General features: G+C 34.7%; 2 protein-coding genes and 1 long non-coding RNA gene across 6 annotated transcripts; 1 reads left to right on the top strand and 2 right to left on the bottom strand.

The window, feature by feature from the left end:
- Positions 1-45354: 45354 nt before the first annotated feature.
- Positions 45355-68445, top strand: LOC131031250 (uncharacterized). The gene is made up of 3 exons (XR_009103014.2): positions 45355-45444; positions 45785-45904; positions 68018-68445. It is a non-coding gene; the product is annotated as an uncharacterized LOC131031250 (long non-coding RNA).
- Positions 67983-120393, bottom strand: LOC131031249 (uncharacterized). Of its 4 annotated transcripts, none has more exons than XR_009103013.2 (2): positions 120261-120393; positions 67983-68109 (listed from the first exon to the last, which is right to left on the bottom strand). XR_009103013.2 is itself a non-coding variant. In XM_057962304.2 (2 exons), the coding sequence occupies exons 1-2, from the start codon at positions 120328-120330 to the stop codon at positions 69661-69663; spliced, it is 351 nt and encodes a 116-aa protein (XP_057818287.1). In that variant the 5' UTR covers positions 120331-120393; the 3' UTR covers positions 69393-69660. The 4 variants fall into 4 exon arrangements, 1 of the variants encoding a protein (XP_057818287.1); XM_057962304.2 differs by lacking the exon at positions 67983-68109 and adding an exon at positions 69393-69941; XR_009103012.2 differs by lacking the exon at positions 67983-68109 and adding an exon at positions 100448-100906.
- On the bottom strand, positions 86674-87735 carry LOC131031247 (uncharacterized). The gene is made up of 2 exons (XM_057962303.2): positions 87210-87735; positions 86674-87129 (listed from the first exon to the last, which is right to left on the bottom strand). The coding sequence occupies exons 1-2, from the start codon at positions 87718-87720 to the stop codon at positions 86729-86731; spliced, it is 912 nt and encodes a 303-aa protein (XP_057818286.2). The 5' UTR covers positions 87721-87735; the 3' UTR covers positions 86674-86728.
- Positions 120394-144179: the final 23786 nt, after the last annotated feature.

Below are 144179 nucleotides of genomic sequence, written 5' to 3'. Positions count from 1 at the left end.
TTGGAGTTGAATCATCAGATTCATCAAAGAAAGGAACTACTCATTCCCCTGCATCTCCATTTCAATTTGTTAGAGCTTCAAATCCACCTTGTGCCACTACCACTGGTGGGGATGGCATGGGTACTAATACTAGTTGTCCTAAATAATTGCAACAACAAGATATATCTCACAAGAGGCTAATAATAGTAGATACTATACAAAATCCCAGTGGTCAAGGCATCATGAAGAAGTGAAATTTTATGACAACAACGACGAGTACAACTCCAACTATATCAATTGCCGCTACAAATCTATTGTTTGAAACTTTAGAACAAACCCCTCAAAAGGGTCCAAAAAATCCACTTGAAAGTTTTAGTGGGGCAGGATTAGGAATGGTTGTTGCTACTCCTCAAAATGCATTAGTTAGAACCACAGACATAGGTGGAGGTGCGCACATCACTACAAGTGATATTTCACCTTTCAAATATTCAATTGCTTCAGCAAACCTAGAATTTTGTTACAATGATTTCTTTACTAAATTTGCACAAACAACAAATATGAATAAAGAATAAGAAGACACTAAAGAGGGGTTCCCTTACTACAAATTTAGAGGAACAACCTGCATCGAACAGGGTATTTCCCGCATATGACCCAAACAAAGATATGATGGAGTTCATGGTTGTTGTGCCCCCAAATAAAGATAAAAATCCACCACAAACTCAGATAGATCCCTTTGAATTTCACGTTAGAACCCTCCAAATGGATTTTTCCAAATTAAAAAATGTGGACAAAATTAGTGTGTCAGAAAAGACCAATGAAGTGATCTACACTTCACTGCTCAAGGTGGAGAGAGAGAAAAATAATCTAGAGAAACAAATAGAAAAGTTATAGGCATACCTACAAAATGAAAAAGCAAAGAGGAAAGGAGTAGATAACAAGTGTAATGAATTACAAAGAAGGATAAAAAATTTGGCCTCTACATCAATAATTACAAAGCAAGAATAGATGGAGGCAAAACTGAAGGAACTGAGGAAAAAATTGGATGAAATCATTAAAAAAATTGATGATGAAAGAGCCTCTTCAGAAAAAATATGCAAAAGCATGGAGTCTACTGCTACCACAAACACAAATTTATAGAACCAATTGGAGTAGGAGATGGAAAAAGAAAAACATTTGGAAGAGAAAGCAGAGGAAGAAAGAAAAAAATGTGCACAAATGAAACAAGAGCTACAAAATGCAAATAATAAAATTAAAACTTTGGAAGACAATATGAAAAATATAGTGAAGTATATAAATTTAAAAAATTGGGGGAAAATAATGCAGAGGAGTGAAAAGTTGTCAAAATGGTTTGAATTGAATGAAAGTCAGAGAGTAATTTTTTGGATGCTCAAAAATCACATTGAGAAGAACAAAAATGTTTATTCAAAAGGGAATATTGCAAAACAAATTTTGCAAGAAGTCTCTAGTTCTAGTGACATATATTTGGCATCTAAGGGAATTAAGAGCCGTATTGATTCCTCAGTAAAGGAATCATCTATCATTAAAAAATGCCATAAACTAAGGGAAGCACAGGAAATTACAGATAAAGGTGGGAAAAAGATAATGAAGCTACAAGAAAAGACAACCAAATTGTTAAATCTTGGTTTGCCAAAGAGTGTTGACACATCAAATAAATTCATTGAAAAGGAAGCTTTCAAAAAAAGGATGGATGACAAAATGAAGTTTGAATTAGACTTGCTTCCTAAGGACACAACTCCTCATAGCTTTCTGAATTTCATCAAACCATTGACAACTTTGTATGCGGTATTGGGTAAAACAGTGGACTCAAGTCACTCTTCCAAATGTGGATTGCTGACGAAGTTGCAATTTAATTACTATACTTTAAAAGAAATTGGACTTTCATTAGATAGAGAGTGGAGCACCCTATAAAAACTAGCACAAAGATCTCATGAATCATAGTATGTATTGCATTTTTTTTTTCTTTTACTCTTAATTTCAAGGTTTTCTTCTTTTTTCTATTTATTGGAATTTGGAATCGCTTGAAATAACTCTATTTTATGAATTGGAAAAATGCAACACTCACTATTACTAATCCATCATATGATGCACACCTCCAGCCTTGTAAATTTGTATTCTCAAATTCTCTCAGATTTTAACTTTTTTGCCTTCCTCTATTTTTAATTTCTAGGTTTTGTACACTGCTATTCTCTATATTTAATTTGTCATGGCTTGAATTAAGTTTTAAGTTTGAACTCTATTTTTTGAACAGGAGACATGTAGCAGTTGCTAAATTACTAATCTAGCCTATGATGATCATAGATACCTTCAACCTTGTAAAATTGTATTGAGTTTTTGATATTGATGGGACAATAGATTCAATGCTTTGGTAATTGATTTTGATGTTGAGTTTTTACATGTTACAAATAGACCTGAAGCTTTTGTTGTTAGCATTTGGCATTATAACAGACAATGGGAGATTGCTGGCATTTCAATAAGGATATTGAGAAGGTTGTTGATGATTATGGATATAACTGATTAAGGATGTTTACTGTCTTGATATTATTATTTTGTCATTGATGTCAAGAAATTGATTTTCTAATTCAGTATGATGTTGCCATATCTTGAGAAGTATGATTTAAAGAGTATAAAGATGTCGGTAAAAGACATAGAAAAATTATGATGAATAAGGGGATGAATAAGGTATTCAATGGGCAACTATTACCGAGTCAGACAATGATGAAATCATGATATTTAGATTGTTTTGACATCATACATATGTTGTAAATTGTAAGGTTAATACTATACTATGTTACCAAGCAAAGAACCTAGTCGATAAACCCTAAGGAACATAGTCGGTAAACCCTAAGGTTATCGCTATTAGTTAATGAAGGCAGAATGTCTACCAAGTGAAGTTTAGTATTTACCGAGTTGTTACCGAGTTGTAACCAAGCTATAACAGAATGCATTAAATGTTTACATGCATTATTTAATGAAGGAAGATGATGAGCTAGAACTGATTAAATGATTGGTATGTTGTGCATGAAGTTTGTTAATGAATCTATGGCAAAGGAAAGTCGGCATGAAGATCTACAACACAGATTGAACCGCAATACCCTAGCACAAGTTCCAAGAAATGTATGCAAGTTCCAAGGTGGGGTAAAACATTTTTCAAATTGAAAGATGCATTGAACCTAGACAAGATTGAAGATCTGATGGCTATGATTGATCATGGGAAATGTGATCAAGGAGATTAAGTGGTTAGCTAATTGTTTATAAATAGGAAACTGTTGATAAACAATGTATGCAGGCAAGTGTATGCACAGGGATGCTACATAGTGATTACCGAGCATAGAAGCTTGAAGACCTATTTGAATAACAGAGTATAGAAGCCTAGCAGATGGACAAGATTAGTTCTATGTCTTGATTGTATTGAACAAATAAGAATCTGCTTTAGCATTTTAGATGTGAAGTTGCAGATAGATTTTTATTACTATTATTTTTTGAAAGTGACAGAAAATCTCTTAACTGAGTGGACTTAACAGTCTTATTTGTAAAACCCTCTAGCAAGGTGACATTCTGATTGAGTGTTTGAAATCCTTTAACAAGTTCACTTCTAAAGGTGAAGATCCCAACAGATTTGAGGGAAATCCCTTAACTGGGTCATATCTAGCAATGTGTTTGTAATCTTTAACAGGATTTGCTTTTAACCAAGCATACTCGAGAAGAGTATATTTCTTAGTGGGTCTGAAATTCCACAGTGGTTTTTCCCTATTTGGGTTTCCATGTTAAATCTGGTGTTATGAGGTTTATGATGTTTATATGCTTTTGAGTTTACATGTTTAGCAGTTTTGGTTATATTACTGAAATATATGTTACCAAAGTTGAAACTGATGTTTTTATGGAAGATTAGGTTTGTATGATTCACTCCCCCCCCTCTCATCTTGTTGGCTATTGGATCTGTACTTATATTAAGTATCAAAAATATCAATTGGTAGCAGAGCTATGGACTCCAGAAGAAAAGTTTAAAGGCACTTGAGTTAAAGATCCAAAGATATATAAGAGGGATGCATCGAAGCTGAACAAGTCAAGTTTCTCTACATGGCAGAAAAGAATGAAGCTGCATCTATCAGGAGTTGGAGAATATGTTGTATACTATCTGGAGAATGATTTTGTTACACCGAGCACCTATCCATTGACTATGGAAGAGATAAAGGAAAAGCAAGAACATATCCAAGCAATGATTGAAATAACATCAGCATTGACCGATTCAGAGTTTAATGATCTAGAAGGCTACAATGATGCAAACGCAATGTGGGATAAGCTCATATGAGTGTATGGAGGAGATGAACATGTTCAAAGAGCAAAAGTAGATAGTCTAAGGGACACCTTGAATCTATGAGGATGAGTGAAGGTGAGAACATAACTCAGTACAATACAAGACTAAAGGAGATTGTTAATCAAATCAAAGGAGCAGGTGGAACTATTGAAGAAAAGGATATAACAAGTAAGTTGTTAAGAACCCTTCTACCAGCTTATGCAATCCGAGTCTCTGCAATCAATGAATTAAGGTCTGTACCTAATATGCCAATTTCTTTAGATGCTACTGTAGACGTATAAAAATGACCATATTCCTAAATGAATATTTTATGTTCATTTCTCTATTTAATTAAATCCAGTTTAATTAAATTACCCACATTCCTCTATTTAATTAAGTAAATTACTCAATTAAATTCACTATACCATTTAATAGGATAAATTCATTTTATTCAATTAAAGCCCCTATCCACTTTTTAATTAAATTCAAATTTAATTAAAATGGTTATCCTAAATTAAAAGAATCTAATTTATTTTATTGCAACCAAATTGAAAATAAAGCAATTTATTTTAAATTAATTCTATTTTTCCTCACCCACTTGCAAAAATCCTACACCTCCCTCTTGCATCCTAACCCTCTTTCTAACCTCTTCTAGATTCTTCTAATCCTGATTAATTAACCCAAACCCATCCATTATCCCCTTTCCCTAAATTTGAGGAGGTCACTTCTCAAATTTGGAGTAAAGTCTTCAAAAGGCATTAAAGCCTTTATCCATTCAACAAGCTAACTTGTTGAATACCCCCAAATTTGGAAGGACTCTTACAAATTTATCCCCAAAGTCTTCATAACCATTAATGGTTAACTCAACCCTCTTACATGGTTAAAGAATTTATATAAACTCAACCTCCATGTAACCCAGGGGTCTCATCAAGCATTTATTGCTTTGACCATGGTTATCCTTAAACCTTTGCACAAGAGTTTATCCTTTGGGTAAAATCTTTATCCATTGGATAACCCTAACTTAACCTTAACCCTTAACCCCTAGGGTAACCATGAGGTCTTCTCAAGCATTTAATTCTTCTTACATCTCCTCTCAACCCAGTCTTATGTTGACAATTGTCACCATTTCATTGGTGCCAATTGCAAACATGGATTCCCAACTTTCAAACTTAGCCCTTGACTGCCTCTTTCAATCCTAGCCATCCATTGCCCTATTTTTGCTATAAATAGAGCTCTCATCCCTCCATTTTCATATCATCCAAGTCTTTAGCATCACACTTATACTAAAATCCATCCAAGCTTAATATATCATTGTGCTCACCATTTAGCCTCTCTTTTCAATAGAAATTAATCTAAATATGCATGTTTAGAGTATTTTCTTTATCATTTAGCTTAATCATGGACTAATATAGCATGCTAAGATAGTCTTGTTTGCTAATCTTGTCATCTTATAACTAGTTTATTGCATTTATAGAATCATGCATAGCTTAGGATGCATCTCATCTTAAAATCAACAAAAGCATCCCTCGTTCTTTCATTTGTCATCCCTAAACCATTTTGCTCGGTGATCAAAGAGCAAAAACACTAGTTTGAGGGACCATGTAAGATAGAGAACCATGGAACCATCCTTGGGAAGCTGAGCCATACTCCATGACTCCATATCTTGCACCAAGAAGTCTTGTGGGTGTGTGAGCAAGGCTCCCTAGAGCTCTATTTTTTGCATCTTGAGTTCTATCGACCCGCTTTTCTTGCATACATTTTTGACACCCACCATGGGGCATCACCCCATATATCAAATCGGTTTTTAAATTTAACCACTTTTGCAGGTCTGCGGGAAACAAGAATCAGCACGTGGGAAACATTCCCTAGCGCATCTAGTCAACAGCCTAATGCATCTGGCTTATTATTCAGTGCGTTGGGTCGATTATCTAGCACTTGAAGTCTTTTCCTTAGCGCATCATAATACTAACTTTTTCTTGTAGGTCTTGGCATGAGAGAAAAATAGAGCAGCACCTCCGAAACATAGAGTAGCGCATCCCGAAAATAGTATAGCGCATCTCTGATTTCTTTTAGCGCATCATTGTTATTCTGTAGCATGTATAGTTTGTTCTGTAGCGCATCATAGACAGATAGAAATTAGAAAATTAAAATCTGTAACCGAGGGTAAAAATTAGACTTGTTGAAGTCCACCAGTTATCTAACATCTTTCACTTGTTATCTTGCAGGGTTCTAACAGTTTTGTTGCAGATAGGAGCTTAGTTTTAAGGTTATAACGATAGTTAGAGTTTTTACTAACTTAGTTAAGTTAGTTTAAAAATTTGAACTCATTTTCTTTCTTAAAATTGAACTCACTCTTTTTGGACTATAAAAAGAACCACAAAATCTGAAAATTTCTTGCTTTCATAGGAGAAAAACTTTATTTTTGAGGCTTTAAAAAGAACAATACAACTTTCCTTTCTTGCAAAAGTAGCTATAAAAAGAACCTCACCATCCTTTGGTGTATAAAATGATTCATTTCAAATTTTTGCAAAGGAAAGAATCTCACCTAAAAGTTTTTGTTGCAATCAAAGAGAGAAGTTATTCCCCTTTTTACCGATTTTCTTTTGTTGACCAGCTCGAAGTTTTCCTTTGTTGACTCAATTATTTTCCTAGATTAAATAATCACTGATTTGGGGAAATAAAAAGAACACCATGCTTTTTGGAGCAACATCTCCAAATAGAAGTTAGCAAATCATTGTCTTGAAGGCTAAAAAGAACCTTGTTTGCCTTGTCTTGAAAGTGGAAGGAATATGCTCTCCCCTTAACTGGGTGATAAAAAATCCAGACCACTCTTAAGCTTTCTGTACTTCAAGCATTATACAACCTTTAGCAAGCCTGCCTTCCCGAGGAGTTGGAATCAACTCTTAAAACCATTTATGGTCGGTGTGAAGGGAATGACCTAAGTGGGGAACGGTTTTGACGCCAAGTATTCCAACCCGCTATAATCAAAAGTGGAAAGTGATGAAAGTCTTTTTCAACGGTTGGGCGTAGTGATTAGCCTTCCCCCAGTATCCTTGAGATACGTAAAGCCTTTTTTCTAAAGGTTGGGAAGCCTCCTGAGGGAGTTTATCATTGATGGCCGAACAGGAAGCCTGATTACGAACCATAGAAATAGAAACCTTGAGCTGAGTTAGTAACTAGACATTTATAACATCATAGTGCAAGGGTGGGGAAGAATCCACCCCCAATATCGCTCACCATATATCTCCCAAGATAACTACTCAATTGTGAAGCAATTCACTTTGAGTTAATTTCTAGCAAAAGGCAAAAAAACGGGTGCCCTCTAGGGGGTGACACGACTGTTTGAGCTAACGGAGTATCGAGACTAGTGGGCTATGATGTTATTTATGACCTTTGACTAAAGAGTCTTCTTGATGTGTATGATTTGTATCCAAACCTGTTAAAACATTGGGGATTTGAACACATCCTCACAAAACATACACTTTTTGTTAGATTAAGCAAAATGGTTGTACTTTTTGTGCTATGCTTGCATTTACTACTTCAGAAAATCATCCATCAAAACTGAAAAACTCATAACAAAGATCCAAAAATTGCAAAAACCAACCAAAGGAAAATATCAGGACAGTTTAGCGTGTAAGAGCAACTTCTTAGCGCGTGTGGTACATTTGTTAGCGCATCAGGGCATCCAGTTAGCACGTCCAGTTAAAACAGTAGCATTCTTTCAAAATTTCAAAATAGTGTTAAATAGTCAGTGCTTTCGAAAAACAACCTAGTGTGTTGGAGCATCAACCTAGCGTGTAGGAGTCAAACTTTAGCACGTAGGGTTTAACAGTTAGCGCGTAGCAGACCCATATTAGCGAATAACTTTTTCTAAGCAAAACAAAAAACAACTTTTAGCAATCAAACATTTTAGTGCGTGGCCGGGGGCAGCTTAGCGCGTGTGGTCTTTTATTTAGTGCGTGGAGTAATTTTGGTAGTGCATCTTGTCTCTGTTTTAGTGCGTGACCAAAACTAGAAAAACAATGGGCAAAACAGTGAGGAATTTTGAAAATTTAGAAAACATCTTTGGAAGCCTCTTTTCATCAACATCATTTTTCATCAAAATAGAGTAGCGAAAATAGAGCTTTAAAAACTATTTCTTGAGCAAAATTTGTGTCAAACAAAAGTTGTAAAAATCCAAAACTGATTGCATGATAAAACATATCTATCCTATCAAAATCCGGAAACATCATCACAAGTGGCAAAAGGGTCCTTTATCATCTCACGAATTTTATCTCAAAATCACTTGCTTAAAACCTCAGGTTGTCAAATCAAGTTTCCATATCGGGAGACTTTATCCATATCATTTGACACGCTTTGTCATGAAGGGGCATCTAAACCTTCACTTTGATAAAGTAAAAACTTGAGTTTTCAAAGCAAGATCAACTGAATCCAAAACAATTCAAAGGAAACCATTGATCACTTATGCATGACTAATCCCCATATTACGAGAAGAAAGAATCTTTATTGTAACACCACATTGAAGAAACAACAACCTAGTTTTTCCAAATTCATCAAAAGAAATAAATTTTTATACATCAATCGTCAACTCTTCAAATCTCATCGAATTTTCTTTCATCACGTCAAACTTTATACCCAAAACAAATCCAATGAATTTGACAAAGATCCTTTAAATACTAGGGCATATTGTCAAAAATCCGCATTTAATCAAATCATAAACCATGGAGGAAAGATCAATTCGGCATTCTTTCCCGACAGGTGTATCACTTACAACACACCCCGACCTAAACCACCAACCCCCGAGCAACATATCGAAGAGGATTTTGTCCCCTTCGTCACAGAAAGTTTCTACTAAAATGCCTATTACTCGCTCTCAACAAAACAAACAAGGAGAGGCACAAGCGGAATCCAGTATGAATCGAAGGTTATCGAATCCTTTTGAAGGTCCACACCTCGAGGATACTAAAATTTCTAAAGAACTTCTTTAGGAATGCCAAGAAAGTGCTTCATTTCAAAAACTTGTAGAAAGGCTCATGGAAAATGAAAAAGAAAAATACTTGCTCATGCTCACAAGCAAAGGAGTCAAACTCCCTGAAGACTTTGACATGGATGTGTTTAGAATGAGACCTCAATATTATGAATATCAAGAACAACAACGAGAAGGGGAAGCACGCGACCCTGAGCAAGATATCCCCAAGAAAAACATACCAGAGCAACATACACCAAGACAGAACATCCCCGAGCAAAACATACCATTCCATACACCGTTTCAACCTAGGATTAATGCAAGGGAAGAAATCTTCCCTCGGCAAAACAATGCGCCTTTGGTTTCCCTTACTCAACAAATGCAAATGTTACAAAGACAAATGCAAGACATGCAACAAGGGACAACAGTACGATACTCTTTAAACGAAATTTGTCCTTATCCCTTTGACAGAAGATTGCACATGATCCCTTTTCCTCCAAACTCAAACATGCCTAATTTTGACAAGTACGATGGGAAAAGTGATCCCCGAGATCATGTCAGAGAATTTTGTACCATGAGTCTTGAATTTGCTCATGATGACACCTATCTAATGAGGTTGTTCCCAAGAAGCTTGGGAGGACAAACAATGGAATGGTTATCCAAAATTACAGCTCCTATCAGATCATTTGATGAATTGGTTAACAAGTTCATAACACAATACTCCTATAACATTCAACATGCTATAACCATGGTAAACGTCTGCAACACCAAACAAAAAAACAATGAAACATTCATGATATTCCTTCAACGCTGGTGACATATGGTTTCATGATATCCTCGAGACATTCCTGAAAAGGAGAAAATGGAAATCTTCATCGACAACTTGAATGGTGAGATGAGTTACAGGCTCAAACTCCAATGCATACCATCTTTCGCTAAATTTATTGAAAATGACATTCAAGTAGAAGAAGCATGTGTCAAAAAGGGAACGCTCAAATTCTTCAAAGAAGGAACAAATTCATCAAACTACAATAACCAAAACAACAACAACTTAGACAAGTCTCGATTCTGGACTCGAAACAAAAACAAAGGCAACAATGAATCGCATGATCCAAAATCCAAGCAACCAGTGCTCGCATTATCGGGAAATCCTCAAGCTACAAAGAATCCTAAAGGTGCTAACCTAGACGCTAACACATATGCACCGAATACCAATCAAGGTCAACCCAACACAAACAACACCAACAATACTCAAAACAAAACCACGAATCAAGGACCTAATAACAATTCATGCGATAGCACTAACAATTTCCAAAAAAGTGTCTTCACACCACTGGGACAATCACTAGAGTCAGCATTTAGAGAGCTCCTGGAAAACAAGATTCTCTCTTTGCCTGCAATCAACAACTATGAACCCTAAATCAAACCACCTTGGTGGAATGACTCACACTATTGTGATTTTCATCGTAACAAAGGTCATCGAACGAATGATTGCATGAGACTGAAAAAACATTGTTCAGGACATGATTGATCGAGGTGATTTAACGGTAGATGGTCTCAAAACAAATGGTGACCACGGAGCCTTTAAAAATCCTCTTCCAAACTACAACAAAGATGGAGCTTCAACCTCAAATGATACATGTGGAGCTCGTATCAACCACATCTACAATAACACCATCAATAACATATCAGTTGAAGACCATCATGTAAATGTCATCACAATCCGAGACCAACATAATCATGAATCTATCAATGTAACAACCAGAGCTCAGAAATATGTCTTGAAGGGACATACCGTGCCGACAACCACTACACCAAAAAACCAATATGATTTAGTCAGCCAACTACACAAAACTCTGGCTCAGATATCTATACTAGAATTACTAAAATTATCGCCAAAACACAAAGACATATTAGAACAAGCGCTATTGGAAACCAATGTACCTCAAGATCTAGATGCGGACAGATTTCAAGCCATGGTCGCTCATATGACAGGGCCTCATAATCTCACCTTCTCAGAGCATGATAATACTTCCTTAAGTCATCCGCATAACACACCTCTCCATATTGAAGTCATCATTTATAAACACCGAGTAAAAAGAGTATTGATAGAAGGAGGAGCTGGACTAAATATATGTACCTTAAAACTCATCTATGCATTAGGCTTCTTAGAAGATTCTATTGATCCATGTAAAAAGATTACCATAGAGGCATATGATGATGAGGAAAGGTCATCTAAAGGAATCGTGATGTTACCCATTCAAGTTGGACCAGTACAAAAGGATACTATGTGTCAGGTCTTAGACATAGACCTCACCTACAATATTTTATTAGGTCGACCCTAGATGCATGAAATGCAAGCAGTGCCTTCTACATATCACCAGTGTGTCAAATTTCCCTATAATGGATAAGAGGTCTCTATATCTACTGATCACAATCCATTTCAACATTGTAATGCAATGGGGGCAGCCCAGGATAGTTTGGCTCCCCATAATAGGAAAAAATAGAGATCCTCAACATCAAACCTACAGAAGGCAAAGCCCGAATCATTACCGGGAGATTTCAAGAAGAAAATGCAAATCAAAGAACAAGGTATGGGAGAATACTCTTTGGAACCCATGTGTTTGGCCAAATTGCCAACATCACCCAGATCTCATGGATTACCCACTACATCAACACATCAGGTAACTCAGCCCATCACCAAATTTGATGGTACCTTCATCCAACTAGGCACTCTAGCACATGAATCAGAAGAGAAGGACATTCTTAGCTGGTTAGACAAAGATGAGGAAGAAGATAACAAAGTAGCTTCTCTGGATATAGTTCTACCAACACACCTATATGGAAAGGGCTACTTAATCATGCAACACATGGGATATGACGGTAAAGGACCTATTGGAATACGCAAAGAAGGAGTCACTGAACCCATAGATCTTCCTTCACAGCCCAGTAGAGACAAAACAGGATTGGGTTGTAAACTCACTTTCCTATTAAGAAAGACACCACACATAACTCCAAAACCTCAATGGAAAGAAAAGAAGAAGTACAAAGAAGAATCCTAGCAGGAAGCATTATTTGAGTCAGTAGAAACAATCTGCAAGGCACGTGAACATCAAGAACAAAAGCAACATCAGGTAAAGCTTCTCAGTCACAAGAAGGCCATATCTACAGTAGTAGCTCATATTCAAACACCAATATCTCAAAAACCAATAGAATCATCTCCTGATACCATTATTCCTCCCCAAGGAGGCACATTCTATGAACAAATACAAAAGGTAGAAGTAGGATCTGACACCGAATCAACACAAACTATCAAACTGGTATCCATCATCAAAGATCTATTTTCACCATACAACATACCTGTTTACAACACTGATAGAATCTGGGATGATGCCTCAAAGACTGATTCCAATGAATATGAATGGGGTAGCTTCTCAAACACTACTGAAGATATCACTGACAATACTGGTTCCATATCCCTTTCTTAGGAAGAGCATAATGCAGAAGATAGACCTCTTGAATTTGGACCGCAGAATATCTATGACGCCAAGGAAAGTGAACATAAACATTATGAACAAGTCTATACGGAAGATGATACCATTGAAGACCTCGACGAAATCCTTGACTTCTTTAAAACCAAGACCAATCATGATGAAACCTTTGTCTTGACACTTACAGTAGTAGAACTTGATCCACCAAATGATTCCTTACCGCTTGTCTTTCCCGGCCTTATTGACTGGGACGAACCCGAAATACATGATATACCAATTTTCCCAGACAATGAATCTATTATCCACTACCTATGTACCATTAACCCAGAAATAGGCTTTACTAGTGAACAACAATGTCTACAAACCAGGGAGTGCCAAGTCTCTCAGTCGCAAAAAATGAACCGAATAAAAGATCTGATGCTGAAAACCAATCAATGGTAGCTTTAGATCACAAAAAAGTAAAAATAAAGGATGCATCTGAGGGTGAAAACCTTTTTAAGGCACCTAAGAATGGGAGACTTGACACTCTTCCTAAACACTTTCATGAGTGATCACCCATATTGATTGAGCCCACTCAATCAATCAACATTGGTACTATAGAAGCAGCCAAAAACATACACCTAGTAGAATCTCTGACAGAGGAGGAAAGATTGACATTTCTCATCTTTTTTAAAGAGAAGAAAATTAACTTTGCTTGGTCATATGTAGATATGCCCAGAATTGATCCGCACTTAATCATGCATCACTTGTCCATCTCTCCAGGAGTTAAGCCAGTCAAGCAAAAACTACAAAAGATGAATCCACAGGTGGCACTCATGGTCAAGGCTGAACTTAAGAAACTATTAGATGTCGGATTCATCCGACCCATCGACTATGCAGAATAGATTTCCAATATAGTACCAATATCAAAACCAAATGACAGTATCAGAATCTGCACTGATTTCAGAGATGTCAACAAAGCTTGTCCAAAAGACAACTTTCCTCTGCCCAGTATCGACATAATTGTAGACCTTATAGCGGGCCATGCAGTGCTCTCACTAATGGATGGTTTTTTAGGCTATAATCAAATAAAAATAGCCTCAGAGGATCAATATAAAACAACATTTACCTATCCTTGGGGAACGTACTGTTGGAATGTTATGCCTTTTGGCTTAAAGAATGTAGGAGCTAGTTATCAATGGGCAATGACAACAATCTTCCATGATATGATGCATACCTTCATGGAAGACTATGTGGATGATTTACTAGCTAAATCCTTCACCAGAGCATAACACCTCGGCATCCTAACAAAGATTTTTGATCGATTGGAGAAATTCCAAGTCAGGCTCAACCCTAAGAAGTGTGTCTTCAGGGTTACATGAGGAAATTTTTTGGGCTACATCATCTCAGCTAAAGGTATTGAAGTGGATCCAGCAAAGGTACAAGCCATTATGGAGATGCCGCCACCAAAGAATATCAGTCAGCTGAGATCCCTACAAGGGTGCCTCCAATCAATCAGGCGATTCATTACTCAACTAGCTGATAAAAGTCTACCATTCAATCATTTGCTCCATAAGAATGTACCTTTCAGATGGGAGGCCAAGTGTGCAGAATATTTTTATCAAATCAAATAGTATCTGATGAACCCACCAGTTCTAGTACCACTAGTAGTAGGAAAGCCCCTTATTCTATATATCTCAACAACAGATATATCACTGGGGGCACTGTTGGCACAAGAAGATCAACAAGGGAAGGAACGACCCATATACTACATCAGCAGGACATTGAATGGCTATGAACTCAATTATACATTCATTGAGAAGGCTTGTCTAACAGTAGTCTTCACATCTCAAAAGTTCCGACATTATATGCTAGCACACACAATTAAGCTAGTGGCCAAAATTGATCCTCTCAAATATCTACTCAGCAAAGCAGCTCTTACCAGCCAGTTGGCTAAATGGGTCATGATTCTCAGTGAATTTAACATCCACTACATAGAATGAAGAGCTATCAAAGGACAAGCAATTGTAGATCAACTAGTTGAAGCACCGCTACTAGGAAAACAAACTATGGAGATTGAATTTCAGGACAGGGACATTCTTGCTATTTCTACCACGCAATGGACCCTATACTTTGATGGATCCTACACCCAACATGGTTCAGGTGTTGGAATTCTATTCATCACTCCTGAAGGGCATACTATACCAAGATCATATCGGCTTATGTTCCCATGCATGAATAATGTGGCTGAATATGAGGCATTGGTTATAGGCATCAAAATGGTCGTAGAATGGAAAATCATAGAGTTAATGGTCTATGGAGATTCACAACTAGCCATCAATCAAATCAACAATGACTATCAGACAAAGGATGACAAGCTACTACCCTAAAAATGAATGGTAGATGAATTCAAACAATATTTTGTACACATCACCTTCGAGCAAATACCAAGGTTGAACAATAAAGAAGCCAATGCCATGGCTTCTATCACTTCATTACTACAAATTCCAGAGTAACAGAGTCATTACGAGTTCTTGGTAGAGCAATTGTTCTCCCCAGCCTATGACAACTTTGAATTCCATGCTGTCTATGCTTTAACTGGTTCGGATTCTCCTTTGTATGGACCGATATATGATTATCTAAAAAACAACATCCTACCCATTGACCAATCACGTAACCAAAAACGTAATTTTATCCAACAAGCCACCTATTATACCCTTACTGCTGATACTTTGTACCGTCGAGGTCTAGATGGTACTCTTCTTTGTTGCCTTGATCAAAATGAATCTGATTCCGCTTTACATGAGTTTCACGAAGGTATTTGTGGCACACATTCAAGTGGGACTACTCTTGCTAAAAAGCTTCTAAGGATGGGATACTATTGGCCTGCAATGGAAAAAGATTCTTACCACTTCGCCAAGAAGTGTCCTAAATGTCAAATCCATGGCAATCTGATACATGCACCAGCATAGGAACTGCAACCATTTACAACATCCTGGCCCTTTTGTTAGTGGGGACTAGATTTGGTCAGTAAAATTCATCCTTCATCTTCAAATGGACACAAGTTCATTATAACTACAACTAAATACTTTACAAAGTGGATAGAAGCAGTCCACATGACCATAGTAACTGGAAAACATATTGCGTCTTTTATCCTGAACTATTTGATCTGCATATATGGTATTCCAAGTTCCATTATCACCGATAATGGGCGACCATTCAAAAACTGAGATGTCTGAGAACTATGTGAACAATTCAAAATACAACATCGGTTCTCTACACCATACTACCCCCAGGGGAATGGTCAAGCAGAAGCATCCAACAAAACAATACTGAAAATCCTCAAGAAAATAGTAAATGATGCAAGCAAAAATTGGCATGTACAACTCAATCTAGCACTTTGGGCATACATAACTAGCATCCATACACCTATAGGAGCAACACCTTTCTCATTGGTCTATGGATCAAAATCTATTTTACTGCTGGAGGTAGAAATTTCATCTCTTAGAGTCTCTCTAAAAGACTTAATTCCAGATGAAGAGTATCGAGTCAACCGACTGCAAGAACTGGAACTATTAGATGAAAGGTGTCAGCATGCTTACACTCATCTCAAAGCATATCAGTAACGCATGTGCAGAAGCTACAATCACAAGGTCATCCCTTGTAACTTCAAAGTTGGTGACCTAGTCCTCAAAGAAAATCCAAGAAATCAACAAGATTGAGAAAAGAAAGGGAAATTTGAACCTAACTAGTTGGGTCCCTATGTTGTCATATCAGTCTATGGATCAGTTGCTTATCAGCTTACAACTTCAGAAGGAGATGTGCTCGATTAACCAACTAACAACATTCATTTGAAGAAGTACTACACTTGAGTAGTCTAATGCATGGAAAAAGTCAAAACAAACAAATAAATCAAAAAATCAAGAAAAAGAAAAGGTACAATAAAAGCAACTGGTGAAAACCTGGTAACAAGCACTATTGTGAAAGGATAACTCCTTTATCTATATCCACATTCTTATCTCCATAGTACAACACTATCAGCCATTGCTCGACACTTAGCAAATATCCATTCAGGACATACTTAGCGTAGTCACTATCCTGGTTTATCCATATATCCTTTTACCACATTTCACCATGGCTTGGTAATCACTGTACGTATCCACATCGAGAGGCACACTTAGCTAGGGGAAATAATCATCAAAACTTGCAACATGTTCAAAACATCAAGACTATTTGCAACACTCAGAACACCGCATCCAACAAATAAAACACTTCATCGTAGAACAAAACATTGGAACGCTAAAACAAGAATCACAAAAATACTAAGATGGATGATTTTCTGCAGTACTAAATGTTGCATTATTGCATTAAGTCTTGACTATTTTTGCATTTGAACTTATTAAATTGTTGGATTCTGTGCATTTTCTCACTAATGCTTCAAAGCTAGAGATCATGGGAAAACTCCAATATTTTCTTAGTCTTTTGTCTGTGAGGCAACCACTTGTACTATGTAAATACTTGTCTCAAGATGTGATACATCGAATATCACTGAAGACATGATTCCACTTTACGCATACAAATGGTTTAATCTTGTCTGTTTATATGCAATCCGCACTCAGGGCATCCTGGTTCAATTATACCTTGACACTTGTGCTATCATGCAAAATCAAACATCATGTAAATTTTTCTCAGGTCATTATGGTTCAATTATACCATTATGCTTGTATAAATTTTCAACATATCCCAAACAAATCAATGCTCAATGATGATACTTATATCGAAAGCAAATAACATATGGTTATATCAGGATGACAAATGCAGAATGAGGATGTTCCAAAAACAAATAGTTGCATATCATTTTACAAGTAGTTGCATATCATTTTACAAATAATTGCATATCATTTTAAATCTTTCATGTAGTTGCACATCATTTTTATTATCATACATCTCATTTTCAAGATACATCTCACATCATTATCATAATCATACATTTCATTTTCACAATACATATCAAATCATACATTTACATCATGCATTATATCATCTATCTAAGCATTGCATCATCATAAAGTAAAGAAAGAACGTATAAAACATGCATCCATAACACATCACATGATCAAAGAAAATGGTGTCATCTATATATATATATATATATATATATCAAAAAGTGATCAGAATGTACAAAATCTGTCATGTCTATGCCCAGTACAAACAAAACAATGATCCAAAATACAATAGAGATGTCGTCTCTCAAGTATGACTATCTCCTGAGGGGATGGTCTTGCAGCTGATGTCCCAGCTCCTGGATCTCCAGGAGGATCCTGTCTCGGTGGCCCCATCACACCTGTGCTCTCTGACTATGACCCAGTCTCTCGAGATGGACTCAATCTTGCCTGCGTAAAGCTCTGCACTCTATGTTCCCTAGGCACGGAATCCTCATAATGGCATTGATAATACTCCACCTCCCTCACTCTCGAGGACATATCTCTCATGATGTCCCTCATCGGACACCCTGCTACTGCTCTTTGGATGCTCCCTACCATCTCCTTTGCTCGACCGCGCCGCTCTATCTCCGTATCACACTCTAAGGTCAGCTGAGTAATCTAACGCTGCTGCGTCAATAGCTATGCCTGCAACTGCTGAACTATCAACTGCAATGTCCTGATCTGAGCATCCTCCACATGTGTAGGGACTCGAACCTGTAGGGGCATCTGTGAAGGGGTACCCCCTATCCCTCTGCCTGTCCTAGGTGCTGGTGGAGGTAACTCATCAGTCCTCCTCCTCTGTGCCGACTGCCTCCACTCATCCGTCCCTCCCACTACTGCTATCACCCCTCCCACTCTCCCCTCCTCCCCTACTTCGATCGCCAACCCTCCTCTCCCTCTGTCCATCACAGCTCACTAAACTACTCTCTCCACCTGACCTCCCCCATCCCTACCCCTGTCTCCTCTCCTCCCCCGATATCCTCTCCCCCATCGTCTTCCTCCACCTCCATCATCTCCATCATCACCATCTCCCCTAACCTCCTCCTCATCATCAAAGGCAGGCCACATCTCCTCAGGAGCTGATATCCTGGCCACTGCACGAGCTGCGAACAAACCAACAAACTCATGGGTCATCCCTGCATCTAGTATCTCGGGAGCATAGTCCCATATTTGACCTGCTAAGCTGGAGAACTCCTCTATAGCTGCTCCGCTATCAATAGTAGGGCCCCAATCCAGTATGTCTTTTCTTTGGCGCGCATACAAGCAGGTCCCCTGTGATATACCCTGTTGCCGACCATACTGCCGCAAAACCCAGCCAACCTAGAATCTCTCAATCACAAAGGGTGTCTACCCTATCAAAAATTGACTCATGAACACAAAAGGAATCTCCAACCCATCCTCGGCCTAGAACTCACAATCTATATACGCTCGCCAGACAACCGTATCTATGTCATCCAAAACCCTCCTCCAATGCTCAACTTTGCCCAGCTTACATTGGACAACTAGACCCTTGTAACCATATGCATATGCCCACCCAACAGGCCTATCTCTATCCACCAGTGGCCTCACTGCTGGAATGTGCTCCCAGCACCATACTTGTAAAAGTGTCACGCTAGCTAACAAACTGTCGTAACCCAGATATACAACCTCATGTAGGTCCCTGTACAAGTGAGCTAACATGGCTGATCCCTAAGCAAACCTATGGCCCTAGGTCACCATCTCCTCAACAACCAATCCCCACCCCACAGAAAATCTCTTCGACCTACGGTCGGGACAAAGGAATCCACTGATGAAACCTGCTGGTACTGACGGCAGAGGTGCATAATCTAGATCCAGAAACTCATGCCATGGGATCTCATACCCACACACTGTCTCATCATGAAAAATGTGTTGTAGCACCTGAGTCCCACCCTCCTCAGTCTGCTCATATGGCAATAAAGCACCTGCTACGGAAATCTGCAAAATCCTATAACAGTCCTCTAGAGTGACTGTCATCTCACTAGTAGCAAAGTGAAAGGTGTTTGTATCACTATGCCACCTCTCGATAAGCGTTGTAAGTAGACCCCAATTCATAGTGAACCGAGGCATATCTAACAAAGATGATAAGACACATCTCTCAATCACATCTAGGTCAGCCTATGCCAACCGTGGTATCAATGCCCAAGGTTTGGGGAACCACTCCCACAACTGAACCACTCCCAATCGCTCCTGTCAAAATGCAAAACAAGTCCAATATCAGTTTCCACATCAAAACAAAGATATCAAAATCAAAATCACATCAAAAACATGAAACAATTTGCAAAATCTAATCAAGTTCCACATCATATCATTCCATATCAACTTGTAACACAACTCAAGTTTTCAAAAACCATATCAAAACTTGTAAAACAACTCAAGTCTCCACATCACATAAACTTGTAAAACAAATCAAGTTTCCCACCCATATCATCTTGTAAAACAACTCAAGTTTCCAACCCATATCAACTTGTAAAACAACTCAAGTTTCCAACCCATATCAGCTTGTAACACAAATAAGGCTCCATACATATGAACTTGAAATAGTGCAAATCAAATCATGGATCGATCAAAACAACACATTAATATCTACATCAATAACTTGAACAATCACAAATTAAACCAAGTTATATCAATACTCATATTGGACAAATTATCAAAAACATGACAAAAGACAGAACAAATGACAAAAATCCACCTCCCCAAGCAAAACTGACCTTTTTCTATGTACTTTTCAACATTCAAAAATCACAAAATCTTGCAAAACCCGATCCATGCGCTAATTAAATTTGGCTATACGCTAATTAAATTTGGCTATACGCTAAAACTATATCCATGCGCTACCCTATTTTCTCCATGTGCTATTCTATCTACCCTATGCGCTAGACTAACTCTACGCGCTACCCTGTTTTCTCCACGCGCTATTCTATCTACCCTATGCGCTAAACTAACTCTACGTGCTACCCTATTTTCTCCATGCGCTATCCTATCTACCCTAAGCACTAAAACCGACCCATGCACTAACCTATCCCATGCTTGCACTACCTATTTAACCCTATGTGCTAGGTCTAACCTACACGCTACATCCCCCTACCCATGTGACCCCCTGTGGACCCTATGCACTAGGTTTAACCTATGCGCTACCTTTTTGACCCGAAGCGCTACCCTATGTCCATCATGCACTAACCTACAACCATGCGCTAACCTATACATTTTTGGACGCTACCCTACAAAGCTACCCTATGCGCTAACGAATATATCATATGCGCTAAACTAAGACTTTTATGCACTAAAACATTTAAACCGAATTTCAAAAATTAAAAACTGACCAAAAACTATCAAATTCAAAATCAAAAAGGGGTCAAAAGGGTTGACTTACCAGTGGTCCATACGCGGCAAGCCTCCGATGCCTCCGAACGCACTCAAAACGATGCATAGAATAGGGAATAAGCATTTTGTCTTCTCTCTAAAAGTCTCTTTCTCCAAAGTCAACAAGCACAAATGAGACAAAACAATGCACTTTTTCCCTTTTAAAGGGTAAAATGAAATTAGGGTTAGGGAAATGAGCATGGAATTTTCTCGTGGTCTCCCTCATACCCTCACACATGTCAATTATCGGGAGATGAATCAATTTAAACATTTCACCTAGCCAAAATTTTACACCGCAAATGCAATCATCAAATCAAATCAAAATTTTCAAAATTTTGATTCATCTCCCGAGGGGGCATTATCACCATCGTTCATCAAATCTGGGGCATCACACATGAAATCTGGGGCACGACATGAAAATCATTTAAAAAAAAACAAAAAACAACACTGATCATAAAATCGCAATGACACATCATTTTCTTTGAAATAACATGTGCACACACGTCACTTCAAAGAGGGGCAAAATGTAGACGTATAAAAATGACCATATTCCTAAATGAATATTTAATATTCATTTCTCTATTTAATTAAATCCAATTTAATTAAATTACCCGCATTCCTCTATTTAATTAAGTAAATTACTCAATTAAATTCACTATACCATTTAATAGGATAAATTCATTTTATTCAATTAAAACCCCTGTCCACTTTTTAATTAAATTCAAATTTAATTAAAATGGTTATCCTAAATTAAATAAATCTAATCTATTTAATTGCAACCAAATTGAAAATAAAGCAATTTATTTTAAATTAATTCTATTTTTCCTCACCCACTTGCAAAAATCCTACACCTCCCACTTGCACCCTAACCCTCTTTCTAACCTCTTCTAGATTCTTCTAATCCTGATTAATTAACCCAAACCCATCCATTATCCCCTTTCCCTAAATTTGAGGAGGTCACTTCTCAAATTTGGAGTAAAGTCTTCAAAAGGCATTAAAGCCTTTATCCATTCAACAAGCTAACTTGTTGAATACCCCCAAATTTGGAAGGACTCTTACAAATTTATCCCCAAAGTCTTCATAACCATTAATGGTTAACTCAACCCTCTTACATGGTTAAAGAATTTCCATAAACTCAACCTCCATGTAACCCATGGGTCTCATCAAGCATTTATTGCTTTGACCATGGTTATCCTTAAATCTTTGCACAAGAGTTTATCCTTTGGGTAAAAGCTTTATCCATTGGATAACCCTAACTTAACCTTAACCCTTAACCCCTAGGGTAACCATGAGGTCTTCTCAAGCATTTAATGCTTCTTACATCTCCTCTCAACCCAGTCTTATGTTGACAATTGTCACCATTTCACTGGTGCCAATTGCAAACATGGATTACCAACTTTCAAACTTAGCCCTTGATTGCCTCTTTCAATCTTGGCCATCCATTGCCCTATTTTTGCTATAAATAGAGCTCTCATCCCTCCATTTTCATATCATCCAAGTCTTTAGCATCACACTTATACTAAAATCCATCCAAGCTTAATATATCATTGTGCTCATCATTTAGCCTCTCTTTTCAATAGAAATTAATCTAAATATGCATGTTTAGAGTATTTTCTTTATCATTTAGTTTAATCATAGACTAATATAGCATGCTAAGATAGTCTTGTTTGCTAATCTTGTCATCTTATAACTAGTTTATTGCATTTATAGAATCATGCATAGCTTAGGATGCATCTCATCTTAAAATCAACAAAAGCATCCCTCGTTCTTGCATTTGTCATCCCTAAACCATTTTGCTCGGTGATCTGAGAGCAAAAACACTAGTTTGAGGGACTGTGTAAGATAGAGAACCATGGAACCATCCTTGGGAAGCTGAGCCATACTCCATGACTCCATAGCTTGCACCAAGAAGTCTTGTGGGTGTGTGAGAAAGGCTCCCTAGAGCTCCATTTTTTGCATCTTGAGTTCTATTGACCCACTTTTCCCACATATAGCTACTAAGCTACATGCATTTGAGTTAAGTAACTTTGATAACAGTGGATCTTCGGTAAATAAAGTTCAATCTGCATTTAGTTTTTCTCATCTTGATGAATCTAATGATTACAATGAAAGAAAGTATAAGTACTATGAAGGAGATCACAGTGGAGCAAATGAAAGATTTCGTAAGAACATGGAAGAAGTACACAAATTGTATGAGGAAATCAGAAAGCAAGAAGAGTTTGAAGCACTATTAGCCAGAAGGTTACCGAGAGGCAAAGGTAAGTATAAAGGAAAACTACCTTTGAAATGTTTCAATTGTGATAAAATAGGACATATAGCTTCTAACTGTCCTGACAAAGATTCTACTGAAAAGAGAGATTACCGAGATGACAGACAGAAAGATAATAATTACAGAGGACACCGAGATTTTAGAAGAAGAGATAGAAAGACATGCTTAATAGCTGATGAGGATTCCAATGATGATAAATCAGATGAAACTGATACAGAGGAAGTAGTTTATGTGGCTATCAAAGATGGGTCAGATGAAGAAAGGTATGAAGAAAAAACCCTAATATCTCACATAAACACTAATGATTCTTGGATCATAGATAGTGGATGCTCACATCATATGATAGGTGATAAACACAAGTTTGTTGTGTTAGAAGATTATGATGGAGGCTATGTAAGATTTGGTAATGATGCACCATGTCTAGTAAGAGGTAAAGGATCTATAACATTTCTTGACAATGCAAGATGCAATGATGTTTATTGGGTTGAAGGTTTGAAATACAATTTGTTGAGTGTAGCACAGCTAAACAACACAGGTTACCGAATAGAATTTCAGAAAGGAATTGTCAAAGTTTATGACAAGAATGGAAAGTTAGCTGCTATCGGGACACAAACAAAAGTTAATACATTTCATCTTGACTCAACTCGGAATAAGTGTTTGTATGCAAAGATAGATGATACCTGGTTATGACATAAAAGGTTTTGTCATGTAAATTTTGATAATCTGATCAAAATAAGTAAGAAGCACCGAGTAAGAGGTCTACCGAGTCTTGAAAAACCTGAGAATGCTATGTGCCGAGGATGCTAGATGGGTAGGATGACAAGATCAAGCTTTACAAGTAAGTCTTACACTTCTAAGGGAATTTTAGATCTTGTGCACACTGATCTTTGTAGTCCTATGAAAGTTCAAAGTTATTATGGTGATAAATATTTCATATTATTTGTGGATGACTATTCAAGGATGATGTCAATAATGTTTTTAAAATAAAAATCAGAAGCTTTTCAAATGTTTAAATGGTACAAGGCAAGAGTTGAAAATGAAACAGGAAGACAACTGAAATGTCTTAGATCAGATAGAGGAGGAGAGTTCACATCTGATGAATTCAACTTATTTTGCAATGATCATGGTATTAAAAGACAAGTCTCTGCACTGAGAACTCCACAACAGAATGGAATAGTTGAGAGAAGAAATAGATCTATTATGGATTATGCTAGAACACTGATGATTGAAAAGAAAGTGCCACAAACATTTTGGAGAGAAGCAATAAGCACAACAGTTTACACCCTGAACCAAGTACAATTGAAGAAAGGTACTTTGAAGACACCATATGAAATTTGGTATGATAAGAAACCTAATGTAAGTTATTTCAAAATCTTTGGAAGTAGATGCTATGTTCACAAAGATGATAGAAATGACAAGTTTGATCAGAAAAGTGAAGAAGGAACATTTCTAGGTTATTCTTCTAGAAGCAAAGCATTTAAATGTCTGATCAAATCATCTAACAAAATAGTAGAAAGTGAAAATGTGAAAATTGATGAATTTGCAAAAAGAAATGATGAAGGAAATTCCAAGGAACCAGAAGACTATGATGAATTTTTCTACGTTCAACCGACAAGTCTTATCGAGAAAACTGTTGAAGAAAATGAAGAGAATATCCAGTTACCGAGTGATGAAGAAGATCATATAGAGCCTACCGAGCCTGTATTAGCCAAGTATGTCAGAAGACATCATGCACCAAGTCAGATTATAGGAGATAAGGATGATCCAGTGATGACAAGGAACAAACTGAGAAAGAACACATGTTTGATATCTAAATTTGAACCGAGAATAGTGAAAGAGGCATTTAACAGTGAAGATTGGATAAATGATATGACAAAAGAGATTGATCAAATCAAGAAAAATGACACATTGACACTAATCCCAAGACCGAAGGACAAAAATGTAATTGGTACAAAGTGGATTTTTAAAAACAAGCTAAATGAAAAAGGAGAGGTCATTTGAAACAAAGCAAGACTGGTTTGCAAAGGTTATGCTCAAGAAGAAGGAATTGATTATGGTGAAACTTTTGCACCTGTTGCTAGACTTGAAGGAGTAAGAACATTGTTGGCATATGCTGCTTTCAAAAAATTCAAGGTATATCAAATGGATGTCAAATCTGCTTTTCTGAATGGAATATTAGAAGAAGAAATTTTTATTGAACAACCTGAAGGATTTGTTGAAGACAAGAATAAAGATCACGTATGTAAATTGAACAAAGCATTATATGGTTTGAAACAAGCACCTGGAGCATGGTATGAAAGATTGCACTCTTATTTGATTAAGATTGGTTTTATAAGGACAAGTGAGAACAACATTATGTACATGAAGAATGATGAAAATGGAATACTGATCTCAGCCATATTTGTTGATGATATTATATTTTGTGGAAATGACTCTCTATGTAAGAACTTTGGAAATGAAATGAGCAAAGAATTTGAGATGTCATTAATTGGTGAGATAAAGTATTTTATAGGTTTATAGATATTGCAAATGAAAAATGAGATTTTCATTACTCAATCCAAGTACATAAAGGAAATCTTGAAGAAATTTGGAATGGAGGATTCAAAACCAGTAAGTACTCCTATGACTACCAACTTTAAATTATCAAAAAATGATGAATCTACATCTGTTGATGAGACACTTTACCGATCCATGATTGGAAAGCTACAATATGTTGTTCACAGCAGACCAAACATAGCACATGCAGTAGGTATAGTTGCACATTCTCTGCAGATCCTAAGGAAACACACATGACTGCAATCAAAAGAATTTTTAGATACTTGAAAGGGACAGAGGATTATGGCTTAGTATATCAGAAAGGAAATGATTTTGATTTAAAAGTTTATACTGATGTTGATTGGGCAGGCAACATTGATGACAGAAAAAGCACAAGTGGAGGAGCTTTCTTTTTAGGAGAAAGACTAGTGAGTTGGCTTAGCAAGAAACAAGGATGTGTTTCACAGTCAATAGAAAAAGTTGAATATGTTGCTGCAACATTGAATTGTACCAACATTGCATGGATCAAACAACTATTGGAAGGTATAAATGAGAAAGTTACCGAGTTAGTAACTATATTCTGTGACAATACTAGTGCCATTAACATTTCAAAGAATCCTGTTATGCACTCTAAGATAAAGCACATCTCTATCAAATATCATTATCTTAGAGAAGAAGCTCAAGAGAAGAAAGTGGTGTTGGAGTATGTTAGCACAAAGGAACAAATAGTAGATATCTTCACCAAGCCACTACCAAGGGACACTTTTGAATATCTTAGAAGTAAGTTAGGGGTCCTACCCCTATCTTCTACTCACTGACCGAGTTCGGTGAAAGCATCAATCTGATGACTCTATCAAATATCTTTCAGGAGTTGATGCTGATTTACACACTTTAGGATGTTTTCTAAAGGTGTACAGGAAATATTACAGGGAACAGGAATTGAAGACAAATGCTCTGACCAAGACTAAGTTGACACATTACAGCAGGAATTCACTACATGCAGGAAGAAATTATGTTTTAGTTCTTTACATTTTGGCATTGTTGTCAAAGGGGGAGAAGACTAATATAAGGGAGAGAAGACTGAAGATTGGAAAGAAAACTGAAGAAATCAGGAGAAGTCTAATGTATGGGGGAGAAAGTCTATTGACAACAAGAGAGCATTTCAGCATTTTAGAATCACAGCAATCCGGATCTTTTAAGGTCAAATCAATTGGTTTTGCCATCAATGCCAAAGGGGGAGATTGTTAGCATTTAGCATTATAACAAACAATGGAAGATTGTTGGCATTTCAATAAGGATATTGAGAAGGTTGTTGATGATTATGGATATAACCGATTAAGGATGTTTACTGTCTTGATATTACTATTTTGTCATTAATGCCAAGAAATTGATTTTCTAATTCAGTATGATGTTGCCATATCTTGAGAAGTATGATTTAAAGAGTATAAAGATGTCGATAAAAGACACAGAAAGATTATGATGAATAAGGGGATGAATAAGGTATTCAATGGGCAACTATTACCAAGTCGGACAATGATGAAATCATGATGTTTAGATTGTTTTGACATCATACATATGTTGTAAATTGTAAGGTTAATACTATACTATGTTACCAAGCAAAGAACCTAGTCGGTAAACCCTAAGGAACCTAGTCGGTAAACCCTAAGGTTATCACTATTAGTTAATGAAGGCGGAATGTCTACCGAGTGAAGTTTAGTATCTATCGATTTGTTACCGAGTTGTAACCGAGCTATAACAGAATGCATTAAATGTTTACATGCATTATTTAATGAAGGAAGTTGATGAGCTGGAACTGATTAAATGATTGGTATGTCATGCATGAAGTTTGTTAATGAATCTATGGCAAAGGAAAGTCGACATGAAGATCTACAACATAGATTAAACCGCAATACCCTAGCACAAGTTCCAAGAAATGTATGCAAGTTCCAAGGTAGGGTAAAACATTTTTCAGATTGAAAGATGCATTGAACCTGGACAAGATTGAAGATCTGATGGCTATGATTGATCATGGGAAATGTGATCAAGGAGATTAAGCAGTTAGCTAATTGTTTATAAATAGGAAATTGTTGATAAACAATGTATGCAGACAAGTGTATGCACAAGGATGCTACATAGTGATTACCAAGCACAGAAGCTTCAAGACCTACTTGAATAATAGAGTATAGAAGCCCAGCAAATGGACAAGATTAGTTCTATGTCTAGATTGTATTGAACAAATAAGAATCTGCTTTATCATTTTAGATGTGAAGTTGCAGATAGATTTTTATTACTGTTATTTTGTGAAAGTGACAGAAAATCTCTTAACCGAGTGGACTTAACAATCTTATTTGTAAAACCCTCTAGCAAGGTGACATTCTGATTGAGTGTTTGAAATCCTTTAGCAAGGTCACTTCTAACAAAGTGAAGATCCTAACAGATCTGAGGGAAATCCCTTAACTGGGTCACATCTAGCAATGTGTTTGTAATCTTTAACAGGATTTTCTTTTAACCGAGCATACTCTAGAAGAGTATATTTCTTGGTGGGTCTGAAATCCCACAATGGTTTTTCCCTATTTGGGTTTTGTAATGCCCTGCCAGGAAACCCCGAAGGGATAAGCCAAAACACAAGAATAGAGTGCAATAATTTTTTTTTTTTTTTAAAGATACACCACATGAGATACAACAAGATATCAAAGATTCAGAATTACATAACGGAAGACATCAACTAACACCTAAAGAGTTTCCCAACGAGATTACTTAAATTTCACAATTCACTTAACTCACACAATTAATCCAATAAGCTAATTATCTTAATAATGAGATAATTCTTAATCAGGATAATTTCTTTCACAAGATGGACATATTAATCACAAGCAAAGATTCAACCATTAAGATCTATTCAAAATCTTTATTCAAGCTTTTCATAAGAAATACAAGCTATACATCTAATATTCTAACACACTAGAATTTCATCATAAACATATGAGATCTTTCAAGCATACTAAATTTCCTTAACAACAACTGAATATATATTCCATTACTCTAAGTTACATTCTTTCACATTCCAATTCATTGCATTTTAAAAGACGATTGCATACTAGCATCTACGATAAATCTCATCTAAACCACTTATGCATTCGATCAAAATGGCATTCAAGAAAGGACTGCATAAAATCATTTAAAGTTAATTCCATCTTATCCACTCATACGTTCTAACATAATCTATTCATACATGATATAGTTGAATAAGGAAACATAAGAGAATAACATCACTTAACACCATAATGATCTCGGAGTTCACCCCTAAAGGGCTACATCTCCGGGTCTGCTCAACTGCAAGACCCCTCTGATAAAATAATAAAGTTAAGAATACATGAGGTTACACCATTACAATCCGGCCATCAAGGCAAAACATAAACAATATACAAGCGACCGCATCGGTCAATAATACATAACCGATCCCTGAAAAGAAAAGGATCCAGCTGAACTTAATCAAAGCTAAAACAAAGGTCCATTGGAGCATCCACAAAACTGAGTCATCACCACCCAAGGTCTAACATGGAAACGATACTCACAAGGGCAAAGACAAAAGGACGACCCACAAAGGTACTCCTAACAGGACAAAACGACAACACACTAGCGAACGTAGGGACAAGTGTCATCACACAACCTAGTATGGTTACCATGGCAAGTCTTCATAGGTCTCGGCCCCATACATTGGGTTACCCTGGCAACCTAATCCAAGCTTCCGGCCCATCCAAGCCTCATGTGGACCCACACATCCTCTCATGAAGACAAGGATGATGGTTTGCCATTTCAGGCCTTCTCACAGCATGTCGGGTCTGTGTTAGCACTCGTCCCATGTGTGAGGCACAATTATCTTACTTAGAGATTACATTCTAATCTACTGATAGGTTATCACTTATTAGACTCACTTTCGATGGGTTACCCAACAGCCTTTTTGGGCGCGGCTCCCAATCGAAAGCCACTTTCCCATACGACGCAAGACTATACTCAAACGAACTCAAAACTAGGGAATACACATGGTCAGATGAACGGAGTTCAAGAAAGAGGGAACAACCCACTGGTCAAACACGAATCATCATTCGACACCCACACAAAGGATAAGACCAAATACAACACTACCACAAATCAACAATCAACTCGGAACCGAGGATGAAAACAGGTACCCCAAGTCAATCCATACGATAGGGACCTATCAAACAAAGCACGACTTGCCATTTCATAATCAAAAGCGAATACAGAAATTAAACTCGCATAGGCAATAATCGGAGAAGACAATATTTTCTCAAATTGATTTAAGCATACAGTTGATCCAATTCTTTGATTGATCTAAGTTTTCAAAATGCATTGACGGGAAATCACCGTTACCAGGTGAGTACAATACCACAATTAGCAATAGTACCATTGTCTATTTCTCAAACAAAGGGAAAAATATAAATTAACCATTCATTTTACTAAATGAGAATATCAGTAATTAAACAATTTTCCCAAATGATACTTAACTAAATTTCCAAAAGCACATCATTTAAATTCAATTATCCAACGATAAAATATTTCACTTACTTCACAATTACTCAAATGATATGTTCTTGGATAATATTTAACATCATCACTTGGTAATAATATCATATTTCAATAATTTTCCATTAACATAATATTCTATCTTATTTTTAAACAATACTACCTCAATTAGCCGAATACTCTAATCAGCTAGAAGGTAAGATATAAATTTATTAATCCAAGATGAGTCAAAAATATAACCAATTAATAATTAATTGTGAGATTAGCAGTTCTAGAATTTAATTAGACAATGCATTAATCACAAAATGAAACTTGGATATTAATTAACGTACATATTCCGATATACAATTAACTAATATCAAATTAATCATGAACTAAAATTTTATGCTACATTAATCATAATTTAAAACTTAATAAAAAACTTAACATTAAATAATATTAAAATATTATATATATATATTTTTTTTATATAAAAAAAATACATAAAAAAAACATTTCTTTAAAAAAACAAGTTCATGGCGCGAGGGGAACCGGGCCCGTGCCCTAGCCATAGCGGCGCCGGACTTGCAGCTCCTGCGCAGGGGCGCGCCGCTCCCTGCGGCCATCGCGGGGGACACGCCGCTCCCTGCGGCCACCGCGACGGAGATGCAGTGCCTGCGGCCACCGCGGGGGTCGCAGCGAGCTGCGGCCTCCGCCGGTTGCGGGTAGCGCGGGGAGAAAGGAAAAAAGGGGGGAGGAGGAGGCGGGTTGAGCTCCGCTCCCCGCCCTCCAAACCCCAATCCAAAAAAATTTATTTATATTATTTTTTTTTTTAAATATAGTTTTTCACAGTTCGAAACTCAAGAAAAATGCCACACTCAATTTGAAATAAATTTCGATTTAATAAGTTCGGTTTACAAGAACTAGGTTTTGGTATCATAATATATTTGATGGGTTTTCATTCTATCCAACCACAAATGGGATATCAAACCACCCAAGCAAGAAATGAGGAATAACAAAACCTCAAATAAAATTTCCAGCCAAACTCATAATGGGCCAAAGAGGGAACTATTTTTACCACAATGATGCAACCAAATAGTTTTCTTGAAGATCATAAGCAAATAAGCATAGATCTAAACCCATAAATCCAAAACTAAAACTAAAATTCAATTTTAACAGATTAGATCTTTAACAACCAGCATTTTATTTCTACCAACAGAATATATTTCCATGGCAACAATGAAGAACAGCTAAGGTAATTCCTACCTTCATACGCATTCTGGGAAGAGCTAAAGGAGAGCCCACCTGTCAGATCCAGAATAACTCCTTCCTCCCAAAACCCCCAAATTTCAATCCAAAAATATTTTCCAACCAACATTTTTCCAAAAAAATCCATCCTCCAAAATTTTCCAAAAATTTAGGTTATAAAGAAGAGTTGACCAAAATTCCATTTTTGGAATTAAAATTTTTATTTAAAAATAATTCTCAAAAATAATTCTTTTCTAACTATTTCAATAAATTAAATTGCTTTCCAATTCAGAATTGATTTTCTCATTTGATTCAATTTAACCTTTCTAATTACAAAAGCCAACAGAATACAATTAAATCTATTGCAATTAAATATAAAATTTTCTTTTTCGACAGCATATACAAAATGCATTTAATAATCAAAATCAGCTATTTAATTGAACTTACTCCCAATTTAAAATGAGCAATCCAATATCAACGAAAATCGCATAACGAAATCCCGATTAATCTAGTCCATTAATCTTCAATGCACAAACACATATATAATCAAAATAATTACTAAGGACTAATTAATCAATTTAACCATACACACCAAGCACGCAAACCGAGAAGGTCAACCAAACAGACGACTCGCAAACCCGAACAAATAGGGATTACCGACGATGACTGACGATGCTCACATGAGCACGACTAGGGTCAACTAGGGTCTTACGACCACCTAACCCAACTTTAAGGATTAAAGAGGTACATTCAAACCTGCAATTCCAGGTGAAGACGAACCTCGCACTCATGCGGCATTGTACCTGAAATCTCCTGCAACCAAGAGTCATACATGCATACATATATAAAATTTAATGAAAGCGTTAGCCCGATATTAATACCACGAAATAGGAACACTAAACAACTTGCATACAACTAGTGTGGAAACCCACATCAACAGCTATGCATTAAATCAAACATTTGACTATAATCATTATATTAAGATACACTAACCAAGAATAAACCAAGACTAGAAATTGATTAGGGTAGGGGTACTATAGGTTTCCACGTTAAATCTGGTGTTATGAGGTTTATGATGTTTATATGCTTTTGAGTTTACATGTTTAGTAGTTTTGGTTATATTACTGAAGTATATGTTACCGAGGTTGAATCTAATGTTTTTATGGAAGATTAAGTTTGTATGATTCACCCCCCCCTCTCATCTTGTTGGCTATTGGATCTGTACTTATATTAAGTATCAGAACTATCATTTGTTTCTCCCTTGTTTCTATAAAAGGGAATTCAAGGTCATTTGCAAAGGGTTCTAAAATTTCATATTGACTTTTGCATAGAGAATCACATAGAGTTGTGTATTGAATGAATTGTATCATATGGATATATTTTGAAAGAATTAATGAAAATCTCAACATGTCTAAATAAACATCACTCTATCAATAAACACATCACACTCTTTTATTCTGCTATTTTCTATCTGAAATTAGAAAGTTGAAAAATGCAATTGCAAATCAATATTAAATTTTAATTGCAAAAAGTTGACAGACACATAAAATATCATCAAGTTATCAACCACAATAATATTTTTTTGTAATATGAATGATGAGATATAGTAATAAGATTAATAAATACCTAGGAACTACTAGTGCTAAATCTCTTAAAGTTGTCATTCCTCTTCAACAAATCCAGAGCTTCCTTGATTCTTGTATGTGTTTCCTTCACTCTGAGTCTGCATACCTCCATTGAACTACATCTCAATGCCACAAGTAGGTCCAGTACATGAGTCAATTGTCTCACAGTCACTTTGGTTTGAAGTGTTGCTAAAACCTCTTCTTTCACATTTGGACCTCCATATTTTCAGTGTCCTATCGTAAGGAAAAGTGTGGACATCATACCTAGATGTATAAAGCCTCAGGCAATTTTTCAAACTCTTGTCTAGTTTGTTTCTTAGCTTTGATTTTAGGAACCCCAAAGCATTGAAAAAAATCTCATCCTCCATCAAACCCAATATCATGGTAAGACATAAATCAACAAGCTTGAAATATTATGATATTGAATCATGCATCGCTTCGCTCTTACCTAGATTTGTCCAAAGCCTTGTTACTGATCCCTCTTCATGGGGGTTCTCCATTATGTCATATTGTTCCCTCATAGTGTATGCAAAATGGGTTGATTTATCTCTAACAAGATTTTCATTTAAAATTCCATTTATAGTTACTCCATTGAATTCTTTGGATTTGCAAAATTGCTTTATCAAAGTCAGTAGCTTACTTCAAAAATCAGTTGAACTGTTGAGGTTCCAATATTGAGGAAACACAATAGACATGGATTCAAGTAGTTTCTTAGAAGGGAATCTGCCTCTAATATGTGAGGAAAGATCATAGGCAATTTTCTTCATAGAAGTAGCTACAGACTCAACAATCTTGCTAAACTCTTCCCTTGTAACTCTTGCTAGTCGCTTTCCTGGTTCCTCGGGCTTGACCGTGGAAAAGAAGTGCATTGGTATGTGAACTTCGTGTAGACTGGCACATAACTCCATGTTTGCACTGATCTATAAAAATTCATTAGGATTGTTCAAATCTATGAATGTCCGCCACTTAGCAAATTTTTCATCAGATAATGTTGGTTGAGATCCATAGAGATTATCGAGGGTGAGGCATGTCATCATATGCAGCTTAGCATATTCTACAATATACTTAGCTCTTTGCTAGGATTTTTTCATAATATTCCTCATTTCCTCTAGCATGGGGAGAAGAGCTGCTAAAGTTAAGAGTGTCTCTATATTACTTAACCTCCGAAGCAAGTCAGGATATTTTGGTTGCTCTGATTCGTCGCGATTTGTGTGAAATAGTCTAATCAAGGATGGATATTTTGAAAATACTCAATGCACTGGTCCATCTAAAGAGATCCATCTGGTATCATTATCCTTAAGAAGCTTGTTCCCATCGGTTATTCCATCAGCAAAGTGTTGAAATTCCATAAATCGTTTGGGACTTCGACATAAGTGTGAGTAGAGCTCTCTAATTAAATGTTTAATTTTTTTTACTAGATCATGCTTGCTCACAATTCCAAAAGATAGATTCATTATGTGGGCCATGCAGTGAATGCCAGTAATGTAGGGTTCACAAGAAGTTTCCATCTTTGCGCAAAGACCGTTCCTATGACCTTGCATTACTGAAGCTCCATTCGCTCCAACACACCAACTTTTTGGCAGTCGTCATGTCATTCATACCTCCATATTCAATTAAACAACTCTTTACTAGTTGAAATAAATTTTCTGCTTTTGCACTATCCTTCATTTTAGCAATAGATAGGGGTGAACTCAAAATGTTGGTTCCCACTTTTTGGTACATCCTGATTTTTGTTGAAATCATACATTTTTAAGAAAATATAATGATTTAAGCTTTAAGAGGTCCCATTTGAATTAATTAATTGAAGCAAGTTAGATCAAAGGCTCTTAGATGAAAATTTCTTGGTTAGAACCTCTCTACTTCTAAATCATACTTGCAATGGATTCTCCTTTGCATCTATTAAATTTTGATAAAAAACCAATTTTACATTAACTTTTGGGGGGTCAAATGAATTCATTTAGAAGTTGTTTTTTTCTGAGTATTTAGTCCTTATTATAAGCTTTCCAAATAGTATAATTTTTAATATATATAATTTCATTAACATATTTTTATTTTATTTCTTATGAATGTAGGTTTTTCACTGAATATGAACTTCTTTGTTCAATGCATTGGGAAAAATAGTAAACTAATTCAAAAAAATATCAAAAAAATCCATGCCCTAGGTATTGATGTCTTCTTTATAACAAAAAAGATTTTTTTTTTGATAGATATAGAACAAGTTATGAGTTCAAACGTACACCTGTATCTAAATTATAATTAGTCAGACTTCAAAACTTAATAAAATAAAAAATATTCAACATATCACTATCAAACCAATTGCATGCCCTGTTATTGATGTCACAAACCAAAATTCAAAAGAACTAATTTTTTAATCATTTATAGAAAAAAAATTATGGGTTCTGGGATGCACATCACTCTTAAAAAGAGTTGTTAGCTGTAAAAAAATACTTTTTGAGGGAGATGGAAAAATCAATTAAATTTTATTAAAAAAAACTGAAAAAATATATTTAGAATCTAAAAACAAGATGTTACAAATCACTAGTCTACATCATCTTCAAATTCTTAACGGTTTAAAAGTTATACGTGTCTGAAAGTGAAGGTTTTTTTCAAAATGTTCATCTAAGTGTCAAAGTTGGTCAAAAAGTGGGAACCAGTATTGTGAGCTCGCCCATAGTAGATGAGGTTGGTAGGCATGATTCTGTACAGTATAAACATACATGCATACCCACAAAGTATTATCTACTATCATAACTTCGTCTAAAGACAACACAATAAAGTTTGACTCTCTTTTTTTCCTTTACATCTTCTTTTTCAACCTCAGCAAGACAACATGCCCATTCCCATCCACTATTTACTGACTAGTGACTATTAGGATAGTTAGGAACTTTCAAAAAGTCTAATAAACCACTCATTAATGGCTAGTCTATCATAGCATGCCCTATGCTCAAAATAAAAAAAAAAAACTTAATTGAACAAATTTTCCTAGTTGTTCTATTTCCATTGCTTTTCCAAGAATAACTTCAATAGAACCTTTAACTTTAGCAGGATTCGTCTGTATTTTCTCCTAAAAATAAAATTCTTCAGCATTCCTCACATGCTTACATTCCTCCTTTATTTTCCATCTTATCACTAATTTTTCAACTCCATCTATCATTTGTTTTTCGTAAACTTTACCAATATGCTTTTCTATGGTGTCAGTTTTTAGCTACAACCTCTTTTCCATTTTATGTTTCCAAGTGCAAATATTACACCTACATTCTATTGGAGGCTTGATGAGGAGGCAACAGATCGGAAGCAGGTTAACCTTGAACCAGCCAACCTCTAAGGCTCACAGACTCAACCGGTAATCCATGTTTCCAAATATCCTTACATAATCACCAAGTCAAGCAATGGTTCAATGAGACCAATCAACACCTTGGAAAACCCCAAGGCTCCACTATGTCAACTTACAAACAACTGACACTTCTCAAGTTCTTGTGTGACTACACACACCCTTGCAAACATGAGTGGGATACTACTAGGCTTTAGGGTTTGAATGGCCCACTTGACCAATTCAATACAAAAATCCTTGGAGGGGTGTTCTCACAACACCTGAACACAAATGAAATATGATTTCATGGTTTATATCCACCGGAACATCAATTTTGACTCACTCGCCCACAAACATAATCGGTTGCTATTAGGCCTCCTTTTAAAGGAATCAGGTGATAACTTTTGACACCTTGAGATTCTAGGCAAAAAATTATATTTTTAGATACCCTTTTGGGAGTTCTAAATGATATCCCAGTTTCTAATACTAGATCAGCTTGCAGATATTCCAACCGATGCTGCACTAATAGACCTAATAGGGCTTTTAAACCTATTTGACTAAACGCCTTTCACAAATTGGTTTGGTTCTCCTAATGGGTGACCATAACTAACGATGAAATTTCATGTAAACCTCCACAATACTCTTCTACCACATTCAAACCCCTTTTCAGTGCTTCTCATGCAAGTGCTGCACTCATCAAACCGGTCTGTCACATAGAGATGCCAAACATAGGGTTGGTTCTCCATCCTCTTCACCTTGTTGTATCCTCTTAATGGATTTTGGTACTGACATATGATACAATGACCTATCATCTCCTGTAATGGCAGTGTGTTCAGTTAAGGATTGATAGACTAGAACCCATTATTAGAATCAAACCCTAGGGGTTTAAGGGTTTAGGCTACCCGGTAGAGATTTTCTTGTAGAATGGGGCAGCGATCACTTCAAGACTTCAAACTGAAAGAAAAACAAAGGTATAGTTATAGGATCTATGCCATGATAATTCTTACCAATCCACCTTCAGTATGCAATCAACATAAATTAGACATTTTTTTTGAGTTTCCAACAGTTCTCGATGCTTCAATTTCTTTCCAAATAAACCAACACAACCAACCTACATTATTTGGTGTTTGGGGCCTTTAGAGGTGTTTCTCAAATGACCACAACCTCCTCCAACTGTTTTTAAAACTGAACTGACCATTGGAGAGTCACAACTTACAAAAAGTGCAAAATTGTCAAGACAACAAATTGACAATATGACAACTTTTGCATAATTCGACCAACTTAGACTCTAGACTGTCATAGTCCCCCAAAATGATTACGTTTGATTCTAAAACATCAAGAATGAATCAAATAGACTTGTGGTCACTTTATCCCTCAATTTAGACCATTGTGACCCTTATTGACTCAATTTGCTCTACCATACCCTAGATGACAGTTTGACCCAAACATGGACAAACTTGTCACACTCCTAGGACATTGAATTACAAAAAGGACCCATAGGGTCTTATTACATTTCTTATAACTAATATAAAATCATCTTGTTCCTTGCTCATGTCTTCATAGGTAGGTGCTCCTGCACCATACTCCCTGGGTGAAATTTGTCTCAAGTCTTCTTAGAGACCAACTATTGTAAATCACCACCCTGCTTTTTGATATCTTACTCTAGCATCCAAGTAGTTTCTGATTTAGGAAGGCCCTTCCATTTAACTAAGTGTTCAAACTAAGTCTTGTGCATTTTTTTCTTGGCTTCCCTGCTATCCAAAATGCACTCCATTTTAGGCGGTGCCTTAGGTGGTAAGTGTTTTATCCATTCCTCACTTTCTTGAACAAATTAACCTACACATTCTCCTGTAGTAGGAATCCTATACAATGTTAGATTGGAAACATTAAAGATAGGTGAAATAGAAACATCATCAGGGAGTTCAAGTTTGTAAGCATTAGGACCATATTTATCCAAAATTTTACAAGGTCCAATTCTTCTCATCCTCAACTTCCTATGGATTCCCTTGGGCAACTTGTCCTTGCTAAGATGAACTATGACCATGTCACCCACTTGATACTACACATCTCTCCTTCTTTGATCCACTCTTGATTTAACCTTTTGACTATTTTGTTGTAAGGTATCTCTGACTTATTGATGCACCTCTTTCATAGCCTCTACAAATTTGTCAGCATGTCCACTCCTCTTGTCTAACCCCTGGACATCTCTCAATTCAAAGACTCCTCTTGGATGACTACCATACACTATCTCAAAAGGACTCAGACCTATACTTCTGTTTATTGAATCATTATAGGCATACTCTTCTTGAGGTATCACCACATCCCAACTACTGCCATGATCCTTTGTCAAACATATAAGAAGGTTTCCCAATGACCTATTCACAACTTTAGTTTGGCCATCAGTGTAAGGGTGATAGGCTGAGCTAAAAGACAAATTTGTACCCAACCTTTTCCACAAGGTTATCCAAAAATTCCCTACAAACTTGTTGTCCTGGTTAGATACAATACTCAAAGGCAACCCATGGATTCTAACAATTTCTTTGATAAACAATCCTGCAATATAGCTAGCATCATTTGTGGCTTTACAAGGAATAAAGTGAGCCATCTTAGTGAACCCATCTATCACAACAAATACATTGTCATGACCTGTCCTTGTCTTGGATAATCCCATCACACTCCATACTCAAACTTTCCCATGGTCTACTCCGTATAGGCTAAGGTTGGTACAACCCTACATTGGTCGAGACCCTCTTTGCTCTCTGACACATAGTACAACTCTCCACAAACTTTCTGATATCAGTCTGGATTTTCGGCCAAAAGTAAAATCTCCTAAGTAGGTCCAAAGTCTTATTTAGCCCAAAGTGACCTCCTAAACCACCACTGTGTTTCTCCTTTACTACATTATCCCTCATTGAACATCTAGGGATACATAACTGACACCCTTTGAACAAAAGACCATCCTGTAAAGTATAGTCAGAAAACTCTCCATGAAAAGAATTTGCAAACTCACAACATACCTTATATATTTCCTTGAAATCTGGGTCCTCTTCATACAATCCTTTGAGTGCTTCAACACCCATACTCTACAATTGCACTTCTTACACTATCAACACCCTCCTACTTAGAGCATCTGCAACCTTATTGGCTACCCCTTTCTTGTGCTTGATGATGAAGGTGTATGCTTGAAGACTTTCAACCCATTTCAAATGTCTATGACTGAGTTTCTTCTGTCCATTAAAAAAACTAAGAGCATGATTGTCAGTATACACAATAAACTCCTTGGAAAGCAAGTAATGCCTCCACTTTTTCAGAGCTTGTACCATAGAATACAACTCTAAATCATATGAGGAATACTTCCTCTTTGCTTCATTTAGTTTTTCATTGAAAAAGGCCACCAGTCTCCCCTCTTGGCTCAATACTGCTCCTATAGCCAAACCACTTGTATCACATTCAATGGTGAAGATCTTACTGAAATTAGGCAATACTAGGACTGGGTACTTGGCAACTTTTTGTTTCAAACACTCAAAACTCTTATCTGCTTTTTTGGTCCACACAAACTTCACCTTACCACCACCCTTGATGGTTTCTAACATAGGTGCACAAATATCACTGTAATTCCTAATGAAATTCTTATAAAATGTTGCCAAACCATGAAAACTTATTACCTCTCTGGTTGTCTTAGGTGTAGGCAAGTTCAGAATAGCCTCTACCTTGGAAGAATCCATCTTCAAATCACCCTTAGAGATGACAAAGCCTAAGTACACCAACTCCTGCTTCATGAAGTCACACTTTTCTAAATTTGTCATCAACTTCTGCTCCTGTAGCCGCTTCAAGACTATCTCCAAGTGTTTCAAGTCCTCCTCCTTTCTCTTTGAACACCAATATGTCATCAAGGTAGACTACCACGCAATTCCCTATAAACTCCTGCAACACTTCATTCATTAGTCTCATAAAGGTGCTAGGGGCATTTGAAAGACCAAAGGCATCACAAGCCACTCATACAACCCTTCATTAGTTTTAAATGCAGTCTTCCATTCATCCCCCTCTCTGATCTTTATTTGATGGTATCCACTCTTGAGGTCGATTTTGGAGAAATAGGTAGCTCCCCCTAAATAATCCATTAGGTCCTCTATTCTTGGAAAAGGAAACCTATATCTGATGGTTATCCTATTGATATCCCTAGAATTAGTACAAAGCCTCCATTTCCCATCTTTCTTTGGGGCTAAAATAGTAGGCACTGCACATGGGCTAAGGCACTTTCTTATCAACCCTTTATATAGGAGCTCTTGAATTTGCCTAGCTATCTCTTCATTATGTTGTGGGGTCATTTTATATGCTTCCTTGTTGGGAAGTACTGCTCCTGGTATGAGGTCAATCTGATGACTAATATCTCTAATAGGCGACAGGGAGTCAGGTATGTCTTCCACAACCACTCCTTTGTATCAGTCTAGTAGTTCCCTAACCTCCTTAGGTCCTACCTCACTCACATCCTTCTTCCTTTCTTCCTTGGGCTTCATAATAAAAGAAAAAACTACTCCACCTTCCTCCTTTAGTGTATTTAGGAACTCTTTTTCTCCCACCATCATCACACTAGATCCTACATGTTATGGATCCCCTTCTACCACTGACTATATCCTAAAAGTCACACCATGCTTTTGGAAAGAGTAAGCATTATTTTCTCCATCATGATGAGCCTTTCTGTCAAACTTCCATGGTCTTCCAAGAAAAAGATGGCAAGAATCCATTTGAAGGACGTCACACAAAATTTTGTCCTTATACCCCCCAATACTGACCTCTACCCATGCTTGTTCATTGATGAGTATGTGTTGCCCTTTGTATATGGACAAGTATGGGGTATCCTTTCCAAGTTCAACTTGTTTACTACTTCCAAATATACAATGTTATTAGTAGATCCCGAATCTATGACAACTTTACAAACCTTACCTTGAATCTTGCAGTTGACTCTAAACAAAGCCTTCGTTTGGGGTTGCCCAGTCTTCACTGGTTCCTTTAGCAATGTTCTCTTGTTCATCAATTTTTCTCCCATCTCTGATGTCAAATTCACTTTAGGAGATGTCACACTCCTTGCATCTTCTTGAGTCAAGGTGGTTCTCCTCTTACCACCATGAGAAGTTGAGGCCTTATATGGATACTTGTAGGTCGGGTACCCCATCTGATTGCAATTATAGCATCTCATACTAGAGAACTTGGATCCTCTCTCTGATCCATTTGTCCCACCTCTTCCATTAGGTCTTCTCACATGGTAGCCTCCTCTGCTACTTGAGTCCCCAACTTTCTCTCCTTGGCTAGACTCACTAGTAGACCTTTGGTTAGGACTTCTTCCTCCAAAACTGCCTCTGCCTCTAAAACTTATCCCTCCTTTACAACTATTACTATGCTCACTTCTTCTCTTTAGTTTCTTTTCTGCCCTTAGGGCCAATTGAAAACACTTGTTCACTATCTCTAGTGCCAAGATGTTGATCTCATCTTGGATGTTCATCCTTAGGCCATTCAAGTATCTGGCCACTTTCTCTGACTCTTCTTCTTTTCTCTTTGATCTGAGACTAAGTTAATGAAACTCCTTCGTATATGCATTCACATCAAGGTCTCTCTGTCTGAGGTTCTGCAATTTTCTATACATCTGCACTTCATAGTCAATAGGCATGAATTGTGCCTTGACTTTAGTTTTCATCCTTTCCCAGGAGGTTATCATACTTTTTCCCTCCTTAACTCTCTCTCTCCTTGTACATAGTTCCACCATGTAAGAGAAAACCCCTGCAACCTTTCTTTCACCAACTTAAGTCTCTTATCTTCAGGGATTTCTTTGTAATCAAAATGATTGGTCAATGCCTCAATCCAGTCTATCACCTTTTTTGCTTCCATACTTCCACTATATATAGGCAACCCATCAATGGTGTCCCTATTGACTGACCTCAAGAAATCTACAAATGCCCTCTGATCTACAGGTATATCCTCTACCCACTTAGAGGATTCCCCATCTTCTTTATCCCCTTCTCCATCAGTGTCACTTCCATCTTCATTATCCTTAGTCTTTTTCAATTCTTCAAGCTTGGACTTGAGCATCTCTTCAATCAATTTCTTCGCCGCATCTTGTGACATACTCTTACGAGGCATTTTGTTAGCCCCTATTTCAATCTCTTCCTCTGACATACACTAAGACTACACCACCCAAGTGATCTTCAAAATCCTTATCTGATACCAATATGACGAGGAGGCAACAGACCAGAAGGAGGTTAACCTTGAATGAACCAACCTCTAAGGCTCACAGACTCAACTAGTAATCCCTATTTCCAAAGATCCTTACACAATCACCACATCAAGCAATGGTTCAATGACACCAATAAACACCTTGGAAAACCCCAAGGCTCCACTATGTCCACTAACAGACAACTAACACTTCTCAAGTTCTTCTGTGACTACACACACCCTTGCAAACATGAGTGGGCTACTACTAGGCTTTAGGGTTTGAGTGGCCCACTTGACCAATTCAATGCAACGATCCTTGGAGGGGTGTTCTCACAACACCTAAAAACAAATGAAACATGATTTCATGATTTAGATCCACCGGAACATCAATTTTGACTCACTTGCCCACAAACAGAACCTGTTGTTATTAGGCCTCCTTTTGAAGGAATCAGGTGATAACTTTTGACACCCTGAGACTCTAGGAAAACAGATTATATTTCTAGATACCCTTTTGGGAGTTCTAAACAATATCGTAGTTTTCGGTACTGGATCAACTTGTAGATATTCCAACCGGTGCTGCACTAACAGACCTAATAGGGCTTTTAGACCTATTTGACTAAACGCCTTTCACAAACTGGTCTGGTTCTCCTAATGGGTGACCATCACTGACCATGAAATGTCATGTAAACCTCCATAGTACTCTTCTACCACATTCAAACCCTATTTCAGTGCTCTACCACTCAATTCTCACACACTGCACTCATCAAACCGGTTTGTCTTATAGAGATGCCAGACCTAGGGTTGGTTCTCTATCCTCTTCACCCTATTGTATCCTCTTAATGGATTTTGGTACTGACATATGATATAGTGACCTATCATCTTCTATAACGACAGAGTGTTTAGTTAAGGATTGATAGGCCAAAACCCATTATTGCAGTCAAACTCTAGGGGTTTAAGGGTTTAGGCTACCCGGTAGAGATTTTCTTGTAGAATGGGGCAGCGATCACTTCAAGACTTCATACTGAAAGAAAAAAAAAGGTAACACAATCTAGTTACAAGATCTATGCCGTTAGCATTCTTACCAATCCACCTTGAGTATGCAATCAACAAAAAATAGATGGTTTTTTCGAGTTTCCAACAGTTCTTGATGCTTCAGTTTCTTTCCAAATCAACCAACACAACCAACCTACATTCTTCAGTGTTTGGGGCCTTTAAATTTGTTTCCCAAATGACCACAACCTCCAAATGTTTATCAAACCGAATTGACCGTTGGATAATCACAACTTACAAAAAGTGCAAAATTGTCAAGGCAACAAATTGACAATATGACAACTTTTTCATAATTCGACCAACTTAGACTCTAGATTGTCATAGTCCCCCAAAATGATTACATTTGATTCTAAAACATAAAAAATAACTCAAATAGACTTGTGGTCACTTGATCCCTCAATTTAGACCATTGTGACCATTATTGACTCAATTTGCTATACCAGACCCTAGATGCCAATTTGAAAAAAAAATATGGACAAACTTGTCACACTCCTAGGACATTGAATTATAAAAAGGACCCATAGGGTCTTATTACATTTCTTCTAACGAATAGAAAATCATCTTGTTCCTCGCTCATGCCTTCATAGGTAGGTTCTCCTGCACCAAGGCTCGTCTTCAATTGTATTGTCCACTAGTTCAATGAATGGATATTTTGACGCCCAAGTAATTTGGAAATTCCTCACTGACATATCCCACTCACGATCGTTTTTTTATTTGGGTTGATCCTTTTTTGATTTGGCTTTTCTGTTCCCCTTATGTGCATTATCATCTGTGGCATTATCATCTATGGCATTATCACCCAAGTCGATTATATCATTCCGGCTAACCTGTGTATCTACCAAAAAATCTTCTTCAAATTCATCGTAATCCAAGATATCAGGTTCACCACCTTGTTCAATATACGGTGTAGGTTGTGAATTTTGTACTTGTACTTGTGACGATGTACCTCTCTTCACAAAGTCAAACACACATGTTCGTCTGTGGCAATATTCATATTCAGCAGCCTTATTGAAGCACCAGGATGAAGGCTTTTAATGGATTCTCCAGGGCTTTTATGGAATTTTTTTGTCTAAGAAATTCAAGTACAGCTACACCGCACTCCAAATTAATATAAAAAGCTGAAACCAAATAGAGAACATTTAAACTTAGCTTTCCAATTCCACATTTGTGTATGAAATGAGGTATTGGTAAAATAAAGAAGTGTAGTTGAGTTTGTTGTTAGTTAAGTTAAAGCATGGGCTTGACTTGTAGTTAGATCAAACTGCACGCATCTTCCAAACTCTCAGCTAAAAATTATGTGGGTAATATTCCTGATATTCTTCAATTGCTTAAAGAGACTATAGTAACACGTATCTACCCATTCACAAATATACTATTAATATAACGTTGACGTGATGATTGTAACGTGAGCAACATTATAGTCCATTAAACCTTCTGCCCTATTTTTCTTTAAATAAGATGATGGAGTCAGAACAAAATTAAAGCTTAACTAGAATAATTGCAAAGGAGCCTAATATAGAGGCGTAACCATTGCAAAGGAGACTCTGCATGGAAAAGATTACTGAGCTTAAAATAAGGTTTTTTTTAATGTTTGTTATGTCTTATAGATGATCAATAGAAGATTTTTTCTGCTTAATCTTCCTACCCACAGGATGTTTTATTGGTTTTCTAAGGTTTATTCTCTTTGTCATATTAATTTATTTAAGATCAGCTTACTGTGTTCCCTATATTTTATCTAGGCTTATATGGAAAGCTTATAATCTGATACTAAATACTTAAGTTAACGAGACACTGCAGCTCTCTCTCAATCACTCACAGCGTTTTAATCTCTTGAAAAAGTTCAATAAACTTAATACATCTTTCTTTCTAATTCGTTGTATGTTAGATATTTATTGAAACATTTTGGATGGATGCAAGGGAGCTGTTCAACCATTCTAGTTTGGAGTTCTAGGAGTAGAGGGATAGCCAGAACGGCCACCATCAGTTGATTTTTATGCAAAGCTGGGAAACTGTTTCTAAGAAAATCCAATCTAATTGGTAAGTTCAATGGTTCTTTTCATGAGTGGACTTTTGTGCACTGTTTACCACTTGTTCAGAAATGTATTTAATTTGTTCCATGTGTCCAAGGCTTTCACTCATATGTGTCTTTCTCAGGAAGATAAAAGGGAAATGCTAGAATCTAGTCTATAGTCCTAGGATGATATTATCATGGGCTTGAGACTATGGTTTCTTTCTTTTGACCCTTTGAATATCTATTTTAGTATTATTCTTATTTGATTTTCGTTTTTCTTATATAATAGGAATGGAATGGAATGCTAGGTTGACATTGATGATTCTCTTGGTAAACGTAAAATTGATATAAAGTTAACATTTCTTTTAAGTGTTAATAATGTTTTGAATATGTACGTCCTGCTTTCAAATATTCTGAAAGAAAAATTTATAATATAGATTGATCTTCAACACTCATTTTGTAGTGGTCTAAGAAAAAAATATATTCTACTCTATCCACTATAATTATAAAGTCAATACTGAAACTAATCTTTTTAACCATCTTTTTGTGAATAATAATATTTGTGACAAAAAATTCTTGTGTAGAAAATAATCATGAAATCAACATTTTTTTCCTAATCTCTTCTTGGCATGTCAACTGACCTCTTTTGCATTTAGATTAAACCACCACACGAAATCTTGTTTGATTCATGGACAACCTACCATTGAGCACACATACATAGACATAGGTAATTGGATGGTTGTCTAGAAGAAAAATGCTTCATCCAAAAGTAGATTATCTCAATGCAAAATGAAATTGAGTTTATATGATAAATAGTTAATTTTTTTTTTTTGTACAAAGATCAAGGCCCTAATGTCTTGGTGCTCTAGATTAGTTTTAATCTAGTACATGTAATAAATGTACTCTAAAAACATAAATCCAACCAGCTTCAATACATTAATTTTTACTTCCAAGAGATTAGATAATTCCACAAAAAGAGAGGTATGCTAATCCCATGCTTCATTCAATGAAAGGGCAAGGTCTCCCTTCCCCACAATCTAATAAAGACTAAATTTAAATATATTATTGACCAAATTCATATTTTTTCATATTGAAGAGCCTCTATCCAACATTAGTATCCTAGAGATGGAAGTATAATTCTTCATATTTATTTACTTGAGTTTACAATGTAAATTTATAGAAAGAGTTATACTATTATCTGGGGAAGATCTCATACCTAAGCCACCTCTCTCTTTAGGCTAACAGATACTATCCCAATTATTTAAATTCCACTTTTTTTTTTAATATTATTTTCAAAGAAACATTATCATTTTATGTTTTGAATAATGGAGAATGTCTTTAGGATCGGCAAGAACAATAATTTATACACCAATATATCTTGAAACTCAACTTTAATAAGGATTATATGTCCAACCAAATAGAGGCATGTGTGTCTAGTGAAACTATGTTGTTAAATAGAACCCAATATAACATTCCAATATTTTTTTCTCAAGTAAACTAGAGACAACAAAATATATAAATTTAGGGGAAGAAAACTAGAAATGAATAATATTAGCAATTTATTCCTAAAGATGGATTAGCATGAAAAAAGAAAATTGGAGACTTGTTTATTCAAGAGTTGACGAAATGTACTAATATAAATATCAAGATCTTTCCTAATAGTACTAGCTCCATCAAGAGTGGAATTTACCATCAAATAAGTTTCATCCAAAACAAGAAGATGGGAGAGTGGATATATACCTTTTAGAACATGAAAACCAAAAAAAGAGATAGAAAACTTAAGGTGTTTTAAAAATCCGCCTAGTTCTTTTTCCAAAATGATAAAGAGATATGGAGACAAAGGATCACCCTAAAAGAGATCTCTTTCATAGTAAAAATAGTAGGATGCAACTTATCATTTTCATGGAATTGAATAATCATCAAAACCAAATGAGTGTAACATATCTTCCTAAAATTAATAGAGAGCCTTATGAACCTTAAAAATATCAAATTCCCAAACATAGAACATTTTTTGTTAGCATGCATAAAGTGAATGGTTTTCTAAAAATAGTAATGTCATTGATGATTTTGCAGCCTTTAACAAACACCCTATTATAGAGAAATGATAAAAGGGACCAATTTAACCTCTCAAAAATAGTTTAAAAAAAACATTATACCTAGTATTCTAAACATATATGGGTCAAACATTAGAGAAACTTAAAACATTATGGTGTTTAGTAATTATATCCAAAAAAAAGTTATTAAGGGATTTAACACTTATTTTGATGTGTACAATTTATTAGAAACTACCAAAATGTCCTATTTGATATAATCCAAAAAATATTGTACAAACTTGATAGAAAAAGCATCAAACACACAGTTTTAGATTTTTTTCATCATAAAACCTTGTTTATTTTAACCATGGAAATAATTCCATTGAGGCAGGTATTATCTCAAGGGGAGACAAGTCTAGGGATATATTTTAATATAATAAATATATTATCAATATAAAAAATAGTAGGGGCTTTGAGCAACTCATAAACATGAGAAATAACTTATAATTGCATATATTGAATGGATTCAATACTAGACCAATCCTCTCAATGAGTATCCTTAAAAAGTATAAAAATATTTTTGTGTCACAATAGAGTGATGGAAGAAAGAAGAATTAATATCTCCTATCTATAACAATTTAGCATGAGATTTTTGTCACCACTTGATCTCCTCATAAAGATCATTTTTTTCTAATTCATTCTAGAGTTTATAATACAAATTTAAGACGTCCTTTGTTACATCCTATTCCTAAATATAATATTGGATATGTACCAAATTTGATAAATATTTATTATTTTTCATATAATACTTCAATGTGAGGAATAATTCCATTTTTTGAATTTTTATATTACAAAGCATAATTTGTAAAAAAAAATTTACAGTTGTACTAGGATTAAGTTTGTACCTTCCTATAACAAAATTCTAATCCTTTAATCTTTAGTTTACCTTTTTTTAGCCAAAAGAATATGGAATTTAAAAGGGGAATAGTAAATTAAATGATATTTCGTAGTGTAAAACATGAATCAATGATCTAAACCTAAACGGTTAAGAATGGAAGAAGAAAGTTGAAAGTGCTAGCAAGGCCCGAAATAACCATTAACTAAAAATATATGAAATTTTTTAAGAATAAAATCATCCCCAATGATTCAAATTTTCCAAGAATAAAGGTCATTACCAAGAGGGAAATCCATTAAATAAAGATGATTAATTTTCTAGACAAGAAAATGAAGAATAACTTGTCTAAGAATAGAAAGGCTAGTTATTTTTCTAGTAAGGGACAACACAAAATTAAATTAACCTCAAATAATCCAAGGATAATCTTGATGAGAAGCTTCTCTATGAATATGGAGCCTATCCTAGAGTTTATCCATACCTAGAAGATTATAGGGACCATAAGAATTGACCATCAATAAATTAAGATTTCTAAATAAATTAAGATTTCTAGATGTGGGAATCCCTTCTAAATAAGACCACCATTAGAGCTTATGAAATTCTATGAAGAAATTTTTTTGGAATCCCAAGCACACAAAGGATCACTAACTAGCTGATAAAAATTTCTACATGAAACTTTGAGAAGCTTCTAGTAATCTAAATTATAAACTTAAAAAACTTAATTTTTTAAGTTAATATTCTCATAACATTTTTTTTAGGTTTCTACTAAGCCCTCTTAAATTCTAAGAAATAATCATGACTGAAATGGTGAGGAAGGGATGAATCAACTATATTGAGAAGATTAAAAAAATGTTTAAATATATCTTGGTAATCTTACAACTTGCTTTGAGTGCCTCTTGTTTCCCTTGCTTTTTTCTAATTTTTGTAATTTTCAAAGACCAATTTGAAATATTTGTTTCTTATTTTATTAAAATACTCCATGCAAAAATTATCTTGTGTATAAAAAATAGAAATAATTTCTTGAATCAAACTCCATAGGGGTCTAGACAAATGTTGAATCTTATCAATGCCAAGAAGAGTCTCCTACTCTTTAACATTTTATTTTTTATTCTAGTAAAAGAGAGTTTAGAGAAGAAACAATAGACTTACCTTATAATAAAGGATAATGGTGGAAATTAATAATGACATCATGAACATCTAAAACAATCCTTGGAAGGTGGGGAACTCATGTTATACAATATTATTTTCCATTGAAAAAGTTAGCACTTTTTATTCTATCATAAAATTATAGATCCTAATTTAAATTCATTCCCTTGACTTTCTATCATCCTTTCCTAATTTGCATCTTGATCATCCTAAAATTTAATGGGTATTTCTCCCAAAATAGTAAACTTATTTTTATTTCAAGACTACCAACTTTTCCTTGTTAGGGATATAGAAGATTTTAATCTAAGTTACCTTTGTTGTATCCATGGTGAAGCTATTAGCATTAACATGATCACCAATAGACTCTTGATTATCTTATTGTAGTTGTCATTTATCATTCTTCTCATATAATGACATTTCTTTAGAACAATTCTATGATTTATGATGGGAATTGTCTCAAAAGAGATATCCACAAGAATGCAATTACCTACATCTAAAAGAAATGGCTTCATAATCCAAGTTTTGATGCAAAACAAAAAATCCCACATGGATATTATGAGCTTCTGACAAAAGATTATTTAAATCTAGTTCAACACAAGTTCACGCATAAATAGAATATTTTTTCCCCCAAGAAACATGAAAAGTTTCTAAATAGGAACGTAATGACTCAACCAAAACTTTTAGGAATTCATCTTTTCAAAAAATTAGTGGCAGAGAAAATATACAAATCCAAACATTAACCTTGGAAGGAAGTTATAAAATTGAGATAAATATAGATGTCAAGGTTTCTAGAAAGAAAAACATGCTTACAAAAATAAGGACCTCTTTTAAAAATGTGAAAACAGTCAAAATAATTAATAAATGAAACAAATTTTAGCCCATTGGCAAGTAGGTAATGTCCATGTCGCATCTAATTAGCCAATCTCTATGAGTCCAATTGTCTAACATCTTCATATAATCCAGTCCCCATGATATTATAGATGAGAATGTGTCTAAAAATAATCTAAATCCTTAGACATATATTGAAGATTAAAAATATGTCCCATTTGAAATCCCCTTACTTCAAGAAAGGAATCCATTGATTTGGAAATCATTAGCTTTTCTTTCTCTAAAAATAATAATAATTAAACTAGATCATGAAGAATATTTATTTTCATTAGCTTCAAGCATGGAATGATTAATATAAAAACTAAACTTATGACTTATTTGAAATAGATCTTAGAAGAAACTATAGGTTCATGTGGATCAACCATTAATTTCCAGCTTTAAAAAATGATTAAATAGAGAAAATCAAACTTGTAAAGTCTAAATATTAATATGTAAGGCCACTCTAGGTAACATGCATAATTGTCTTACAACATACACATTAAAAAATAGCTTCAATCTCCAATAACAAAAAACTAATAGAACAAAACTTAAAAATATATTTTTATAAATTGAAAATAACTCAACTTTAAAAAATTTAAATTTAAATGTTTCTAAAATGATGTGTGTGTGAGAGAGAAAGAGAAAATTGAAATTGATTTTCAAGTCTCTTCATTTCTTAAATATATAAACAATTTTTTTAAATTATAAAAAATCACTCATAAGCACAAACACAGAAGAAGCCATGACAACATTGGTGACTAGTGTGTGTTGAAGTCATTAATGCTATATGTACATGCATATGTATGTATGTATGCATATGTGTGCATGTACAAGTGAACACACATGAATGCATATGCAAGCATGCATGCATGCAAACATACATATATACATACATACATACATACTTACATTCATGTACATATTTATATAAACATATACATGTGTGTGTGTGAGAGAGAGAGAGAGAGGGAGGGGGGGAGAGAGGGAGGTATTATAGAATGTCATTAAAAAATTCATATGTTTAGGGGTATAATTTAAAAATGATTTTAATTTTAATTAATTTTTAAAAAAGTAATATATAAATTATTGTATATGGTGAAAATGGATAACAATAATAACAATATTGAAAGGCTAAATGAATTCAACCACAAAACCCTAGACTAACAATCAACAAAGATCCACCATAACATATGAAGATTACCTAAGACAATGCAAATCACATGAAATCACAAAGATTATACCATCACATGTCCAATAGGGTTTTGATCTCCATTCTTCCTATCTCCATTGATCTTGCTTGATATATTTGCTCTCAGATTTTATATGCACAAGAGCTCAACAAAGAACGGAATGTGGTTGCAAGTAGGATCGTAGTGTAGTCAATTGATCAAGTAGTTAGCTCCTTAGGATGCATCATTAGGGTTTGATAATGAAGGAAGCATCTCCTTATATAGAAGACACTATATGAAATGGAGGGATAAGATTGAGAGGTGTAAAAGGAGGTCGGCTATGATTAGAGGGTAGGTAAAAGAAATAATAAAATAATGAAAGGGGTAGGTAGTGTATGAATTAAGAGATGAATGACATGTGTCATAGGTAGAAAAGGCTAATGAATTAATTAAATAAATAAAGATTTATTTAATTAATAGAAGAAGTAGGATAATTAAATAAATAAGATATTTATTTAATTTAGGAAAAGGATAATTTAAATAAATAAATGTATTTATTTAAATGAGAAATAAGGCTAGAAGAGGATAAATGAATTAATTAAATAAATAAGGATTTATTTAATTAATAGAAGAATTAGGCTTAGATAATTAAATAAATAAAAGATTTATTTAATTAGATTGGACAATTTTAGGTGTCTACATTTTGCCCCTCTTTGAGACAATGCGACTTGTCGCGTTGTTTCAAAGAAGATAAGATGAACTGATACAGAGTTGCCCTAGAATGGGAATGATATGCCCCCTCGAGAGATTGGATGAAAATGCCTGAAAAGATTGCAGACAATCTCTCGATAAGAAAGAAAGGCTAGAATGGATTGACTAGATAAAGTGACAAAGTCACGGGATAATGAAGACTGACTCAGAAAATGAAGGCGAGGGCTAGGGTAGGCTATAAGATAGACCACGGGGGAAAATACATCCTCATTGTCATCTACACATCCATGAGAGTAGAGTGCAGAGCGAAAATAGAGCAACAGTAGTCAGCAGCGATGGCTTTGGTTCACAGATTCGACCACGTTCGCCGATTCAAGAGGCCAGCAGAGGTAGGAGAGCCAGTAAGTACCACAAAACCTCCTTGCACTTTGATGCATTTATTGTTGTCATTAATGCATGGTAGATAGGGCAATAAATGCGTGTTTATGTCAGGAAAGCGCGTTTGTGTCCAAAAATGTGAATTTTTGTCTTCTAGGTCAAATCGGCAGTTCTGTGATGAACATACGCTGTCGATTGGATAAGCTACTGAGAGGATACACTCAAGCAGGTCCTCTAGGGAAGACTAGGATAGATCAAGGTACTTTGTGATGAACAGTGAGTACCAAAATAGAGTACTTTGTGATGAACAGGGAGTACTAAAATATGAGCAGCACTTTGTGATGAACAGGGAGTGCAAATGTGAGCAGCACTTTGTGATGAATAGGGAGTGCAACACACGTAGTACTTTGTGATGAACAGGGAGTACCACTAGGATAATCAGCAACACTTTGTGATGAACAGTGAGTGTCACTAGGATAGATAGCAACACTTTGTGATGAACAGTGAGTGTCACTAGGATAGAATGCCATATGCACTTAGATAAAAAGTAGCATTTTGTGATGAACAGTGAATGCCACAATGACTGACATGATTGATTTGCTTGACTACAGGAGTATTTGCCTATGTTGGAGTCATGGGAGAGATTCCCATTGACTCAGAGGTTGCGGCCTGAGTTGACAGCCGAGGACCGAGCTGCGATTGAGGTTATGGGTCTATGACATATTCTGTATGTGCTTGAGTTTCGGGTGAACATGGGACTGCTGACTGCACTGGCGAAGAGATGGCACTCCGAGACTTGCACATTCCATTTGCTGATGGGGGAGATGACAATCACCCTGGAGGATGTATACAGGATTATGCGGATACCAATTGATGGGGAGCTGATTTTGTACGATCGAGACGGAGATAGGGATGCCCTTAGATGAGTGTTCTAGGATCCAGGACTGGAGATGAGGGTGGGACAAGTGGCATGGGATACCATGACATGGAAAGGATTAGCACTACCAACAGTGTTGGCAGGAGTTATCAGTGGGTTCCTTTGTATCAGTTTTGTACCATTGTGTATGATGATGTAGACACCTGCAGGTGATTGTAGCCATATGATTTTGACATCATTGTATCATGACATTTTTTATATATATATATATGAGATGATTCATCTTTGCGGCAGCAATATGCATGCGTACCTATGTGATAAGATGTTCTTATGTGATGCTTATTTTATGTTATGGATGCAAATATGTATATGATACAATGCAATATATATATTTTTTGTTCTTTTATGTTTTATATGTTATGCCAATGCAAATGTGAATGTATGAAATGCAAATGAATATGATAATGCAAATAATTATTTACATGATGAAAATGTAAAATGTGCTAATATGTGTTGTGTGCAGGATGTGATGCAGTTGTGATATCTATATGTATGTATGAAATGCTTATATGTGGTAATGTAGGTGCAGCTACATGAAATGCAAATGTTTTTGGTGTGTCATTATACTCAGTCATGTGATAGCAGGCTACGCGGACTCATGAAGGGCGATGGAAGACAATCAAGAAAGGGGGATGGAAGACAGAAGATATGAAAGTGAAAGAGCTTCTTGTGCGTTATCATCATTGAGCTTTATTATGGCAAAATAGGTTATGACAATTGAGGCATATGTTTGACCCAGAAAGTCATTGTACCTGTTTGCATGGAGATAAGACAGTCACAAACAAGGAATGCCCCAATTCATACTAGACTCACAGTGTCCTCATATCCTTGGACAAGTCATAGCATTACTAAGAGACAATCCATAGACAGAAAATACAAATAGGTGACGATACCCCATCCTCGCCTTTCTAGTCAAAGACATCCTAGAGATAGAATCTCTAGTCAAAGACATCCTAGAAAAGCTAAAAGACATGTCACCAAAAAAAAGATGAAATCAAAAGAAAACCAAGACTCGACACCAACATCCACTGTAGTCCTCAAGTTTGTGTCTCTTGTCACTTGTATAAGTCTTATTTGATTGTGGTCACAATATTTACTTTCACAAAATGGATAGATAGCACTGAACCATATGTTGTCTGAGTCTGTTGAAAGATTTGATTTGTTGAAGCCCATTGTTACTGCTGTGTCTCATCTAAAATTGACTGAATCCATGAAACTGATACTTTATTGTGGAGAAGATGAAACTTTATTGCGGATTTGTGATGCAAATGTTGCTTTATTGTGGATTGTGCGCGGATAGACTGAAGGAAGCTGGAAGAAACTGTACTCCTCGAAACATGTGATGTTCTTAGTTCCACACCCATCACTAGACGCAGGATTTGCCTTAGCCACAAATAGGATCTGATTTATTATGGATGGAAAGGGAGGTGAAAAGGGAGATTTATTATGAATGGCTAACCAATCTTGGGTAGATCAATAACAAGCCATGATGGGAATGGGTAAGCTTATTATGAATGAATAGGTTGTGAGTGTGTGCAAAGTGAAAGGATGAAAGTGAATCCTGAAGGAGGGAGGAGCAATGTCTCTACACATGGTGCTGGTGACCCAGTTTTCACCATGGTACTTGCCCAGGGCTCCACCGAAGTGGTTTTCACCGTTGGACGAAATTATTTCTCTTTACTTTTTTTGATTTTTCATTGTTTTTTTGTGTCACAAGGCGCCTGTTTGCCAGGTTTTCACCAAGTAACAATTTTTTTTGTATTTTTGAAATTTTTGAATTTTTTTGTATTTTTTGAATTAGGATACTCTGAAGAGCTATGTGTTAAACCTGCGAAGGTGCATGTTGTTGATAGGATCCTCCAAAGGTTCACCTTTTGTAGTTGAGAGCTGATATGCCCCAGATCCATATGCTATTGTGATGATGTAAGGACCAAGCCAGTTTGGTTCGAACTTGCCCTTCTTCTCTCTGTCTTGCTGATTTTTGGGATTTTCTCTGAGAACTAAGTCACCTACCTCAAATGTGCGAGGCTTGACTTTATGATTGTAGCTGCATTGTTCTTTGACTAAATGATGTGTAGCTCGAGTGACTGTCTTCCTTGATAAAGGAACTAAGATAGAATTACTAGTGTGTGGACTACACAAGCCCGTATGCGTGTCACCTGAAGAAGTTTGGGCATCCCTGATAACAAAGTCCTGTGAGGAAGCTCCATTAAACATCCATGATGTATCACTAGAAGGGAATGGATGTGTGAAACAAGTGGATGAGTGATGAAGGCTTATGACTGTGAAAAGAAGTGAAAGTAGGATAGCATGATGGAGACTTAGGATCAACAAGTATTCTTTTTGACTTGCAATTGTAGAATTTTTGCCCCCAGTTATTTTGATATTAGGGGAGATCAACTCTTTCTCTTTTTGCTTCATAGGAATTTTATCCTTGACTTTGATTTTTGCAGAGTCCAGTAGCTTTTGATTTTGATTTGGACTAAAGGACTTCTCTTTATTTTCAACTTTTAGATTTGTATTTTCAAAGCTTGATTTTTCATCCCCAATGAGTAAGGGCTTTTGTAATTCTTGTTGATCCAAGTCTGGATTTGGAGTGGAAATGGAATGAGTGGATGAAAAGGTAGAGCTATGTGAGTTCTCGAGAGGGCTGGTAATGTGCTCAATAGATTCTTCGCTGGAACCACTCTTAGGACTATTGATATCAAGAGATGCTTGCACCACTAGAGGAGATTTGCATTCAGACTTAGTAGCCACAACACTAGGTGGTTCACACCCAATTCCTTGGCATTGCAAATTGTTTGTAGGTTGTTCCTATCGACTGAATACCTTAGGAGATAGTGGGAGTTGGTCAACATGAAAGATATACTCACCACATCCCATGTCTTTAATCTTTAACTTTTCTTTTAGCTCTGTTTGCTTTGATGTAGAAGCTTTTAAGGATTCTGGATCCACATATGTGGAAGATGGAGTAGCTTCTCGATTAGCTGGAATTGTTATTTCTAATCTAGGTCGCAGATTGTTGCAATATATGAATGGATTTGGATCCACTTTGACGGTCACTTCAACTCCATTGTGTGGAAACTTGATACATCGATGATATGTAGACGGGACTGCCCTCATTTCGTGAATCCAAGGACGTCCTAGCAATATGTTGTATGTGAGATCAAGATCAAGTACTTGACAAACCACATCCTTTGTAACTGGCCCAACTCTGAGAGGTAAAGTGACTGTACCCTTGGATGAATGCTCTTCATCATCATATGCTTTGATAGTAATTTTGTTTGTAGAATTCACAGCTTTGTCGGAATATCCCAATTGTTTAATAGTGCTCAATGTACAAATGTTTAGACCTGCTCCTCCATCTATCAGGACTCGTTTTATTCGATGTTTGTGTATGAAGGCTTCAATGTGTAGTGGTGCATTATGTGGCTGACTTACGGAGGCATCATCGGCTTCTATGAATGTAAGGGAGTGTGGAATGGAAAGGTATCCCACCATGGCTTGAAATTGGTCCACGTTCAGATCAGTAGGAACAATAGTATCTCTCAGGATTTTGTCAAGAATAGCTTTATGAGCGGGGGATATGCGTAAGAGCTCAAGGATGGAGATGAGCACGGGTGTCTTCCCTAACTGTTCTACAAGGTCATACTCAGGTTTGGTTGATAAAGAAGCAGTGTTTTTAGTTGGAGCACCTTGTAAAGTGATTTTACCCCGATGGGTTGTAACATGACATTCAGAGGTAGGTTCGGAAGAAGATCCAACACCTTTTAGGACAATCTTGGGTCTCCGAGTAGAATTCTCAGATGCTTTGTCCTTGATGATAATGGTAGAGACATAATTGTCCATCGAGATGTGATTGATAGTTGAATCATAGTTGTAGGATGCTCTGGTATAATTGGTTTGGTCATCTGTGGCTTTAGCTTTTCCCTTGTCATGTTTTGGGAATGGTTCCTAAACATCTCATGTTCTTGATTGGAGGAATGTCCCTCAATCTCAATGTCACCTCTATCAATGAGATCTTGTATGATGTTCTTCAGTCGATGACAATTTCCTGTCTTATGACCCTTGCTCTTATGAAATTCACAATACTCATCATCATTCCACCAATTTGGTTTAACCTTTGGCTCATATGGAGGAAAATTTGGAATAGTGATTACCTTGTTTGCCACTAACTTCTTGAAAACTGACTCAAGTGGTTCTCCCAACGGGTTGTACTTCCTTTGTGATCTAGAAGTTGTTTGAGTATTCACTTGATTGTTTGTAGGACTTGAACCCGAAAAGATGAATTTGGGTTGCACTGTGTTGGCATCAACAACACCATCATTGACTGTGTTCTTATTTTTATTCCAAAATCTTGGCTTGTCTTTTCCTTTAAAGTCATCTTTGTTTTCCTTGAATATTTTAATGACTCCTTGTTCAATTAGGACCTTTTCTGTCGCTAAGCCTTTTTCAATGACATCCTTGAAGGTGGACAAACAAGCTTTCCTAAGTCATAACCAATCTCTTTGTTAACATTTTGGGTGAACATTTCTACCATTTGTTGTTGTGGAATTTCACAAGAGCATCTGCTGGCTAGATTTCTCCATCTTTGTAAAAATGATGCAAAAGATTCTCCCTCTTTTTGCTTAGTATTGCACAAAGTAGTGACTGATATGTCTGTCTCTATGTTGTAGGAGAAATGTTGAATAAATGCCTCTGCTAAGTCACCCCATGACTTAATTCCAGGTGGAAGTTGGGAGAACCATTCCATAGCTTGATCACCTAGGCTTTGTGGGAATAATCTCATCAAATATGTCTCTTCTACTGCTACCTCAATGCAAGTTGTGAAAAACTGTCTTATGTGTGCCTTAGGATCCCCTTTTCCTCTATACTTATCAAATTTAGGTGTCACAAAATGTGTAGGAAATGGAGGCATTGGAATGCTCTTGTCAAATGGATAAGGACATATGTCTCTCATTTTGTATGTTGGCTTTGGTGTATTTATGTCCTCCATTTTCTTTTGTAAGTCCCTAATTTGTTGCTCCAAATTGCTCTTAGGTGGAGATCGACTTCTTGGACCATACCCCATGCTTGAGGCACCAATTGGAGGAGGAGTATGTTGCATATATGGATGATATTGATCATACACATGTTCATATGGAGGAGGTCTGTAATGATGCTACGTATATGGACCACTTGGTATAGATTCATGTTGAGGAATGCCATATCTATTTTGTCCATGTATACCATACTCTACAGGCATGTCATGTTCTAATGTGTTGCCCCCAAATTTGACATGGGGTTTCCTTGTGTCCAAATTTTGAGCATGCCTTTGAATATCCAATTGTTTTGGTGGTTGATCATTAGCATTAGTATGTGATTGAGCATATTTGTCTGCATAAGACTTCCATAATGGTCTGCGAAGGTGAGTATCATATGCTTGACCATGTGTGTATGGGACCTTTGGTTTTTGAAACAAAGATGATGGTGATTTAGGTACCATATGTGGTCCTCTATTGCCTCCACTATTAGGTCTCCTTTGATCCATATTGGAGTGCGGTTGTTGCAAAGGTCGATTTTCCATTATTTGAGACATGTCAAAATCATGAGGTATCTTGGCTCCACTTTGTGCCATCATTTGTAAGAAGTATTGTCTATCCCTCCTCATTATTTCCTCAACCAATCGATTGAAATGGGGATTCATAATGGATTCTTCCACATCTGCTGAATGTACTGAAAAGTTGTCCACATTGTCATTTTGTGTAGCATTGTTGTTTATAGTGTCCATGTTCTCAACATTTGGAATGTTTCTATAGGCATCCATGTCAGGTAATGTAGTATGATCAGAATTGAAAAAGATATCATTGTCATACTCATAAGAACTCATGTTTGCGGACTCTTGAGCCTCTTTAGTTTCTCTCCTAGATTTTTGAAGACGGGTTTCAACCATGAACTAGGTATTGACCAAGATGTGTGAGACTAGATGAAAAAATGGAAAGAGTATGGAAGACTAAGAGTTAGATGGAATGTAAATGAATCTGAAGTGTACTTGCAATGTCCAAAGTGTAAGACCAAGTATGTATGTAGTAGAGTAGGTGTGACTTCCAAAGAGAGGATAGTTTCTCTTGATGAGGTAAGTTGACCTTGACTCTAAGTAAGACCAAATGAGACCCAAAGGTAAGAAACCTTGATGAGGGACCACTTAGCAAAGTGTTGTTGTATGTAGTGTGTTGACAAAGTATAGTGAGGACAAGCAAGTGACCTTTTGACTCAAGTTTAGACAAATGTAAATTTAATGCAAGATGTAAAGCAATGATGGACTTTGTGAGACCCAAAGACAAGTTGAATGCTCAAGAATTTCGAAACTGATTGCTCTTGTTTGCTGGACTGTAAAATTTTTCCAATTTGTGAAGTTGTTGGTTGTGACCAAATCTGAATGTTTGACTGTTTTTCGTGACAAGAGGACACAATGTTGTTGAGGACTCAATGTTTGCAAGTGTTTAGACTCAAAATGACTCTAAAAAAAGTGTGTTGTTTGATGTAAAAATGTTTTGCATACACTTGAAGACACAAAAGACACAATGTTTTGCTGTTTGGTCTTGAATGTTTTGAATGTTTAAAATAAATCAAGCACAATTCTTATGGCTGGCCAAGACAATAGTTGATGATCCCACATGAGGTTTTACCCCCGAGGCTACGCTATTCAGAGCGGATACTTCGATGCTTGACCTCACTGGCTCCACCCTCGGCACTCACTTCTCGGGTCAGCCAAGCATCAGTCCCCATGAAAACTCCCCGTGGTGAACTTTGTATCTCTACTAAGAACCGTATGTGTGTGGGCCACTACCAGAGGTCTGACCTCCTGCCCCAACAACTAGAAGGATTTGGGCTTCTAAAACAAAAAGGTGCTAGTAAGGGCATCTGCTCGTGTGGCCATACATGCAGCACTTTCAGCTCTGTAAATACAGAAGGCTCCCAGCCGGTAGGGGTTACACCCTACAAATGATCAAATAAATTTGATCAAATGGGTTTATGGGGAGACATAGTGTTGGTATGAACTAATCAACACACGTTATCCATAGTTTTCACCATGAATACAGTTGTTTATAGTGGTTCGGAAGAGGTGGGTTTTTCTCGCTACCACTTGGGTCGTTCTCTTCTCACTAGTAGTCCTAATGACCACACGGGAAGACAGACCCTCTAAAGATTAAACAAAAAGAGCCTATTGCTCAAGACATGAAAGACAATGATTCAATTTTAGTGCACCAATTGAAGTGTTTGCTAGTCTATGAAAACAAGGCACATAATAAAAATTGAAAAACCCTTGCCAAGGACTTACAACAAAGATTTATTAGTAGTTTGGATTGTTTGAAATAATCACCCCTTCCTGCAAGCACACAAGTTAGGTAAATTTTAGATCCAAAAGACTTTGTGCAAAAGACTTTGTGAAATAGGGGCCTTCAACAATGTGTTTTGTTGACCAAGTCAAAGATATGATTCATCATAAAAAAAGACCACTTGTAAAATTTCAAGAGATTTCCAGAAATGTAAGAAAATCCAAAAAAATTGCTAATTTGCTCCAAAAATTAATTTTTTATGAAAAATCATAAAAAATTCATATAAAATGAAAAATCGATCCAAAAAACCTGAAATTTTTACTGGAGAGTCTTGATGGTCTTCCAAACCGGCAAACAAAAACTTCTGCAACAAATCTAAGCATTTTGTGAGATATGAGTAAAATAATGCAAAACCCTAATTTTCAAAGATCTAATTTTTGAAGAATAATTTTGCATCAAATTTAAAATAAAAAACAATAGATCCTATTTATAATTTTTAGAGATTTCCAAAAATGTAAGAAAATCCAAAAAATTCGCTAATTTTCTCTCAAAATTAATTTTTTATGAAAAATCATAAAAAATTAATATAAAATGCAAAATAGATCCAAAAAATATGAAATTTTTATTGAATCTTTTTGATATTTTTCCTGACCCGTTAAAAAAAATTTGATGTCAAAATTCAAATTTTTTTGTGAGTTCTGATCAAAATAAGCAAAAACCCTAATTTTTAAAGATCCGATTTTTAGGGAAATATTTTGTATCAAAATTAAATTCACAAAGAACAGATCCTATGTATAATTATGAGAAATTTCCAAAAATATAAGAAAATCCAAAAAATTCTCTCATTTGCTCTCAAAATTAATTTTTTATGAAAAATCATAAAAAATTAATAGAAAATGAAAATGTACTTCAAAAATTTGAAATTTTGGATTGAGAGCTCCTGATACTTTCTTCAACCTGCAAAAAAACTTTGGTGCAAAATTTTCAAGCCGTTTATGAGATATGATCGAATCTCTCCAAGATCTTGATTTTGTGTCCAAAACCCTAGCTGCACAAGGTTATTCTCCAAATTGTTTTACAAAATAGCAATATAGGGTTAGAAAAATCTGCAAAAAAAATAGATCTAAGAAAAATCCATGTCCCATGGGGCATGCCAAAATGTATATGGTGAAAATGGATAACAATAATAACAATATTGAAAGGCTAAATGAATTCAACCACAAAACCCTAGCCTAACAATCAACAAAGATCCACCATAACATATGAAGATTACCTAAGACAATGCAAATCACATGAAATCACAAAGATTATACCATCACATGTCCAATAGGGTTTTGATCTCCATTCTTCCTATCTCCATTGATCTTGCTTGATATATTTGCTCTCAGATTTTATATGCACAAGAGCTCAACAAAGAACGGAATGTGGTTGCAAGTAGGATCATAGTGTAGTCAATTGATCAAGTAGTTAGCTCCTTAGGATGCATCATTAGGGTTTGATAATGAAGGAAGCATCTCCTTATATAGAAGACACTATATGAAATGGAGGGATAAGATTGAGAGGTGTAAAAAGAGGTCGGCTATGATTAGAGGGTAGGTAAAAGAAATAATAAAATAATGAAAGGGGTAGGTAGTGTATGAATTAAGAGATGAATGACATGTGTCATAGGTAGAAAAGGCTAATGAATTAATTAAATAAATAAAGATTTATTTAATTAATAGAAGAAGTAGGATAATTAAATAAATAAGATATTTATTTAATTTAGGAAAAGGATAATTTAAATAAATAAATGTATTTATTTAAATGAGAAATAAGGCTAGAAGAGGATAAATGAATTAATTAAATAAATAAGGATTTATTTAATTAATAGAAGAATTAGGCTTAGATAATTAAATAAATAAAAGATTTATTTAATTAGATTGGACAATTTTAGGTGTCTACAATTATAATTTTCAATTTAAGTCTATTATTCAACTTTAACTTGCTATAAGATTTTTAATATTTTTATTATAACTAAATATTTAACTTGACCTTATTTAGAAATTGATTTAAATGTATATGTTGCTCATCTATTTTTAGAAAGTAAAATGTGATATAACAATATTTTGTTAATTCCTCCAAAATGAAACATCGTAGGATAAAATAAAGAATATTAATTTTTAAAATTGATTAAATATTTAATTCTAGGTTAATGATCTTATAAATATTAGCTATAAGTCCCCATAACTGATTGAAGAATCAACTATATGAGCCACATGAAAGAGCAGGGCTTTTAGACCCTTTCATCTATACATAATTATATTGTGCCAAGAGGTAATCCTCTTATTTCTATTACCTTGGTAGGCTATCCTTGAGAATACAACCCATTGAGTTCATACTTCCAACATGATTGAAATCTCTCTTCATTCAAACTTATTTCTAAAAGGATCTTACTATTTATCCCTTTCCACTCTCTAAATAAGTAATGATGACTATGATATTGCTATCGGGGTTCAACTGTGTAGTTTTTGAGTCAACTATGTAGGGTTAAACACTTGTTGAAGGTTTTGCAAATGGGGTTGCAATCTAAGTGGGTTTAACCTTGGAGGGAACTCCGTGGTTAAGCGAGCTTGAGTTGGAGTAGTACTGGGATGAGTGACCTTCCGAGAAGTCCCAATGCTTCACCCCTGTGAGCATCACCTAGATGCAATGAGTGCTAAGTGGACCATTCATTCTCATGAGAGATGGGTTCTTGTGAACCACTAATCATGAAACTTGGGTCAATGAGTTTGACTCAAAAACTACACAATTAAACCCTGATAGAAATATCATAGTTTGACTTGCTGTGGAAAATACCTCCTACTTATAAAGTAATGATGAGTTTATTTATTTTTTTATTTTTAAAGTTCCAATAAACAACACCACCACACAACCAACACACTAGGTGGGAAAGAATTCCACTTTCTATTCAAGCTTTATAATGTAGCTTCATAACTTCAAACAAATCTAATTGAGTATATCCTTTCATTTCTTATGACTAATTAAATTTTTTATTCTAACATTATTAGCTTTAAAAAAATTAATATTACCAAAATAAAGATGAATATTCACAATTTTTGAAAAATGACACTAATCATTAAATAATCTACACTTTCCAAAATTTGTGAATTTGTAATTTGGAGGATGAACACAATTTTGTTCTATCCTAGATTACCCTTCATATTGTTAGTAGAAAACTCACTCAATTTAATCATTCAAATTAATGTTCCAAATTTGTGACATGTAACAAATAAAAGATGAACTTAATACCTTCGTTTCTAGCCTCTTGAGAGATAGAAACAATGTTATAAAGAATTTATTGTCTTTCATTCTTATGTAAATAAATGTTTGCCATCTCATCTCTCTGTTTTGTTTTTTTGTCTTATCTTCCACACCATTATTTATGTATTTGAACAACATGAAACATAAGATTTGTTAAACCCTCTTCTTCAGCCTTGGTGATTTCACATCAACAATTCATTGATGATACCCTTCTGCTTGGTTTGACCATGATGGCAGAAGCGTAAGGGTGGATCTCTCTCTTGTCTGAGTACTCTACAACTTCAGGGCAAAAAATCAATTTGGATAAGAGTATTCTTTTCTTCATGAATGTTCCTCTTACTTTACAAAATTGTATTGCCAAGATCTTGAATTGTCAGATTGCTTGTCTCTCTCTTCATACCTAGGTTTACCACTTACCATTGGGAAAATGAACAACTCTATTTGGTCAGGCCTTCTTAAAAGATTCTAAAAGAAGCTAGCGGACTAGAAAGGTGCTCTTCTAAGCAGTGATAGTAAACTTAACTTCTAAAAGTTTCTCTTCAAATTACGTCAGTGTACCTCCTCTCCCTATTCCACATCCCTATCTCCTGGGTGAAGAAGAAGGTTTCTTTGGTCTGGCATGGAACCAAATATAGAAATTCTTTGTTGGTTTGGGAAATTGTCTGGTCTAGCAAGGAATTTAGAGGCCTTGGTGTTAGAGATTCTTGATCCTTTAATACACGCTCCTCGCTAAAATTGGATGGAGATTCATTTCTAAACAATCTGATTGGTCGAATGTGATGAAAAAAAAAAAATACCTTCATGGAAGATATAACAATTCCTTTCTTTCTATGGATGCTCTTCCCTAGGGCTCCCACAGTTGGAACAATCTGCTTAAAACTTAGTCGATGCTTCAAAAAGGTGTTCGTTGGTGGGTTGGTAATGGTAGGAGTATTGGATTTTGGAAGGACCCTTGGTCCTCTGTTACCCCATTAGAGTACCACTCAATCTTCTCGACGATTGAGATGGATCTGGTTAACAGATTAGGGATCTTTATTGAAAATTATTGGGATCCTGATTCTTCCCCACCTAAGTGGATATTCAATCATTTATTTTGATCCTCCATTAAAGACTACAGTTGAGGAACTTCTGAGGATTTTTAATAACTTAATATTTTTTAGAATGGACTCTAATGACAAACTAGAGTGGGCTAATCCTATTGATGGGAACTACTCTATTAAGACTAGATATTAGCTCATAAATCCTATGCATCACACTCAGTTTAACTGAATGATGGATGAGAATATGGAGAAACAAAATAATCTCAAAAATTTGCTTCTTCTGATGGATGCCTTGCCATAAAAATATTCTTACTATCAACAACCCCTAGAAACAATGAATACAGTTGGTGAATAGATGTATTCTTACTATCAACAACCCCTAGAAACAATGAATACAGTTGGTGAATAGATGTGTTCTCTGTGGACGAGTGGAAGAAAATCTAAATCTTCTTCTATTTCACTGCCCTTACTCGGGGAATCTCTGAAAAAATATTACAAGAATTTTCTCTATGTCCTGGGTATGGCATACATTAAACCCTATACTAGTTTTCACAGGTTCGACTCCTATATCACACCATCCCTTTGTTAAAGAACTCTTGTGGTAGGCCTTTCTCCATTCTAACTAGAGCCTATGGAAAGAACAAAAGAATAGAGTTTTCAGAGACCATAAGACTCAAGGGGAACTCTCATCTGTTAGCATAAATTGATTATATTAAAATTGTAGGTGGTAGTTAGACAGTTATAAGCATCCATTATTTCAAACTGGTACATGTTACTCTTATTTAAACATGCTAAATGTACATCAAATTATCATCAGTAAAGTTTCCATCGTTCTCTTACATTTGATATCAGAGTGGTTGCTTGAGCGTGACTTCAAGATGATTGGTGCTTGAAGAGCGACAAGAGAATGCATTCAAATCTGGTGCGAAGATGGTATTTGAGAGATGCAATGATCTCTTGCTCGTTGTATGATTCGTAGAAGTCCACGTTCTCTATTGAAGTGTAGGTGAAACGTTTGATCGAGGGCATTATTTGTATCTTTCACCATCAGTGGCAAGTAATCCAACATCGAATAAAGTCCAGATCGTATTTGCTCTAAATTTCATGTAAGAACTGTAAAAAACTCAAACTCATATATCAATGTTCATTCTAAGTTCAGAAATTTTTTGAGGGTTTTGGAGTTGGCTTTTCTTTCTGTGTATACTCAGAGATTTCGTTTCATATTGTCTGTCTTCTTGGAGAAATTTAAGTTTTATGCTATAATCTTTCTTATGAATCAATATATTAATCTGGCTTTGCCTTTATAGATCAATTTTTTTTTTTCACTAGATATCATCTGATATGAATCTAACACAAAACCAATCACATCCCCATAATTATTCTCTCGTCACAGAGTCAACAAACATGTTCTTTTGTAGCAACATTAAAACTCAGCAGCCTTATAGAAACAACAGAATGAAGTCTTTTAATGTATTCTCTAGGGCTTTCATGGATTTGTCTGTCTAGGAAATTGAAGTATCTAAACTAGACAAGTTACAGCTACATCGCACTCCAAATCAATCTAAAAAGCTGAATCCAAATAGAGAACATTTCAACCTAGCTTTCCAATTTCACAGTTGTATATGAAATGAGGTATCGGTAAAATAAAGAAGTGTAGTTGAGTTTTTTGTTAGATATGTAATTAAAGCGTGAGCTTGACTTGTAGTTAGATCAAACTGGACGCACCTTCCAAACTCTCAGCTGAAAATTATGAGGTAATATTCGTGATATCCTTCAATTGCTTAAGAAAACTACAGTAACACGTATCTACCCATTCACAAATATACTACTCATATAATGCTGACGTGATGATTTTAACGTGAGCAATACTATAGTCCATCAAACCTTTGTTCAAATAAGATGCTGGAGTCCTAACAAAAAATAAAGATTAAACACAATAATTATAGTAATGGTTACAACTATTGCAAAGGAGCCTCTGCATGGAGAAGACTACTGAGATGATCAATTGACGATTTTTGTGATTGTTCATACTACTGGCAGGATGTTCTATTGGTTTTGTAGAGTTTATTCTCTTTATTATACTAATTTATTCATTGCTAAATCACCAGCAAGAAAAAAACTGTATTATTTTAAATCAGCTTACCGTATTCCCTATATTTCATCTAGGTTTAAAAGGAAAGCTTATGATCTGATATTAAATTCTTAGGTTATCCAGACATCCCAGCTCTCTCTCTCAATCACTGACAGAGGCTGAATTTAATGAAGATTATTTATTTTAATCTCTTCAGAAAGTTCAATAAACTTAATAATTTTCCTTTCTAATTTGTTTGATGCCCTAAATTGCAAGGGAGCTGGTCCACCATCTTTCTTTATTTTGGATGGGTGCAAGGGAGTTGGTCCACCATCCGAATCCATAGACTGCTTTTTAACTGCTATAGACTGAAGCAAAAAGGCCACCATCAGTTGATTTTGATGCTATAGACGAGGCACATGATGGGATACTTTTTAAAGAAAATCAAATCCAACTTGAAAATTCAATGGTTCTTGCACAAATTTGAGTTGTTTTTGTCAGTGGACTCTTTTTTTTTTTTTGCATTGATTGCCACCACTTGTTCAGAAATGTATTTAATTTCATCCCTGTGACCAAGGCTTTTTCTATCAAGAAGATTAAGAGAATTGGCAGAATCTATTTTACAGTCCCATGATGATTACATCATGGGCTTGAAACTATGGTTTCTTTTGACCCTTTGAAAGTCAATGTAATATTATTCTTATTTGGATTTGGTTGATTTATTTTCTTATATAGTACTAAGTGTAATATTAGTTTGGGATTGATGAATCTCTTGGTAAACTTATTATGATTTATGTATAAATGTGCATACAAATAAATTTGGACAAGAGTTTCTTAATTTATTTGGGTTCAGTTGATTTATTTTTCTATATAGTATTAAGTGTAATGCTAGCTTGCGATTGATGAATCTCTTAGTAAATTTAATATGGTTTATGTTTAGATGTGCATAAAATGGATTTGGACAAGAGTTTCTTAATAATCTTCACTTCAATGAGAATTTTTGAACTTAAATTTTCTATTATGTGAACATTCTTTAGACATGTCAACCATATTTTTAATAGAATTTTTGTTTTAAAATATTTTAAAGGACAAATTCATAACATAAATTAATCTTCAACACTCATTTGATAGGGGGAGACATAAGCTCAAGATTGTGTTGTTTCATACTAAGAAGAAAATTCACATCATGTGCTTGTGAATATTAACATTTGTGAGAGAAATGCTTTCTCGAATAGAAGATTATGATGAAAACAAAAATGTTTCCATTAAGCTATCCCTAAGTATCAACCAACCCCTTTTTCATTTAGATTAGATGTCCACTAGCAATCCTATTTAATTCATGAGCAACCCTTCATTGAACACACATATAGACTTAGGGAATTGGATGGTTGTTTAGAGGAAAAAACCCTTCATTGAACACACATATATACTTAGGCAATTGGATGGTTGTTTAGAGGAAAAATGCCTCATCCAAAAATACTTAATTGGTTTTTGGGTCTGCATAGTTTAGGGCTCAATTGTTTTGGCGGTCTAGCTTAGATTTAGTGTATTATGAAATCAAAATTCATTTAGAGTTCAATAATTTTTTATTTTTTTTGATAAAAGTGGATTTACCACTAAATTTTATTAATATTTTAATTTTTACATGGTGTTAAGTTCAACGAGCACTGGAAGGAAAGAGCCAGTAAGAAAACCTTCCAATATTGCTCCAAAAAGCTTAAGGCCTACCTACCCATTACAAGAAGCCTCAAGGGAATATTCAAAAAACCCCCCTCCATACTACATAGCAATCCCATTAGGTACAAAAGAGGCTGCCATAAATGGCATACAAAAAGAAATCAGATATAGAATCATCCCTTCAGCAGACTATGAGGAACACCGCAGTAACACAATAGAAGAACATCCATCGGTGAAAACTTTTAAACTGCAAAAAAATTGAACATCCTCGCACCACTCCTGGCTACACAAAACAATTCTCCAACCCATCTACTAGCATAAAACTCAAGAAAACAAATGAAACCACTATAAGTGAGCAAACCATAATCAAAACCATGAACAGACAGAGTATAACCCATATGAAGAGGAGTGCAGGATGCTGAGACCACGAAGGAATAAACAAGAGGCCGAGCCAAATAAGTAACCATAATAAGAACCATGTAAGCAATAGGAAAACAAGAAACCACTGCAGATATCCTAACACCTGTATTTTCCACCAACCAAAACTCATCAACCACCAAGCCGCATGAAAACCATCTAAATAAAACAGATTACAAACCTACCCAAGTTCCTCATCTTCGAATGCATGAAAATGACGAACCTCAGAAGGAAAGAAATGACAGAATGATGGAATGCTAAGAACAATAATATTACCAACTCATATATATCGCAAACCACATGAAAGAGGACATCATAGAAAATATTGCTTGAAGAGATGCTCGATATCTCACACAAGCCGAGATAAACAACTCTCACATTCATAATAAACAAACCAATGATCCCAGGATATGATCAACAACCAAGATAAACAACTCACAAATTCATAATTAACAAACCATTGATCCCAAGATACGATCCATAATAATGAGATAAACCATTCAACAATAATGATTGCAATAATACAACTTGGAGAAGGAAAGAAATCCCGCATAATAACAATCATTCACCAAAATGCAACCTCACAAACCTGATCCAAATGAAGAAAATAAAATGAGGACAAAGTAATCATGAAAGATACAGGCCGCACAAATCAATTCCATAATAGGAAGATCATAGAAAGCACCACCCTCCATTGAAAAGACACTTGGAATGTGTGGCATCAATGAAAGAGCTACCACAAAATCATTAAGTGGACAACACCCCCCCTAATGTAACACATGCAGGTATCTCAACTACGAAAAGGGTGCAAAATAAAAAAGAAAGACATAAGTAATCATGCTAATAGATTGAAATTCTAAAAATAGGCTTTCAAACCATAAACTCTCATGATCACAGAGCATACAAAGAACCAAACAATAATGAGAACCGAAAATGAATATACATTACTCCTACACGATAAACATAAATGAAATGATAAAGCCATTATTACACCCAATCATGAAGACAAACCTTTTCAAAAGAAGAACACCAATCCTAAAGATGAAAAACCATACAGCCTAATCTCAGAATGTCACAACCCCAAAAATACACAATCAACAGAGTAGCCCCAGAACAAAAGCCAACACATAGTCATGTCATGCCAAGTAATAAATGAAAAGTACCCTGCTAACCAGCAACCAACATAGCAGCTAACTTCTAGAAATGTCGGCCAAACCATACTAATATAAAATGCTTATGCAAGAGGAGGGAATATCTGAAGGGGAAACCTCCAAGTAATCCAAGCACTCAACTAATGCCTTGTTAGCAAGAAAATCAGCAATATAATTAATTTCCCTATAACAATGAGAGATAGAAAAGGAACTAAAAAACTCTAATTGACCAAGAATTCGATCTAAACGATATTGGCGCTGTCAGGAGGCATATCTCTTATTGGAGACCACATGAAAAAACACCATAGAATCACCTTCTATTACAATGTCCTTAATGTTTAGTGAAATAGCTAAATCTAGACCAAACAATAAAGCATGGAACTCTGCAGAATTGTTAGATCCAAAACCAATATATTTACAAGCAGCCTTGACAATTTTTGAATTATGATAAAAAATGACAGCTCCAATCCCTGATTTGCTCGAATTGCCCTTAGCAGTCCTGTCAAAGTTTAATTTAAATGTGAATTGTGGAGGAGGGGACCATTTGGCATGCCTATGCTTGACAACATAAGATGACCGTAAGGATACAAACCCATGAGAGGGGAATGACTCGGAGAGCCTTCCAATTCCATGTCACCCAATTATCCCAATGAGAAAAGGAATGCAAATGGTCCAAAATTTTCTAAATAAAGGAGAGAACCACTTCAGAAATGGAAGATTCAATCCTTCCTATGACATCAAACAAGGAAACCGATTATTGTTTGAAAATTCTATGATTCCTCTCAAGCCATATATTCCAAATTACAATAGAAGGAGCAACAATCCAGAGGGAGGAATAGAACGAAGTCGAATACAACAAAGGCCAAGCCATGAATTGGGACAAGAGATTAGAACAAATAGAAGATGTCCATCCAAGCTTGCCAAATGGCCAATACTAACAATCCGATGCAAAAGGATAGTGTAAAAACACATGATCCAAAGATTCTATGAAGAAGCTACAAAACACACAAGGAAACACATCTGTAATCCCAAGTCTATCTAATCTCATCCCAGTAAGGACTCTATCTTGTACTGCTAACCAGGCAAAAGAACCAACTTTAGGAAGACATGTCGAATGCCAAAAGAGATGAGAAGGCCAAGAGGAAGAAGAAGAGGGATGAGACAAAGACTTACAACCATCTTTTACTGTATGAGAACCTGACACACTCTTAGTCCTGATAAAATCATCCTCCATGTCCTGAAATTCTAGCATTCTCTTCTTAAGTTCCTGTACATAAGAATTCTTAAATTCTTGATCTACCAACATAGAATCTATGGATTTCCAATGAAACACGGGTTAAGGACCCGAAACATTAACATAACAGTAATGAGCAACAAACACACCCCAATAACCTTTGACAATATCTAATAATGGAGACCAATCCTGAATATTAGTCATTGTAGCATGCCCATTCCAAACTTCATCCCAAAATATAGCCTTTATCCCATTATGGATTACCCAAGAAAGGTGGGGAAGAATAACCGATCTACAACTAGTAATAAAATTCCAAAAAACTGACCCTTTTGGAAGAGATGAAGCTGTGAATAATTGCTCTCTAGGAACACCTCTCAAATATTTGACAAACATGAGAGAAGCCCATTTACTTGAGGGATCCTTATAGAGATTCCAGACTAACTTTTCCCCCAAATCTCTATTCTGAGTGACTAAATCTCTGATACTCGATCCCCCAAAATTCTTAGGAAGACAAACTTTATCCTAGGCCAAGATAGGGATCTTCTCCTTACCTCCAATAATATCATTCCAAAGGAAATATCTTAAACACGACTTAAGCTCATGAATAAACTTGTGGGGTGTTTGCAAAACAGATATCAAATAAATGGGAATAGCATTAAACATTGATTTGATCAGAAGAATCTTACCAACTAAAGTAAGCCATTTATGGTTCTCTGAAGAAATTCTAGAAGACACCGCATGAACCACTTTGTCCCAAAACATTGTCTTATCCAAACCAACAAAAAAGGGAATGCCTAGATACTTACAAGGAAAATATCCCACCACAAATCTCCAAAATTGAGTCAACCTATTGTGAACTAAAGGGGAAACATTTAGAAAAAAAAAAAAAGATTTGGAGCTATTAACTTTCTAACCAAAAAAAGAAAAATAGTCTGCAATAATTTTCTTGATGACTTTACCCTCTGCCAAAGAAGTAGAATGAAATAGGAGAGTATCATCTACAAATAGACAATGAGATTGTGATACTGGTTAACCATCAATCTTAATTCCCTTCCAAATACGTGATGATCTAGCAGCATGAATAGCCCGACTAAAAGCCTCAGCTAAAAGAATAAACAAAAAAGGGGACAAAGGATCCCTTGCCTAATACCTTGAGAAGAAGTAAAAAACCCAAAAGGGGATCCATTTAGTAAAATTCAAAGTCCATCATAAGAGATGCAGGAAAAAACCCATTTAATCCAACTATGAGAAAAACCAAATTGTCTCATAACAAAGACTAATGAATGCCAGTCCACCCGATCATAAGCTTTGAGGATGTCAAGTTTAAGAATCATAGCTAGAGTCTTCTATAAAGAGATGGAGTGCAAGACCTCATGCACAAAAATAGCACCCTCTGAAGTTTCTGGTACAATTCTACCCTACTCAACATAAATAATCTTAGGAATGAGTTTAGCCAGCCTAACTGAAATTGCTTTAGTGATGATCTTGTACATGGTGTTACATAATGCAATTGGACGGAAATCAGAAAAATATTTAGGATTATCCACCTTAGGGATAATAGCAATAAGAGTTGTATTGAGCTATTTTAGAATGGTTCTATTATGCCTAGACTCCTCAAGATCTAGAAGGACATCATTCCCCACAAAATCCCAACATTTTTGAAAAAACAAAGCAGTGAACCCATCAGGCCCCAGAGCCTTCTCTGGGGACATGGAAAAGACCACCTCTCTTAACTCAAGACTGATAAAAGGAGCCATAAGAATCTTATTATCTTCTTCCTTAATGAGAGGAGGAATAGAATCAACAAAATTACTATTCGAATCCACTATATCAACAGTAAGAAAAGACTTAAAAAATCTAACAGCCTCAGAGGCAATTTCACCCTCATCAAATAGGCAATTCCCATTAGAATCATGAATGCAAGAAACCCTATTACGCTGCCTCCTCAATTTGGTTGAGGAATGAAAAAACTTAGTATTCCTATCACCTTCTATCAACCACAAATCCCTAGACTTATGTCTCCAATAAGATTCCTCATGGGCCAAAACCTCCTCAAGCGAAGATTTTGAATATTTAAGCCTATTAAAGGACAAAGAATCCATACCATCATATAAGATAGGTTCATTCACCTTTTCAATTTCACCCTGTATCCTAGCCTTCTCTCCAAAAATATTCTTAAAATGAAGATAATTGCATTCTCTAATCCTTCCTTCAAGATAAACCATCTTTTTAACACCCTGTATCCTAGCCTTCTCTCCAAAAACATTCTTAAAATGAAGATAATTCCATTCTCTAATCCTTCCTTCAAGATAAACCATATTTTTAACAATCTGATACATCCTAGACCCATTCGCATAAAGGGTAGAGACCCACCTATCTTTCAACAGGGGCAAAAAATATTGATCCCTGAGCCACATCGGTTCAAACTTAAAAGGAAGCTTTCGAGGAGCCTTATCCTCAAGAATAGAGAATAGAATAGGAAAATGGTCTGAACCCGTATAGGGAGAATTGAAGAAAAAAATTCCCAATCAGTACCAAACCAGTTTTCAGATACCAAAAAGCGATCTAATCTCTTTGCAATCTGAAAGAAATTATTTCTCATGTTTGTCCAAGTAAAAGGGCTGTTCTGAGTTTTACAATCAACCAGATTCATACCTTTAATAAAATGAAAAAAATCAACAATAATGTGCTTATTTGGAATAATAACCCTCGATTTCTCTTCAAGACTTGAAATAGCATTGAAGTCCCCCCAAATATCAAAATTACCCTTCAACAAATATGCAATCACAACTAATCTCTCCCAAAGTTTCCTCTTCTCAAGAATATTAATGGGTCAATAATATTAAAAAGCCAGAATTTAGCATTGGAAAATCTACTTTTAACCAAACCTAGCATCCAATTAGAAGAAGAAGCAACTAAAGAAAGGTCCACACTATAGTCATTCCAAAGGAAATAAATTCCTCCCGAAGCCCCCTCAGAAGGAGAGATACAAAATTTACAAAGCTTCCAGGAGGAGAACAAGGACTCAGCAAAAGACAAGTTTAATTTAGTTTCTTGCACCATCACAATATCACACTTCATTAAATACAACTGGGACTTAATCAAGCGTCTTTTTCTAGGGGCATTTAATTCCCTAACATTCCAGGAAATAATCCTCATTGGCCTTGAGGGGAGACTGAGGCTCCCCTCTTCATACAATCAATGTTCTTAGAGATCTTTTCCTCAGTAAAATCCTTCTGAAGACACCTCTTAGAAGCCAAAGACCTTGTAATAGGTGGACTAAATGGCTTATTTTTTCTCTTCCCCTTACAAGAATCCATCAAAGAAAGAAGTGTTGATTGGATTCCAACATCAATTTCCTGTTGGGTCTTGAAATGCTTTGGTTTACAACCCCTCTTCAAAGGGGTAGTGAATGGAGATACTGGAGAGAGTGGTGACTGAATCAATGACAACCTACCTCCACTATCCAAAGGAATATAAGAGACAATAGGAAGCTTATTTTCCTTATCCAGATCAAGCACCTCAAAAGGGTTAGTTGTAGGAAATGCAGACAAATCCTTATTCAACATAACCAAATCATTATCAATAGAAGTAATCACTCTATCTGCTACATCATAATCAAGAGTAATTTTATTCTTGTTAACAATATTTTGAACTTGAGCAATGACATTATCATCTAGAGCAATGAAAGGACTATCCAAAGACTAATGAAAAGTAGAATTAGAAAGAGAACCAAATCTACCCATTTCATAGTTAGGTTTACCAAAAACATTGGCTTGTGAAGGAGGAACATTAACATATTGAGTAGTCAAAGAATTTACTGGATTAGAAGAATTAACCCTATCCGGACCAAAACCACCCCCAGATGGGGCATTCTCACACACGAAGGATGCAGAGGATTAACAAAAGTGGGGATATTAGATCCCTTTAATATATTTTGCATTTTAGCCCATGAGAATGATTCCATGTTAGCAAAATCCTTCTCCATGAAACCAGGAGAAGATTCCAGATCTTTCGAAGTGGAATTGGTCGATACCCTTTTCATATTAAAAAACGGTGCAAAATCCATAATAACAGAAGATTTACCAAACCAATCAGAATCCCTAACAATATTTTGACCCCAAATACCAGCAACAGATCTAATATTGCAAGTCTGAGGAAGAGAAGTGCTTGAGTTAACCAAAACACAAATTCTAACAAGGAACATATCATCCTCAAACACCGAATGAGAATAAAAATTTACCAAAAGAATCCCCAATTTTTTGTAAAATATCAGAATCAACAAATTCAAATGGCAATTGAAGAAGCTTAAACCAAATTGGAGTCTGTTTGGAAGAGACCCAAGAGGGCTCAAAGAGGGGTTTCCATAAATCAACAAAAATTAAATTCCTACCCAGCCAAAAGAATGGAACCTCCAAAGCCTTATTCCTAGCTTTTTCTGAATCAAAAACAACAATGAAAGAACTAGCAGACAAAACATGAAAGTATAAAGTGCCATACCAATGCATATGAATCTTATATTGCAATTTTGAAAGGGTAATACCATCACCCTAAACCTAAATAATGAGCACAAGAGATTGAAGATCACAAGCTTTCTTACCCAAGGGGTTAGCACAAACATTAATTAAGGGCACTGGAACGTCTGCGACTTATCAACCCCCAAACTATGGCTAGCAACCACAGGGTTACAGATGTAACCTGAGGTATCCACAAAAATCTCTCGTGGTGGTAAACACGAATTAGGGTTCAACAAAGGCTGGTTTTCAACAGATGCTCACAGATTGGGGGAAATCCTAAAACAATCTTTCTGCCCATCTTTCAAATTAGGGACTGAAGCAGAGGGCGCCTTACCACTGACATTGACGACATCCTTCGATGCCCTATTTTTATCAATCCCACTCCCTCCATGCCAACGCATTACAGGAACCCTCTTTCCAATCCTTTGTCAATTTCCCGAAACAAAATTTCCGTTGGGTTTAAAAAAGACCTGAAAGTATTTAGAAACAGGATGACGAAATTTCTTCCCTTGAAAACCCTTCTCATTAAATTGACCATTATGTTGCATCGCTACCATGTTTACCCATTTCCCTCCATGAAATACCCATTGTGGAATGTGGTCCATGTGTTGTCCAAAGGGATCCACAGGTGGCAGAGGATCCTCAAATGCTTCATCCCCCCAAACATGATTCTGAAAAATATCCCCCATAGCGAAAAATTGTAGACCCCTATTTTAAAACTCTATTTATTATTTGTTGTTTAATAGTCAGAGTTCAATAATTTTCATCTCAAAGGTTTTATATATATTTTCATAATTTAAGAGCATTAATCTTATGTCTACATTTATGTAGAAAAATTTTAAAATGGAACATAGTCCATAAAAAATAAGTGAAGCTAGATTTACAATCTTTGAAATTCCACAATTTTTTAAAAAATGTTTAATAATGCAACAAACAATAAAACTTAGCCAAAAAAATATGTTTGTCAACAATTAAAAAGTTTATGTAAAAATCTTGTAAATTATCATTTATTAATTATATGATTAAATACTTCTATTTTCCTTTCCTTTCATTTACTTTTCAATCTGTGTAATCTCTCTTATGATGATTAGATTTGATAATAACGAATTATTTTCTTGATTTAAACACACTTTCTCCTTTATATTTGTAATTCGAGCAAATTGTTGATGTTTGATTATTTTTTAAGTTTGGAATCCTAAAAAGTCATCCATTTAATATTGTTTTTTCTATTAATGTCTTTCCTAATTTTTAATTTCTCTTTAATTATTACTATATACTTTTCGTTAGTCTAATATATTTTAATACACATTTCTTCTTATAATATCTCACCTATTTTTCTTCTTAATGGATTTTTTAATTGACTAAAATTACTATTATATAATATGATGTTAAGTCATTTTTTTTTCAATTTTTTACCATTCTATTTAAATTTCAATATGTATATTCAACAATCAAACTTAATAATATGTTATTTCATCTTGTCTTATCTTCTTATTATTTAATTAAGGGTAAAATGTGGGTTTTTGAAAGAGACAAAACTCTTGAAACCTAGGAAACAAGACTTCCAAATCAACAATAAACAACTTGCTAAATGGACAATGAGATGAGATTGTGAGAATGTGACAAATAAACTTCATAAAATAGAGATGTTAAAGACCTACATTATCTTGGATCTCAACTTGGCAACACAAAGCCTTTATCTAGGCGTGGAATTCAAAAACATGTTTAGGAAGATATTTCTTCTTCGTTTGTACAATAGTCTATTAGATCAAAGTTATCCACATCCCTACTTTATAGGAAGAGTACCTAGCACCATTTCCCCAATATAAAGAATTGATGAGAGAGGATAGCATACCAAAGATAGACAAGTAGGCTTGCTAGTGGTCTTAGTTGATTATAAATTACTAGAAAACACAGGCTATATATAGGCACAATAGGATCCAAATCAATGTCAACAAATACCAATGCTAAGGGTATTTCAAGAAGGAGAGGCATATCATTGGTGATAGGGGAGTCAAGAGGAGGTCAAGGAATTGCAAAACGATGAAGAAACTATAACGTCATAAATTGTACGCACTTGCTAAAGCGGTACAATTTAACACCTAGTTTAGCACCCGCCTTAGTGCATTTTACATTTTGCATTGCATTGCTCCTTTAGCACTTAATTAATCAAATTAATTAGGTCTAAGGTCCTATTTCATCATCCTTCACATCATAAAGTCAGGCCCTTTCGTTAAAGTGTGCCCCTTTTCATTTTATTTCTCCAATACATCATCTAATCAAAAACCCTAATTAAGTCCTATTTCAAACTTGGGGGCTTGATTTCGGGGGTCAAAACATCTCGAAATCACCTGTAACTTTGAGATTCTCTCTAAAATCATCATATCTGACGGCCCTGAAAATTTGGTGAAAAGTTGTCGGGACCGTGGCGCCCGGAGTGCACACGGTCCCGGACATTTTTCCCAAAATTTTAGGAGCGCGATCCAATCATAAAATAAAGCTTAACGCCAAGAAATTGGCGGGATATTCAATCTCTAGGTCGGCCAAAAGATGAAATTGCGACCTAGGGTTTCATACATAAGAGCTCTCTTTCTTCATTTGAAAGGATCAGATTTTTGTTTCCAGGAACCTCATATGCAGCGAAAGAGCAGATCTTTGAAGACTTCAACATCTTACAACATCCCTCTATCAAGCATTTATCAATTCCACTCATCCATTTAGGGCTTGGAAGACATTGAAGAACAATAGGAGATTACCGACTAAAGATTGGCTTGTACCTCTCCCTTGAGGGTTGGGTATGATTTCATGTTGTTTTCATGTCTTTGCATAAGCTTCAATATCTCATTTATTCATGCTTTAGATCACTTTGCATCTTGATTTAGAGCATTTACATTATCATTTACAAGCAATTAGGGTTTACTTTCTAGGTTGCTCTAGTTTGCTTTCTTGCATTTTAGGACCTTGCACACACACTAGGTCTGCACACACAATACATTTTACAAAACAAATTGGCTATTTGTGGAGGTGGAAATCACCGAAGCGGGGGTTTGACTAAGGCAAAACCCTATATAGCCACCCATACACCCTTTTTCAGATATAAGTGCAGGTTTCAGGACTCGGACCACGCCGCAGGATACAGATCCGGAGAGAACAGGTCGAGACAGCACTCTGCATCAAATTGCAGAGCAAAAGACTGGGACAGGGGTGCTGGGTGCCCTGGTCCTGCTAGGATAGGCGCACTAGGTGCCCTGGTCCCTGGGATAGAGGTGCTGGGCACCCTGGTCCTCCGGACAGACAGCATTTTTGACAGTTTTCGACAGTGTTCTAGAGTACAAAACAGCAGTTTCCGGTGCAGTTTCAGGTGCAGAATCAGGACAATGGCGCTCGCACCCCCGTCCCGAACATTTTCAGTCTGATTTTGACTCCGGGTATGCATTTTCATTCTTGTTTTATCCTTGTGTTTACAGCTTTCCATTGTTTAGGTTCAATTCTGCAATCTTGTTGTTAGTTCATACTTGCATTTTAGGGTTAGGAATTGGACTTGCATAATCTTACCTTTCAATTACAACAAAGGAATAGAAACCTTAATAGGTAGCCCATGGCTCTCTCTTTCACAAAAAGAAGTAGCCAATTGTGCAATACCTCTAGGCTCTTTCGTATTCCATAATGTGTGACAAGAGGTAGGACTAGGGCATGATAACCTAGTCTTGCTTTTTCCCCCACACATTTTGGTGAACCCGACGTGAATCTATCATTTCTTCTTCTTGCATTGCATTTGTTAGATCTAGATCTAGATTTAGTGTGTTTTCATTTCATTTTCATTAAAAAGAGAAAAAAAAAAAAAAAAAGAGAGTGTGTTTCTTTGCATTGTGTGTTTAATTTTCATGCAACTTTCATTTCAAAATGTCAGACTTTTATTTGCAAAATGTTCATGCTTATGATGATTATTATGAGTATAGCCAAGATGAATTAGATGAAGCTTTAGATGAGTTTTTGAACCCTAAGGATGCCAAACCTTCATTTTACCAAAAACTCATAAACCTTGTTACTATGCCATTTCGTTGTGATGAGAAAGATAAGTTGAATGATTCCTCTCAAAGGTACATTCCTATCAACTCTTCCACTAAATCTAGTAACATGGTTGTTTTCAACAATCCCCTCTATGAGGAGATGTCTCCTTTTGAATCAAAAGATAAACCTTTTAATAGATATGATCATGCTTTGTTGGATGATGCTCTTGATGACTTTGTGGCTTTATCGAAATCTTTAAACAAGAACAAGACTTCTAAATTAGTTAACATGATAAACTTGAATGAGCATAAAAAGCCTCTCTTTGAAGTCCAAGGAGCTTATCCTTCTCCCACCTTTCAAGTTCCTAAATCACCTCTCCTTACTGTCCAAGGAGGGTATGATCATGATTCCTTTCGTACTCCGAATAAACCAATCATCATTGTGCAAGGAAGAAAACCTATAAGTCCTTATAGTTATGCCAAGCAAATAACTAGAGAGAGTTATCATGCGGTTGCCCATACTTATCATACCAGAAATAATAGGCAGCCTAGTCCTCCTCCTGTTATTCCAGTTTCTCTTCTGAATCCTCAACCGATTCTTCCACAAGCTCCCTGTATTTCACAAGTTCTTAGTAAGGAATATGATCTCATAGAACAACTTAAGGTTACCCCTGCTAAGATATCCCTTTGGGATTTGATTCAAACTTCTTCCACTCATCATGGAATGTTACAAGATGCCTTGAAAGATTTGAATGTTCCTCCACCGAATACATCTAGTAATATAGCATCTTTGGTTAACTCTGTGATGAATCCTAAAGCTCAAATTGTGTTTACCCAAGATGAGTTGCCTACTAGTGAAATCCAACATCAGTATGATCCCTTGATGATTTTGGTTATCATGAAAGACACTGCTATAAGACGAACACTAGTGGATAATGGCTCTGGTCTCAATGTGTGTAGCATTAATCTTTTGCATAAGATGAATGTGGATACATCCTTAATTGAACCGGACTCTCATCCTATTCGAGGCTTTGATAATGTGGCTAAAACTTCATTAGGTACTATCACCTTACCCATCACAATGGGGCCTGTTACTTTGCCTACACCTATCCATGTTATGTCGGGAAATCTAACGTACAACTTGCTACTAGGGAGACCTTGGATTCACAGTATGCAAGCTGTCCCCTCTACATTGCATAGACAAGTTAAATTTATTTATAACAATAAGACATATACCTTGATAGGTGATACTAATTTTCAAGCTTGTTTTCAAACATCTACTTCCAAGGGGGGTTCTTCTAAGCCATCCTCATCTAGTGATGACTTTTTAAATAAGATACCTATCGATGAATCCTCGCTCTCCGATGATCAAAATTCTTTGGATGAGTCTGGAGCTCCTGAAGAAGATTCTTCTCGACTTGAAACTACACATAAGAAGGATTTTGATCCTGGGAAGATCCTCAAAGAAGACGATTGGGGATCTCTTGATTTTAATCCCACCTTTGTAGGTGAATATAAGGTTCCTTCTAGAGAGCTTAAAGTTGAAAAGAAGGAAGAAGCTAAAAATCAATCAATCTTACCCGAACCTATGAGTAATAATTTTGTGGCCACTTCTCAAACTTCTTCTCCTCACACCTCTAATTATGAAGAGTTTGATTCTTTGTCTTATGAAAAACCACCTTCTCTTCCTGAAATGGCTGATCGTTATGGTCATGGTTTTCACATTTTTGCTAAGCATGGGTATCATGGAAATGGTTGTGGTGCTCATGAACAAGGGATAAAAGTTCCTCTAGAGACTAATTTTCACAGTTATGCCTTTGGACTTGGCTATAATCCCTGCAAGCGCACTAAAGCTTCTAAAAGACCATGCATTAGTGTTAATGTTATTTCTACATCTCTATCAATGCAACACCCTGAGTATATTGATGGGGATCCTTCGTGTGCTTGTGCTTTTGACGTTTTCCCTACTAATGATGCTTTAGCTGAATTTTTAGGAGCATATGACACTCTTCCTCGTTATCATCACAATAGGGGACTCCCTTATTGTTTGAACACTGAAGCCTACTTTGGAAAAGAGACGGATAATGATGAGATTGTGAAAGAATTCCCTCAGCTAAAGGATACTCCTCAACAAAGTAATCTTCTCATAAGTGACACCACTGATGTTAAGATGGACCCTTGCAATAAAGAGAAAGTTATTAAAATTGGAAAATGTTTGGATGAAGAGGAACAAAAACAATATGAAGATTTATTGCATGAATTCCCCGAGATCTTTTCTTGGACATACTCTGACATGCCTGGTATAGATCCTAAGATTGTTACTCATAACATTGTCTTAGTTCCTAATGCTAAGCCCGTGAAACAAAAGATTCGAAAAATGAATCCTAAGGTGGCTCTGCTTGTTAAGGCTGAGATTGAAAAGTTATTGGAGGCTGGATTTATCCGCCCTATTGATTATTCCCCATGGATTTCAAATATTGTCATTGTGGCTAAACCAGATAACAAAATAAGAATGTGTACCGACTTTCAGGATCTAAATAAGGCTTCTTTAAAAGATGATTTTCCTCTTCCAAACATTGACATGATAGTTGATTCTATGGCAGGACATGCCTTGTTATCCTTCATGGATGGTTTTTCAGGATACAATCAAATTTTTATTAACCCTCAAGATCAATTCAAAACCGCTTTCACCACTCCTTGGGGTACGTTTTGTTGGATAATGATGCTTTTGGACTTAAAAATGCCGGTGCAACTTATCAACGAGCGATGACCCTTATCTTTCATGATTATATGCATAAGATTTTAGACGATTATGTTGATGACATTTTAGCCAAATCCTTTCTTCGCATGGATCATATTAAAATCCTTTGTCAAATCTTTGAAAGAATTCGTAGATATCACATGCGCTTGAATCCCTGAAAATGTGTTTTTGGTGTGGATAGTGGAAAACTATTAGGATTCATAGTTTCGCATCGTGGGATTGAGGTGGACACTAAGAAAATAGATGCTATTGTCAACATGCCACCTCCTAGAAATGTGTCTCAACTTGCGGATCGTACCTTTCCTTTTACTCAACTCCTTAAAAAGGATATCACTTTTCAATGGAATGAGGATTGTCAGCAAGCATTTGAAGATTTAAAAGTGTATTTGGCTAGTCCTCCTATTCTTCAACCTGCCGAACCTTCTAAACCCTTCCTTCTGTATACAGCTGCTTCCTCTCATGCTCTCGCAGCATTGTTGGCACAACATGATAAAGATGGTAAGGAATGTCCGGTTTATTACATAAGCCATACCTTACTCGATTATGAGACCCGATATTCTGTGATAGAAAGACAATGCTTGGCCTTAGTGTTTGCGACTCAGAAATTGAGACATTATCTCTTAAACTCAGAAGTCCACGTCATGGTAAAGTTTGATCCGTTGAAGCATCTTTTCTCTAAAACTGATTTATCAGGACGCCTAGCTAAGTGGGTTATGATGTTAACTGAATTTGACCTTAAATTTGTTTCACAAAGAGCAATTAAAGGGCAAGTGTTGACCGATCACCTAGCTGAGGCCCCTTCACCTTTCTCCGTCCCTAACCCTGAGTCTTTTCCTGACGACTTCATTCTTTCTATAGAGAAAGATGAAACTTGGGAGTTATACTTTGATGGCTCTAAGTGTCGTACGGGATCGAGGGCAGGTGTTGTTCTGATTTCTCCTACAAAGAAACCCATTCCCTTATCCTATCGTCTAAATTTCCTGTGTACCAATAACATTGCTGAGTATGAGGCTCTTATAGCGGGAACAAAAGCAACCTTAGCTCTGAACATAAAACACATACATATCTATGGAGATTCGCAATTGATTATAAGACAAGTAACAAGAATATATCAAGAAAAACAAGACAAATTATCACAATATAAAGACCTTGCCATCTCTTTATTACAAAAATTTGATTCTTATACCATGGAACCTGTTCCTCGAAAAGATAATCGACATGCGGATGCAATGGCATGTGTGGCTTCTCTTGTATCTTTAGAGGACCCTGTGGTTGATCTTAAATTTGTTATTCACAACCTTATTTCTCCAGCTATTGTAGATGATCCTAGTCTGGTAACATGTTGTGACTTCATAGACTTAGATGAATGGTACTCGCATATCGTAAGATATTTGACCGATGGTACCTTTCCTGATTCCGCTAATAGAAACACTAGGGCTAGAATCCGCAAGCTGTCTGCTAGATATATCATTCTTTCTAATGTCCTTTACCGAAGGGGTTATGATGGTCTTCTCCTTCGCTGTCTTAACAAATCAGAAATCCCTGTTGCTCTTGAAGAGGCACATTCAGGTGCCTGTGGGGGGCATTTTGGAGGCAAATCCTTGGTTCATAGATTGCTTCGTATGGGATACTATTGGCAAACTATGCAGAAGGATTCTTTTTCATTTGTTAAGAAATGTCATCAATGTCAACAACATAATAATCTGATTCATGCTCTTGCCCAAGAACTCCGTTCTCAAGTAGCTTCTTGGCCTTTTTCCGCATGGGGTTTGGATCTTATTGGTAAAATCTCTCCTCCTTCATCTCAAGGACACACCTTCATTATAACCGCAACAGATTACTTTACGAAGTGGGTAGAAGCTATTCCCGTTCGCTCTACCACTGCTGAAGTGATTTGTCAATTTCTTCTAGAAAACATTATTTCTCGATTCGGGATACCTTCTACTATAATCTCAGATAATGGGACATCATTTAAGAACAAGGACGTGAAGAAATTCCTCGAGAAGTATCATATCAAACATCGATTTTCTACACCATACTATCCTCAGTCAAATGGTCAAGCCGAATCATCCAATAAAATAATCGAACAAATTCTTCGCAAAACTGTGAATAAGCATGGTAAGGATTGGAGTAACTAGCTAATCTATGCTCTTTGGGCCTACCGAACGAGTGTGCAAATTGCTACGGGAACTTCTCCTTATAATCTTGTTTATGGTGTTGATGCTATTATGCCTTTAGAGCTAGAGATTCCATCACTTAGGGTTTCTCTCAAAGGTATAGTAGATGGTGACTCTTATAGAGAACAACGACTTCAACAGCTTGAGATGCTTGATGAACAGCGTATAAACGCTCTTGAGCATATTCAAGCGTATCACAAAACTCTACAACAAAGCTATAATGATAAGGTTATTCAACGTTCCTTCTCAGTAGGTGACTTAGTCCTTTATGAGAATCAGCGCAATGTGAATGCCTTACCTATAGAAAAGGGAAAATTTAGTCCTAATTGGCTTGGACCATATATCGTTATTGAGGATTATGGATCAAGTGCTTACAAAATAGCGGATGTAGACGGTACGCCTCCTAAAGAACCTATAAATGCTATGCACTTGCGTAGATATTATGCTTAATTCTTCATTCCTTATTTATCTTCTTTTCAGTTCTTCAACATTGGGTAATATGTTAATATCTCCTAATTAGAGCAAAATAGAATTAAATGTTATGATGTTTAATCTATATTGCTTCGTTCTTGACAAGCGTGTTTCCTTACTTCATAGTTTGTCTTGAATTCATTTATGTAAGTTGTAAAAGATTTACATTTCCATTATGCTAGCATATTATACAGTGTCTTTATGTGTTAAGTAGAATCGTATCATGTTGTGTTTAAGTTCAAAATTAAATCACGTTAGTTATATGATTCTTAGACTTAATGCATATTTCTTCCCTATCATCAATGTAGTACTTGATTAAATTAAGTCACACATGTATCAATTTAATCATGGTGCATTGAGAAATCAATCGCATGGAAATTAAATTCTGAACATACATGTACATTTACCAAATGTATTAGATTTAATCAAAGCAAAATATACATTGTTTTAAGCATTAAAGATAACACATTTGAGACAAAAGAGAAGCATGTATATATACATATATATATGTGGATCGTATACAAATATAGGTCACTATACATCCAAAATGTGACCTCTCCTACATCATAAAATCATCTCCTATCTCTAGGACTAGTGGCTGGAGAGTGTCGACTGGACGCTCCCTCCTGATCTGGCCGTGAAGGTGGACCCATGGGTGTGTAGCGTGATACAGACCGTGAGTGACTCCGAGAGGAACTCCTACAATCCCTATCCATAAGGATCGCGCGATAGGTGGTAGCCTCGGCCTGAGCTGCTGCTAGATCTCGCTGCACCCGCTGAAGGTCCTCTGATAAGACTCTCTCTCTCTCCCTCCATATGTCTACCTGTACTCGGAATGGGGAAAACAAGTCCTCATGCCGACCCACGTTCCCCTGAGGCCTATAGGCAATCTGTGAGGAACTGGGGATCTGTGCTATCGTGGAAATGTCTGTCACTGCCTGCTGAATCAGGGAACGCCACTCCTGCACATTAGCTGTGGTAGTAGAATAGATTTTTGTATTAGTACCATTCTATATCATCAAAACATTAATAATCAATTTAAACCTACTATACCTGGGTCTCCCTCACGCCAGTAGGGATCATGATATGGTAGCATCTGTGATTGGGATCTACTAGGCTCCCCTCGCTCGACTAATCTGTGCACGATGGGTGTAGGCTGGACGGTACTAGGAACAGGTCTCCGTATCGCCTCATGTTCCCCCTGTTGGGGAATAAGAGGAGGATCCAGAGCTATGGTATCATCCCCTGAATGGTGAGGAGATGCATCTAACTCCTCCTCATCATCTCTATCCTCATCTGCATCCTCATCCTCATCTGCATCCTCGTTCTCCTCATCATCAGTTCTCTCCTCCTCGTCCTCATCTCTATCTGTGTCCTCCTCCTCCTCGGCGCTGGGCTGATCGCCTGTAGGTGGATCAAGATCTCCCGCCTCCTCATAACCCTCTCCCTCCTCTGGCTCCTCTGACCTGGATCCCTGGTCCTCATCTCGGTCTCCATGTCTCCATGGGCCTGGATGGCCTGTCGGGTGATCCGGTGGAAAGATAGGACCTAGATCTGATCTCATAAACCATGAGACATACCTGCGCTGTGCTCCAGGCTCTGCAGAATAATCAGTGACTACATCCTGATCAAATCCCTCTATATCTGTAGTCTCGATGTCATCTATCGTCGGTCTCGCTACTGCTCTAGGTCTGGGAAGGACCCGTGAGTGTCGAGTATAGATGGGCACATCGGCTGGAACACACTGCTCTAGCCTGAACTGCCTCCGTACTCGGTCAAAGTAGAAAGGGACTATGATGTGTGAATATCATCCCTGCAGTAGGCAGTTCCTCTGTAAGCATGCTAACTATCTCTCCATCCCATCCCATCTGTGCATCCGCAGGTAAGGTCTCCACACTGTCACCTCGGCTGTCAGTCTATCAAAAATCACTCTCCAATATAACAGATCTCCAAATCTCCACTCGTTGGTAAGTGGATAAGCAAACAACCTAGGTCGCTCGCTATCCGTACTCAGCGAAAAGCCAACAGGCCTAGTGCATGTGAAGTGCTCTAAAATCCATACCTGCAGAAGTGTGCATGTCATCAAACTGCAACCCTGTCCAAATACATACTCCTCAAGGTCGTGATAGAGATGTGCAAGCATACTCCGACCCCAAGCATACACTCTCCTGTGTCTCTCCATCGCTCTGATGCACCATGTGAGACCCCCATGCATGTGCATACCTCGCCCATTAGGGCAGACGGCTAGTGCTATGATGGCGATCATAAGGCGTCTCAGAAGGGGTACCTCCCCTATAGGATGTAAGAGCTAACTGACCATGATGCGACCTCTTGTCTCGCTCGGCATGACTCTCCCTATGCAATATACCCGCTCCCTCTGATGATCCTCTGCTGACCGATCGGTCGCGTATGTAACAGTCGCTCCTCTGATAGGAAGACGAAGTATACGGTACACATCCTCGAGTGTAACCGTCAGCTCCCCTACTGGAAGATGAAATGTGCATGTGTCAGGATCCCATCGCTCCATCAATGCCATCAGCATTGCAGGATGGAACCGAATGGCTGGCATGAGGATCACATACCATAATCCCACGATCGATAATGTGTCTCTCTCTGCCTGAGTCAGCCGCGGAATCTGATCTCGCAAACTGCGAAGAATATGTCCCGCTATATGCTCTCTCATGTATGGGAGGCCCTGCAACACAAAAACATAACCGTAATCAGTACTCGATCATCAAAATCGCTCATGCAAGCTATCGAACATCGTATGCCAAGCCCTGATTGGGACCATGGCGCCCTGGTTGGGACCATGGCGCCCTGTCAGGGACCATGGCACCCTGAGGGGACCATGGTGCCCTGGGGGGACCAGGGCACCCCACAGGGACCATGGCGCCCTGGGGGGACCATGGCGCCCTGTGTGGGGCCCGGGTCAGCCTTCAGGGCCCGCAAACAATCACAGAAAAGTCAAAATGCGGAAAATCAAAAGTCAAATGTTCAGTCAACTCACCTCGTCTAGTGGCTCGTCGTCAATCACGGCCTGGCGCAGGATCTCAACCCTCGTGGGACGCTTCGATCGTCATGAAGGCATGATGATGGCTATGTGGGCTCCACTGCAATGAACAGTATTTAGAAAACAACAAAGTGACAAATGCAAATGTCTCTTTCAAGGTATATACTTTCATTTCTTTATCTTTACCTTTCAAACCCTAATTTTCCTCTTTCACTCATTTCATCATAACTTGAGTTTGGGAGATGCGATTTTCGAACCGTTTGTTGCGTAGGAATCGTATTTTCATTCCCCTACTCTCGAGATGTTCCAAAAAGTGCTCTGATGAAGCCTATTTAGTGAACGTCCCTCATCAATGCTCTCTTATACAATTTGTCGCAAGTAAACATGCTACCCTGTTTCACCTCCCTGATAAGCAAGTCGAAATAGGGGGGGGCATATAGCTACTCACAAATTTCATCACTTTCTTTAGTAAGCATTAGGTGATTTTGTGATCTAACGTGTGTTTTTTAAGGTGCGGTTCCTAACTGTGTACTGCAGATACCGCTGGGGGCTTTGTCCGACAACTTATGGATATATCATTTTTCAAATGATGTTTACTTTTCTGTACTTTAGCTTGCATATGCACGTAGTACTCATATGACCGCTAAAGTGGGGGCTAAATGTAACGTCATAAATTGTACGCACTTGCTAAAGCGGTACAATTTAACACCTAGTTTAGCACCCGCCTTAGTGCATTTTACATTTTGCATTGCATTGCTCCTTTAGCACTTAATTAATCAAATTAATTAGGTCTAAGGTCCTATTTCATCATCCTTCACATCATAAAGTCGGGCCCTTTCGTTAAAGTGTGCCCCTTTTCATTTTATTCCTCCAATACATCATCTAATCAAAAACCCTAATTAAGTCCTATTTCAAACTTGGGGGCTTGATTTCGGGGGTCAAAACATCTCGAAATCACCTGTAACTTTGAGATTCTCTCTAAAACCATCATATCTGACGGCTCTGAAAATTTGGTGAAAAGTTGTCGGGACCGTGGCGCCCGGAGTGCACACGGTCCCGGACATTTTTCCCAAAATTTTAGGAGTGCGATCCAATCATAAAATAAAGCTTAACCCCAATAAATTGGCGGGATATTCAATCTCTAGGTCGGCCAAAAGACGAAATTGCTACCTAGGGTTTCATACATAAGAGCTCTCTTTCTTCATTTGAAAGGATCGGATTTTTGTTTCCAGGAACCTCATATGCAGCGAAAGAGCAGATCTTTGAAGACTTCAACATCTTACAACATCCCTCTATCAAGCATTTATCAATTCCATTCATCCATTTAGGGCTTGGAAGACATTGAAGAACAATAGGAGATTACCGACTGAAGATTGGCTTGTACCTCTCCCTTGAGGGTTGGGTATGATTTCATGTTGTTTTCATGTCTTTGCATAAGCTTCAATATCTCATTTATTCATGCTTTAGATCACTTTGCATCTTGATTTAGAGCATTTACATTATCATTTACAAGCAATTAGGGTTTACTTTCTAGGTTGCTCTAGTTTGCTTTCTTGCATTTTAGGACCTTGTACACACACTAGGTCTGCACACACAATACATTTTACAAAACAACTTGGCTATTCGTGGAGGTGGAAATCACCGAAGCGGGGGTTTGACTAAGGCAGGTTTTTCAGATATAAGTGCAGGTTTCAGGACTCGGACGACGCCGCAGGATACAGATCCGGAGAGAACAGGTCGAGATAGCACTCTGCATCAAATTGCAGAGCAAAAGACTGGAACAGGGGTGCTGGGCGCCCTGGTCCTGCCAGGACAGGGGCGCTGGGCGCCCTGGTCCTTGGGACAGAGGCACTGGGCGCCCTGGTCCTCCGGACAGACAACATTTTTGACAGTTTCCGACAGTGTTCCAGAGTGCAAAACACAGTTTCCGGTGCAGTTTCAGGTGCAGAATCAGGACAGTGGCGCCCGCACCCCCGTCCCGAACATTTTCAGTCCGATTTTGACTCCGGGTACGCATTTGCATTCTTGTTTTATCCTTGTGTTTACAGCTTTCCATTGTCTAGGTTCAATTCTGCAATCTTGTTGTTAGTTCATACTTGCATTTTAGGGTTAGGAATTGGACTTGCATAATCTTACCTTTCAATTACAACAAAGGAATAGAAACCCTAATAGGTAGCCCGTGGCTCTCTCTTTCACAAAAGGAAGTAGCCAATTGTGCGATACCTCTAGGCTCTTTCGTAGTCCGTAATGTGTGACAAGAGGTAGGATTAGGGCATGATAACCTAGTCTCGCTTTTTCCCCCACACAGAAACACATTGTTTCACCAAGAAGAAACTCCCTCAATCTTATAAGCTCCCTGAATCTTATGCTTGGAGCGATGATACTCAAACTACATTGCCTATGTCAAAGCGGCTAGCTCCCTTCCAATTATAATTACTAGAATAGACTAAAATAAGATAGAGAAGATAATGATGAAAAATAGACTTTCAATAATACTGAAGCTAAATTGCCTATGTGAAAGCAATGATAATAATGGAAAAATAGACATTCATAATCAAACAACTATATATCACCTATAAGATCTTTTGACAAATCAATATCCACCAAAATATGTCCAAAAATTATATGGATAAACAAATTGGTCGCAGAATTAAATACCATAAAATGATCCAATATGTTGCCTGTAGCATGATACTGACCAAAAACTAACAGAATAGAAGAACAAACAAAGACGGGTTTGAGCCATAGTGAATGCTACCCCACATCTAAAATCCACCGTTGAGCATTCAATCCCGTATAGAAAATAGAAATTAAAAATCCCTTAGAACATGGGTATATCTCCGCGTTATCCTCAATTTGAGGACTCGAGGCAGCCATTGATGAAACTATCCAATCAATCCTATTGTTAAATAAAGTTGTTCAAACTTAATCACACACAAAGTAGAGCAGTCGCCCTCAGAATCATTTCACATTTGACATGACAGGATTGGCAGATATATCTGCTATATTCTCCTAGGTGCAAGGGACAGAATCCTCACGAGCTGATGACCCACCAACCCAATCAAACCATCCAATCAATCCTATTGTTAAATAAAGTTTTAAAATATTAAATTTCATTTTTTAATAATTAAATATTTTACAAATAAATTATAGAATATTATTATTAAAAAATTAGAATATATAAATTAATATGTTTAGAGAGAGAATTTTTTGGATTCTTTCTTATAAAGAAAGCATAAAAAGAACATTATATACAGAAAATATAAGTACAAATAATTATAAGAATTTCTATTGATAACATCAAAGAACATTTATAATGGTTTCTATTAACAGTATAGAAGAACCTTAGACTAGTAGAGTGATCATTGACAACCCAAATAATATTAACTAGAAAGCTCAAAAAAGAACATGGCTCATAGATACACAATTTGTGCAACTACACACATCATAAAAGTAAAATCAATAAAGGCATATTGTCCAATTATTCATCCACCCCCAACTTACCATGTTTCTTCAACCTACACTTCACTTGCCTATTCACTAGTGCTTGACATGTTGATGTATATTTTAAATTTTTTTCATTAATTTATTAAGTATTTCCCTACACCAAATGTGGCATTATTAGGTATGCTTATTTGATTTTAAAAATAGTGTGTGAGAATGATAGGTATCTTTATCTTCTATAAGTGTTAAACTTTTCCTATATAGATATTGAGGTGCATACATATCTTATGAGTAACACGTATTAATGGATGAGTGGTCCACCTTGGTTAAATGCATTCAACCTGTTATGTATTTGCATGTGATGATTTTGTTACATGTATTTTTTATCTTGACTAATGGGAATAGTATTGTTCATCCTATTATTTACTATTGAGTAGTGATGTTGGTATAACTATATAATTAGGTGTTAGCTTGATTTACAACTTATTGTAAAATATATCATGCTATTAAAGCCATGATGCTATAATGTGGTTCATTCTTCTTATTTTTGAAAAAAAATATTTTTTTAATTTTGGATGGGAGTTATTTTCTTATAACCGAGCCAATGTTTTTTTACACAAATGTTTATAAAGCATGAGAAAGTTAATCTATGCTTTCATTTCACTAAAATCAAACAATAGGATGCTAAGTCACTATTTGATTTATTTGTTTTTGTTTTAGCTTTGTTTTATATATTGCATGTTTTTCCATGTTTCTTGCTCGAATCTTGAGTGCACCATTATGATTGAAAATAAATTAATCTTTTTTGTTATCGAGAAAATAAAGAAGTATTTTGATTAAAATAATTAATTTTCACGTTATTTTTCTGGATTTCACATCATTTGTATAGCCACCATATCACCTTGCTAATTCATTACATTTCTATTGATATTATCTATATAGATCCATAAAAAATGTTGATAAGTGAATCATTAACATTAACTTTATGATTGGTATAGAAGATTTGATGTGCAAACTCAAGGGACTGGTGGAGATTAGCAAAGAAGCTATGCTTAATAGTATGGATGGCCCCAAAAGGGTTAATGAAAAAATTGCTATACAGAAAACCCAACCTACCAATTCAGATCCGTCTTCTGCTACCAATTTGGACAACAATTGCAATGCAATCACCCCTACTAGGACCAAAAGCAAAAAATAGGAAAAAGGCAGCTCGTGATTTATTATGGAGGAGCTCGAAGAGATTAACAATAATACGATTCAGAAGAATGTTGAGCTCATGAAAACTCTTAGTTAGTGGTTTTTGTCTTTTTTTGTGTTTTAGTCTAGTATGTTTTTGTTTGGTTCAGTGGGGAGCTTCCCCAGTTTTAGTTTCTATTTAGCAGTTGTTTAGACTTTGGTTTGCTACTAGTTCTGTTTTTGTTGGATTTGGGTTTTGGGTCCCTATAAAACCCATTTATCTCAATCAAAAATATTAACTTTATGATCTATTAACATCATCATTTTTCATGGGTTGGGAAGCATACCTCTCCATTGAGATTTTTAATTTTGTATTTTGACTTAAAAGGCTCATACATTTTCCCTTAGGTGTCCAATTTTAAAGAATTTTGATTGTTTCTACTTTTTTACTTATATGTTGGTGTGGTTTGTTTCTTATTTGAAAACTAATTTTCAAGAATTTGAGTATTATCAATAAAATTTATTAGTAATCCTAAGTTTCAAAACTTTGTTTACTCATAAATTTAACATCTAGGCTTGTTTTCATTAGTTCTTTTTTTAAGCAGATATTTTTCAATCCATTTATAATTGCTAAGTAATAGAGTGAAGCTATTATAACAATAACATAAACTTTGTACAAATTTTAGTAAACATGCATTAAGATAAATATGTGAATGAAAATGGAAAAAATATATAAAGTCAACAAGATAGAGAAATATAATCAAACATTAGATTTACATGGAGAAATCATTTTGAGGAAAAAAATCCAATAGAAAATAAAGCACCAAGTATGTAGTTATCTTCACGAATAGGAATAAAATACTCAAGCACACTTCTATCTTCAATCAAACACCTATGAACCTACAAATTTGCATATCATCTCCCATGCTTGCAAAGCACTACCTTGAGCCTCCAATTCATAGAAAAAATATTATAAAAAATGATAAATAATTTCTAGTACAATGGACTCAAACCTTGAGACAAGTAGTTTACGTACATGCAAAATGTACCTTGTTAGGAATCGGGAAGGAAAAATGAGAGGGGGTTGGGGGGGGGGTGAATTAGTTGTGAACCAGTTATATTAAATTATGACCCAAAACAAATTATTCCAACATGAAACTCAGTGCCGGTAAAATAAACTTAAGTGTCGATAAAATAGATTAACAATTATAGCAGTAGCGGTGTAACTTAATGCATGAAATAGAAAGAGAAACAACATCCACAACACATGACACAAAGATTTTGACGTGGAAACCCTATAAGGGGAAAAAACACAATGGGAAACCTTACCCACAATCAGATGATACTAATCCAAATAGTAAGTGTATACAAATGGGGTCTGCACATGCAGAAAGGCCAACCGCCTAGAACTCACTGCTCATTCAGAAAATAGGAGTCACACTAACTACAGTTGGATTGTTAAATCCAATAACAATGTACTGCTTTGGAATAGCATCTGCAATGCTAGATAAAGTATCAGTTTAAGCTCTGAACATGAGTGCCAAACACCTTCATAACCTTCCTTTAACCTTCAAATAATGTCTGCGTGATTCACACAAGGATCTGCTTATTTTTGCTCTTCAATATTCGCACACTCATCATATCCGATCTTCAATAAGATCTTACAATTATTTATACAAAACCTAAGACCTATACATGAGGTCGGCTCACTAAAGATATTACAATTAAATCAATTACAAATAAGTATTGATGCAATAAAATATGTCATCTCAATACATTATCCAATCAATAAACCATTTCCAAAACATGTCGTGCTGATCTGGAATAGATATCATGTACCAGTCCATAACCTAGACTTATCTGCTGGTAAAGGCAAATATGTGAACGTGATTAGACCAATAAGAAAAACACCAAATCCAAACATCCAATCCATGTCTTCGACATAACCAAATGATCTCCAGATGATAACAAGTTATCATCACTACCGGTGAACCATATAACCTGCTGGTGAACATATACCGGTGACTGTACATAAGCTACTAACCATGCCGGTGAACACAATGTGCCGGTTCAACAATAAACCAATATAACTAGAGTGCCAATTCAACAATGTAGACATCTAGAAAGATAAGTGTTCAGATCAATGACAAAACCAATGCAACACATGATGAAGTCATCCATAATACCAACAATCTCCCCCTTTGGCATTGATGGCAACACTAGATGGAAAAACATCTAAGTGCCAAAAACAGAATGCCAAAAACCAACAATCTCCCAAAATAGCTGAATACAAAGTTCTGTGCCAAAATAGAAACTATATAACCAAAATACATCTCTCCCCAAAGTACAAAGTTTTTCCATATATATCTCTCCTCCTTTGACATCAAATGCCAAAGAAGTGAAGAATCAAAATCAAAACATATCATACTATTAACTCCTCCCCCTAAGAAGCATCTCTCCTTCATCAAGACCGGAAAAAGATTTTTCTATTAGATTTTGTCGGTTTGATGCCAATCTTCATTATTCAAGTCTTTGTTGGTGTGGAAATTGTTCCAAGCTTCTCTTTGAGATATTCAAATGTTTCCTTAGGCAAAAGCTTTGTAAAAATATCTATAATTTACTCTTTAGTATTCACATAGACCAATCTTACTTCATTTGCTTCAACATTCTCTTTCAGAAAATTGTAATTAATAGAAACATGCTTTGTCTTAGAGTGAAATAGCAGATTATTTGATATATCAATTATTGTTGAATTATCACAATGAATAATTATCGGTTTTTTGTATTTTACCTTGATATCCTTCAACATTTGCTTGATCCATAATACCTGAGTACAATTAGTTGCTCTTGCAACATATTCTACTTCTGTTGTAGATAATGATGTACAAGTCTGCTTCTTGTTGATCCATGAAATCAATCTTCTGCTAAGAAAGAATGCACCACTAGTGGTACTCTTTCTATCATCTACATCTCCCGCCCAATTTGAATCTGTATATGCACATAACTCAAAATTGTCATCCTTAGGATACCATAAACCAAGATTTGTTGTGCCTTGTAGGTACCGGAAAATCCTTTTTACTTTTGATTCATGATTTTCTTTAGGATTGCTTTGAAATTTAGAAACAATACATATTGCATTCATTATATCAAGTCTGGTTTGTGTCAAATACAATAATCCTCCAATCATATATTTGTACCTTGTCGGATTAATAGGAGTTGAATCATCCTTCAATGTCAATTTATCAGTTGTAGTCATAGGAGTACTTGCCGGTTTGGAGTTTTCCATACCAAATTTCTTTAAAAGTTCCTTAAAGTATTTTGTTTGACATATGAATATACCTTTATTTGTTTGTGATATCTGCAAACCTAGAATTTTTTTAATCTCTCCAATCATAGACATTTCAAATTCTTCCTACATCTTGTTAGAAAAGTCTTTACATAACCCATCTTCACCTCCAAAAATGATATCATCCACAAATACTTCAATAACCAAAATATCATCATTGGTAACTTTGTAATACAAATTGTTGTCAACATTACCTTTTGTGTATCCAAGCTTTAGAAGATATTTATCCAATCTAGCATACCAAGCTCTGGGAGCTTGCTTCAATCCATATAAATCTTTCCTTATTCTGCAAACCATATCCTTATCATCTATCAAAGAAAATCCATTAGGTTGTTCAATGTAAACTTCCTCTTCAAGATCTCCATTCAAAAATGCACATTTTATATCCATCTGATAAACTTTATAGTTCTTGTGAGTTGCAAATGCAAGAAATAGTCTAACTGCCTCAATTCTGGCTACCGGTGCAAAGGTGTCATTATAATCAATTCCTTCTTTCTGAGAATAACCTTTACAAACTAATCTTGCTTTATTTTTTATTACTTCACCATCTTCATTAAGTTTATTTCTATATACCCATTTAGTTCCAATTACTTTTTTGTCTTTAGGCCGGGGAACTAATGTCCAAGAGTTGTTCTTTTCAATCTGTTCTAATTCTTCTTCCATTGCTTTTATCCAATCTTTATCCTGACATGCTTCAATAACAGATGCTGCTTCAACTTGAGAAATTAAACATACCTCTTCATTTGCCAATCTTCCTCTAGTCATAACACCTTGATTTTTATTTCCAATTATCTGTTTCTCTAATGATTCAATCTTACATACCTGGATTTATTGTGATATAAATTCACATGATGTTGTTCTTCAGTCATAGTTGAGTTTTCTGATGATGCCGGTGTGACTGGATCTTTATTCTATATCGGTGCAATCTATGTCAGTTCATTTATAATCATTTCAACTATTGGTTCTACAGATCTTGAATCTCCTTTAAAATGTTCATCTATCTTCACATTAGTACTCTTAATGATTTTCTGCAATCTTTTATTATAACATCTATATGCCTTGCTTCTAGATGAATAACCAAGAAATATTCATTCATCACTTCTAGAATCAAATTTGCCAATATACTCATCTCGCGTAATATAACATTTGCTTCCAAATATTCTGAAATATTTAAGAGGAGTATGACCAAACCATAGTTCATAAGGGGTCTTACCGGTTTCACTTTTGATGTGAACTCTATTGAAAGTATAAACCGTTATATTCATTGCTTCTCTCCAATACACATGAGGTAGATTTGCTTCCATCATCATGGTTCTTGCTGCATCTAGAATAGTTTTGTTCTTCCTTTCCACAACTCCATTCTGCTGGGGTGTCCGGGGTGCTGATATTTTTCTTTTGATTCCATTCACTTCATAGAATGCATTAAATTCTCTAGATGTAAATTCTCCTCCTTGATCAGATCTTAAACATTTGATTTTCTTTCCCGTTTAATTTTGTACCATTACCTTGTATATCTTGAATTTCCCAAAAGCTTCTGATTTCTCCCTTAGAAAGGTAGCCCAACACATTCTAGAATAATCATCAATTATTAGCATAAAGTATCTATGTCCTTGAAGACTTCTTGTTCTTGTTGGACCACATAAATTAGTATGATTTAAATGAAGAATATATTGGATTTCTCATAAATGCTTTTAAATGTTGTTCTAACTTGCTTTCCCATTTGACATTCCTTACATACCAGATTATGAGGTTTCACAATCTTAGGTAAATCCCTTACTTCCTTAGTTGAACTGATCTTTACAATGCAATCAAAATTCACATGACAAATTCTCTTATGCCATAACCAACTTTCATCAATGTGAGCAATCAAACATGTCTTATTGTTGGTATTCAAATGAAAGATATTACCTTTAGTCTGATTACCGGTTGCAATCTCCAATCCAATTTTGTTTATGATTTTGCATTTTCTATTCTTGAATTGTAACTGAAATCCTTTTTCCACTAACTAACCAACATTCAAAATATTATGCTTTAAACCTTCTACATAATAGACATTGTCAGTATTATGCTTACCATCCAAAGATATAGTGCCTCTTCCTTTGATTAAACAAGCTTTATCATCTCCAAATCTTACTAGTCTTCCATGAATTTCCTATAATGATAAGAATTTTATTTTATCACTAGTCATATGATGCAAGCATCCACTATCAATGATCTATTCATCCTTTTCTTCAATTTTTGTTGCTAGGGCCTGTTCTACCGATTTGACAATAGGTGTCGATTGATCTTATTTTATTGAAACAAATGCCCATCCACTATCTGCTGGATCTTCATATGAATCATTTGTAACACCTTCATCTGCATAGTAACATGACTTATCTCTGTTTTTCTTAAATCTGTATCTCGGATATTCAGGGTTAGGTTTGTATGTTCTTTTTGCTTCCTCCCTTAGTCTGGGATGTCTATCAGGACACCTAGATGCTATATGACCAACTTTATTGAAATTAAAACATTTGAAAGGTGCTTTGCCTTCATACTTACTTCCTACTAGACCATTAGGCATCTTCCTTGCAAATAGGGCTTCAAGTTCTTCATTTTCTCTTCTCATATCTTCAAGTTCTTTTGCATAAAGTGCTTTCCTTGATCAGTTTTGTTAGATGATGATGATGATGATGCTTTGAAACCTAAATCAGTCTTGACTGTAGCAACAGGACCAAACTCTTCAAGCTCAAATGCAGAAAGTTTTCCAACCAAGGTATCTCTAGAAACTAATGTATTAGGCATTGTTCTCAACACGTTAATAGCAGTCACTTTCATTTTGTAAGCCGGTGGCAAAGCTCTTAAAACTTTAGAAACAATTTCATCTTCACTTAAAGATTCTCCACAACATTGTATTCCTAAAAAAATTTCATTAACTCTTTCATTCAATGTTTCTATTTTATCCCAAATAGCTTTAGCAATAGACCGGTATGATAATCTGATGATTTGCTAATCTGATAATGCACTCAAAAGTGCTTCTCTTGCTTTGCAATCATTCTCCAAGTCCTTAGCCAATGTCAATGGATGAGGTTGATTCAAAGTAGGACCAACATAGCCATTCTTTGTAACATCCCATATATCTCTTCCAATGCAGTTCAGATGTGTTTCCATTCTGATCTTCCATATACCATAGTTAGTTCCATCAAGTTTAGGATTGTCCTTCCTAAAAATATTTTTTGCCATAGGATCTCCTCAAGCTGTTAGGATTCTGCAAAAAGAAGACTTAGCTCGAATACCAATTGTTAGGAAGTGAAAAGGACAACTGAGAGGGAGGGAGTGAATCAGTTGTGAACCAGTTATATTAAATTATGACCCAAAACAAATTATTCCAACTTAAGTGTTGGTAAAACAGATTAATAGTTATAGCAGTACCAGTGCAACTTAATGCATGAAATAGAAAGAGAAACAACATCCACAACACATGACACAAATATTTTGACGTGGAAACCCTATAAGGGGAAAAAACACGGTGGGAAACCTTACCCACAATCAGATGATACTACTGTAGATAGTAAGTGTATACAAATGGGGTCTACACATGCAGAAAGGCCAACCGCCTAGAGCTCATTTCTCAATCACAAAATAGGAGTCACACTGACTATAGTTGAATGGTTAAATCCAATAACAATGTACTGCTTCGGAGTAGCATCTGCAAAACTAGATTCGGTACCGGTTTAATCTCTGAACATGAGTGTCAAACACCCTCATAACCTTCCTTCAACCTTCAGATAATGTCTGCGTGATTTGCACAAAAATTTGCTTAGTTTTTCTCTTCAATATTTGCACACACTCATCATATCCGATCTTCAATAAGATCTTACAATTATTACAATTAAATCAATTACAAATAAGTCTTGATGCGATACAATATGTCAACTCAATACATTATCCAATCAATAAACCATTTCCAAAACGTGTTGTGTTGATCTGGAATTGATATCATGTACCGGTCCATAACCTAGACAGGTATATGTCAGTAAAGGCAAATATGTGAACTCAATTAGACCAATAAGAAAAACACTAAATCCAAACATTCAATCCATGTCTTTGACATAACCAAATGATCTCTAGATGATAAAAAATTTATCATCACTGCCGATGAACCATATAACCTATTGTTTAACATATACCGGTGACTGTGCATAGTTTACTAACCATGCCGATGAACACAATGTGCTAGTTCAACAATAAACCAATATAACCAGAGTGCCAAATCAACAATGTAGACCCCTTCTCCTTCTCCTTCTCCTTCTCCTTCTCCTTCTCCTTCTCCTTCTTCTTCTTCTTCTTAAAAACAAAGTGCATTTGAGACTTATAAGCCTGATTTGCACTTGAGAGGCTAAAAAACATAAAATGGTATAAATTAGGCTTGGAAGTTTGATTTGTACCTAGGGAGATCAAATAATGATAAATGGTGGCGATCAGGCTTTCAAACTTGATTTACACCATTTAAAAGTGAAGGGAAGAATACACTTCATTCGGTCTTTGTTGAGGTTATAAACTTGACGTGCACCATGTAACATGCAAGGAGAAACTACGCATAATATGGTAATGGTGTAGGGTGGGGGTATGGCCTTGACATACATCGTAAGGTGAGACTTTAGTGTAGTTTGGGGTCATCACCCCGCCATAGATTGAAAGGCAAGAGATAACCACAAAGTTTCCTAATGACTAATGAGGTGAACAAAATGCCTCGTAAAATGAACTCTTAGAGAAATGATAATGAATTCAAATAAAGATTCGTAGCTGTTATCCTTGTTTTTGCTTCAAGCTAAAAACAAGGATAATAATAGGAACCTCTGACAAAGTTCTTATTTCCTATTTCTCATTAGGGTAGGAGCCCTTGGGAGGAAAGGGGAAAAATTAGAACATGTGGGCACTTGGTGAAGCTAGTTACATGTTGACATGTGGTAGATGATGATTGAACCATTTCTAGTGACAATTGAACTTCCTCCCCCAATGGTTGAGCTACCGGGTCTTGTTTGTTCTTAGTTCTTAATTAAAAAGTTTTCCCAACTATCCCTACAGTGCCATCCTCAGATCACCAGTTTGGAAAGGTTTTAACTGAATCCCCTTTCATGTTAGCCAAAAATTGGTGAAGGAAAGGATATTCTAAAATCTAGCCCTAATTGAAGTATTTTCTTTCTGAGACCATTGAAGAAGAGGCAAGGGTGAATCTACAATCTTACTCTTTTCATATATAGGATCTAGAATGATTCTATCATTCTCAAGATCACTAGGAATATCAACAAGATTTAGGTTCTCAATTTGTTCCACTATAAGGCAATAATCGTCGAGCCTTCTAATATCCTCTTCTATTCTACAATCAATCCAAATATCCTCTACTCGGTGAACATGAGTATAACTAGATTTTTAAGTTTGTTCTTCATACCTTTGTAGTCAAAATGTTTCCTAGCCTTGAAGAACTTCATTTTTACTCTTCTCATCTCTTCATCCATGGCATTGGATTTGTAGATGGAATTGATTGAATGTCTCCCAATAGTAAAGGATAGCTTGAAACCAATCTTGTGCAAACTTGATTGACGGTCATGCACCACCACCATCTGATGAGCTAGTTCCATGAGTACAATTTTGTCTGATGGGTACCTAAGAATCATGAAAGGTTCACCATCAAAGAATCCTATTCTGAGATATGTAAAAGAAGGGAATTGTAAGAATATGCACCCATATTGGTTCATCACATTCCAAGATTCATTTGATACTCTGTTCTTTTGAAGATATTTATCAAACATGCACATATAATGATAAAAGAAAGCATCATTCACTCTCTTGAAATGATGTAAATTGTTCTTGACAGTCAATTGTGAGTAATACTAATATACAGGAATCTGACTCTTGTCTCATATGGTAGACAATCTTGTAAAATGCCTCATTGAGGGTGCTGCATATACTAGATATGAAGTCATATAAAATGTCAAAGTGGTAGGAACTTTGGTTAACTGCTCACACAAAGCATCACTTATCTATTTACCCCAAAAGATCTTCATCTTATTTTTCTGAATAGTATGGATGTATTGATACATCCACTTATGATAAGTATCTAAAATAGGAAGTCCCTTTAATCTATTGAGAAGAGTAATCAAATCATTTACTTCTTCAATGAAGTCACTTCGATGAATAGTCTCAAGTCATCTTGCAATAGTGGACCTTGGAGTCTTCAACCATTATCATTGATATTTCTTCTCCACTTATCTAAGTTGTTGTCATAGTATGCTTGTGTTGATTGCATATCAATATTAGCATATTGTGCAATATTTGGACAGTTGAAGATAGTGTCAAAGAAATCCTCATCCAATTTGATGAGAGATTTCTTTCCCTTTGCGTCCTTGACTCACCTACTTACTGGATCATACTTGTTAGCTAAAGCCAACACAAACTCCGTGCTGACATTGGGAAAGTTGCAACCAAATGAATGTCATTGTTGATGGTTGTCTCCATTTTGTAGTGTAGACACCTAAAAAATGTCTCATGAATTGCATACTACTTATTCGTCTAATTAATTAAGTAATTCTTTAATTATTTGATTAAACTATTTATTTCTTTTGATCATCACATTCAACATTTCTAATTATTCTATTGCTATTCTTTAATCAATTCATCATTTAATCAATCAAACCCTTCTCAAATATTAATTAAATATTATTTATTTAATTAATTATGACTTATTCCTTAGTTAAATAATTTTAATTATTTAATTAAACTCATTTCTAATGTTTAAATAATTTTATTTAAATTATTTAAATAAATTAACAATTATTCCTCCAATCCTCAAATTCTAATTCTAATTAATTTCACCTAATTTTATTTCATTCTTCCCCAAATTTGAATTTCACTTAATTTCATTTCTTCTAAATTAACATTTCACCAAATGTGAATTTCAGTTGAATTTCATGTGCATCTTAGCATTCCAAAATCTAAATTCAAATCCAAATTGAAAATGAAAATTAAATTCAACTTAAAAATCCTACAACACATGTTGAAAATCAAATTGATTGATCAAATTAGTTATCTAATTAGTTAACTCAGTTAACTCTTCAATCTCCCCTTTTCACTCCAAATCATCTTTTTCTGACTAATCAATCGATTTAGTCTTATGATCCATCAATTCATTCATCTCCTTCATCATCTCAGTAAACTGGATAATCTATTTAGTTGTCTCCCCAATCAATCATGTTAACAGATCAATCAAATTGAGTTCACTCTTCAATCAATCTCAATTGACTAGCAATCAACACTTCAGTTGACTATCAATCAACACTTGAGTTCAAATCCTCACCCCTTATGTATTGAAAATCTATAAATTTAACCTCTTTTCTCAATTCAATCTAGAATCACAAGTCTTTGAAATAGTTGGTAATCTATGTAGGAAATCAGTGCAATACTTGAGAGCCAATTCAACAACTAAGGAGAAGTGCAATGGAATCTTTGTCAAATCGATTGAGGGAGTCTTAATTAGATTTATTTGCTCATTTCAATTGATTTTACATTATTGGATTGTTAGTTAGGATTAATTTAATTAGATTAGAGTTTGTGATTCACTCTTATAATCTGATTAATTATGATGATTTTAACCCTAATACATGTAGTACTGTGGCAGCTCTCTGACTCTCTATAGGAATTCTTCGAGATCTATGTGCCCTATCTCTGTGTCCCTGATATTACCAATATTAGATGACACAATTCAAGATGGAAAGATCGGATGAGGGTCCTAATTTGTGAACTTCATTGCTTTCTTGCATGGTGATGGCTTCATTATTTGACTGTGATTGCAACTGCAACATTTGGAAAAGATCATCACCATGCTTTAGCTTATTAGAATCACCTTGTTAGGATTTCAAAAACCCCAATTTGTTAATAGAACAAAATTCCTTTGAGTGCAAGTTGGATTTGTATCTCCAATCTACATGTTTGTATATCTAGTGTAAATCAGGCTTATAAGTCCTAAGCCTGATTTGCACTTGAGAGGCTCAAAAACATAAAATGGTATAAATTAGGCTTGAAACTTTGATTTGCACCTAGGGAGATCAAATAATGATAAATGGTGGCAATCAGGGTTTCAAACCTAATTTACACCATTAAAAAGAAAAGGGAAGAATACACAGCATTTGGTGTTTGCCGAGGTTATAACCCTAACATGCACCATGTAACATGCAAGGAGAAACAATGCATAATATGGTAATCATGTAGGGTGATGGTATGGCCTTGACATACACCATAAGGTGAGAGTTCAGTGTAGGTTGGGGTCATCACCCTGCCATACACTGAAAGGCAAGAGATAACAAAAATAAATGTTGCGTTTGTAACCACAACATCCATTGCATAAACTATGGTGTATGCTAGGACTACAAGCTCTCAACATCCACCATGATGATACCAAAACAAACTTTGCAAAGGGCATTGATAATGGTGTGTGTCGAGGTTTGAAACTCGCCATACACCAACAAAAATAAGAACACGATATATGAAAGGTTTTAATCCTAACACACACCATTGTCAAATGATACTAAAATAAAAACATCTTTGAAGAAAATAGGAAAACACGCTGAGAAACATACCTAAAAGGAGAATGACTTCAATGCGCTGCAAATCCAAAATTTGCAAAAGCCCTTGATCATAAACAAATGAGGGCAAAAAGAAAGATAAAAAGGATAAAAAGAGGAAAAAACCAAAACAATTTCGAACTCAAAAAACAATTAATATGCAACATTGTGCAAAATAAATGTGCACTTTGGGCTTATAAGTTTGATTTACACGAAAGACTCAAAATGGTATAATTCAAAAACATAAGCCCGAATTGCATCATTTTAAGACTAAAAAGTGCAATGTCAGAGTTAAAATCCAACTTTTCACAAAAGACCAAAAGGTGGTGTAAGGTCGGACTTTAAATTTGAATTTGCACCAAAAGACAAAATAATATTTGTTTAAGTTAATTTTTCAATTTAACCAACAAAACTAAGATCAGGAAACAACTGCAAATTTTCCCAATGACTAATGAGGCGAACAAAATGCCTTGAAAAATGAATTCTTAGAGAAATCAGAATAAATTCGAATAAAGATTCGTAGTTGTTATCCTTGTTTTTTCTTCAAGAAAAAAACAAGGATAATAGTAGGAACCTCTGACAAAGTTCTTATTTCCTAGTTCTCATCAGGGTAGGAGCCCTTGGGAGAAAAGGTAAAAAAGTAGAACATGTGGAAACTTGGTAAAGCTAGTTACATGTTGACAAGTGGTAGATGATGATTGAACCATTTCTAGTGACAATTGAACTTCCTCTCCCAATGGTTGATCTACTACGCATGGAAGTATAAACAATGGGGAAGGTGGCGTTTTTGGTGTTGGGAATTTTGGGAATAAAATCACTCCAAAAGAATAAGGTTGAAGGCTTCTAAATATTTTTTTTTGGTACACCTATAATTAATACTACTAGATAATAATGAAATTAAATTTATTTTGTTGAGTGTATTATTTTTTATTGATAGTTGTATTAGCTACATGATTGGGCTACCTATCAAGGTTCCCCAATCTACGATTTCATCAAGTGGTATGAAAGATGTTTATTGTGATCATGACAAGAAAAGGGTTCTAAGGACTTTTTTGTGGGAAAGTATAAAGAGAAGAAGCTTGCAATTGTAGAGGACTTGAGTGAGACATGACACAAAGGGGAGATGGCCAAAATGGAGCACCACGGGCTAGTGATATGGAATTTGTAAAGATGTTAAGAGTATTTAAAGTAAGGTTAGTTGAAATCAAGACAACAAAAAGAAGAGGGGTACAAATTGAAGATGTGAAGAAGTGGTAGATGGAAAAGATGAAGCAATTGAAGGTGAAATGGACCAAGTAGGAGATGTATTATTTAAAGTGATTTCAGGAATACATAATGAACAACTATTAAATATTTTCTTCTATAATGGTAGTTTGAATCCAAAAGGACTTTTAGAATGGATCTAAAAAAATAGATCCCAAGAGAGTGAAAGTGGTATAAGGATATGTATTCATATGGTGGGATAATTTATAGATAGAGTGATACAAAAGAGAAAAACAAAATATTAAATTGTGGAACAAAATGGTGACCAAAATGAAGGTTAAATACTAGTAGATTATAACATGACTCTATCTAGAAAGTTGCAAAATTTGAACCAAAGAGAATCGAGTGTGAAAGATAAAATAAAATAATTCTACAAGTTGAATATTAGAGTAGAACATGTAAATGATGATGCTAAGAAGATGTCAAATAATGTGAACATATTTTATTTATCAATTCCAAATAATATTAGTCTAAGTAAAATATAAATTGTGGGAGAAGCCTACCAATATGCCCTAAAGGTAGAATAGAAATTAGCAAGAAAAATAATAGAATAATTAAAAAGGGTAGGAAAGAAGCTAACATGCTAGAGGATATTCTAGTGGTGGAAGAGGGTATATCATGAAGCAAGAAGAAGCTAATACCTCTCAAACAAGTTCTTAAACTCAGCGAAATAGAGGAAGATGAAATTATTCCAGAGGTAGGGGACATTATTTTAGAGGTTATGGATATTTTGAAAGAGGAAGAGGATTCAATAGTACATGTTTTCAACATGGATAAACTAGGAATAGGGAATTTGAATGTCCTCAAATATAATAGAGTAGTGGAAAAGGGAAAGAAGCTAGAATTCATGTGGTCCAAGACAAGGAAGAAAGTTTATCTTCACTTAAACATTTAGAATATCCTAAGGATAGTTAATCCTTAATGTTGAGAAGGATTTTGTTTAACTTAGAGAAGACGAATTCTAAACCTAATCAAAGAAAAAACTTATTTAGAAAAATGATGCAAGGTGAGAGGAAAGTGTTGAAAAATGATAGTGGATTTAACTTGATAGTATATATAACATTGTGTCAAAACAAATGGTGAATAAAATAAAATTGAATACGTTAAAACATCTTAGTCCCTACAAAGTTTTGTGACTACAAAAAGAACATCATTACATGGTAAGAGAATAGTCTTTGGTAATTTTTCAGATTGGTAGTTATAAGGATGATAATTTGTGTGATGTAATTCCAATGGATGCATACCATATTTTGCTAGGTAGGCCATACAAATTTGATAGGGAAGTTGTACATGATGGAAGAACAAATAAATATAGAAAAAAGAATGATGGGAAAGAATATAGTTTGAATCCTTTGAAAGATAAATAAGAGGAAGTGGAGAATATCTCTAAAATTTATTTGGTGATTGGAAACCAATATTTGAAAGATGTGGAAAAGGAAAATATACGCTATATTTTTATCCCTAAACCTATAGTAGCTATGATAGTATAGAAGAATGAATAACTTCCATTAAAAAATCAAGTAATAAATTGGAAGAATATATGGATATAATGATGCAAGAGTTGGTAGATGGATTTTCATTTTTTAGAGTGATAAACATTGTATATAATTAACATTTGGTGTAGGCATCGGGGCTTCACTTAGTGAATATGGGTTATATCACCTACGTTCATGGCATACTAAAGAATCCCCCTATTTTCATAAAATATTTCCCTAAAATCATTTTTTCTCACCCACTCCCAATACACAACCTAAATTAAAACCCCCCTATTTTGACCACATATTGCATTTTTCATAGTTGGAATTAAAAAAACCCCTATTTTCACCAGATAGGCAATATATGAGCTTATTTTTAAGGATATTAACCCCCCAATATGAATGCACATGATATAATATTGCCTAGCTGGTGAAGCCCCTGTGGGTGTAGGTTTACTAAATAAAGAACCATATAAACAACACATATAAAGAATGAACAAATAAACAAAATGCAAGTATAAGAATTGTTGAAAAAGGGGTTGATTAAGGAAAGTTGAGTAGTATATGCGTTATACCAACAATGTTAACACTAAAGAAAGATGAGTGGAAAATTTGTATATATTCACAAGCAATAAATAAGATATCCATCAAATATAGGTTTCCTTTTTTGTGAATATGTAATATGATGGACTTTTAAAGTGGATCCAAGTACTTCATGAATATTGAATATAAAAGTGGATATCATCAAATCCAAATGAGAGAAGTGGGCGAGTCTAAAACACGATTCAAGGTAAAGGATGAATTGTATGAATTCTTAGTGATGTCATTTGGTTTAAAAAAAAAACCCAACACTTTCATAAGATTGATGAATAAAGTAATGAAGCCCTTTCTTGGTAAGTTTGTGGTGTATATTTAGATAATATTTTGATAATTAATGAAATTTTCAAAGAAGAACATTTTCCTTTACAAATGTTGAAAGAAGAGAAGTTGATAATAAATTAGAGAAATGTAGTTTTATGACTAATGAATTAGTATATTTTCTCAATTTTTTGTTTTCAATGATGGATTTAAAGTGGATCCAATAAATGCCAAAGTGATTGTAGATTGGCCTTCACCTCAAAGTAAGTTTGAAGCAAAAAATTTTCATGGCTTAGTGAGCTTTTATAAGAATTTCATTAAAAACCCTAGTGTAATTTGTGAACCTATTACAAAGACAAAGAAAGGTAATAGGAAATTATTTTTTTGGATAGTGACAGTGAAATTTATTTTCCAATTGTCGAAGGAGAAAGTAACTAAACAACTAGTGTTGGCTCTCCTAGATTTTGAAAAAGTATTTCATGTGGATTGTGATACTAGCAAATAAATATTTTAAAGAGTCTTAAGTCAAGAGGGAAGAACAATTTGAAACTTTAGTGAGAATTTGAATGAGGAAAAATGAAAATATTCTATGTATGATCAATAATTTAATGTAATTATACAAGCACTCAAGAAGTGGAGACAATACTTGCTACTAAATGAGTTTGTATTGTATGTTGATCATAATACTTTGCAATTCATAAATAATCAAGGTAAGTAAATCACAAACATATGAAGTTGATTAAATTTTTGTACAATTATTATTTCCTTTTCAAACATACGAGTGGAAAATATAACTGGGTAGTTGACGCTTTGCGTAAAAGATATCTTTTGTTGAATCAATTGCGTGTAAATGTGGTTGGCTCTAATCCTATGAAAGATTTTGCATAAAGAAGATAAATTTCTAGAGAAGCGTGAAAACATGTAAGGATCTAATTGAGAAAGATAGAACTCCATAAATGGAGTATTTTGTTCAAGAAGTATTAAGTTATTTAAATGTAAAAGATTATGCATACCACATGGTTCAATAAGGTAAAAATTGATTAGAAAAAATAATAGTGGAGATTTGAGTGGATATTTTGGAGAAGATAAAATAATAACACTATTAAATGAAGGATATTATTGTCTTGGAATGAATAGAAATGTAAAGAAGATGGTGCAGGGAATCTTACATACTTTTCTAGTATGCTAAAGAAATTAAATAGAATAGGGATTGTATCAACCATTTCCAATACCAGAGAGATGATGTGGGAACATACTAACTAGTATGGATTTTATTTTGGGATTTCCTTTGACACAAAGAGAAAATAATAATTTTAGGAAAACCATGTATCTTATCTACCTCTTTCAAAATTGTTCATTTATTCCATGTTAGAAGAGTAATGATGCTTCCCACATAGAAAAATTGTTTTTCAAAAAGGTAGTTAGGATATATGGTTTTCCTAAATGTATTATTTCATATTGGGGTGCCTAGTTTGTTGGCCATTTGTGGTGCACCTTCTAGAAGAAATTTGGAACATAATTGAGTTTCAATTCAACTTACTACCCTTAGACTAATTGTCAAGCTAAGGTTTTAAACATAAGCCTTTGTAATTTACTAAGATGTTTCTAGTAGGTGATAACCAAACTAATGGTACTTGATATTGGATCAAATAGATTTTTCTTATAATAATTTAGTCAATAGGAGTATGGGGAAAATTCATTTTCATTTTTACCATGGCTATAGCTCTAGAGGTATTGATGAGTTAAGAGAGAGTGTAAATTTAAACAGGAAAAATGATGTGGTAGAATATTTTGTTGAATACCTATGAGCTACATAAGGAGGTATAGGACAATCTGGAGAAGAGTGCCATGAAGTACAAAGAGAAAGTTGATATATGTAGAAGAGAACATGGATTATAGGTAGGTGATTTGATTTTGGCACAATTGAAAAAGAGAGTTTCCCAGAAAGAACATATAATAAGTTAAAATGGAAGAATATTAGCCCATGTAGGGTGTAGATAATTTTTTCATCTAATTTCTATGACATTGAACTTGAAATAGGTATATATATATATATATATATATGTTTGAATTGTACAAATATTATAATGGAGAGACAAGCATACAAGATAATACACACATATTTGTAGGATGCACAAGGATAGATACATTAGTTACCTAATTTTTTTTGAAGAGATAAACAAAGTGATTTATTCTCAAGTGGCTAAAATAATAAGGAGACAAGAATATATAGAATACCTAGTTTGTTGGAATAGATCTATAGATGAAGCCCCTTTGATGAATATTTCAAAATTGGCTAACTATAGAATTTTGGTTCTAGAATTACCCTAATATTCACTAGTTACAAACTCATGGAACATTTCACTTACCTAGTGTAGCATTGTAAATTGTCACTGGGCCAATTTAAACCTCATTTTTGTGCCCCTACTTTAGCATGTCCTATCCTCATCACCTTTCTGGGTCCTTTAGTGCCTATTCTCCAGCTTTGAGGCCATGAATAACCTTTTGTGGGTCCTACCATGGGATACTTGCTCCATTTTAACATTGTTTTGGTCTTGAATATGATGGGACCAAGGCGTGGAGCACCTTGGTCTAGACCATGACACCCAAAAACACCATGGTCTTGCTCAATTAGGCTCCAATTTGAAATGGGGTCAGGGCTATATCTCATCAGTAAGTTCTAATCGTCGTGGCTCCACATGACCGTTCAAGGTCGACGTAATTGATAATTTACCTAGAAGCCCCTATATAAATACATTCTAACAAACTAAGCAATCTAAGTCTCCATTCCTATCATTTGTGCATCTATGAAGCAATCATCATCAATCATTTTATGAGATCTTCAAGGCTGCATATTCCTCAGTCAACCATTGCGGAGCAAAGTTACATCAATCTTATGAAAGCATGTTTGTTACATCAAGTTATATAATTTAAAAAGCCTATAAGGCATAGAACATAACATTCAAATCCTGACTTCGGGAAGCATCTGCAAGGGTCTAAATAATGGCGTAAACTCCTAAGGAATGCTAATCCCTTTATGTCCTAAAGCACGATATAGGAAGATAATTTTGATCAAGAGATCCTAATATTAGGTTCTTGTTTCTTAATAAGAATAACCCCTACAAGTGTTCAACAAGAAGGTTTGAGCCTCCAAACTATGATTTCTTGAAGGGGAGGCTATGGGAAGTACAATTCATCTTCTATTTTAGGTGTCCTATGAAGAGAAGAAAACATTCATGATCATGAGTGCACCTAATTATACTGAGAACAAAGATACCCACATAAGTAGACTGGAACAAACTCAAAGGAAATTAGCACAAGCCACTTTGATTAATAAAAAGAAAAAGGCCCCATGGACACAACTTCCATAATTCATTAAGAGCAAAAACGCCAAGGCTAGAGAAAATATTCTAGAAAACTGATAACGTGACAAAACGTTCTGGTATTAAAAACATGGAGTTTCCAAAGAAAATTATGAATTTACAATTGTTTCTAAACAAAACCTTTTATCTTTTACAAGTTCACCTCCTAAAAAAAATTTCCCAGTCCATTTACAATGAGAGCCCACATGCTTTTATAGAAAAACAGGCCTCTTTCTTGGATACACTGCAACCTTGATTTTCTCGTGTCAAGGACATATGTGTCTTTCTCGCTGGTTGTTAACAAGAGTTAGCACGTGGTTGGATGTGAGAAAGCTAGTAACTGCGCATACTCTGAGGATGCGCACCAAGAGCTTGGATGAGGGAGCGACTAACTTGGTGGACATGTGTCACGAAGGCGGGCCTTTCTGAAGGGAACTTCTTAGAGCGAGCACAGGGGCCCGACAAGCTAGGCACGTGGAACCCTGTTCGTTGTAGCTGGAATATGGCATGTTTGGTGGAGAAATTGTGCGCATGTATGTGGTTGATCTGAGAGAGGACGAGGCAAAACAACTTGGTGTAGATGGAGTCTACATAAGGCTTGACCTATGTTGGGAATGAATTGGAGCTTTTGTGTGTTCTTCAAACCTTGAGAACCTTCAACAATTATTGTTCCATTGGAATGCCCATTAGTTCTAGTTCTTAGTGAAGGTGCTAACAAGTCTTCAATTGTGGATTTCTTAATAATTTGTATGGTTCCTCATGGAGTATGAACCTCTAAGAAGGTTCATGTTCTCATCAAAAGCCCCAACAACATAGGAGGGAAATAAATGTGGAAGCCATCGAATGGTTCCAAATGGGGTCAAAACCCTTGACAAAGTGATATGATATACAAATATTTTGAAAATTCCTGAGGCAGGAAACTTCAATAAAGTGTTTAGTTGCTAGTTCACGTTGGGGTGGAAACCCTCTAACATGAAATAAAGTAGAGAAAAACACATGGGAACTTGGAAAAGCTAGTTACATGTTGACACATGGTGGATTGTGATTCAATTATAAGTGGTGACAATTGAACTTTCTCTCCTAATAATTAAATTACTACATATGGAAGTACAAAATGCAAGGAAATCAATGTGCTTGGGGTTGGGATTTTTGGGAAGAAAATCATACAAGAAAGAATAAGGTTAAAGGATTATAACCAAAACATTTTGTTTGTACTTATGTAATTAATATTATAAAATAATAAAGAATTGAATTCATTTTTTTGAGTGAATATTATATTTTTTATTGATAATTATACTAGTTACATGATTGGGCTACTTGACAAGCTTTTGTGATCGACAACTACATCAACTTGTATGGTTATATAAAATTTTATCTAGAAAAAAAAATCTTATTATTATGAACTATAATATCTTGTTGAATAGCTAGCTTATGTTGGGCCTTTGATTTATATTCCTTTTATTGTGAAACAAATAGTATAGTGACATTTTTGGAAGATATTAGCAATTATTCATTAGAAATTGTTATTGTGAAATACTTATTGGGAAAGTGAGACAAATCACAACCAAAATGAGATCTTATTAATTAAAATAGATTAATACCATCTTTAGATTGAATGATCAAAAGGTAAATCAAATGATTAGAATTTATGTTTTATTTAAGAATTTTGTAGATTGCATGGTTCTATTATGATCCCCACAACTTACCTTTCTTAGAAAATTTGGCATAAGCATGCCCCTTATATCACGTGATGTGGCATTTTATTTCTTTCTAGTTGTTTATGGTGTCTATTTTGTATTTACTAGTTCCTTATTTAATCTCTAGTATAGAGCTACATTTTTCATTTATATAATACTAAGTTGGAGATTGTTTTATTAGGTTTAGTCTATGAGTATAGATTATGTAACATTTATTTTATAATTTAAGACAACGGAGATCACTATTCAAGAATTTATAGGATTGAAGTATCTTGAAGTAGATATACATAGTTGGGTTAATAATGATATAATACTGTCCATATTTGAGGTGAATCTCCTCAATTTTATTTTTGCTAAAGGTTTAATGAGGTGAATGTTAGAATTATATTTGAGATGATTTTTTAGGGACTAGATAAATCCCTTGAAATAATAGACCACACCATCACCAGGAAAATCTTCATTAGGGATTATGAGTTCAAGTACTTAGTATTCATGTTCTCTTTTATAATATTGAAGAACAATTTTAGATTTTATTTTGTTTTTGTTCAAGAGGTTTTTTGAAAGGGGAATCCTAAACAAGGTATTAATATCCTATGATATTTTAATGCTCCATTCTATCCACATCTTCAAATGTAAATTACCCAAAAGTAGATCGCTCTTCACAACTACAAATCGGTTCGATTAGGTTTCCTCATGACCCAACTGTTAGACTTCTCATTTGTTGAAAACATGATATGTAGGATTTTGCATAAAAGACCCCATAAGTTGACTCCAATTTGTTTTCTCACACTGAAATACTCAGTTTCGTCGAGACTCACAAAAGATTTACTAAGAGTAACATGTAAACTAGTGGTTTGTCAAATTATTTCAAATTGTCATAATTTATGTTCTAAAGAAAACACACACTTCTAGTTGTTTAAATTTTTTATTTCTGTATTAATCTAGAATGATATATCTTTTTAGATTTTGTTGGATACAAGACAATTAAACTTTACAAAAAAAAAATTATACTTAATTAAAACAATTTATAAACATCATACCTATTTTTATACATAAAATAATAATACTATTAATTATTTTAGCACTAATAAATATTTTAAATATTTTAACTAAAGTGTATCATTAAAACGTTATTTTCTAAAAGAATATCAAATTAACAATATAATTATGATGCTCTTTCAAAAATAAAATATTAATTATAATTTTTAATAAAATTATATTATAAAGAATAATAACTAAAATCAAAGCATTTATAATCTTCAAATTTTATAATTAAAGAAGCATATTTATGATTTTTTTTTGTAAAATTTAAACTTAATATTTTAAATATAATAAGAAGTTTAATATAAATTTAAATATAGATTTTTTATTTAATTTTAAGATAATATAATATATATATATTAATCTATGTATATACTTTTTTTATGTGGTTAACTTGAATTTTTTAGTTTGGTTCGAGCCTAGAGAAATTGTTTGTGGAGGATGTCTTTCCAATGAATTTATCATCAAGACCACTACTTGGGAGATTCAACCTCAAAGTATTATCACCTTGTTCAAATATGCAAGCTCAATAGTCTAATGAATGTCCACAGACTATGAGCACAACAACCTAGTGAATACACACAGCCTACAATCATGTTAGCCAAACAAAGACACATGTCTTGTGAGCTTAAAGATCCAATAAGGATTTGATCCTTGATAGTCACACCAACAATATTATGTATAGATTACTATACTATACCCTTTTTGATAAATCTATACATATGCTTTACTCTCCTATAAACATATATCTTTATTCATCTATATGATCATTATTTTTTAATATTTCTATTACTAATTAACATACTTAATTTAAAATCATTCATCTATAATAAAAAAAATTATTTCACAAGCAAAATAAATTACATTGATGTACAAAAGTATTTAATTTCAGATAAAAAAATTAATTGAAACATATTAATCAAATTACATAAATACAAATAGAAGAATAAATACCATATAAATTTAAATAAATTATTTGACTAAATATATGATTTGAGAAATTACCATTTCCAAGAATTTTGTGTAGAGAATATCATTAATCAGTCCCATCGTGAATGCTCAAAAGTTCATTGCATAAATAAACATTGTAATTATTTTATAATTCATTGTCTTGTCGACCTCATGTTAGCCAAAAATTTACATGTAATCATATATATTTAATTTATATACATCTAAAAAATTTAAATTTTTTTAACATAAAACCTGCATTCTTATCTTTAAAGGGATATAGATAAAGTATGTTGAAAATATCATATTTTTTCACTAGTCTACTTAGAAAATTATTATACATATATATGCCCTACCTCAACAATTATGATATTTATTTTTGAAACTATTTCTTGTTCTCTAAGGTTAGTGGTTTATACTTCTCAACCTTGTCATGAAAAATGATTCATGATGGATATATCAAAAATATCTTAAATTTGATCCAACTTACCCATTTAAAAAAACTGTAACCTTGAAAGTTAAATGTTTCAAATGGTTTCAAGACATAGATTATGAAAGTATTCCTTTTGAATGTAGGATATGTAACAAATACAACCATCTCATTCATGAATTTTCCCTTTTCAAAAGAAGATCTAAGATGATAAAAAGGAAGTTGAAGTGAATAAGGATATATAGAGTTTCATCAAACCCCCCAAAAAAGAAAATAGCTAGGAATAAGAACCCAAGATCTACAAGTAGGAAGGCCATGAACGAAAAACTAAATAATAAAATATAATTAAGAGTTGGTGAAGGAAATTTAGATTCCCTTGAGTGAAGTAATAAATAATCAAGATATTCTATCCAAATATAATTTTAAGATGGATCTAACCAATGTTTTCAAGAATATTGTGGATCCTTCTACAATCAAAATACCTCAAAAGAGATTCAAATAGAATATTCTTTTTGATTCTTCTATTTCTTAGAGAATAAAGTAGATTAAGAATAAAAAATATAAATAATTCTTAAATATTTTGGATTGAGTTCATAGTACACGCAGGCAATATAAAGTCACCTCCTTATAAGAGGTTTTTTTTTTGGAGTGCTCAATAATAAACATCCATAAAATATAGCTCTAATAAATGTTGCAGATTGATACTGATCTCAGTTTGGTTCTCATCTCTTCTAGAAGGTGTTTTGATGGGCACCCTAAATTTTAATTTCCTATAAATAATGTGAAACTAACTCCTTCCACCATAAATCTTCTACTTGAATTCATTTTGAAGAGATACTTACAAAAATTGTTTTAAATGAAACTAATTTGAATCATCATGAGATGATTAAATCCCTTCCTCATTAATGTACATGGATTCTCCTTGTATGTATGCATTTATTTATATTCCATACATATTTTCTTAATGCATACATATTTTTTTGTATTCATGCACAACATTCATCGATGCATGCATTGGTTTTCATACTAGTATTACTTTTTTATGCATGTGTAATTTTCTCATGCATGCTTTAATTTTTGCATGAATATATATTTTTATATGTGCAAGATTTTTGTATGCATGGATATACATAGATTTGATGTCTCTGGAAATACATGTGTTATGTTAGCATTTTCTACTTGATTTATAGCTATCTTTTAAAAAATGTTATCTTTATCTTTGGTATACTTTATAATTCCTACATACAATTTTAGGTGGTTACTTTTGAATGTAGTTATCTTCTCCTCTATATTTTTGGTTGTTGTCACATGTCATCTATTGTAATTGTGGGCCTTGTTCCTTCTTTTTGATAGTTGATTTTTTGAAATGTATAGAAAAGCTTCATTTTGATTGATTGATTTCTTTATCTCTAAAAATATGAAGTATTCTATATATAGTATCTAAATAGTGTAAAGTATGACTTATGTATCTTGATAAAAATAATATTTGTCACAATTTAAAAAATAATATATAAATCAAATAACATGCTTGATATGTTATGTGATATGTAGTGGAATCACCCATATGATTTAGTTTACCCATATGATTTAGTTTATCCATGCAGTGAAAAATATATACATTGCAAAAAAATATATATATATAAATTTATTAATAATTATAATTCATTTTTAGATTGGATCTATAGATTTGTTCTTATTAGATAAAATTGGGAGAGGTTTGAACCATTACATAATATCCACACAAGTGCATAAAAGAAAGAATTCACAAACAATGAGACCATCAAAACCACAACAACCAAAAAATTGACAAACCCTTTTTTGAATAGAGGCTTTTGATTGGAGTGGAAACCCTTATTGAACCAAGGCTTTTGACTGGAGCACCCAGGGGAACAAAATTCCCCACCCAATCAAATCACTTAATCAGAACAAAAGAGCTCAGAAAGCACCCCAAACCACCTTCCTTGCACTTATGTCCTTTAGGAAATAAATTATATATTAGTTGTGCATATGTTGTTTAAATGAATGTCTTTATTGTTCAAAATAAAAAATAAAAAATAATATTCATTACACTATATTGTATTGATTGATGTGAAATTTATAATAAAATATAAAGCATGATAACCAATAATTTTTTTTTAATATTTAAGACAAAATAATTTACATGTTTATATAAAAATATTCATCTTAAATAATAAAAATGATAAGATATAATTATTTAATCAATTAATAGCAATAAATCAAATAATTTTGATTTTAATTAATCTATTACAACTGTTATTAGTAGTTTGATTTTAATTATAAATCTATTACTAATCTTCATAAACTATCAAAACTACCTCATTTTGATAAAAAATATAATATAAATATATTAAACAAAAATAACATTTATAATTTAACTTGAATTCTTAACATAAACATTTAAATGAATAACATTATCAACAAGACCAACCTAATAAAATTTTTTTATTTAAAACATAATTATAAGAAAATTGAATTTAATGATACACATTAAATTTCAAATATAGCCTAATTTATTTATTTAACTTAAAAATCATTCTCATCAGCATGACATAGTCCGCTTAGAAATCTCTCTCTCTCTATATAGCACTAATCATTATTTTAATTTAGTGAGAACCTTATTTAGACGGTTCTTGTCTTAAATATTGTTTATTAATATTATTTAGACGGTTTTCGTTGTGTCTAATGAGAACCTTATTTAGACGGTTCTCGTTGTGTCGTTCTTATCTTATATATTTTTCATTAAATATTATTTTGTGCTAAATCTATTGACCTACAGTCTGTTATTGAAGCACAATAAAATTTCACGGAATAACAAAACATACAGAGAGATTATTGATAATTAATTGAGAATTTCTACAACTGGGTGCAATACTTTAGAAGTAGAGCCAACTGAATGCAAGGACTAGCAGTAAAGTAGAATTCTAATCATGAATACCTTAGAAAGATCTTTTCTATTTATTTTTTCTCTTCTGAGATAAGTTTTCATTTATATGGTTTTGAAGTGGCTAACTTCAAGGTCGAACAGACAACGAATTAAAGAACAATTATAAAATTTATTTGTGCCAACAACTTCTCATGACTCCAAATCATCTGTAATCAATCACAAAATCAATCACATCCCCACAATAATTCTCTCTTCAAACATCCACCGACATATATTTTTCTATTCTCTCACACCAATATCAAAATTCAGTAGATTTATAAAAAACAACTCTTCAAACACCCAACAACATATATTTTCCTATTCTCTTACACCAACAACATATATTTTTCTATTCTCTTACACCACCAACATATATTTTTCTATTCTCTTACACCAACATCAAATTCAGTAGATTACCAAAAGAAAGAAGAAGGTTTTCAGAGATGGGGATTCTCTTTTTCTGCTTATCTAATAAAAAACATTACGTTAAGAAGGTTATTAGGGACATACCAGAAAATCCAAAACGCATATTTGTCTGAACAATTGAATCTTCAACAAAAACTGCTACACTGCACTTCATATGAATACAAAAACTGAAACAAGTATCCCAGATGATCTGAACTCAGGTGTAAAAGAAGTATTTGAGTTTGTGAGAGTGTGTATGAAATGGGGCATCCTGTCATATAAAATAAAGAAGTGTAGTTGAGTTTGTCGTTAGTTAGTTGATATCATGTATAGTGGAGCAGGTAAAAACGTTTGGTTAAAGCATGAGCTTGACTTGTAGTTAGGGCAAACTGCACGCACCTTCCAAACCCTCAGCTAAAATTTATGTGGGTAATATTTTAGATAGACTTTTGTAACACGCATCTACCATATTAGTACTCATATTACGTACCTTGACTTGCTGAGTGCAACGTGACCAACTTCACAGTCTGTCTAACCTTCTGCCCATCGACATATTCTCTTTTATATTAATTTCATCCACTTATAACAAATTAAAATCAAGCTTAACCAGAAAATTATTATGATTAATAATGGCGACAGGAAGGAAATGTTAAGGGAGAACTGTCAGAATGGAGAAGATTACTGAGTTTGTTATATGTCTATTTCTTTTCTAAAAGGTGTCTCTATATTGAAATTTTATTTCTTTTCTGTATTTTGTCTAGTGTGAAGCATGTGATCTGATATTTGGAATTGCTTTAGCTGTTTAGTTTCTATTGATCGGTTTTTTTTTTTTAGGATTAGATCTTTATGTTAGGACTCATGAATGTGTCTTTCTATCATTTTGTTTTTTCAATATGTATATATACTATTTTCTTTTAATTAATGCAAAGTTAAATAAGATATATTCATCAAAATAAAAAATAATTATTAAGTTAACAAATCACCACAACTCTCTCAATCATTAGAAGCAATGTAAATAAGGTAAAATAGAGTTCCTCGTTCATAAAGGCTGCTTCTTAATGAGTCCACTGGGGATCAAGTCTTGTCAAGTGCAAGGTTCCGACATCAAAAAGGGATGAGGCCATACCCCTTATTCCTTGGCTTTTAGTTGAAGAGGTTCAACTTAAGGAAATAAAAGTAAAAGTCTTGTCAAGTGCAAGGTTCTGACATCAAAAAGGGATGAGGCCATACCCCTTAGTCCTTGACTTTTAGTTGAAGAGGTTCAACTTAAGGAAATAAAAGTAAAATTGAAGGAAAGAAAAGAAAGATGTATTGGGAGAGAAAAGAAAGATGTATTGGGAGATAATAAAATTTTAGAGTAGGAAAGTATATTTATGATAGATTCATAAAAGAAAGATCCTAAATAAGAGATATTAGAATTTATAATAGAAATATAAAATTATGATAAAAAATGATGGTATATGTATGTTTTACATAAAATTTAGTCTATCAAAATGGTAAGGTTTGAAATTATGATCCATCTTTTCTAATAGAAAGTTTTACCAGTTTATTCACCATGTCATACATACAAAAATATTAAATAGTTGTTTCTATTTAGAAGAATAAAGAAAAATACTTTATGTTTCAATCTAAATTCTTTTTTTATAGTTGTTTTTCATCAGCTTTATGGAATTTCCATGACTTTGGTAAAAAAAATTGACCCCCTTCAAAAAGCCCACATTTAATCATAAAAAAGACTATTTCATGTTTTAAGGAAAATCCTATTATTCCATCAGCTACCCACACACAAGCATGAATGGTTTTGGTGTAAATCCACAACCCTCCACAGAAATGATTATGATTTTGATTTTGTTTTTTACTACAATAAAAAATTAAACATATAATGTTTAATTTTTTTTTAAATGTGTATTATATTTATTGTTATTAGATTAATAATTTTTAATAGGTTGCAAATATGAATTAATTATTTTGGAACTTTGATACTACTATTACTCTAAATTCTTTTATTTCTAAGATTTTAGCTTTAAGTGCTTTTGATATTATAAATTTATACTTTCTGATATTGTTAATCATTAGATAATGCTATCCCATTGTTTATATACAAGATCAACACCCTTATTTTTCTGCTTCTTAATATCAAAAACATATTTATTTATTATCTCCAACCTTTGAAATATAATCCTTTATTATAATTTCAAATATAATAAATAAGTCATAACCGGAATAATAAGTGTAACAAAACATCATAATTTATTTAAAAATTCATGAGATGACCATTTCCCCCTTCATTAAAATTTTATTAAAAATTAAAAATTTATCTTTATTCTAAATATCATATAAATTTATTCTTCTACAATAACAAATATCATTTAATAACAAATATCAATATAACATAGTCTGAGGATTGGAGTAGTCTATTCCTATAACCATTTGATAGTTGTCTTTTTTAATTTTTATGGTTCAAGTAGTTTAAACTTTGATACTACTATTACTCTAAATTCTTTTATTTCTAAGATTATAGCTTTAAGTGCTTTTGATATTATAAATTTATACTTTCTGATATTGTTAATCATTAGATAATGCTATCCCATTTTTTATATACAAGATCAACACCCTTATTTTTCTGCTTCTTAATATCAAAAACATATTTATTTATTATCTCCAACCTTTGAAATATAATCCTTTATTATAATTTCAAATATAATTTTTCTTTTAATATCCCATACAAAATCCAATCTCCTTTAAAATCTCTTAAATGCCATCCCATAACTTACTTTCAACCTTCCATTCCATAAGCCTGAGATTATTCAGAATAAATCTCTTAAATGCCATCCCATAACTTTGCTTTCAACAATTGTAAGAGCTTTAAATGTATCAACCATTCCATGGCTTTGTGTAACTGTAAATTTTGTCCATACATTCTGATCCTGCAACTAACATTCTGATCTATTAAGGAAGGATTGTTAGATATATCTCTGACATCAATATAATTTTCAGCAGTTTCTAGAAGGTACAGTCCTCAAAGCTACCTAAACCAGTTAAGGATTAAGTGTACTTTTGCCTTTTCAGACGTTCATTAAACTGGTGCAGATTCTTTCAAGAGAGTTAAAAGAGTGCATGTACGTTGTACAGTAGAATGTATTTTTCACATGATGTGATATTAGGATTGTTTTATAGAGAAATCAGTCTCAAATCGAAGTCATAACAATAAAAACTGAAAAATATGTTCTGGTAGCAGTCACCATCTATTTTTTATGTTACACACATATATACATTTACACAGTAGCATATACATGTATATATATACTAATATATACATACTGTTCTTGCGTCTCTGCATGATTACATGACCTAGTGTTTGTTGTTATATGAGTACATTTAAATGAATTTCAGTTGTTATTGCATCTGTGGATTATTTCTAAAACATATAATCATATTACTGCTGTTTGTTGGATTTAATAAGAAGTCATGTGAATGCTGCTAAACTGGAAAACCCATTTTCTAATTGAAATGTGCTCATGGAAGAGAGACTGCTGGGATTCAGAGTGAGGTTTCTGTGCACGTTAAACAAAAACCCTAACAGAGAACGTTTTAAAAAACAAATTGTTATTATATAGAAACCCAGTCTATAAAATAGAATTATCAAGTTTCCTCTTGAAGTTTAATTGGGTTACATTTCTTATTTTATTTTAATTATTTTTTGTCATGAATTTGGAACATGCACAGAGATTATCAATATTTTATTCTTGAGATTCCTACAACTGCAATAGACAATGGAGGGCTATTCTTAAGAGTAGAGCCAACTGAATGCAAGGATTGTCTGTCTTAAAAGGAGGTAAGTAGAATTATCATGAATAAATGTCTTAAAAAGGTCTTTTGCTCTTTGTTTCAAATCTTCTGAGATAAATATGCACTTCAAACTTAGTTTATAACCCTATTTTTAATGTTTTTAATGGCTAACTTCAAGGTAGACTGACAGCCAATTTAAGAAAAGCTGTAAAATTTATTTGTGCAAACAACTTGTCATTGGACATCATCTGCTGTGAATCTAACACAAAACAAATTTCATATCCCCACAATTATTTTCTCTTGACATAGTCAAACATACATGTTCTTTTGTAAGCAATATTAGAATTCCGCAGCCTTATAGAAACAAAAGAATGGAAGCTTTTTTATAGATTCAGTAGGGATCAGATGGAATTGTTTATAGATATATAATTGAATTATGACAATTCACTTCTACACTGTACTTCAAATCACTAGAAAAGGCTGAACCAAAAGTTGATTGATCCCAAATCAACCTTACCTTCCATAGTTCTGGCACTGACACACTGACAGTATGAAATCAAAATATCCATTAAAAAAAAAAGAAGTGTAGTTGAGTTTGTCGTTGGTGATGTATAATGAAGCAGGTTAAAACATGGGCTTGACTTGTAGTTAGGGCAAACTGCGTGCACCTTCCAAACTCAACTAAAAATTATGTGGGTATTATTCATGATACCTTTCAAGTGCTTAAATAGACTCTAATATACTATTAACTTTGACTTGATGATTGTAACGTGAGCAACATCGTAGTCCATTAAAGCTTATGCCCCTATTTTATAAAAGGAAAAACTTTTGACTTTTTAAGTGTTAGAAAATTTGTGCTATCTCACATACATGTATATGAATGGTTTTAGTGTAAAATATGAATGTACATCAATAATTTTGATTAAGAACTTGATTTTATTTTGACTTGATTCTAGAATAGAACAAATGGATATTTATGATCTTCCTTTAAAAAAGTGTGCAATATATTTAGTGAAGTTGATTTATAATATTTCAAACGTCGTAAAATTTTAAAAAATATTTTGTAATCTAATATATAATAAAATACAAAAAAGTACATCATATTTAGGTCTAATGATAGCAACTGAGGAGATCTACATCATAGATCTATATGTAATTCAAATAAGATGGGGGATCCCTTCTAGTACTCTTGATAACAACTGGAGGTAAGGGTTGCATTTATGACAATACCACCCTTATAATTTACCTTGTAGATACCTATAAAAAAGCTCAAATATAACAATTTAAAAAACCAAGACTACTCCCTTGTGCTCTATGAATTACAAACCTTTTCAAATTAGTGTAAAATCTCCCAAAAATATACCCAACTTGTTTAATATTTTAACTAGTCTATTATAAGCTCCACGTTATGAACACTAGAAATTCCATGTGTTGACCTATGCCCTCAAGTCTCGTCTTTGCATTCTCCATTTGATGATTAGAATGCCTTAATTACTCTACTCAATAGAGACTCTATGGGGTTTACTATACTCAAAAGATACTCTATGGGGATTATCTACCCATGTCATAATCTACTTGGTCAAATTCTTCCCACCCCATATATCAATAAAAGGTTATTAAAGGTGGATTAAAAAATGCATAGTCATTGTCTTATTGACCCACCAACAACACTGTATCTACTACATTGTAGACTCCTTTGTGTATGCTCATATGGATTCTACAATTTTCAACTCCTTGTTCATACATTGATGCCTTGAACTGCAAGGTCATAGTAGGATCTATATTAGATGTCTATGTAAGCATTTTAGATGTTATATAATATTTGAAGATCCAAAGCATTGTTGCTAGGGTACACAAGTAGGTGTCATTTTGGAATGTAGAAAAGTACATTGATAGCCATAAAGGATGAGTCTTCACTACTAGTTAATTTTGATGCAATGGATGAGACAAATAATGGAAATTTCTCTAAAAAATTCAATCTAGTTAGAAAAATAAAGGGAATTTGACCAAATTTGAGTAATCTTTATTATATTCAACTTGTTACATGTGGACAAGGTTTTTTAATTATTTTGTGTTATTTCTAAGAATAAAAATATAAGTTGTGAAAGAATATAGTCATTGGATCTCGAATGACTATATTATGGGATTGAATGATAATATCAAGGGATTGGACCTTCCATTTCCTTCATTTGATCTCCTCAAAGTTAATTTCTCTATTGCCTATATGGACGTGATTATCTATAATTTCCTATGCAATACAAGTGCAATGATGACTTAAGATTGATTGATGAATCTCTTGGTAAATTTTTAAAATTTCTTCACTTATGATTTTTCACTACTTATACTTAATATGCATAGAAATAGATTTAGACAAAGGGTTTATAAAGTAAATATTTGAAAAGATGGTGTTCATCTTGCTTTCAAATGTTCTAAATGAGACTTGTGTAGCAAAAATCAATCGTCAACACCAATTTGGTGGTGGGAGAAAATTATATCTTTTATTCTTTCTAAGAAAGAAAGTATTCAACTCTATCCATGAGAATTATAAGATTCACATTGTGTGCTTATGGATGATAAGATATTTGAGAAACAAAATTCTTGTGTAGAAGATGATAATAGAAACAACAATGTTTCCCAAAGCTCTTCTTGAGGTATCAACTAGGCTCTTTTTCCTCGTTAAGATAGGATGTCCACTAGAAATCCATTTTGATTCATGGATATCTCTCCATTGAGAACATAGACATAGAATTAGGAAATTGAGAAAACGTGTAAAAGAAAATGCCTCATTCAAAGATGGACTAGGTTAGTGCAAAATAACTTTGAAGTCTAATGATATAAATAATTAACAATTTTTTGAATGTACATATATCAAGATTTTAATGTCTTCATAATCTAGTTTATATTTAATATATTGTATAATCAATACTCGTTTAGAATATTGTAATTTGCATGAAAAGCTTTTAATATAAATTCGTATTCAAAGAATGTAGACACCATATATACATGATGTAAAAAAAATATAAAAAAAAAATATTAAAATATTTTTAGAATACCTACATTTTAGAGATCAAATAATACCATTCCATATATTTAATATGGTTAAACAACCACCTGCAATCCTAGCCATAAATTTATTTAATAAATTTTCAGCTTTCAACCTTCCATCCCATACGCATAATCTCTCCGTTGAAATCTCTAGAAGGGATGGGCTTTTAGTAAAATTACAATTGTAAAAACTTCTAAATGTTGCAACCACTCCATGGCTGTAACTATCATTGAAGATAATATTTTATCCATTTTAAGATATAGTGATCTCTTGGCAGGATTATTAGATATACTTCTTACATCATTCCACAAGGTACGGTCCTCATAAACCCCTAAAATAAGTAAACTTATTTTTGGCTTTTAGTTTGCAGTGCATTTACATTGTCATATGGGGATTATGATGTGATATGAGGATTGTTCAATTGTTGTTTTATGGACAAGGTTCCAAGTTAGAAAAGATCTTTATTTTATTTAAATTTCAATAAATAATAATTAATTATTTTATGTAATTTAATTTTTGTTTGTAAAAATAATTATATCATATTCATCTGTTTTTTTCTGAAAAGAAATATCTAAAGTCTGAAAAGATTTTTATAGGTGTGAATGAAAATGTTATCCATCACAATATACTTTTTTTTTTGTATTAGAAATTGAAAGACCGATAATCAGAGAGTTTATACAAAAAAGATGGCGGGAGGCAGAGCCTCAACCAACAAACTGTGAAACCAGACTAAGCAAACAACATATACAATTATTAGTTATATATATACAGTATATATAATTATGATCTTATCAGAGGGCACTACTGTAGGACCTCGTCCTGATCCTCCAACCAAGTGGTCCAGCCTAGTGCTCCTTCTATCCAGACCACCTTCTTCCCTTCCGGGATCTAGGAACACATTTCTACCTTATTGAAGGGTGGAGGCATGTTGTTCTGTAGCTCCTTAATCAGTTTCTTCACAACCTTATCAAAGGAGACTTGGTTCTTAGTGATTCTGGCCCATTCATAGCCATCTTGCATCTCGTAAACAAGCATAGTTGCTCTATCATCTTTGAGGAATCGCAGCAGCTTGTTCCTCTCGACGTTCATTAGAAAGCAAACCTGCACAACAATTTTGTAATGTGTGAGTTTTTTAGAAAAACCAGTAAGTTCCCTTTGATTACCTTGAAACTTCTCCTCATTCCTTAGTTTCCAAATAAACCAAAGTATGAAGGTAGATAGAATTTACCAAACTAGGTTAGCATCCTTCTTGAGCCCATGAATTAAACCAGTGATTATATCAAGAGTACGAACATGTTTTGTGATAGAGATTCCAAACATTAACCAAATTTCTCTAGCAAAAGGGCAATCAAGGAAAATGTGGTGCGTAGTCTCAGGGTTCTTGCAAACAGAGAATAGGTCGTATGCAGCAGTCTTATTCCTAATAGGTAGTTTGTCCAATATAAGTTGCCACCTAAAGCATTTGATCTTAGGGGGATGGGGGATCTCCATAATTTCTCAAAGGTTTTTTGCCACGCATGGAGGTTATGGTCAACATACCACAAAGCATTAATATGATCGATCACCGAGGTGTCATTGTTGAGTAGGTTATAAATAGACTTGGCCTTGATCTTGGGGAGGGTGGAGTCATCTTTCCATAGGAAAGTAAGGTACTTATGAGCGTCTACTTGCGTGTTTCTAGGAAGATGGAGAGGAGTGCATGCATTTTAAATAATAGTACAACTTGAGTTGGCCTAGTGGTGGAGAACTTGTGATCTTGAAATAAAGGTCACAATTTTAAATCCCATTAAGGGGGTAGGGTAATAATTATAATAATAATAATCATATGATGCTATCACAATATACTTTAAATCATATTGTAGCTATATTAAAACATGTATGTTTTCAATATTCAACCTCATTTTGTGTTTTATATGGAAGATTTTAGAGGATGAGAAATAATTTTAAGAGAGTTTTCTATAACACAAGTCAACATTGGTTGTCTATAATTTTAAATTCTAATATAAATAATAAAATAAAATATTAATTTTTCATATAATAATATAATAAAAAAGAAAAGATAAAATTAATATGATAATCTTTAATTTTAATTTCATCTAATTAATAAAGGTTTCTTAAATTTTTTTATAAAAAACATAATTATAAGAATTATAAATTTCTATTGACAATAAAGAAGAGTAATCATAATGGTTTTTATTGGTAAGAATACTATACTAGTAGAGAGATGAATCAAAATCAGAATTATATCAATTAGATAGGTCAAAAAAGAACAAGCCCTATAGAACCATAACCAAAAACACCAAATTATGAAAGGAACATGAGTGTTTTGTTTAATTATTCATCTTAGACTTATTTCCCACCTCCTCACTTACCACTTTCTCAACTTGTAGAACATTTTCTTATTCACTAATGTTTGACATGTTGGTATATGTTCTTATTTATTTTCATTAGTTTGTTAAGTATTTTTCCTACACTTAATTTAGCTTTCATAAGTAAGCTCATTTAAGTTTAATGTTAGTGAGTGAGAGATATAGTTGTCTCTCTCTTTACTAAGAATTATGCTTTCTATATATTGATATTAAGCTGCATATATATCCTAGGAGTAGCACATCTTAATGGATGAATGGTTTTCCTTACTCATGTAAATGTTTAATAAATGTACTCATCTTTATATTTATTTGCATATACTGATCTATCTATCTAACTTGATATGTATCTCATTCTATGTATTTGTTCTCTTGATTAATGGGAATAACATATTTCAACCTATTATTTTGTCTTGATTTACATTGTGGATATCACTATATTATTGCCTCTTCATTGATTTATTGCTTATTTAAAATCTAAGATCTTGTTGTTTAGCCAATTCTTATTTTATTTTAGAGAATTTGTTTTTTTGTCCAAGTTTCTTTTTCAATTTCTTTGTATCCTCTTGAGAAAAAATCTAATCCACATCTCTCATGAATGATAATCATGTTACTCATTTTGAAAAATAGTAGGTAATTTTAAGCCTTATTCCTTTGTCTCACCTCATTCCTCTCCTCTCTAGTACTAATGGATAGGATTAATGGACCATTAACTATGTTATTCTCCTCTAACTAATGACTATTTGTAAGGTTCCTATTCTTAAATATCTCACAAGTCAATTACTTACCCATTTAACATATCATCAAATTACTAATTAAAGCATTAAATCCAATAATCACATAATGTCATAAATGCAATTTCAAGGTTCGAGTGCTTATTCTAGGTAATAGAACAAACATAGATATATCAAAATTGCATTTTTACAATAATGGCTTTCATGCCATTATTATATCAATAATACATCAATTAAAAACAAATATACAATAATTACATTTTCATAACAGTAGTCCTTAGTTGCCATCAACCCACATGGTCATCTGGAAGCCGATCATGAGAACATAGACCAGATGCTTTTCTACCCAGCCACAATGCTATTCTTCCTCAAAGTTTTTCATACCTCAAAGAACACCCGGCCTTGCATGAAATGCCTAGCTATCTAGAAAACAATGGTAGTATGTAAACCTTGGTGTAACCTGATACATATGCCTGCATATCTCTAATGTGATAATGCAATGCTCTATTATCAAGACATGGTAGAGAAACATATCAATAAATTTTGCTAGGCATAGAATTGTAAATTGTATACCGTTGATTCGGATGTCTAATTTTATGCTCTCCTAGCACTCATTTTCGTATTTCCATTCGTCTATGCATTGTAGGACCTTTATTGATTTAAATTTAATTTAATATTATGAGTTCTATTTCAATTTATTACATCATTACTTTACTATTTGGGCCCTTATTTTAAGGTGTTCCCTTTATGCTTTATCATTTTAATTCATTATGATTCCCACCCTATTTCTTTACTCAAGATATGTTTCCCCATCTAAACATTATAACTTTTCATATAAATTTTGTTTTGGCATTAAAATCCTATTATCTCACATCTTTAAAAATCTAGGCCTAATTTGTTAGGATAGGGTCACCTCGACCAAAAATATACTGAGATAGGGTCACTCTAAGCGACATTGTCTGATTCTTTTTAGCTGATATTTTAGGAGTCAAAGAGTTCGTCTTACCCTTTCCATAAATATCCACAATGAGAAAATATGATATTTCTAAGTTGGCCTAAAGGTGATTCTACTTTGGGATCCCTATATAAGGCATCATTCCTAATTGATTTCATCATGTAGATCATTATCATATTCTATTATCACATTTTGATCATCATTCCAACTCAAGAGAAACACTTCAATAGTAGGTCTAAATCTAAGGAGTACCAAGCTACATCAAGATATCTTCTATTATGTTTCAATTATGATTTCATGATGTATTTTATGCGATTCATTATGTTATTGCATCAACATGTGGAGGTATTATCCTAAGAACATTGCATCACCAATTGAAGGTATAACCAATTCAGACAATCATTTCAATGAAGCATTTCCATTTTCATTTCAATTCAATTGTGGGTTGAATTCCAAACTTGGGGTTTTACCTAGGCAAACCCTTGTTTCCAACATCTTTCTCTCTTTTATAGGTGTAGGCTACAGGTTTAGGAGCTATAAATCTAGAATTAGGTAGAGTATATAGAGACAATTAGATCCAGTTGTTGCATGTGCAAAAAGAAAAGGACAAGGTCACTCCAAACACCTTTGTTTGACGAATTTTCCATGAAACTTTTGGGGTAGATTTTAAGCATCATTTTGGTTTTAGAATAACTAATTTTGTCTACATCCAACATCCTGGGGATAGGGTTGCCTGAAGCTCCATTGTCCCACTTTTTCAGGATCAAATTCTAGTTACCAGTTCTATTCACCTTTCTCCTTTTAGATCTATGCTTATAGCTTTATATAAAATCTTCAGCTACCTATTTATGCTAATTTACATCATTTTTCTATCTTTAGCCCTAGATCTAGCATTCAAATTTTGTCTTTACAGTATCTAATTCAATCCCCAAAACAAAGAGGAGTGGAATCTAATCAGAATTCAACCCTTTTCATACAATTTAGGTTAAATCTATTGATCTCTCTCCTCTCCAATGTAATCTTTGATAAATAGGTCTGGATTGCCTGCCTAAGCTTATAAACCCTATTTTTCACCTATCATAATAGGATAATTCATCTATTTGAATGAACAAGGATTTGGCCAAAAGAACTTTAAAATGTTTGGATTTTCTCGAAAAGAGGATCATCCTTCTTTGTTTACCCACATTCATCACCCTTTCTCAGAAACATAACTCATACACACACACAAGGAGAATTTACTCTATTTTCTATAGGAATGCAAACATTCGTCATATGACTAACATGAATCTAATCATTTCTTCCATCATGCTCATTTAATGCAATGTTCACCTATGATGATATTTTGATATGATTATGCAAGCAATTAATAATTTCCACAGCAAATCTGAAACTTCTTGACCTTTTTATTCACAATGAACAAGAGTATTCACAAAATGATCTTATTCTAATACAATTTCAAAGATAAATAAGAATGTGGATTATTATAGCAACATATTGAATGATTATACAATATTTAATTAAGAAATTATATCACATGTATGCATATATAATGTACACACATATCAATATACATATACATGTGTATACATTCTTATGCTATAACAATTTTTAAAGATAACTAGAATGGGAATAAGTCAATCATCATGGATAGAATGAAACCACACACACACACAAATGCTAAGGAGAATGTTACTAATTTGATATTTTAGCTATGAATGTACATTAGTGATTATATATAAATAATAAGCATTCAACTTTATCATAAGTTATCCAAGAAAGCTATATTTCTTCCTTTTTTTCTATTAGCTATGGAATCAATTACTATGAAATAATGATTATATAGTATAGAAGATAATATAAATTAAAATGATTAAGCCTTTAAGGTTATAAACCTTAATACTATTATGCATTATGTTCTAGCACTACAATATTACAAAATAATCTAGATGGATAGATTTTTGTTTTTTCATTAATGACAAAGGGGGAGATTGTTGTACATATGAGTCTTTGTTGTCAAGTTGATGTCAAATCTATTGTTGTGGTCTGGGATTTTGTTGTTGTTGGTCTATAAGTGATGTAATACAGAAGTATATGGTGAAGCGTATGGTTTGACAATTTACTTTGGTTAAGGCTAAGTCCGTAATGATTGGTTGTAACTGGTTGCTAGTCCAAATGTGGTCTAGATGTTTATCTGTTGGTAATATGATGCATTGTTATATGCAGATAGATGTGGTGTTTTCAAGAATATGTGAATATGTTATTTTAACTATATATACACTTCTTGGATGGCTAGCATTGATGATATGATGTATTTTCGAAATATTAATGTCTTTTGTTTGGTCCAAAAAATGGGTTACCATCTTTGCTGATTGTTCATGTGAATAGTATCTTTGTCTAGAATATATGTTTGCACCAGATATGTATCAAATGGCTATGTGGATTGGAGTAGAATGGTTATGGCAGATCGATTTTAGTTTTCTATTTGAATGGATGTTTGTCCTTGGGTGACATTTATGTCTTGGACTTGTTTTGGTATAGTTTCTAGAGTTTGTGGAGGAACACATTGCTTTCATCATCTTGCTAAATTGCCTTGAGGTTATTGAGGATCATTTGATATTGTTTCTAAAGTGTCATGCTTCTTTTGTTGTGGACTATATATTCTATTTTTGGGTCTGGATTAAGATATTTTGGGTAAAACAATTTGGTATGAATCAGCTTAAGTGTTTTGGTCCATGTGGTTGTGTGTAGAACCTTTATGAGGATAATTAGAAGGTGTGTCAACTTAGAGTGAAACTTCACATGCATCTTCTTTTCCTTCCACGTGTAATGTTTTGGGTCGATAATGCATATACACATTACATATTTTAAGTTGACCTAATAGAAGTTATTAATGTTCTAGTTGGTATATAAGAGAGTGTGTGTGGATAGTGGATGGATAGATGGTGTGCACAAGAATGAAGATGAAGTACTAATATATATGATGCGAATGTGATGTGTGTTTTGAAGTAAAGCAGAGGTCCAGATGTTTTACGGAGTAGAGATGTATCATATGAGTATTAAGATATGAACTACTATCTCCATGTTGGTAGATGTTATTCTTTCTATAGTTCAAATTTCCTATTCATATTATATCTGGATAGTTGTTTTGTATCTTGCCCTAAACAAATGCTCTTTAGTTCTGCATATATATATATATATATATATATATATATATATATATATATATATATATATATATATATATATATATATATATATATATATATATATACAATGATTTAGGTCTTCGACCAAGGAGCACACTGCTCCAGACTTGCAAACTAAGGCACACAAAGTTAGGAAAGATACAAAAGAGGGACTTGTAGAAGTGAGTCAAAATCTCACCACATAGTTTTTCCTAGTTTGTGTTTTCCACATAAAAATCCTAGTGTTCTTACATGGATGCATTTGTTATTTACTTTCATGCACATTTGTTGAATGGAGATTATGGTTTAAGTGTTTTAATCTATTCAATTTTTTTGTATATGTTGATTCACTCGCCCTCTTAGCATCTGGTAGTGTTCAACAGGTTGGAGGCTCTAGCCAAGGCAAATTCTATAGCCTCTATTTGGACGATGGATGAAAAAGGTCAAAGGGTCTAGGTGACAGCCAATGAGCTAGTGGATAAACTTTAGAAGTGGGAAGTCTTGGAAGAGGAAATTAAGGAGCTCATTGAGAAGGTGGACTAGAAGGACAATAGGAAGGAGACAACCAGAGTCATCGAGGATTTTTATAGCAACTAGGAAATCCTAAAAAGGAAGATGGATGAGATGATTTCCCTTAACACTAAAATGACAAGTAAAAATTCTACTACTCTTCAGGCCATTCAAGACGAAATTAACAAAAGGCACATGAAGAAGCGCCACATGGATTTGTCATATGCCATTGTTATAGAGCCAATTGAATCTAGGGTGAAGGCTACTTTAAAGTCCCCTTTTGTGTCTTCGGGAAAGGAAATGGTTGTCCTTCTCTGAGAAGGTTAAAGTGTTGAGCTAGGACTAGAAAATTAAAAAAATCCCCACCAAGTAAACCATTGGTTTGTGTCTTCGGTGGATAATATGGTTTCTCTTTTTTTGGTTCATATCAGTTTCTAATCTTAGATTTTTTGTTTTGTTAGCTAGTTTTTGGTTCTTTTTTGTCATCTGGTTCTCTTGTTGGGTGTTATCACTTCTCGTGAGACCCCTGGTCTTTGAGCTTTGGAGATTTTATAATGGTTTATGCCTCTCCCATTTTTATCTAATTAGAATCTCAATTAAGATAATCCTAAAATAAATCAAAGAAAGAAGCTTCTCTCTCTTTATCAAACAAGTTGAGAGAGGAATAATATATGAGCAGATGCATGACCACGAGGGGTGAAAGGGAAAGGAGATCAAACTATTGACATTATGCCTCAAGAGCATTATTTCTTTGGAAGAAAATTGTTGACTAAGTCTTTGTATTAAGTATACAATAAGTGACCTCAAACATGGAAGATGGTTTGAGAGTTATGAATAGATAGAGTTTATTGTTTAGACATGCATGTTGGTAAAGAATACAATTAAACTATATATGCCTTAGATTGTATCCAATAGTGTAAATTGACTACCAATAAACACAAGATCTGATCAATCAATAATGGAAAGATTAATAGAGAGCATGCATGCAGATGAGCAATTATGCAAAAAAAAATATCTAGTAGAGACTACCCAAAAGATGTTGTGAATAAAGCATTAGGTTGAAAACATATCAAAGAACTTTCCTAAACTAAAATGAACTTCGTACCTTCATTTCTACCATGTTGAGAGATATTAACATTTCTATAAAGAATTTTTTATCTTTCATTATTATTTATTTGTTATGTAAATAAATGGTTGCCATCTCATATCTCTGTACTATTTTGTATATTATCTCCCATCCCATAACAACCTAAAACATAAGGTTTATAATAATTATGAAGATCTCCTAAACATGGACAATTGAAAGAATGACAACATAAAGAATAACAACTTCGAAAATACTTTTAGTATACAATAAATTTAAAGATATACAATTAAATAATAAACTTGAATGATACATTTTAAATTTCTGAAACAATCTAATTGACATTTAAAATATTAAAATTCATCACCATCACCATCACCATCACTCTTATTATGATCATCATCCTCACAATACCCAACACATCACCGTATCTCCAAATTAAATAGAATACACATATTTAAAAAATAATTACTTCACTCACTACTCTCTACTTTTGTATTACTAATCACTAATCTACTCTCTTATTTTCTATTACTAATCACTAGCATACTCTCTTCTTTTCTACTTTGTATTACTAATCACTAATCTACTCTCTTCTTTTCTATTGCTAATTACTATGCGAATTGGGAAAATCCAATCTAATTGGTAAATTCAATGGTTCTTAGACAAATTTGAGTAGTTTTCATGAGTCGACGTTTGTGCACTAGTTACCTCTTCTTCAGATATGTATTTAACTTGTTCCATGTGTCCAAGGCTTTCACTCATATGTGTTTTTCTCATGAAAAATAAGAGAATTGCTAGAATCTACTCTATATTTATGATTACATCATGGGCTTGAAACTATGGTTTCTTTCTTTTGACCCTTTCAATATCTATTTTTCTATATTCTTATTTGATTTTGATTTTTCTTATATAACACGAATGTAATGCTAGGTTGAGATTGATGATTCTCTTGTTTAATTTTTTGGGTTTCTTTCAATATTAATATTTTTTTACTTATATTTAAATATTCATAAAAATGGACATGGATTTGGATAAATGTTTTTTTTTAAGTATTCATTTTAAAGAAACATGGATATTCTTAGACTTAAAATTTATAGAAAGTGAACATTTCTTTTAAGTGTTAATAGTGTTTTGAATATGGAGATCCTGCTTCTAAATATTTTGAAAGAAAATTTAATAATATAGATCTATCTTCAACACCCATGTTTTAGTGGTGCAATGGGATATATATGAAAATTCATAAAAATTATTCAACTCTATCCATTATAACTATAGTGTCAATACTTAAACTAAAAAAATCAGATCCTCTTCTTGTGAACAATAATATTTGTGAAAAAAAAATCTTGTGTAGAAGATGACCATGAAATCAACAATGTTTACCTAATCTCTCCTTGAAGTCTCAACCAACCACTTTTTTCATTTAGATCAAATGACCACAAGAAATCTTGTTTGATTCATGTACAACCTTCAATTGAGCACACATACATAGACTTACGCAATTGGATGTTTGTTTAGAAGAAAAATGCTTCATCTAGAAGTAGATTATCTCAATCCAAAATGAATATGAGGTCATAAGATAAATAATTAAGTATTTTTAGTGTGCACATAGAACAAGGCCCTAATGTTGGTATTTTTATGACGTTTAGTTGTGATTGTCATTGATGGACACACACTTATTTGATGTATGAGTTATTCTCAACCGATAGTTGTTCCAACCGGTATTGTGTGTCATTAAATGTATAGTCTTTGTTTGTTGAAGACTATCGGTGTTTTGCAAAAGATGCTTACCGGTCAAAGCATGACCAAAGACCCCAAGTGGTATGAAGACCTTAAGCGGAATGAAGACCCCGAGCGGCAGATAATGTTTTGATCAGAACACTATGTTCCAGTTTTCCAGTCTTCATTTGTTAACCGGTAATCGATATATTGTGTTAAACTGGTATAATTGTAATGTGTGATGAGTTATCATCCACTGACACTTTGGCGGTGTTTCTGTGTCATGTTACTAAATGTGTCTAGATGCACTATACCTATGAAATCATAGTCTAATCTTATTGGACTGACATGAAATCAGGTTCCTATATGAGGACATCATGTCTAGGGTTTCAGTGTAGTAGATGTGTGTGAGTGTTAGAGAGAAGATTACGTTTGTGCAAGAAAACATATCTCACGACTAAGATTGAGAGTGCAAAATATAGAAGACTAAAGTAATGTTGGAATGCATTAACAGGGAGTTGTCAAGGATCTAATCAAGCATTCTGTGCTACTATCTAGATCATTCACTTGTTGATTACTAATATCTTTGACAAGTTTGAAACCCTTAACTAGGTAGGCCCAGCCAAGCCTATTGTAAATCCTCTAACAAGGTGGTTCATAGTTGTGGATCTGAAATCCTCTAACAGGGTAGTCTTTAATAGGACTTATCTCCTAACATAGATCTAGATTCTTAATAGGATCTATTCTAGTGAAGAATGTTGTAAGGCCTTAACTGGTCTGACCTTAACTGGTCTGGTTACTATTCTGCAGATAGTTGACTTATGAGTTTTACTCACCGTGGTTTTTTCCCATTTAGGTTTCCACATCAAAACATCTTGTGTTATGGTGATTGTGCTTCTATGGGTGAATGCTTTATTTTCTATTTGGCTTGTTTGCGTTTTAACTAGTTTATTGTTTAATCTGCTACATCAGTCTGCAGTTAAACTACTTAAGAGTTTGTTTAAGTTTTTGGGTATACTAATTCACCCCCTTCTTAGTATTCATCAATTGGTATCAGAGCCTACCTTTCTATAAGTCTAAACACTTGGAAGGAGATATGGGGGAATACAACATGAGGTAACTCACTCACTATCTTATTGAGTCTAAGAGAGCCTATGATGAACTCAAAATCAAGTATAAAGCCTCTTTAGCCAAGAGAAGAGAACTTGTTGAGCAATTGATGAAATTTACTGAAAAATAGCTCTTCTGATGAAGCAGACATGGAGGCCTTAGTTGGAGAAGTGGAGAAAATAAATGAATCCAAAACTAACCTAAGGAGGGAGCTAGAAGGACTGACTATCAGGATGAGTCAGGAGCTAGAAAACAAAAGAAAAGTTGAAGATTTACTGAAGGACAAGGAGCGTGAGATCTCTAAGTTGAAACAAGAGATTGGAACCATCACCACTCATCTGCAAGAGGGTAATGAAGAAAAAGAAGAAATACAAGCAGATCTAAATGCTGCTATCTCTCAAAATGAAACCTTGATGAAAACCAATGATGCTCTTTCCAAGGAACTTGCTGAATCAAAGGAGATACTTTCAAAGGTCAACTGGAATGCCGCTAAGTTGGAACAAAAGATGGAATCAATGAAGCCATCAAAGGATACAACTGGACTTGGTTTCTCTGGATACGGGGAAGGTGAGACCTCTGGAACCAAGAGTGATGCATTAAAGGAGCAATGGACACCTAAGAACAATAGCAGAAGTAAAGGTAAGAAAAAGTTTAAACATGTTTGCTTTAATTGTCTTAAGGAAGGACATACTACCAGTGTATGTAGGAGAAAGGCTTACAATAACTTTCCTTTCATACAAAACAATGTGACTAGATCTGGTAGATTTAATGGTCACTATTATGCATGCAACAAGTTTGGGCATAGAGTTTTTGAGTGTAGGTCAGTTATGAACAAATCTGGAAGCTATGCACCAAGATCTAAAGGAGTTGTTCTGAAACTTCCTATGAACCGGAACCCAAACCGATATAGAACCTATGACCACCGGTCAAATGGTTATGGAACGGAAACCAGTTGGAGAGCAACCTGTTTGATCTGTCATGGTAGTGGTCACACTACTGCAACATGCAGAAGGAAGAATGGAAATGTGAACACTGGACCATGGAGAACACCTGGAATGGTATGCTATCATTGCAAAAAACCGGGACACATTGCCAGAGCATGTGGACTGAGAAAGAATCCATCAGGAGATATACCGATCCACCCAAAAGGGAAGATTGATGTTGAAACCATTCAGGCGGATATGGATAAAACTTGGAAAAATAAATCTGAAGAGAATCCACATGATGTACCAGTGTCCACACCTAGTGTGGAGATCCCTAAACTGACAAACTAAAAGCTTAGGGGGAACATATCGGTAAAAATGTTTTAAACCCCTAGAGTATATTGGTAAAGTACCTTTATCTGTATTTGTTACTTGTCAACCGATAGAAGAAACGAAGCGGTAAAAGGTAAAATTAGGGTTTGAGCCCTAATGGTGATGCATTTATTATGGTAGGTGGGAGCATGTTTAAAAATGACTTTTGTTGTCAGTTTTACTTACCTATTTTTAGAGAAGAATTTTTCTAGCTTGAGAAACGATTCATCTTGCATTCAAAAGAATTTAGAAAGGAATCTTGCACAAGATTTTGCAGCCACCTCAAGCTATCAATGTGGAAGACAAAGTGGTAAACAAGCTTCTGAAGAAGTGTGTTGTGCTCGACATTGGCAAACCATAGTTCGGAGTGTGAAGGTATTTCTCGTTGAAGCATTCTTATCATTTGGAATATTCTAGATATGGCTTATGCATCTACAATCCCTTTTTGTTCAACTGAACCTGAGGAATCACCTGAGTTTCTTAAAAAGAAGATGAAATATAATGCCCTATCTCAAATTCCCGCCAGATTCATTATTGAAGGTGATATTTTAGGATATATTGATTGCAAACTAGAAGACCTAGGGTCTCTAGTGATTCACTCCCAGCTGAGTCTATTCTGTGGAGATGAAAACAAGATTAAACCTGAATACAACATAATAGAGAAGAAGAAATTACATAATGCAGTATACTTTCTCGAAGAATTTACATAAGAACACATAAGGATTATCCTTAGTAGGGTTCATGGTGATAAGATGTACCTTGAGCGAACCCATGATATTACACTGGAGGCAATTCATGTCGTGACTGGTTTCTTCAATGTTGGGGAAGTCCCCATTCTTCGCAACATTACCAAAACCAAAGTGACAAAGCTCACTAGTTCTGTGAGCGACCAACGGGCAATGACTATTAACACCATTAAAGATGACTTGGTGAAATATGCATGTATGGTAATCAGGTATAGAGTATTCTATGCTAGCAGAATGAATTATGTTCCTACAGCTGCGGTGCATGCCGCTTATAGGATGATCAAGGAGAATGTAGAATGTGACTTATGTACCTGCATGTAGAAAGAACTCATGGAGAACCTGAAGTCGATTAAATTGGACAAAACTCTAAGGTTCAAGTTTGGTCAACTGCTTGTCAGTTTATTTTTCTACTTTCAAGGATATTTTCTTGGAGTCGGTGATTTTCAATGTTCAAGTGACATATCAGTTTCCCGACACATAAAGGAGAGTCTGCAAGTAGTGGGAACTGGATATCCAGAGACTCTGAACAGGTATTTTGATGAGTTTAGACTAAAGATGAACCAGAGAATGAGAATATCTGGTGATCTAGTTAAGAAATATGAAGATGAGATTTGTTTCACAATCAAAACAAATCACTTCATAATGGAAGTGGTCGAACCCAGAGAAGATGTAGTTGAGCCTATGGGCTATGAAGTGGTAAATGATATACTGACAGGGTATGCCTCTACCCTACTTTCTTCACCACTGGATCCCAAGAAGAAGAGGACCGGTACTTACTTAGAAAGGATCAAACCTATTGAGGTACCAAAGCAGAAAAAGAGTATACCAGTGCCATCGGCATCGACATCGATTACATTTGTTGCTAGTCCTAAAGTGACCAAGAGGTCACCAGCTAAAAAGAAATTGGAGGCTATTCCGCCAAAAGTATTCAAAAGGAAGAGGAAAACCAGGAATAACTCACCGGATTTAGAAGGCACTGAACCAGAGGTAGAAATGAAGAAGACAAGGCAATCAAGCAAGAAGACAAAGTCAACCGATAATGTACCAGCAACCTTTTCACCGGTAAATATAGATATTTCCTTTACAAACCTATGACACATTGTCGAAGGACCATAAATAATATTAGAAGGAAATTTCTTGATGATTTAAAAGAATATTTTGATGATTTCAATGATAGTGAAAAGGAGGATGTTGAGAAAGAACTTATTAAATATTTATATATTAATGATCGGTCACCTACCGATATTAAGTCAGTTACTTCTAAATTTTTGTATGATTCTTTGGACAATAAATGACGCATTGCCATTGAAAAGGAACAAGACATCAAGGAGAAAATTTTTGCTCAATATTTTCCAGATGCCTCAAATTTAAAATTGTTTGAGATTATTGACAAGTACAAAAGAATTTTCTTCATGCAAAGAAGAAGACTTCAGCTACTTGGAGGCAAAACCTCTGAAGTGGAAAAAGACACCCATCTGCAGGTTAAGGCAATTGTCGACATGCAAAAAGTATCTGAAGCTAATCGACTGGCTAAGCAAGAGCCTGACCTATCCACAGCCAAACTGAATGAAGTCTTTGATAGTCTGGGTGAAAGAGTATCAGATCAAAATGACCACATTGATGTTGATGCACTAGATATTGAGGATATCAATCTAGATAAGGAAAAAACTGAAAAGGAAGAGAAAGGGGAGAAAGAAAAAAAAAGAGAAAGAGCAAGCGGAGAAAGCAAGACAAGAGGAGAAGAAGAAGGAACAAGAGAAGAAGAGGAAGGAAGAAGAGAAGAAGAGGAAGGAAGAAGAGAAGAAGTAGGAGGAAGAAGAGAAGAAGAAGGAAGAAGAGAAGAAGAAAGGAAGAAGAGAAGAAGGAGGAAGCAAAGAAGAAAAAGGAAGAGGAGAAAAAGAGGGAAGAAGAGCGGAAGAAAGAAGAAGAGAAGCAGAGAGTGGAAGAGGAGAAAGAGAAGGTCGCCAAGGTAGCCCAAGAAAAAGAACAAGAGGAGAGGAAAAGACAAGCGGAGATCAAGGAAAAGGAAGGAGGACAGACTCCTAAGGCAACCGAAGATCAAGCCAAGTAGGTTGATCCCACCGGTCCACCGATTTGACTCTTTCCTGTTTGACTCAATCGGTTGATGAGACTGAGCTGCTATGGAGCATTCAACTAGCGCAGGAGAGATTGGAAGAATTGAGGAAAAAGAAAGAATAGGATGTCATTCAATTTGTTGTTGACACCCTTTCCAATCTAATCCATGGTACTAACCTCCCCAGTACTGATTCCTCGCTGGACAAGCTCAAACTTCTTTGCACAATAGTGGATGATCAGGTACAATGTTTGGAAGATGTTGCCCAGGCCACTACAAAGAAAAACCATGAAAAGGAACTCAAAGTTTCCTTTAGTAAAGCAAATGGATGAAGACAGGACAAAACTGCTTAAGCAAAAACATGATATAAGTTCAGTTATGGGTGAAGGTAACCTACTCTTGAGTAAAATCTGCCAACCTCACCACTTTTGTGAAGATGCTCTGAAACAGAAGACTCAACTCTAATCAGAGTTATAGAAGTATATCAGCAACTTCAAACTTCTCTATGATCTATTCATGGTATATGGACAGATTGTTCATACTCACCAACATCAAATTGCAAAGCTTGACTCAAAGATCTGCAATCAGACTCGAGATCTGCAGGAGCTCCAGCTGCTTCTACTACCAAAATTGCAGGTTCTTCAGAAGTGCTTCCTGAACTTGGAGGCTATTACTACAACACAAGAGATGAGCAACATCAATGCAATGGAAGAATTACCCTTCCAGATGAAGACCGGGAGTGAAATTGCTGCCTCACTTCTTGAGTCATGGTCTTCAGATATGAAGAATTTTATGCAAAACTTTAAATCTCTTTTTGAGAAGTTTTACTCTTTATTGTAATGAACATATACTTTGTTTTCATATTATGCAAAATGGGAATATTTTGCATTACTTTGTCATTGTTGGCAAAGGGGGGGTAGTGTATATTAAAATTTTGGCGAGTATTTAAATTTCATGCACATACTTTTAATTTTTGCAAAGGGAGTAGTGTATATGCTTAGGGGGAATAATTTTGATTGTGGCATCTGTTTTTGTTTTGTAGCACTTAGATGTCAAAATTTTCCAAAGTGTTTCCATCAATGCCAAAGGTGGAGATTGTTGGTATTTTGATGATGTTTAGTTCTGATTGTCATTGATGGACACACACTTATTTGATGTATGAGTTATTCTCAACTAGTATTGTATGACATTAAATGTATAGTCTTTGTTTGTTGAATACTATCAGTGTTTTGCAGAAGATGCTTACCGATCAAAGCATGACAAAAGACCCCAAGCAGTATGAAGACCTCAAGCGGAATGAAGGCCCTAAGCGGTAGTTAATCTTTTGATCTAAACACTATGTTCCAGTTGTCTAGTCTTCATTTGTTAATCGGTAATTAGTATATTGTGTTAAACCAGTATAATTATAATG

The sequence above is a fragment of the Cryptomeria japonica genome, chromosome 8 (assembly GCF_030272615.1).
Source record: "Cryptomeria japonica chromosome 8, Sugi_1.0, whole genome shotgun sequence".
Taxonomy (NCBI): Eukaryota; Viridiplantae; Streptophyta; class Pinopsida; order Cupressales; family Cupressaceae; genus Cryptomeria; species Cryptomeria japonica.
Note: the sequence above shows the minus strand (reverse complement) of the source record. Positions and strands in the feature narration are given on the sequence as shown.

Coding starts and splice junctions, on each gene's coding strand:
- LOC131031249 (XM_057962304.2), bottom strand. CDS start 120,330: ATGAAGTGCAGTGTAGCAGTTTTTGTTGAAGATTCAATTGTTCAGACA. Junction 69,942..120,260: donor TATGCGTTTTGGATTTTCTG/GTATGTCCCTAA, acceptor TGGAAAATACAG/GTGTTAGGATATCTGCAGTG.
- LOC131031247 (XM_057962303.2), bottom strand. CDS start 87,720: ATGAGATCAGATCTAGGTCCTATCTTTCCACCGGATCACCCGACAGGC. Junction 87,130..87,209: donor CTGGCGTGAGGGAGACCCAG/GTATAGTAGGTT, acceptor CTACTACCACAG/CTAATGTGCAGGAGTGGCGT.